Source organism: Tamandua tetradactyla, chromosome 5 (genome assembly GCF_023851605.1).
Source record: "Tamandua tetradactyla isolate mTamTet1 chromosome 5, mTamTet1.pri, whole genome shotgun sequence".
NCBI classification, from domain to species: domain Eukaryota; kingdom Metazoa; phylum Chordata; class Mammalia; order Pilosa; family Myrmecophagidae; genus Tamandua; species Tamandua tetradactyla.
The window spans coordinates 39,932,347-40,066,306 of NC_135331.1; the positions used below are offsets into that span (position 1 = coordinate 39,932,347).

The following is a 133,960-nucleotide window of genomic DNA, read 5'->3' on the forward strand; positions in this document are numbered from 1 at the left end:
GAAAGAGAGCACTAACTGCTGACTAACGCAGGTAGAAGCTAATGATATTCTCCATTCCTGTGCCCAGTATGGTCAGATTCTTCTTGGTTGCCTTTGGGTAGGGAAATGCACAAATGGCTTGGCACTTTCATCACTTATTTTTCTACTGGCTAAGTCATCATAAATTAACGGAAAGTGTGATGGGAAGTGGGTACCAAGAAACAGAAATTGGGGAGAATAGAAGCGGGAAGGAAGGAGAAGAGAAATGTGGAAAGAAAAATGATCATAGTTATTCAGCACAAACAACTACGCATAAAAAGAAACACAGGCTGCAGGGGTGGTTCCGTGGTAGAATGCCCACCTTCCATGCAGGAGACCCGGGGTCGATTCCTAGACCATGCACCCCCCTGTGGAAAAAAAGCAAAAAATACAATATGGTATTAGTCATTAAAATTACAACTGTTTTCAAATCCAGGCTTTTGGCATTCTGTAGGAAAGCGCCTTTGAGATAAATAAAAAGTACTAAAATGCACTTTCTAACTCAATGCTCAGAGGACATGGAAATGGAAATGAAAATGGAAATAAAAATATACAGAAAGATTCTAAAAAAATTTAGAATATGGATTCATAAAAATCCATTATGGACTATTAGACAAAATCAAGGGCTAAACTCTGGGGTGAGAATGGTGGAATGAGGGCAGCTATCTTTCCCATAATGCACCATATCATAGAAAGTAATATTTGAGCTGACAGGAAAGAACCCAGAATGGAAATTTACTTGTTTTTGTGAAAGTGATGAGAATTCTGCAGTTGTGAATACCAATTAATACCACTTCTTTTTTTATTTTATAGCCAACACCCTGTCCTGGGAGTCCTGGCTTGTTTCATCTACAGTTGAAAATGTCTTTCGACTACGGTCTCACATATCTATCAAAGCTCATGGCTTCCTGTTCACTGACAAGCACCCACAATCACACATCCATATATTTATGAGGTCCCAGATATCAGGGACAGACCAGCTCGTGCACTGAAATCATGGCGCCCCAACAAGACGAGCAGACCTTGATAAAGCAAAGTTACAGCAATATCAAGTTGCAACTTTCAGAATCTAGTCTATTCCATCAGTGGAGCACTTTCAACAATGGAATGCAGTCCATCACAATAATATTTCAATAAAATGTCTGCAAAATTAGATGATAACAAGACCATGATATTTTAAATTGAATGAATTTGAAGATAGTTAAGAATTAGACTCCCAGAGGAATTCTTTATGTCACAAGCTATGAACACTACTGTTTAATGTACACTCATGCTCCATCTGCTTCCTTTTCCATTACTCGAATCTCCTAACCAGTTTCTCATGCACACTTTTCAGCTCCATGCTGTGTTTTCTATTTATTGAATACATTTCTCACTTCAACATCTTTCCACCTGAGCTGGCAGTCGTGGCTTTTATGGCGGTACACATGCAGGCCTTGCTAGATTATAAACTTCATATTTTTTCATTTGCCTCATGCTTCAGTTCTCCAGCTTAGTAGGCCCTAAAATGTGCAAATTGAGAGGTGTTTTGAGGCAGCCATTGCTATTCTAGGCCATTGACTTGTCATCAATTAGATTAAAACATTGGCTTACAAATATAATGTTTTCTCTTTACTTCATAAAAAAAAATAAATAAAACACTCGCAAAAGGGAACCCAACTGTGCTAAGAAGCAAATTACTTTATGTGGGTAAGCAAACATCTTCTGGTCAGGCCTGCAATGTATTATTCAGGTCCATTTTACTACATCAGTTTTAAAGTAATGTGCATGTTATGTGTTGTTACTAAGTAAAAACGGGGCAGGAAAAATCCAAAGAGTTGATTTGGTTTTGTTTCTTTTTTATTTTAACATGTAGAGATCCATTGTTTGGTCTTAAGAAGCATGTTAGCTGCAGTTGTATAAACAACAACAACTTAATGAGAACTAAGTCCCCTATTTTCACAGAATCTCAACATTCTGTATAAAATAAAGTTTATAAGTAGGTAAATGCAAACTTAATCCATAAAGTTCAGTTACATACTTTTGCCAAGCAGCCAAATGTGTAAAAGTTGTTCACTTTGATATATGCATTGATTTAAAAAAGAGGGGAAGAGGTGGGGAAAAACAAAATATTTTTCTAACTTATCAGGAAAATCAAATGACATTACATAGCAGATTTGAAAACAACCTACCGTAATAATCGATTACTTAGTAAAGTTTTTCAGTGACAGGAATTTTGTGCCTGATAGCCATAAAAGGCAAAGATCATATTCTACTTTTCTCCTGGACAGGTCATTCTTTTCTTTTTCTCTTTAGCATCATATGAATTTCATTCTTATTGTTGGTTGTCAGCATAGCAAGTAATTAAAAACATGTTCTTTTATCACCATCTTTTTTATGCAAATGTAGAGCATAATAGTATCAAAAAGGGCAGAAATAAGAAAGCTAGCTGCCTTGGTGCAAAAGTAGCATTTCTATTTCCTGCTGGCAGATGCATTTGCCAAGAAATGTCTAATGTAATAAATTTAGACAATTTAACTAGCATGGTGGATTTGTCCATTTTTGCTGTCAAGCATCAAAACTGGCACTTAACCCAAGGAGAAGAGACACATGACTGAACTTACAATGAAAGATCCCCAAATCATTAGTGGTTGTCAAATAAAATGTGCTACTGGATCACAGTATGAATATACAGACATGCATATGTATCACATAACCGATGGAATCAATAGCACCGTATGATATGGTCAATATCATCTTGGTTTCTGAAAGAAGGAAAGGGAACCCTGATATAGTTTGCATTTTGCTGCTGAATAAATCCCAGAAAGTTAAATAATGCACAAAATACACAAGAATCAGCCAAATGCTGTCTCACCCTATCAAATACAGGTCAGTGCCATCATAGCGGCCGCCTGAAATTTCCTTCAGTGGAGCTGGTAAAGGTTCTGATCACACAGAAAGCCATAGCGTTGAGGCAGAATTATCCTGGGCATTGTATAAATAATCTAACTGTGACCTGTAGGGTTAAAACCTATAATTGGAGTGTTACTTCAAAGCAATGACTTATTTTTTCAATGCTATTTTGTGCAGCCAAAGATGACTTGTTGGGGTTTTATTGGCCAGGAACAGTACCGCAAAAGTGATATTTTCAACAGCTGCTGGTGCATTTGTGCTCTGACAAATTAGAGGCTAAATCAAAGCATTAAAGAACATCAAAAGCTTAATTTAATGCAAAAACTAGTACTCCAACTGGATCTATTTTACAATGAATTAATAATGCAGATTTACACTGAATGTAGATGCTTTGTTTTTTGTTGTTGTTTTTTTAAAGACTGTAAGAGGATTTTTCCATACAAAATTTAAGATCTATAGACTGTCATTTTTAACTATGCACAAAAATGGGGGAAAATAATATGCTGGTAAATTCTAGAATTTCACTAAGTAATATACTGAATTGAAATGTGTATTGATCACCAATAGTAAGGATGTATTGCCATGAATGTAGTGACTGAATAGTTACATAATTAAAACACTCGGTTCAGCTAGTATTCAGGACACTTGTTCCACTGTGAACTTGTTAAAGTTGAAATACATCTTGTGAAACATTTAGTAGAAATTGAAAACAGATAGAAATGCAATTTTACAAATGCTCTTCAGTGTTTGAACAAGGAAAGTATTTCTAATATTTGGTGAATATTAATCAGCCAGAAGTTAATCAGCCAGAAGACTCTTAGAAACATTCACAAGTGAAAACTGTCCATTCTAGTTTTACCTAGCTTGGAACTTAAACTAAATTTTTTAATAGATTATCAGAGTATTTGGAAAGTCATCTAAGAAATGTGTTTAGCTAGATTTATTCCCTTTGTTTAGTCACTAAATTTGCACATTTAGCTAGATTTATTCCCTTTGTTTAGTCACTAAATTTGAAATAATATCATAATCCAGGACTGCTCTAAAAACATCCTCAAGCAGTGCCCCCAAATATACAAAAATGTTACAAAATTAAAAGAGGGAGGTTTTCCCAGAAAGCGTCTCTATGTAGTCACAAGACTAGCATAGAATCCTTTGGAGAAATTTAAGGACAAATTTCAGGTTCTATCATAGTTCGATATTTTTGGTCATATATGCAATTAGTATTTAATAAGATAATGTTTCACTTGGACTTTTAAAAATATTTAAGATTATGCTTATTTAAAATTTTACATTTTTCTTTAAAAAAATCATGCTGACACTAAATACATCATTGACATTAATTTCTTACTTGGGCCAGTAGGGGCAAAGAACTGGAAGTTGTTAGTGTCCATTTTGGACTTTCAGGAATAGAACAGTTTCTGCCAACACACTCTGATGAAAAGTACACAAAATATCTGAGCTCTGATGTAAACAGAAAGCCCACGTTGAAAAGAGCGAGTTTGTAACTATTATGTATTACAATAAGCCCCACTTTCTCATTAATTTTACTGAAGCCTCCAGATGGGAAACAAAATATTAATTTTGTTCAGCCTTAGGCACTGTTGACGGTTAAGGTACACACTAAATCACTGATCTCCTTCACATTAATATTATATTTATGCTATAAAAATTTAGGACCCTTGGGTATAGGGTTCAGTTTGTCATAAGTATAATTAATTGTTTTTAAAAATGATTAATTTGGCAAAATGGCAAAAATAAAAATATATTGGGCAGACGAGGCTCCTGAGCAAGCAAGCCTACCTTAAAGTCATGATAATACTCATGAATTTATGCAAATTAATTGACTCTTTCAATGTTGCATAAAATGCTACTTCTAGTAGGGTGCATGGAACATTAGTCTGTTCATCCAGCAAAAAAAAAAAAGGAAAAAGTTGCGTGCAGAGGCTGGAATCTTTGCAAGCGATGGTCTATTATTGAGGATACTTACAACCATGGCCTATTTTTCTACAAAGCAAGAGGCTTTCAACCATTGCACACAGAACGTGCATTGTTTATTACAAATTTTTCCCCAAGCGTCAGGGGAAAAAATCAGCTACGTTTTGTGGATCTTCTCTCTTCCTAATGCAAAGAAAGGGAAGAGATTTCCACTGTTAGTTCACTGTAAGGGAAAATGATGCTTATTCGAAAATTATTTAGCTAAGCAGATTTTTCTGAGAAGGGCTCATTTAAGGATTTCAATATACTATGTTAAGAATCGCAAAGATCAGCTCAATTGTGCCAATTCAATTTACTTACTGAATAGTAAAACTCAAAGACAACAACAAAATTAAAAGCAATGCCTTCCGAATGAGTCTTCTGACCAAAAGTAAACTCAAAGTTCATTTCAAAAGATAGAATCAGAACAGCACATTTAGAGTGTCATATGCTACTGAGTTTTTAAATATCAGGAATTTATTCTTAGTTTAAAGCACCTCTAACCAAATGAGTGGCATAATTCAGAAAGATTCAGAAATTAACCTTTTCACTTGGAAAAACATTTGCCCTATGGCATTATCAGACCTACTGTAAGGAAATTACAGAATCTCCCATGTAAGATTTAGGGCTGCCTTACACGACTCATGTAACGACTCACGCGTTACACGAATTCATGTAATCAATTTGTATGGTCTGAGGCAGCAATTCCAACCTCGAACCAACAGACATACATTAATATCCAGTTCATTATATTACATTAATCTCCATCAATAATATTACATTAGCAATCGTGTCAAAGCACCATTTTTACAATAAAATATCTTTCCCTGAGAATTCTATTGCTTTGTCTTTTCTCATTTTTTGTACCCTCGTTTAAAATTTACCACCTGGTTATAAAATTAGAATAACTGAATTTTACACTATAATCTTTTGACCTTAATGTTTACATCTAATTTAATGAACTCTGGAGTGGCGGTTTCATACTTTGTTATGGTTCTAAAAGTACGTTTCCAAAGACCATCTTGTCTTCTATTTTCAGTGAAAAAAATCAAGATTTAACAAAATGGGTATTTCCCGTAGCAACTTATCTACTTTTTGAAGCCAAAATATAAACCTAATTTAAAGACTTTATGATGGTATAGACAAGTTTTCACAAAATTAAACCACAGATTTTTAGACTAACACAATTCTTAGAAAGCTTGGCATCCCATGATATTGTGGGAATTAGTAATGCTAAAACTCATTTGCTTATTGTTAAATATATATGAATCAGGCCGAGTTTCTGGGCTTACTCTGTTTCTGGTAGGGTTGGGTTTTTTGTTTTTGATTTTTTGTCTAAACAGATCTCACCACTAGGTACCAAATGAAAAAGCCCAAGATTCCCGCTACGGCTTTCTTGCTTATAGAAAGAGAAATCAATATATTGATAGTACTGGACGTGCTATAATTTCACCTTTTACTATATTTGTGACACGAGGCTTTTATTTTTTTATTTTCTCTCAAAAATAGAAAATCAGGGAAATATACATATGCATAGAAGTTCATCTTATTTGATAGTAAATAATCACCCATGACCCAGCACTCTTCTCTGTGAGTACACTGGTTGGCAAACATCCACAGTTAAAGGAAACGCCTTACTTTAACAAATTCTGACCTCTTTCTGTGCTAGCCCATTTCTGTTACCCAGGACTGTTTTAATTCATCCACATTCATAACTCCACACCTGTGTTCCTTCAATACAGATGAACAATTTGCATTCATAAAATTTCAGTTTTGCATTGTAGAGATTCCTAGGTGACTCCATTATTTATATTTTAAGGTTGTCAACCATACTTCCAGATATAGTTGTTGGAACTAATATGAATTGAGTTATCATGTTTTGCTTTAAAACCCAGATACCATGCCTCCATTGTGCCTGAAATGACATCAGCCCCAGCCAGGACCTCCAGTTTATTAGCCCAACCTGAGACAGACCTTGGGCAATAGCAAAGAGCAGCCCCTTTCACCGCCATTTGGGCTCATTCTGTGGATTCCAATTTTAATGACTAGCCTAAAAATGGTCCAAGCTAATATATGCAAAGAGGTGACATGTTTAGCAATGCCCAAGAACTACCCTCATCATCCTTCAGAGAGCATGAATCATCAAAGGTAAAAGATCTTTCTGTTCATTAAGGATCTGAAGGTCAGATTATTTCAAACTCTCATTTAGAGGTCATCTCACACATGTATATAAAGACAGCTAACGGTATGTCCTATGGTTGCCACATAATGTCATGATTTCCTCTCTTATCATTTCTCCCTACAGTTGTCTCTGTACTGTAAATTCTGGTAATAAAACATTAGATAGCCAATGTCTGCATTCTTATAGAACAGACTGTTTAGACGAATGATTAAAATGCGAAGATTTCAAAATGGAAAGATCCATGATGCTTAAGCTTCTAAAACATTTTCACACACGTTCACTCAAACAGAAGCATAGATATCAATAAACAAATCACCGTGACAACCTCTGTTTTGTGCTTCCCATGTGCTAACGCTGTAATCTTCTACGTTTGTCATCGCACTTAAACTTCACAGCCATCCCATGTGGTAGATATTTTTGCGTGCATCTTAAACATGAGGAAACCAAGGCATGGAGAGCTTAAATATCTTGTCCTTGGACTTTGGCCACACAGCATGCAAGTGGCACGACTAGAATTTAACACCCTAGAACCATCTGCCTCCAAAGTTTGTTTTCTTAACAACTAACTAACTACCTCCTCTATCGTGACTAGCAGCTTGTCAGAGTAACACACTAAAACCTTCCAAAAGTCATCTCTGCATGATGATTACCCCTCTGCAGATCAGAACTACATCTCCATCCTGTGGTGTTCTCCTAGCCATTACCTGTAACTTAAAGTTCCTTAAAGGCAGGGACTGTTTTCAGTTTGTTGTTCTGGCACCTAGTGTGGCATCTAGCGTAGAGTAGGACCCCACAAAATATTTGAATGAAAAGAATTTAGAAGGAAAGGCAGAATCAAACACTCATCGTTCTCACTATCAATGTTCATTCTCCACAGCCCAATGATACCCCAGCTCATTTATTTTATGTGAGAACAGTTGGCGTATTTAGCAAACTAATTGTCATCACATTATTATCACTTAGTTTTTATGAATCACCAGAAATGAAAAGTCTTCCTACTTCTTAAGAATCCCAGAGCCTGGGATTATAATAATAGGTTCACCCACACTAAAGCCATTTTTGACAGGCTCGACTTCCATAAAAGTCTTCTAGAAAGGACAGTAAGCATCGGTCAATCTGTGCTTCTGCCTCAGAAGGCCTTGCACTCAAAAGCCCAGGCTTGTTTCAGAAGCAGCAATATGTTATGGATTAGCAACCCACTTATAAGACAAAAGCAGCACATAGTCAGAAACCACATTTGCATTATAGATGGGTAACCTGCCATGGTGTTTTGCTACCCCACTGACGTGTTGCCAGGGAACAAGAGGAAAATAAAATCCAGTGTGTCTCCTCACAGGTGAGGAGCAGAGCTTGGGTAAAGCAAATCTGCTGTTCAATCTGTCACTCAGCTCACTATATAAACACGCACCCGCTCTCCTTTCCAGCCAAGAGGCGGCGACAGGGCCAGGCGCTTTGGCTGAGGGTTCCCAGCATGGAGGGACCCTGAGATTTTACACATGCCGAGCATGATGTTGAGAAAGAACAAAGAAATGGAAGCAGCAATGTGACAAGGAGGCACTGTGATTCTCATCAGAGAAAAGGCATTTCAAGTCTAAAAAAGAATAGCACCCCAAAATAAAGGCATTGTAATTAGTTGTAGCAATTGCCAGCAGCAGGCCTAACGAGAGCAGAGGAGACTGCTTTGAAGAGCCAAAGCAAACTCTTAAAAACTCATTCAAAAAGCATTTACTAAATATGCCATGATCTGGATTTATTTGTTTAAAAAAATCCGTTGTCCTGCCTCTTGATAGCTTGCATTTGCTTTACTTTGATCCTTCCATCAATTCATTCTGCAAGGCAGTTAGCCTAGTCTCTAGCTAGTTAATAAAATAAGTTGTGCCTGAGAGGACAGTCTCCCTGTTTATTCACCTGGTAAGTAGGAGAGTCAAGAAACCCAGAGCTTAAATCCAAATTTATCTGACCCAAGAGTTTCACGTTGTCTGCACACACCCCCATTGCTGCATACTGCACCGGTGCTCGAGGTAACTTCAGCCCTCCCGCGGTAAGTAAAGATGCCGGGACAAGCACGGCTGCAGGAACCATTCTCTCTCTAAGTCATATGTCAGATACACCAGGTAGGCTCATGTCGTGTCTGGCGTTATATATGTACTTTCACTCTCCCCCTCTGGCCACCATCTGCTTCTATAAGGCTGCCCACGCCACCTCCTCTGCACTCCGTGATCCTGGGAGGGTTTCCTAGTGAAGACAAAAACAAAAGGCACTCTGCTGAGAAGTTACAGCAGTCACTCTGCCTGAGCGTGCGGTCACCGACGCCTCACACCATCCACCACATCCCAGAAGCCAGTGAGTCAGAAGCCGGAGGAAGCCTGGATTCCCCGGAGAACCCAAGACCTTCCCCGTTGATCGCTGAACCAGGAAATTTGTCTCTTGCTGCACAGAACAGCAACATGAGCAGCACCCAGGAACTTGCTAGAAGGGCAGAATGTCACCTGTCCAAACTCCTGCTTCAGAATCTCCTTCTTCAAATCCCCAAGGGATTCAAGTTTATATCAAAGTTAGAGAAGCAGCGCTTTCTAACTTGGGGCTGCTAGAAAGAAGGGGGCTTCTGCGGTGCAAAGGGGTTCATGCAGGTTAGAGTTAGCAGACGGGCAAGCTTAGGTAGTTGGTCAATGTTCAAAAAGAGGGGGGGCAAAGAATAACACTTGGCCCCGGCTATTCTACTGAGACCACTGTGATACTGCCCTCTCGTTTTTGAGCCAGGCAAACAAGCCTGCTGGATCTCAGATGTTATCCTATGCAATGGCTGCATTCTCTGTTGGCAGGTTAGAGGATATCTAAACTGTTTGAAGATAGTGACTAGATAATGATTCATCACAGCCCGTATTTGAGGAAGATACCACAGCTACTATAGGTTTAGAATAAAATGGGACTGTGGAAGAACGGTGTACCTCAAAGCCCTAGAGCAACCATACACCGATGGCATTTTGCCAGGCCAACAACCCTTCTGGTACCTACAGATATTACATAATTTAACTTTTATTACAATATGCAAAATATCATTAAAATATTCGGTGGATTTGAATGAAGACTAGCAGAAATAAATTGACTTGATGACTTATCCACTTTCTTAAGGAAACTGAAGCTCACTAGAGCAAAGACCACATTAAAATGGAGTAAAGCCATTTCTGTTGAGATCTGCTAAGACGAATTCCCTGTCCAGGAAATAAGAATCTAGCAAAGTGGGTCTAATGAAAGTTTCCTATATAAAATCTGACTAGGTGTCTCTTTTGGCTTATATGTTTTTTTGCAAGTAGTATATTTTTCAAACATAATTTGTCATATTTTTTCAGAGTTAATTTCCTGGGAAAGAAAGAAACTATATATAGCTATATCTGTAAATTAAAGTTACTGCAAATTATATCCTACACATCTTTTCCTGAATCTGTATACATTTTCTACAGTTAAATTGGGTTTGGTTAGATACAAACATAGCAAGAATGTCTTCTGATGGTAAGCAGCAATGTCTCAACCTACAGTTCATAAACTCTAGCCTGTCAATTTGGATAATACCAAGGACTGAATTATGTTCCCAGAAACATAATAACTATACCTGCAGCAGAAGCCTGATATTGCAGGATTCACCCATAATAAAAAGAGAGATTCTTATGCTTTGTTTGCAGTATTTAATCAGCACTTCTCCCACTACAGACTACACAGAAAGGCAATGTGGTAAAAGAGGGACAAGATTGCTAAGAAGGGCATTTGTTTCAGCACTTGAATTTAGGAAGATTAGAATTTACACAAAGTTCAATTTATTTATGTGATCCTCTGTGGGACTCTGAAAAGCATCAGATCTTTGAAAGAAAAAAAAAAGGAGAATGTCTTTGGCAGGCAACATTAATACCCTGAATATATATGTATAAAAGCATAAAAATAATAGGTGAAATTTTTGAGTCTTAAAAATGCCAAGTATTGTCCTAAGTACTCTGGGAGAATGGGGCATATACATATGTATGTATGTATATATGTGTATATATACATATATATATATTCAATCTTGCAAAAATTCTTTAAGCATTAGTATTATTTCTATCCCTTTGCATATATGAGTGAAGGGAGGCATAGCTGTGCTAAGTGATTGGCTCCAAATCACCAACTAAGAAGTAGTAGAACCAAGATTGGAGTTGGGAAAGTCTGGCTCCAGAGCCTATGCTCTCAACCACTACATTTAAACACCTCTCATATGTGCAAAATACTTAAATGATTATTCCTTTCATCACTAATCTTCAGTTTTCCTAAGTACTTTACTTCTAAGAGTACTAAGTATTATCTTAGTACTAAGGTATGTAGATATAAATGGCTTATTTATACAGGTATGATGGTTTTTCTAAAAGGAATGCATGAAATATATAGCAATGAACTCGTTCTAGAATCTCTGTGTCCACATTCACAGGCATAAGGATACACAAATATGCTTTTAGCACTTCAAAAATATATATGCACATATTTTATGATTAATATCAAAAATTAAGATAAATATGCTAAGGGAATTTTTAAGTTCCATAATGATATTTTCTTCAAGTGAAAATTAAGTACTTGCTGAATTCTCCATTAACCCAGTCCAAATCTATTATATCATTTAATAGACATTAAAATAATCATTTCTATTTCCAGAAAGTTGCCAACAAAAGGGAAGTCAAGAAAATTAATAGCCAAGTTTCATTTCTGCACGCGAAGATAGAAAACAAAGTAACTACAACAGAAAACATAAGCTAGATGGGAAAGTAGTGGGGAAGTGTTGTTGTAATTGCATGTTCAGTCTAAAATTCATCCTTACATATTTGACTGCTCATGATTAGCTCAGGATACTTGACAAAATAAAGGCAAAGATTATTGGTATAGTAAAAAGGAAGAATATTTTGCTACCACACCTGAAAGGATACAGTGACAAGGAAACACACTGCTGGAAAATGATGGGATTTCTGAAGCCATTGCTTCAACTGTCCTTAAAGCCAGGTACGACAACTTGGAACGGTTAGAGTGTTCATTTGTCTCATGAGGTTCAAAGGCAATTGTCAAATAAGTGTTTTAAAATAACAAGAGTTAATTTTTATATAGAAAGAAATCTTAATGTGTATCTAATCCCCTATTTTGGAAATTGTTCAATAAATCTATGTTAACTTTATTTTGTTTTTTCACTTCTTTATTGTATAATATAACATATATACAAAGCAAAGGAATAATAAAGCAATAGTTTTCAGAGCACTCTTCAACAAGGAGTTACAGGATGGATCCCAGAGTTTGTCATGGGCTACCATACCATCCTCTCAGGTGTTTCCTTCTAGCTGCTCCAGAATGTAGGAGGCTAGAAGACAAATATTTTTTTATCAACACAATCAACTTTTTTTTCCTTTTTTTTTGTGAAAAATATAAAGCAATAAATTTCAAAACACATTTTATATTAAGGATCATTAAAGAGGTTTAGTAAGTCACATTGGGTTAGTGTTTCCAAGACTCGTCAAACCCCTAGAATCGTCTCGATTGCTTGTTTAACACGCAGCCTTTAGAGCTCCAGCGCTGACTGAATAAATCCTGGAAGGATCTACCTGTTACGCAGGGCCCACAGGTGATTCTGATGATTGAGGAAGTTTGGGAAGCACTAGTTAAATAATCAATTTCATTAAAGCCTCTTTATATAATCAACACTTACAGCTTTGGATGGTTTCTGGAACTACAGTTGCTCATGCTAAGAAGTGAAGCTGCTGGATATTTTGACTTACAATGTTTTTGTTTTGTTATTGTTTTGCTTTGTTTTGTCTTGTTTCTTTTTTTTACACTAGAATCTTTATTTTCTTTTCCTTTTACTTGATGTCAAATTCAAGGATTTAATTAAATCCTGACTTAGGATGCTTTGATTGAAATAACCAGATCAACTGAATCTCAAGAGTTCTACTATAACACAAATAATAAAAGCTATACGTTTTCTCTGACCTACAAAGAATGCTTGCAAATAGTAACATTTTTTCCACTTTGCTCCTGACCGCACACAACTAAGATTCAAACACAGTAAATAATTGTTACTAAGATTTCAGACTATAAAGGATTTCATAAAAGGAAGGGAGAGAGGGAAAGAGGGAGGGAGGAAAAGACAGTAAAATCAAAAAGCATTAGATTTTCAGCGAGTATTTTCTCCAAATAGCAGCTCAAGAGATTCTATTTTGATCCTTTTTCCCTTTTATCATATGTCTTATTCCTGCCAAATTCTGGCTATTTCACCCATAGGGCTCTGTATATCTTATACTTTCTGTTATAAAGCAAAATCAATTTTTCCATGGGAAAATGTTATTGATATAAGACAAATCCCATAATTTTTTATCTATCCAAAAGTATTACATCCAAAATCTTTCAAACCTATATATACTTCACACATATAAAATGCCAGTAATTTGGAATGCATAGGAAAATATTACAAATGTACTCGATTATAGAATCAATATGATCGTGTGCCATATAAATGTCTATCTACTTCATAAAGAAGTTCGTGGGGAAAAAGATGCTATAAATCAGGCCCTCCTGTGTACATAAACAAAATTATCCATCATCTATTAACATTTTGACTGGTTTAATAACTTCAGAGCAAAGGGTTGAGGGCACTTTTAAGACAGTTCAGTCATTTATTTAACTACATAGGGGAAGCAGAACCTTGGATTTGAGGTGTGACATCCAGATAAGATGTTAGCACCCCACTTAAAAGATAAAGCCTTCCATGTCCCTCTGTTTTATGAAATTTAAATGCAGTGGATTGTAGAACCATATATGTAATGCATCTGCCTTCTGTGAAGCACACCAGGATGTCCATGAAAAAAAAGATATGTCTCAGTAGGGTTTTCCTTGTAAAATATTTAAATGAAAAATTGAGCATTTTAAGGCTTGCACAATCATTCTTTTTCATCATGCAATAAAATATTCATACAATGTAAAAACGCTGCAGTTGTTACAGCATTTTAATTTAAAAAATAAACAATACAATAGTGATTTCCAAGAATGCCCTGCAATACAAGAAAGGCAATACCAAGAGAAGGAAAGGAAATTATATTTTTAATCTCCTAGAATTTAATATTTAACAAAGCAACCCTTCACTTTTATTTCAAACAAAAGCTTTTTTTTTTATTAGAGGAATCAAGACGAATTTAGTACAGCACAGCACAGATTATTTACTTGTTTTATAAGTTCTCAGTCTTGTAAAGTGATATTATCACTTTTATTCCTTCATTGCTTTAGTTCATCACATGACTAAGACTGAAAACCCAGAAAGAGTCCCCACTAACTTCTTAGGAAGTAATTTGGATTACTTACTCTGTTAGGGTGCTGGAACATTTGATTAGAAGGACAGTTGGTAAAGATAGCTCTGTTTACAGCTAAAACAGTTGCACAACAAAAATCTTTTATAAGTTTCTCAAAGGAAGTTTCAGGTATAAATCTATTTCATACACCCTGTTTGGGTACATGACATAGAAAAAGGCAACGGATGGGGCTTATATGTAAAGGGTGTGTGATGAATAAATTAAATTTAAGCATTTATTCAGAGTATATCTAAATATAATGATACATGTTTCAATCTCCATAAGGGAAGGATAAATAACTTGTACACAAACAAATTTGATTACAGAAATTTAAGCCTGTGGGTAATTACATGTATCAGAGAAGATTTGGTTTTCATTTCCTTTCGAAAAAAATTGCAAGCATCACCTCTGTAGTATACATCGAGTAAAGGCTATATGTTGTTTTCGCTGAAATTATCAGTCAGTCCAATCCACCAGCCCTTTCAAGGGCACTAGCATGCTTCGATTTAAATATATACACATGTTTTTGTGGATTGTCATACCGTAGGCATTTGAAGAGAGCTATCAGTCATGTAGATATTTGCAATTTGTTTGGGTAAATAGATTGCTTCCAATATTTTATATGAGTACTATCCCTGATTTTTCAGTGGTAAAGTGCAGACAGACAAGGGGCTACTGAACCACAGGGCATGAGGTTGCCTTTGATTTTACCCAATTTTATGTTAAAATTACATGTTAGAACTCTGCAGGAAGTAAGCCCTCCGGGTGTACGGGGGTTAACCGAGGAGATGGGGTCAGGAGGACTTGAAGCCAGCAGGGGTCACCAGATGTCGGAGAACCCCTGACATCACTTCCCAGTTGGTTCTCTCCTCTCTGGCCCCACCTTGGGCTTGAATCATGGAGCTTTGCAGTGCCTTCCTGACTCTGCCCTCCAGGCTCCTGACCTTAGTTTCCCAGCCAGGCTTCGCTCTGTGGTCCATCTACTTTGACCCGACAATCTGATTCCAATGTCCTGCTCTGTTTTTCATCTTGCTTCCTGTTTTCTCTGTCTAGATTACCCCAAGACTTAATCTATTTCCACAATCAAATTTTTATTCTTGACCACTCCTCCTGTTTGATGCTTTGGCGTTTTTATGACTGAACACTTACTCTAGCCAATTTATCTAGAAAGAATGCCCCTAACCCATCCTTTAGCAAATTCTAGATTCCATTGTTGTAACAAAGCCACGTGTTTTTAACGATATGAAAACCATATGCCTTTATAGTGTATAGACTTAGTCCTCAGCCAGCAAACTGAAACTATCAAGAAGGTTAAGTTTTGAATGGTTTTTTTTTTTCATTTTTTCCATCAGTTAAGCCCAATAAAATTAACTGCGTATCAGCAGAATCTATATAAATAATTTCTTTTTGTTTATCTTATGCTATCAAACTCCAAAGTGTGAATAAAAAGACATGGTAGAAATTTCCTTCCTAATAAAGAAGTAGACATAATAAAACTTCATATCATGTGGCACCCTTTTGGAAATATAATGTGAGATGAAGGTGTCACGCTGTGAAATTTTAATTAAAGTGCAGATAAAATTCCAGTGCTTGGCCAAGAATTATAACTACCCTGAGTTTGCATATCAGTCAAAATTTGTTACCCAGTATAATTGCAAACTAAGAGCCCTTGAATTTTTCTAATACAAGTAGTGAAAAAATGCCCATTATGGCTAAGTAAATAAATTGCCTTACTGTTTACTATCAACACATGAAATTGCAACAGGCAGATACTGAGTAAATCAACTACAATCTGCAAGAAATCAATCAGCAAGCCCTGGATGAATTTTGTAGATTAAACACTCTAAAGAATAAAATTATGTATATTGATAAACCCCATGCAGGCTTATAAAACCAATTAACAAATATTACACATTCCAGCACTTTCTGAGAAGTCTTCTATAAATAAATGCAATTTTTAACAAAAAAAAAAAGCAGCTGACAAAACGAAATGCAGAAACAATCCCATTCTTGTGTTTGTTTTATAATCTATTATACATCTCTTTGACAAATCTTAATTCAAACATTTCAGAAGCCCCAAACTGCGCACTCTGATAGTCATTTCGGTCCATACTGGAGCTGGGAACATGCCTGGAGCCCAATCACAGACACATGAAAAGGTGGAAAAGCAATGAGTGGTTTCAGAATCACTCTGAAGTATATTCTGAATTTTCGTTTAAACTCTAGGTAAAGGAGGAAATTTTAGTTCACAGTCTAAGACCTGGTTCATGTTCTAATAAAATGGTGATATTGTGAAATACCCTCTAAGAAACAATAGTAGGATTTCACTAAACTTCATTCCAGCCCCTAACTTTGGGAAAACCAACTTGCATCTTCACTTCTTTCTATCTATTAAATTTCTTTCTGAAAGCATATGCTCCCACACATCTTGGAAGGGCTATTATTTAAAGTGCCTTCTTTACAGCGTTCTTGATTCAGGATGGATGGAGGTGGCCTAAGGGTACAATGGCTCAGGAAGGGAAGGAGAAACTGTAGTCCATACAATGCACTACTGAGCAGCTAAAAGAAGAAATGAAGTTGTGAGGCAGGCAACAAGGTGCATGAACCTTAAGGACTGTATGTGGAATGAAACATCAAGAACAAAAAAGACAAATATTATCAAGCCTCAATCATATGGATGAACTATAATATAAAAACTCTGTGAACTGAAGTTGGGGACATGGATTATCAGGCTGGGGACTCTTGCAAAGAGTCCTAGATTGTAAGCTCTTACAGCAGTCGCTGTAACTGTTATTTCTAAATTCTGAGTTACGGAGCTGTTTGTATGTAACTGGACGTTCCCAGAAACTTCAGGTATTTATGCGACACCTGAAACTCAGAGTCAGAGCTCTGAAGCTATGAAAGTCAGCAGTGGCCCATACCGGAACTGTTTAAAAAGTTGAAAAATTCATCAGACCTCAAGTAGAAATACGAAAGAAGGTGATCCGGAAAGGACTAAGGTAAATCAAAAAACAGAAGAAAGAATGATATGGCCCATATTATTTGGGGTAGCATATTACCTAATTTAACTTGTATGGTCAGTTTAGTTGAACACCATAAGTACATGGAATCTTTAATAAGGCATGAAATTTTGATGGTTTGTCCAGGTTAGTGTGATGCCCTGATAAATCCCAGAGAGATTTGGGCAGTGAATAAAGAAGTATTTGCAAAGTCCCCTTGGGGGACTGTGGAGAAAGGAGGAAATAGTCAGCTTTCCCATTTGGAGAATTTCTGATATTCTCGCAAGCAGTGGAGACAACCAAATCAATAGGCTGAGTCCTCAAACTTGGGGTTTGCCCCTATGAAACTTATTCCTGCAAAGGATAAGCTAAGCCTCCTTAAAATTCGACACAAGAGTCACCCCCAGACAACCTCTTTTGTGGTTCAGATGTGGCCTCACTCTGAGCCAACTGAGCAGTGAATTCATTGACCATCCCCCTACATGGGACATGACTCCCAGGAGTATAAATTTCCCTGTCAACATGGGACAGCACTCCCGGGATGAGCCAGGACCCAGTATCATGAGATTGAGAAAGCTTTCTTGACCCAAAGGGGGAAGAGAGAAATGAGACAAAATAAAGTTTAAGTGACTGAGAGATTTCAGACCGAGTCAAGAGGTTATACTAAAGCTTATTCTTCTGCATTATGTACATATCCTCTTTTAGTTTATGGTGCATTAGAATGGCTGGAGGGAAGTACCTGAAACTGTTGAGCTGTGTTCCAGTAGCCTTGATTCTTAAAGATGATTGTATAAAGATATAACTTTAACACTGTGACTTTGTGATTGTGAAAACCCTGTGTCTGATGCTCCTTTTATCCAGGGTATGGACAGATGAGTAAAAAATAAGGATAATAAAATAAATAAAAAATAGGAGGGGATAAGGGGGTAAGAAAAAATGGGTAGATGGAAATGCTCGTGGTCAGTGAGAGGAAGGGGTAAAGGATATGCTATGTATGAATGTTTTCTTTTTTCTTTTTCTGGAGTGATGCAAATGTTTTTAAAATGATCAGGGTGATGAATATACAACTGTGTGATGATATCGTGAACCATTGATTGTATGGAGTGTGTGTGGAGATTTGTCAATAAAAATAAATTTTTTTAAAGTGTTTTCTTTAAAAGCAGACAATCACCACACTTCTACCAGCAATTGAATAGAAGCTGTAGTAGAATGCTTCCCACCTAGGGAACTGGATTTCTTTGTCCAGAAGCCTAGTCCATTCTCTCACCTTGGCTCTCATCTCACCTCACTGTGGATGCTTACCAGTGTCTTTTAACCAGAGCAGAGGCTTAGTTTGTTTGGTTTTAATTATCTTCTCCTAATCCCAAAAGGGCATTTTTATGTTGGAGTAAGAAGAGACAAAATGGAAGCAGGGTGACTAAAAATGCACCATCATAAACAAGAAGAGAATTCCCTCAAGAGGGAAATCACTCAGTGTCCTACTCCTCCCTCTGCTGCCTTAGCCTCAGCCCCCCGAACACCGCCAACAGAGCACTCGAGTGTCCCGATCGTGTGTCCCACGTGACCGAGGTCCTACCAGCTTAGCCCCAGGCTGGCGTAAGCTGTGCAGTCTTGAAGGACGGTAAAGATGCAGCTACTCTCTGTACCTGGGCACAGTCTGGGTGACGTGGCTGATAGAGGAGCTGGGGGTCCCCGGCAGAAGCCGCTGCAGCATTTGTAAGAACAATCCAGTTATGAACTCGAGAATGTGCGTGAGTCTCCTTTTGGGAACTTTTCTTCAGTGTCTGGTAGCCCCAAGGACGTGTCATGGGAGTCAGTGGAGAGGGCTTCACCCCAGCCCAGCCCTCCTCAGACACAGCAAGCGCGTACAATCAATCACGTCGCTGTGTTTTCCACGTTAGGGGCACTGGCAACAAATCTATGATGCCCAGGAAAAATCAAGTGGTCCAACCCATTTATTTAGCTTCATGTATCTAAAGAAATCTCTGTCGCTTGTTTGTTTGTTTTCGTTTTCCAGTTACACTTATATATGCAGAAACATTCCTTCATCCCCCATCTGAGTAAAGAAAGAAAGAAAAGACAGGGGCTTGGCACCCTTTGTAAATTAAGCAGGCCTGGAAAGAATGAAGCTATTTTTCTGGGAGCTGTTTTGTTGTTCACCTGCAATGTTGACTTTCAACCATTAAAGCATTGAAACTTAAGACCATTAAGAGAAGTCGAATTTTCGTATTCTGAGCATCTCCAGCTTTTAGAAGTCTCCTGTTTTGATTTCAACAGGAGAAAAATTGCTAAGTGGCTGGTCAAACCAGAGTTATACATCCTCAAAAAACATATCTCTGGGGAAGGAAACTGGAATAGTGAGGCACATTACAGGGCAACTACAGTTAAACATGAATTGGGTAACTTCTCTAGATGTTTCCTTCCTTTCTCTCTCTTTTTTTTTTTTTCACATGGGTAAGCACCAGGAATCGAACCCAGGTCTCCAGCAGGGCAGGCGAGAGCTCTGCCCTCTGAGCCACCGTGGCCTGCCCTCCTTCCTTTCTTTTTGCGAAAAAAAAAAAAGAGCGCAAGAACAAAACATTTGTTTGATACAGTGTTTGAGCAGCACCTTATTTTCGTCATTCTGTAAGGAGAGATTTTGTATAGAAGCAGAAAAATATACTAGACCATCCAAATATGGTCTGTTGCATTTTAGTCACATTATAAAAGAAATTTTCAAAAACTTGCTGCATATTATGATCTGAGTTCTAAATGTTAATGCATACGAATGGATACATAAGCAACTGATCCACACATTTCCCCATTTTTCCACCTATGTTTACATAGATAATATACTGTGTGTTACTTGTATGTACTTCAAGCATTTTTCCCTAATTTGATGACCAGCAAATGCTTTTTAAATTTAAACTCGATCGCTTCTTATACATTGTAAATAAGGTTAGGAAGGCAAAGCATTGCTTCTTTGACTGATACCATTTTAAATGAGCATAGACCAAAACAGGTAAAGAGAATTTGGGGACAGAGGGTGGGCGCAGAGCCAGAAATGACTTGCAATAAAAATAAGACAATTTATAATTCCGATTTCTGTCACAGAGCTTAAAAACTGCAGGCTAAGCAAAACACCATGGGGACTTTATTGTTAATTCTACCCAATACCTCAGTGAATAATCAAGTCTGAACCTTTCGGTGAGAGATGCATTTCTTTCTAAATACCTTCCTACTTAACAGCCTAAAGGGACTTGTCACATCAGTAGCACCTTCTATGCGCTGTCGCGTCCCAGCTTGAACAGACTAAACTCAGGGGCCTTTGAAATCTTTAAAGCCCATCACACATAGGACAGATTCTGTACTGTAGGGCTGGCTAGCTACACTTCGACACAAAACAATATTTCAAGCTTTCTGATAAACATGTGTCACCTCTTTGTGACAAATAGCTGGTATTAATTAGGCACTAGACTTGGTGAGATTGCTGTTATTAACCGAGTGAAGATGAGTTGGATTTAATTGTGTGTGACATCAGAGCCAAGTGAATGATATTTCAAGCACCATTTAAAATGTTTGATATTGAGTCATTGTATTCACATAAAGCCTGTCTAACAATATAAAGGAGACTGATGAGAAAAGACCCGAAATGCATTTGTACATCTATCTTATGAAGTGTATTTGATGTCATTTTACTAATATTTTCTACCCACATATGTAGTACTTATTTGTTTAGCTGCGTAACATTTTCATTTCATAATGGGCTTTAAAGTTTTCCAATTTAACACTAAGCAAAAACTGACCTGTTTAAAGTGGTAACTCCTCTTAAAAAGATGTCATCAACTTGTTTAAAATATCTTTTGATGTAAACAGAAATAATATATAGATATTGAGCAAAATTATTTCAGAATATCACCTTTTCTATAAAGATGAGAGGAAATGACAAAAATTTCAAGAGTTTTACAGAGAAAACAATTTTGCTACATGACAAATAAGCTGAAATACTCTAACTTGAATTATCACCTGATAACCAACATTTCTTATATTTTGTTAATGCATGAAAAATATAGGAGACAACCCTGCAAGTTAAAATCCATCCAATACAACTAATTAGTGGAAGCAAAGTCAGTTTAATATAAGAAGTAAAACAGTAGTTTGTTTAATTACTTTCAAAGAAAAGATAAAGATATTTATTTGACAGTTGACATAAAATACACAAGACAATTATGTGGAAATCTGCTTAATTAAAATGTAGTATGCTGTAACAAAAGATCCTTTGGGTATTGTTTTAAGAACAGATCTATAATCCACGATAGCCATAATTTAATGCATCAAACATATCACAAAATGCTCAAATAAAAAGTCAAGTAAAAATATCCCAGTATCAAAGTGTTGAGAATTGGGTTAACACTTAAATATTGCATTTGAATAATTGTTTCACATTTCTTATTTTTAATAATTTTATAGGTAGTTTCTGAGGAAAATTTAGTCAAAAGGGCATGCTTAGATATTTTAAAAACATTTTCGATTTTGTATTACATGCATAATCCCCCCTTTATTTTCACAACATTTTAATTTACTTATGTAAATAATCATAATTAATCAGACCTTTATGATAAATTTGACTAACCATCAAAAAAATATAGACATGTTAAGGTGTGTGTATCTGCCTGTGTCGACATGCAGCAAATTCCAGGAAGACAGAAGGAAAACTTCTCAACCTTTGCTTTCCCCTAGACCTGATTAAATAACTGTAATCAAGATGCCAGTATCACTTATCCCATAAACCTAACATGTTTTTTAATAATTTCAACCTTATGCCTTCTGAAATTAATGGAGATTTTGATTAAAAAAACAAGCTATATATATTTAAAATGATTCATTGACTATTCTATGACGTCGATTTTCTAAATTTGTTTCAAAATTTAACTCTGTGAAATATTTTCACATTGTCACATTTGTTCTTCAAAAGAACTGGTTTCACAATTATATCCCAACTGTCTATTGTAGCCACTCCAAGTGGTAGTTGTAAACTATAAAATATATTCAACTATAAGGCGTTATCAATATGAAAATTATAGGAATAATATCTTCTTCATAATATTAAGGTGCCTGGCTTCTAACTCAACTTTTAACAAGGATACTTTTGTGAAAGGAATAAATCCCATTGATTTGATAATTATGCTCAGGATCCACCCCAGGCAACACTGGCAGGTAGGTGATAATCATGCTAACTGTCATGCATATCATGTTATTGCTTAAAACATATTTTCTCAGTTCTTTATCTAATGTTCACAACAACTTTGTAGGAGGTAGAACATTTATTTTTTCCTAGAACTATGTCTGAGTGTTTGCCTGTTCCTTCGTGCCCTAATCCTCTCCCCACCCCATCCCCTTTACTGTCAGATGTTTGCTTAGCTAAATAGCGCAAACCTGTTAAAGAACAATGGTGATTTAATGTAAACCTGTCCCAGGTAAACACATTTCGAACAGAGTCCTCAGAACTTCACCTGGAGAGAGCCTTACTGTCAAGGCCACCTGACGCCATGACATGTCAGTGTGGCAGATGCATTGTGGCTGCAGGACTTTCCTGCACCCTCAGCTCTTACGGTAGATGGCCGCCTGCTCCCCTGTGTGCAGAGCAGGTCCACGTTAAGGTGACTGGGAGTTTTGTTTTCCCTTCTGTCTTTCACAATATATGTCTCTCATTGTCATTTGTCAACAAAGAGTTCGAGAATGTAGCTAAGAAGCCTGTGTTCTTAAGTTAGATCCGTCCCTGAACATAATTGTACTCCCAGGTTTGCCAGACGTTTTGTGCTTGTGGTCATGAAGTGAGACAGGTGGGTGGATTTGCCAACTCTACTCTCTCAATTGGAGTAGGGAGATGATAACGATAGATAAATAGAGGGATGATGGGATAATGGATGGATAGATAGATAGATGGTAAATAATTTTTAAAACAAGATATACACCTGCCTGGGGAACTAGAAACTGACCATGGAGAAGTGTCAGCCCCGGCCGTTCTGGGAGGCAAAGTGAGCCCAGAAGACCTACTTTCAATCTTCCTTTAAACTAATATCCCCACCTGTCGCCTTCCTCTCCTCCCCCGGTCTGCAGAGGACTTATAAACTCTATAGCAGTAAAGCCTTTGTCCTTTTCGCCATTGTATCCTCCATGCCTAGGACAGTATCTGTTACCTAATATATTCTCAATAAATATTTGCTTATTAAAAAGCCCTAGAGATGGAAGAGCGGTTGAGACATGTAGTTTGAAAGGACAGCACACCATTTTTAACAAGGATTGATTAAAAAAATCTAACCCAAGTTTTGGGGGGAGAGTTAGTGTGGAAAGTAGCCCTCAGGCTTGATTTTTTAACGTAGCTGCTATGTAGGATGGCTCTACTCATCAATATATTGAAATGCTTCCTTGCTAGTTGGAAATTAGCTGCTCCCTGAGCCAGTGCATTTGCAGCTGCCCTGGGAACCACATACATGCATTTATAGGACATTGCTCTGCTCTCTCCCTGCCTGCCAGCCGACCCATCTTGGCTCCTGAATGCCACTCCCCACGCCTATACTTTTCTCTGGTCAGAGAGGCTCACAGCAGAACAGACAGTGTCGTGGCAGGCACACACTGTCAACCGGTTTGCCTCATAGCACCAATCAGGGCTCTCCCAAAGTTGTACCCACATGGCTGCTTGTGGTATCTGAGCCTCCACAGCTCTAAAATTTTAGCTAGTACTTTCATGTCACTTTACCGAGGTAAAGACATTCATCTGTCAAAGACAAACCCTAAGGGTAAATCCTAGGGAATTAGAACTGGCAGGAACCCAAATAATCATTTTATCTCGGTTATTAATGTTACAGAATAGGAAACTCAAATTTAGAAAAAGTTCAATAATCTGCCCAAGTTCGCATATAAACTGGCAAAGAAAGATGATGCAGAAGAATACTTTTAAGAGTTTTCGAAATTAACTTATTTATTTGCAACTACAACTAGAAAAAGAAAGTAAATTTACTGGACAGAGCCTGCTAATAAACAAGCAATAGAAACAGAAATTTCAGCAAGCAACCACACCACCATCTCCCTCCAAAATTCCCATTACAGATTTTAGAGGTGTAAAATTCAATTTACAACATGAATATTATATAACGTCTGCCTCAAGTTTATTATAATACATCATACATATATATTGAAAAGGAATTTGAAATGGTGAAGCAGGTAAAAGTGTCTAAAAAATTTCTGATAAATGGTGTTAAAATGCTAAATAAATCATAGAATGATTAATTAGTATGTGGATTAGTATAATTTCTTCTGATCATTTATAAAACAATTTTACTTATAACATCCTCCTGACCAAAGTCTTGTCCTTTCTGTATATTCATCCTTGGTCCCAGAGGAGGGCTTTTTCAACATTCAGAAATCCCCACTCTTAGAATGAATGAAGCAGAGGCTGAACTCAATGTTATTGAATGCTACTGGTCCCTGAGGGTCATGAGTTGGTTCCATTGGATCCCTGTTAAGGGTCCAGTCCAGAAAAAATCATGACACACACAGGATTTCAGGTTCCATCCAAAGAGGAAGGAGATGCTTCCACCTAAATTCTACTAAAAGTGACAGCTCTAACTGCCACTCACTTAACAAACTGCAATATTAGGAATTAAAGGATTTTCTGTGAAACTCAGTATGTGGTGGTTTGAATCTGTGTGTACCCCAGAAAATCGTGCTCTTCAACCTAATCCGTTCCTGCGGGCGGGAGCCCATCGCAAGTAGGACATTTGAAGGAGGCTGCCTCAGTTCCGGTGTGGCCCGCCTCGGTTACGGCGTGGCCCGCCTCGGTTACGGCGTGGCCCGCCTCGGTTACGGCGTGGCCCGCCTCGGTTACGGCGTGGCCCGCCTCGGTTACGGCGTGGCCCGCCTCGGTTACGGCGTGGCCCGCCTCGGTTACGGCGTGGCCCGCCTCGGTTACGGTGTGGCCCACCTCATTCAGGACGGGTCTCTCAATCACATCACTGAAGCCTTTTAGAAACAGGATGAATACAAAGAAGAAGAAGAAGAAAGTCAAAGGAAGCGCATAGCTGAAACAGAACCCAGAAGAGAAGGAAGAGACTAGGAGACTGGTCTTTGGGAAGAAAGCATTGCTTTGACAATGCCCTGATTAGGACATTTTCTTGGCTTCGAGCCATGAAAGCTAATGCAGTCCCGTTTTTTAAGCCAACCTATTTCATGATATCTGCTCTGAGCAACCTAGAAACTAAAACAGTACAAAACTTCTTAATTTACATTTTGAAACAGTGTACTCTGAGCTAAAACACACAAAATATATGAATCTAAACATATTAAATATGACTCTCATTTCACAGCAAGCCAATTACAATAATATTCTGTAAAAATGTACCTTTTATCAATGCCTTGAAAAGTCTCTCCTTTATATTTCTCCCCAAAATAAAATGATGGAAATGGTCATTACAGAAAAAAGTATTGACTTAATATTCACAGTTCCGAGGAACAAACCAGTCAAAGACCGATTATTTACTGCCTTGGATGCTGACACAGCTTTAATATGGGATGCCCATAATTTAAAAACTCATGTGTGCCTTATGGTCACTTTCTAACATACATCAAATTAACTTAAACTTTTTGGATATTGATGGACTTCTTTTATCAAGTTCATTGTTACAATGAACTTTTAATATTACTTTTGTTATTTAAATCTACTAATTCCACAGAATTTTATCAGGCAGCATTACTGCTATTGCAATGAATTAGACAGACAAGCCTTCTGTATTTATGGAGTTTAATTATAGTGGGGGGCATAGAAATGTAAAAGTAAGCACTTAAGTATACAAGTATAGAGAATGATAAGAGCCATAAAAAATAAAATAAAAGAGCAATGTGGTAGAAGTCCAGGGTAGCATAACAGCATTAAATGAGGCGCTGGGGGAAACCCATCTCTGAGAAGGTGCTATTTAAGCTGAGCGTCATATGACAATAGAAGCCCACAACAGGAAAATCTTAGAGAAGTGGATCATAAATAGAGGAAATAGCAAATGCAAAGTCTTCAAGAAGAAACAATATTGAGGAAACAAAGAAGTTGAGGATGGCTGGAGAATCGTGGCTGGAAGCAAAGGAACGAATGGAATGGTGCAGAAATCAGCAGATGTCGGACCCAGCAGGTCATGGATGCCGTGGAAAGGAGCTTGAATTTTATGCCCAGCGCATAAAGTTCAGACCCGAAGGAGGGGTTTCCTTCTTTAGCGAGCCTCTTTGGCCATTCTAACACTAACCAAGATTAAATTCTCAGCAGCAAAAAGGTTTTCCAGACACATCTTGCTGTCCCGACCTCATGATCATGTGGTAATTAATTACCTAAGTGCTCCAGGTGCACTGCAGGCAGGACAGAGGGACGTCCACAGTCGAGGTGCAGGAAATATGTTTCAGGCAACATGACCAAGGCACGGATTCAGTAGCCAAGCAGAAGTTTCCCTTATAGTTTCAGTTTAATCCTCGCTTCTCTCACTGTCCCCTTTTCTTTTTCAATCTAATCTGAGCTTCTCAATTAGCTTTAATTTACTTCCTTACTTCCATTATAATCTTCTCAATTTTATGGCAACTTTCTGTATTCTGGATATCATGTCACAGCCTGTCAAATCTTGCAAAATACTAGTAGAGAGGTTAAATGCATGTGACTTCTCCTCCACTTCAGAAAACTGAGGAATTATTCCTAAAGTGCAAGCACAGACATTTATCTTTTAAAAATATTTTCGTCTTTTGTGTTCTCTTCCGTCAAGAACTTACATTCCCATGGGTGCTCCTTTTATCCAGGCTATGGACAGATGAGTAAAAAAAATAAGGATAAATAAATATATAAAAGGGGGGGCAAGAGGTAAAAAAAAAAATTTGGATAGATTGAAGTACTAGTGGTCAATGAGAGGGAGGAGTAAGGGGTATGAGATGTGTGTGTTTTTTCTTTTCTCTTTTTATTTCTTTTTCTAGAGTGATGCAAATGTTCTAAAACTGATCATAGCGATGAATACGCAACTATGTGATGATATTGTGAGTCATTGAGTGTACACCATGTATGGACTGTATGTGTATGAAGATTTGTCAATAAAAATATTTTTTAAAAAAAGAACTCACATCACATGGGAAGTTCTGCAGTAGGAAATAGCTTAAGGTTCTAATTGCTGAGGTGGAAAGTCACAGGTGGAGCTGGTTATAGAATATGCTCTCAAGTATATTAATGTGCTTTTATCTCTGAAGGAACCCTACCCTAGAAGACTTTCTAAGCATTTTTACATCATTAGCAACACAAAGGATCTATTCTTTGAGACCCTAATACCAGGAAGAGTTTTTATAGTAACAGCATTCAAAGCATTTGCAGAGAGAGAAGAGAGTCAAGCATTAGCAGTATGACCAGGATCCTGAGATATTACTACTATTTTAGGGACCCCAAGTGGAAACTGTAATTTGAATGTCATATAGAAATCAGTGCATTTATTTAAAGATCAGTTTCTCAGACAAAAAGTGCCTTCATTTCCTCAATGAGTAAAGAAGACATGGCCTCCTCACCAGGTGACCCCATGAGCTGGTGCAACAACTGGCTATACTACCTTACAATAGAAATTCTCTCCTCTTCACCCTTAATCATTTTCTATGACTTTGGGTTGCCTGGAGAAGATCAAAACCCAACATCTGACTTATTTTGTTCTCTATATAAAAAGGGAGGAAGGGAAGGAAGGAATCCAAGTAGAATTCATATATGAATAAAAGCAATCATTTCTTACACAAAAACAATCCAATATCTAGACTCTGAGATATGAGCGAACCTATTAGAACCTAACTCCTGTGATTCTTATTCCTTATTTGTCTGTAAAGTTAATTATGTGACCTTTGAGCATAAATGTTTTAACTACTCCACAGAGACAAAGATTATTTTTATTTTCATACAGTTAGAAGTTCTAATTCTGGACTTCCAGAGTGCTCTTGGCATGTGGGAAACCAAATAATGGACATTCATTAGCTTTCATAGATTATTTATGTCAACCAAGCATCTGATTATAAAATTGAGATGGCCTGCTTTTGAGAGCCTAAAGTCAGAAGGCATCATAGGCAGCGTGAAATAAAAAATCCGTGGTCAGAGAGAGATTTAAAAGCCATTACAAAAGGGTTTGTGCTGTTTTCACTATCCTGAGATATAAAGAATATTTTCCTTCTGCTTCAGAAAGATGCAAAATAAAGCCATGTAGCTAAGGAACGCAGGGTGTAGACCTTATTAGTTTATAGCACAGGAGGGATTCCTGAGGTTCGGTGTGGGTTTTTTGAGAAGCATCTGCCTTGAAATTTTTATCACATAATTATGTAAAACAAACTATTATGCTTTGTAATATTTGCACTAGTGATCGTAACATCTTGCAGTTCTCCCCAGCGTAAGAACATCCAGGCAGCAAATTCAGATTGAAATCTAAGGCACGGAAAGCAAGAAAGAAAATCTAGTAACACAGACTAAATTTTTACATACGAATAGACTAAGGTTTTTGAAATGTCCTTAGATTCAGTCTTATTTTCCGATTAACAAATTCAGCACACATACATACACATACACGCATTCACATATATGCACATATATACACCAGCAATTTATGCAAACTGACTTACTGAAGATTCTCTATAGAAAACCCCTAAGTCATGTATTTCAGTAGGTTTATGTATATACACATATATGCACAACACGCATAAATTCTAACACACACTCACACATTCAAATTATCTTTGTTCTATTTGGTTTTGAGGGGGGAGTGAAGAATAAAAGTTTTCCAAAAGCACAGGGAGTATACAATTTACTGACTTCATTCAGTCAACTGTACAGATGGTCACAGACTCAGTAGACTGAACAGTATTTCTTTCAATGTTATTGAATTGTGTTGCTTTCTTTTTTTATTGTCTTTTTCATGCAAAATGAAAAGCAGTGTTCTCTAAACATAAAGTTAATACTACCTAAATGCAGAAAAATTCAGAATATACCAAGATGCACCAAAAAATTGTAAACCCTGCAATACAAATTAGTGTGATAGCTTTTTTCTGTGTCGTCATTTGGTCTCTAATTCCATTAACCAGAGGACACCACTATCGAAATTTTGACGTATGTCTTTCCACTCTATTTTTTTTATATCAGTTGGTCTGTAGACAAGTTACACAATAAACTGGGTCCTTCGGGAACCAAGGCCATCAAACCCCGGCCCACACTCAGCAGGCTGTGTGAAGACCCGGTATTACTGGTGGTGCCTGGAAGTGAAATCCAGAGTCTCTGCAGCGTCTGCATCCACGTGCCTGACTCGTACTCCTCAATTAATGCTGCATCGAAAAGGATAAAACCAAGGTCTTCTACCAAGCTCTTCTGGGACCACTCATCACTTCAGGTCTCTAAGCCTCAGCTTTCCGGTCTGAAAAGTGGGTCTTTATAAAAATAAATGAAATAATGCCCATGATAACATGCTTTGCTATCTGAGGGAGACAAAACTAAAAAGCTGCTCCAAGGTGCTCTATTTCCTAAGACAAAACATGCCAGTGGCAGAAAAGTAAACTCAATTTCCTTAGTCATATTATTTTATTTAATAAAATGATTCTAAATTGAAAAATAATCTTTTCACCTTGAACAATATAGGTAGTTCTATTGAATTGATTAATGTGCTACTTAAAACATTTTTAAATTTTCTAAATTTGTCATCATGCAGAAAAACTATATGCCACAATTTTAGAGCATCAAACTACCCAATTTTAGCTACTTTTCACTATTTTGTGACTAAAATAGACACAAGTGAGTCCCGAGTGCAGATGCATTTAATATGAGAAAGTAGCCAAGGGATATTTCTTGGCTCAAATCCTTGTTCCATTCGACCCACATTTTTAAGCTGAAATCTATTCCAGGATAAAAGAAAAGGATGGTCAATAGAAAGCACAAGACAAGAGGATAGAAATAAACCCAATATGTCAATACATTAATTCATCATCTATTAAAGAATTTACCAAAATGGACCTTGTTAATCTAGGTATATTCTGTTTAAAAGAAACACACTCAAAAATAATACACAGAAAATTTGAGAATAAAGACATATTAAAAGGTATGTCAGGAAAATTCTGAACAGAATTCTAGAAAAAACATATTTTTATCAGAAAAAAATATATAACAAAGCAAAAATCATTAGTGAGGATAAAGATGGATATTGTAAGTCAAATTATATAGTGTGCTGCTGAATAATTAGATTTCAAACAAAGTAAGTATCTCTTCCTCACACAGAAGTTGAAGTTTTGAAATACAGACAATATCATGCTTTACCCTGTAACCTTGTCTACCTTAGTCCTAACCAGATCAATTTCAGTCATATCGCTAACTGAAGTCTGATCTCTTTTTCAGCTTCTTTAACAGTTGCTATATGGAGTAATGTTAACTTTCAGAGCTGCAAAACTCTAACTTTGATCCTCAGGTATCACACAGGTACCCAAAGTTTCAGGAAATTACCAGGTTATGCACAAAGAGCACAGTATCTCAGATTTTCGAAATAACAGTTAAAACTCAGGAAGAGATGTGACTGCTATAAAATCTTACAATCTAGGAACCTTTACAATGAGCCTTACTGGCCATACTCCTTAATCTTCAATTGCCCAATCTCTACCCACTTTCTATCCCCTGATAAGCTGTGCTCTCAAATTCAATTCTCAGAGTTTTCTCTCTACAGTTAGTTAATATCGGTTAGGCTGTACCATATCTGTCCTTTTGTTTCTGGCTTGTTTCACTCAACATAATGTCCTCAAGAATCATTCACCTACGTGCATGCCACACAACTTCATTCCTTCCTGCAGCCACTCAGTGTTCCGTTGCATGTATACACCACAGTTAGTCCTTCTGGTCATCAGCTGATGTACCCTTAGGCCTCCTCCGTCCATTGCAGTTCATGAATAATGCTGCCATACACACCAGTGTGCAAATGTCGGTGTCCTTGTTTTCAGTTCTTCCAGATATATGCCTAATTATAGGGTTGCAGAATCATATGGCAACCCTTTACTTAGCCTTCTGTGAGACCACAGCACTACCCTCCAAAGTAGCTGCACCATTCTACTTCCCTACCAACAGTTAATAGGTATATCTCTCTCTCTCCACATCTTCTCCACCACTTGTACCTTTCTGTTTAGTTTTTAAACAGTTTTATTCATACATGATACAATCCATCATTCTAAGTGTACAATCAATGGTATAATTATATAGTTATGCATTCACCATCACAAGCCATATGAGAACATTTCCATTCCTCTGCAAAGGAAGAAAAGGAAAAGAAAATACAACAACAAGAATCCCATATCACCCCCTTATATTCCCCTCTTATTGACATTTAGCATTGTATATTGCCTTTGTTACAATTAATGAAAGATCTCTTCAATGTCACTATTAACCATAGACTCTAGCTTGCAGTAACTGTATTTTTCCATATACCATCCCATATTTAGCACCTGTAATTTAGTTTGTCATGTCAGTTTATCTAAGCAACCTGATTACACAGAACCTAGAATGGGGAATGAGATCTTGTTATTTTGTAAGGTTAAGGTAAAATTCTGATACATTCCAGAATATCTGGGGCAGAAATTTTAAAACTATTTGCAAAGTCCCCTTGAGGGACTGAGGGAAAATGTGGAACTATTCACCTTCCCCACCTGAGGAATTCCTGCTATTCTCTCTAAGCACTAAGGTCAATTTAATAATCCAAGCCCTTGATCTTGAATCTGCCCTTATGAAACTTATCTCTGCAACAACAAAACTAACCCTACTTCTAACCATGCCTAAGCATCACTCCCAGAGAACCTCTTTTGATGCTCATGTGTAGCCCTTCTCTCTAAGTGAACGCTGCAAATAAAATCACTGCTCTCCTCCCTACATGGGACAGGACTACCAGGGGTGTGAATTTCCCTGGCAATATGGGGCATAAGTCCCATGAACAAGCCTGGCCCTGGCTTCATGGGATTGATACTTCGTTCTTGACCAAAAGGATGAAAAAAAATGGAACAAAAGAACGTTTCAGTGGCTAAGGGATTTCATTTAGAGTTGAGAGGTCATTCTGGAGGCTACTCTAATGCACGCTTCAGCCAGATATTGCAAATTTCCACAGTATGCCAAGCCCCAACCAACAATATTCCTGAAAAATCCTAAAGAATACCCTGAGCTTTATCTAAGTTTCTATAAATGTTTTACCTAAAAAAATTCATTTTTTCAGACACTTAAGGCCTCTAGATTGTTCCTTTGCCAGGTAAGCCCCGAAGCCCAGGTTACCAGTCTCTCCAAGAACATCAACCAGTTCCATACCTCTACCCCATAAGTTCAATACCCTTTTCCAACATGAAGAAGTTAAAATAGCCATTGCCCAGATATCCCTGAAGATTGAGAGAATATTAAATGAGAAGGAGATGGAGTGATGGAGAAATTCGGATTTAACAAATGATTAGAGTACTGACTCATTATGTAGAGATTTCTTTTTTATTTCCAATGTATTAGCATAGCTAGAAGGAAATGCCAGAAATTGTTGGGCTGTGACCCAGTACCCCTGATCTTTAATAATGATGGGATAGCTCATTATTATCTTTAATAATGATGGGATAGCTATAAAATAACAAAAAAACACATTGGGTGACTGTGTTTATATGGATCTACTTCTGGATGTTTTATTCTATTCCATTAATCTATATCTCTGTCACTGACAATACTACCCTGTCTTAGTTAACTTACCTTTACTGTAAGTCTTTAAATTGGGTAAGATGCAATACTTGGGGTTAATAAGTGGAGATAAGAGTTATAAGATATTTGGTATTTTTTTAAATTTCTGGAGTAAGTGTTTTAAGATTGACCAGAGTGAATGCACAACCATGTGATGACACTGTGAAACACTGTATAATTTGGATGGGTTGTTTGGAATATGAATATACCCCAATAAAATTATATTTGAAAAAAAAGATTTTGCATAATAGCAAAAAAATCCAGTAAAAAATACAAAACAACTATTATTTACTAATTTTGTTAAATTTGCAACTACATGTTAAAACATCTGAAGGAGAAATCGGCATAATTTCAAAGTAAACTTTAAGAATCTGTAATCATAGTAAGAAATTTTAAGAAAACGCTCTATGAAGCTCATAGATTGAACCAACAGAACATTGGAATGGTTATAGAGGATTTAGCAAAAAAAAAATAACAAAAACAATCAATATTATAAATGAAACCCTTCACTAAAAAAATTCAGACTACACCTTTAAAATACAAATTGGCTTTATTAGATACCAATAAATTCTCAAAAAAAAGTGTAATTTTAATTTTAAAGCATCACATCCTCTGATCACAATTCAATTAAAATTAGAATTATCGATTAAAAGTAAAAAAATTGATTATGCTAGGGATTACAATTAAAACTATAAATATTAAGTAAAAGTAGAAGTAATGAAACAATATATATAGGAATAGGAATTAATTTTACAGTAATCCAAGAAATAGCAGAGAAAGAATATATAGTCTTGTGAGATAACTGATATAATAAATAATTCTCTCAATAATAATGATAAATATAAAAGGGAAGGTACAAATTGAAATGATATCAAAAAATGGAATAGAAATATAAAATAAAGGTAGTGAAAATTGGGAGAATATTGTAAAAAATCTGCAAATACAAGCCTATCTGTTTCAATATGGGTAATTTTCTAGAAGAAAAATAAAGATTACTAAACTTGTTTAATAAACTCTATTAAATATTTATTCCATTGCTTTTTAACCTCTCTCAATTCAAAAAACATCACAGTCTTATTTTCCAAGCTATTTTTAAAAAACTGTATTAATTTCGTGAGTCACACATAAGCTTGTTATAACAGTGATAGAACAGCATGTAAATATTATTGAAAGTAGCACTTAAGAATATAAATATAAGTTTTCTAAATTAAGTTATTGGCATACAAAATTATGATGACAAGTAGAATTTATTCCAGGAATACAAGGATAATTCTAGAACATAAAAGCTATTAACATAATATAACACTTTGACAAATGAAAGGAGAAAAACTATATAATCACTTCAACAGAAATCATTAAAAATCATTTGACAAGATGTAACATTATATTACTTAACCTAATAAAGCATCATGAAAAGAAACCTCACAATGTATATTATAATGAGAAATATTTAGAAGGATGATCATTAAACTAACGCAAGGATGCTGTCTATGGCAACTTTTCTTTTATGCTACTCTGTAGGCCTTAGCCAAAACAATAAGACAAGAAAAAGAAATAAGATATAAAAAAAATGGGGGTATCAAAACTCGTCTACATAGGAAATCCAAGAATATATGGAGAGCAGCTATGAAAATAAGGGAATCAATAAGATTATTGAATAAAATATCAACCCACATGACCAATAGTTCCTATATACTAATTATAACATATAGCAGAAAAACAAAAAAATGCCGTTCATAGCAGCAAAAATTTTTAAGTTTCCAAAAAGTGAATCTTACAAATACATTCTTTAAAAACTTTCATGGAAATTATAATAATACAAATGAAATTTCAAGAGAATTTCAATTAAAATCATGAGGAATTTAATGAACCTATCTCAAGTTCATGTGATAATATCAAAATGCTAAGAATATCAAAATAACAATGAAACAGAACAAGGTTAGAGGAATTGCTGAAACATACATCAGGATTTTCACCAGGCTTTAATAATAAAACAGACCAGTATCGTTATAGGCATAGAAAATAGGCCAATGGAAAAAGAGAAAAAACCCAAAGGAAGTTCATTCATAAGTTCAATATCTATTCAATGTATAACAGGGGTATAACTTGTTATTGTATAAATTTGGCAATATCTAGAAAATTTTAGTATGTATAAATTTATGAATCAGGAATTCTACTTCTAAGTGCACATCCTAGGATGCCATAGGTACACAGGACACATATTTTTAGAATGGTAATACACTGGAATCAATGAAAGTGTCCCTTGAAGTAAGAATGGATCAATAAATGTGGTTTATTCATACAAAGAAATAATATTCAGCACTGTAATTATGGTTATATCTCAGAAACATAATCTTGAGTCAAGATATTGCTCATTGAAATGAAATACCTTTTGTGAAAAATAGTTTGGCAACATATAACAAGACTCTTAAAGAAGACTCTATGTCTTTGGCTCAGTAATTCTGCTTGGATTCTATCATAATGGCATATGAGAAATATGGAAAACCCCATATACATGAATATATTTATCATTTGTGTTATATATAACTTCAAAAATATAGTAGAAGGAACACAAATAAAACAAGGGAAACTCATGAGTTAAATTTTGCATATCCATATGTAAGAATATTTTGCATCCCTTCCTAACAATAATATGAAAAAAGCTTATGATATAATAGCATGAAAAAACATAATGCAAAGTTATATATACAGAGCAATTGCACTTTATGTTAGGGATGATTTCCTGAGCACCACCGTAATTCGAGACAACTGTTCGCATGGGAATAAACACAATGGAGTGATAAATTTACAGAAGATGGACATTCACAGTCATAATAGCATATTTTTACCATATGCTTCTTTTCTGTTTTCAGCCTTGTTGCTCATATTTCTGTGTTTTCTCCAAAATAATAGCATTGGATAAAATCATAGCTTTTTGGCCTCCTTTACAGTGTTTTAAACAAAACAAATTCCGTCCCAGTATTATTGATTTTCAGAACCACTTTTCAGCACCAGAACAGCCTGACATTTCACGGGCACTTGAAAGATTTGAAAATACTTAACCTTAAATCATTCTTTTCTGTTTACTTTCCTACGGCTACAATGAAAGAAGTTCATAGAGGGGGGAATGGAATGAATGTGTGTAAGAGCAATAGGACATGAATGCAAAAATTTCAGGCAAGAAATTTTAATAGCTGAGACCACATTGCGGGGAGGGATGGTGGAGAGCTTGTGTCTAAGAAAAAAATGTAAATAGAATACAATTATTTCCAGCAAAATCAAACAAAATAATAAAAGAAAGAAATAAAAGAGAGAAGAAAGAACAGGAAGGAAAAGGCCTTTCTGGAAAATGTATCCACATGCAATTCTTTCCCATCATAAATAAATTTCTAAAAATTTATTGCACACTCAGAGTTAACACTTTTTCAGTTGTTTTTATTCCTGCTCAGTCCACTGAAATATGGCTTCTACTAAATTATTCTACTAAAATAATTCACACCAGGTCACCAATAATCTCCCAAGTGCTAAATCCAATGGGTGTTTTGGAATGCTCCCTTCTTTGACCCCACTCCAGCATTTGACTAATTTATCTTGAAACTTGCATCCTTTCATCTCCTTATTTTTTGTTGATTTGTTAAAACAAATAAAGGCCATTTTTAAATGCCCATGAAGGACAATTAGAATGCATATACAGCAGAGATATGCCTATTTACACAATAACATCCTGTGTTTTCTCTTTGCTTCACATGTATCCACACAAACTTGCACAAAAATATCATATGCCAAAATTATAGCAGCCTTTCCAAATATATTGGGCAATAACACTCTGAGGCATTTATCCAAGAGAAATACATAGGCATATCCAACTGTTCATATTATATGCTAATCGTAGTGTTATATGTAATTTCCTCAAAGTGTAATTACCCCCCAAAATGTCCATCATCAGCAAAATGGATAAATTGAGAACTAGTCACACAATGGAATACTGTACAGCCATGGACATAAAATAACTACAACTATATAAAACAAATGGCTAAATCTCGCAAACATAACATGGAGTGACTAAAGCCGTACACATACATATGGTATGATTCCATTTATATGAATTTCAAAAGCAGGCAAAACTACCCTATGGTATCACGACAATGATTATCCTTTGCTTCTAGGTGATAATTGCGATAACATTCTCGGTCTGGGTACTGCTTTCATGGTTGTGTTCAGTTTGTAAAATGTCAAGTTGCATACTTGTGATTTGCGTATTTTTTTCTGTATATATGTTCTTTGTCAATAAAGTCCCATAAAACCAAGGTGAAACCTGTACCTCTGAATGAAGGAGTGCCGCCACTACATATGTCTCTTCAGAACTGTCTGGATCATGTTAAATAGTGTTGCACCTTCTCCAGAAAATAGCGAGAAGAGAAAAATTGATTCAAAAGCGAAGTTTTGCAGGTAGGCTTCTGATTTTTTTTTTTTCAAGACCTGTCTCCTTTCAATTTCTTTTCCTCGGAGAAGCTTTCCGTGCTTAAGTGTACATGTGTGCTCATTAAGAATAGAATTCCACTCTGAAATTTTACTTCGTTTTATTGTCTAACTTAACACTGGTACTCAGAAAATACAAAACACTTTGAAATCCAAATTGAGTTGGGACAACTAGGGAAACCAGGAGTCAGAAGAGACTTAATGGGTAAAGGAAACACATGGGGACTTTACTCAGAAAAGCACACATTTAAATCCTGATTCATCCTTTATTAGCTGTGTGACTTTAGAATCACTTCACCTTTCTCAGCCTCAACACTCAGACTTGCAACAGACGACTTCTTGAAACTCCTCATGAAACAAAAGGAGAAAACATCTTTACACGTAGGAAATGTTCCTCAAAATAAAAATAGATATTACAAATGTGCTTCAAGGATCACTTAATTTGATAATGCTACAATATAATCAAATTTCTAAATTTTCTAGAAAGCAACTCTCAGATAATATCTGCATAACTTGCTTTTCTATAATGCTGATCATATTTATGTGCATAGCTGCCTGTAGGTCAACACCCATTTCCATATTAAACGGGGAATCTTTAAGGATGCTGTTCATTCATTCTTGACATTTATGTGAAATCGGAGGGTGTTGCAAAATAAGCAGTTTTAGCTCATTTTGATATAAATGATACCTCAACGAATCTAGGCATCTTAGAAGGAGTTCCAAATGCTCAATGCAGTGCTCAAGAATGGAATTCTCATTAACCTTGAACATCCTCCAGATGCCCCTTTGATAATATTAACTACCTCAGACACCGTGTGGCTTCAGTCCACTGACCCTTACAACATGTGCTATGACCGCACATGTGAAAGCTGAAATCAAAGTTTTAGAAAGGTGGGCTGTCGATTTCAGATGAACCTCTACAGACTCAATATTTTTGTTAGCCCTTGTTGACTAAAGTTCACGTTGTGGATTTTTTTTTCCCCTCTCAGTTACTTATCCAGATGATGGAATCATATGTTCTGTGATGCCTGTAAGTTTAAAGGCAGCTGCAGTGCCTGCAGAACAGGAATCTAAAGCCCCACATAATAAGTATCTGCAGCATTTTTATATAGCCAATGGTGGTCACAATTAAAATATTACCAAGGATTTTAGCTCTAAGGTTACAATTAAATTTGGCAATTTGCTTTGAACATTTAAATTTCAAGAAGCAGAAAAATAACATGAGCTCCATGAAGACAGGAGTTTTTGTATGTCTTGTTCACTTCTCTATCTCTGGCACCCATACTTGAAGCATAGTGGCTCTCAATAATTACTCATTGAACAAATGAACGTATGAACGAGTGAGCATAGGTACATCGCTAGAAGTCAGCAAAATCCATTTATGTTGCTGAAACTTGATTTGCCCATCCAATAACTATGGAAATGTTTGGATAGTATGCCATTTTGTTCTTAATATTTTTCTTTCCTGGCTTCCCTCCAGTTTTTCCAATATTTACCACTAGAAATAATTTGAGACATTTGCCATTCTGATCACCTTCTTATAAAAGGTGTTGCTCGGAGCTACATTTATTGCCACAGCTGTGGTATAATCACAATGGGAGTTGTAATTCAATTTTTTTTCCTTTCAATTTTAACTAAAAAATACCTTCGTATTATGCCAGAGTGTATTGTTTTGTTATTATTGAAGGCATTATAGTGTTACTGTTAAAATGGAAGTCAACTAAATTCCTTTAACTGGATCTCACCAATATAAACATACAATGATGATTTTATTAGGACCCAAACTATAGGTTTCTTATTTATATGATTTTGAAAATTCAAGCTTACCATTCCAGCTGGTAAGGTATTTCAAAAAATATCCGTGATTAAAAAATATCAACTGTAGATCAGTCCATATACATCTGAATCTAGTGTTCTTTATAGCTAAATTATCCTTGTTCAAAGCAATGTGTCCTCTCTCAATCAATGGAATGTCTGGCAGTCTCTAAATCAGCAAGGATTCTACGACTACTCCATAAATTGTTTTAACTGAATCTTCATGTTTATGTAGGATGCTTGTAAAGTGGTTGTCAACTTTGGGAGGTACAAGATCACACAGACAAGCAAAACAGAACAAGTTGGAAAAAAGAAAAGGGTGGCATTCAAAAGATGCTTCTTGTTGACATGAGAGTTGGAAAGAGAAATGTGTTCATAAGCGTTCAATATTCCTCTAGTGATTCCTTCCCTCTATGGGTCTTCTCTCGTCATTCTTGCCTCCCCAGAACCTCAGAAATAATAGAACACAGAGCACCATTGATAAGTTGACAGTTCTACCTGTGGAGAGCCACCAAGTCTTTACCTGTCCTTATTTAAAGAACCACTGAAATCCCATGAAGCATTTTCAAACTAACCAAAAGACTGTTCCCAGCTTAAACTTTTTAATTTTTTTTAATTGTATAATATGACATATATACAAAGCAAGGAAAGGAAAAAGCAGTTGTTTTCAAACCACTCTTCAACAAGCAGTTATAGGACAGATCCCAGAGTTTGTCTTGGGCTACCATTCCATCATCTCATATTTTTACTTCTTGCTGCGCCAGAACATAGGAGGCTAGAAGGAGTACATATCTTTTTATCATCACAATTGACTTTTTTTCTTTTTTGTGAAAAATAACATATATACAAAAAAGCAATAAATTTCAAAGTGCAGCACCACAATTAGTTGTAGGATAGATTTCAGAGTTTGTTATGTGATGCAATTCCACAATTTTAGATTTTTACTTCTAGCTGCTCTAAGATACTGGAAACTAAAAGAAATAATTGATTTAATGATTCAGCAGTCATATTCATTTGTTAAACCCTGCCTTCTCTGTATAACTCCACAACCACCCTTGATCTTTCTGTCCCTTTCTTTAGGGATGTTGGGGCTATGGCCATTCTAACTTATTCCTGTTGAAAGGGTCTGTCACTAATATGGGGTAAGGAGATGGAACTAGCCGATTCCCTGGAGTGTTCCCAAATTAATTCTTAAACAACAACAAAAAAACTCATGACACAGTCATTGCCGTTTTACATTTCACCCTTGCTTTGTATCCTCTGTGTTATAGGTTGACATGTACATTTGGGGGGACCCTCAGTATCTTTATATTTTTCTGGACAGTAGCTTTCTTTCAAACTGTGAGCATCTTGGGCATAAGAACAGCATCTTAATGACACTAGAAGGAAGCAACTTAATGCATCATGATAGTGGTGGCAGTGGCAATCGTGAAGCACACTTTGACCGGCAATGTGTTGTCAAAAGTTTTAATAGAATAATATGTTTAAGAAAAAAAATGAGAAGTTATTCTAAAGAGGAAAAATATCATGCAAACATTGTTTGAGGTGATCATTTTAGTTGCCAAACATGGGAAATAGTTGAAAGCATTTTTAATCAGTAAACAAATATTTATTGACCACCATCTACATAGAACCACTAGAGATATAATAGTGAACACAACTGATGAGTTGTTAGCTTCACAGAGCTTCCATTTCTCTCTTTCTCTCCTTCTTTCTTCCAACTCTCTCTCCTTTTCTTTTTCTCTTTTCTTCCCCTTCATTATAATTTTCCACTGACGATAGGACAAGTATTCTTACTAATCATCATCTAAAAATACATCTAAATGTAAATATAATCATAAGCAGATACTGGTTTCTTTCTCAACTAAAAAACCTTGGACAAGTTTTTTTAAATCCATTCAGCAAGTTTTATCACCTCATATTATAAGGATAATGATATCCACCTTAAAAGCTCTATATTAAGGTATAGAAATAATGTACGTAAAGCTCCTACTACATTGATTGTATACAGTAAGAAATAAATGGTAATTCTAACAATCAACTTATGACAGATAACACTTTCTAAAGATGGCCACTGCACTATACCCCATCCTACATACACTTCTGCAATGAGATCTTGTGACTTTTCCGTGAAGAAAAGGATATGCTTTCACCCCCTTGAATCTTGACAGGCTCAGCGACAGCAAAAGTAGCACCGTGCCATGTCCAGATGTAGTGCTTAACTGGCCTGGCAGTTTCTGCTTCCTCCCTCTTACAGCTCGACCTGCCATATAGGAATGCTGGAAAGAGGCTTCATGGAGGAGTGCTCCATGAAGAGAAGAAGCTGTCTCTGACGTCCTTCCTGATGGAGACTTCCGATGTTTCCAGCTTCAACAGCTACCTGAAAGCCACTTGAGCACAGGGCACCCCAACCCTATGGAAATTCATAATAAATCATTGCTTTAAGCCACTAAGTTTTAGGGTAGTTGTTTACAATGGACAACTGAAATAGTACTGTATTAATATGTAATACAGAATATCTTCAATCCTCATTTGACCTTTCTGATTATTTATTATAGCTGAGCATTCTTTTCTTTTCCAAAAATTATTTTCCCTCTCTTTCCTTCTGTCCTTCTCTTGCTGCCTCTCCCTTCTCCTTCAATTTTGTAGTTCCTTGGGGCTCCATACTCTTTTCTTTCCATCTCTATCCTCATTCCCTCTCTGTCTCCTCTCTCTCTCTCTCTCTCTCTCTCAGCCTTCCAAAGTTTTCGGTAACCATTAACATAGGTATCTTTGACTGGTCGCCCTGAAAATTCTTCAAAGTATCTAGCTGGGGGCCGTATCAGTTTCATTTAAGAATATAAGACCTTTTGGTATTTGAGCCGCTGTTCTTTTTTTTACCAAATTTATTGCGCAGTTTGAGTTAAACTCATCTGCTTCTCCTAGATCTCCCAAAAGACAGAAACAGAGAAGGTCTTCTTGGGACTTCAGTACTACCAAATGGCCCAACAGTCCCCAGAGTTTTCAGAACTACTCCAGGTTGCAGCGTCTACCCACCTTCACAGCAAATGCCACTCAGCCTAATTAAAGCTAATTTTCAATTAAAGCCTAATCTAAAAGCATCCGAATGTTTTCAGCCCTGCTATTCTCTTTCCTTACTTGATAAAACCTAGATTAATATATTTCCACATTCATGGAATCCAGGAATACTATCTTATTCCCTAAATTGTAACCCCTCATTTAATATGCTAGACTTCCAAGCAAACCTCCATGAACCGGTTTCTCCTAGATACTGCTTAGGGAGCCAGTCCTACTGTGAAGTGACCAGACTGTGTCTTGTGTGCTCTGAGACAGGTCTCAGAAGCTTCTTTCTCATGGTTCCTCCCTTCTGGTCACGCCTAGGACTGGGTGTGGCCTTCCCATCCCTTCACCTTCATGTTACTCTAGGCCACTAAAATTCGAAGTTTATTTTTTATTCCCAATGAGATGCATCTGCCCCTTAATTTGCTTTAGCAGCTTCTGTGTTGTCAAATGACTGGTCTAAAAAAACTGAAGCTTCAACGCATTCCTTTGGCTTTCATATGAGAGAAAAGTGAGATTTTGGTAAACAAAGTTCAGTATGAAGTCTTCGTATCAAACATTAGTCATGTATAATACAGATTCTTCTGTTCAATAAATATCTTATGAAAGCGTAAACTGTGGGTAAGATGCTTTTCTGATAGTTCACCCATTTCTAGGTCTTCTGGGAAGAAGGAACATGCCACTGTACAACATGCCATTAAAAATTCCCTGGAGATGTAGCCTCTCTCTCTAAACCAACTCGGCAGGTGAACTCACTGCCCTCCCCAACGTGGGACATGACTCCCAGGAGTGTAAATCTCCCTGTCAACGTGAGGCAGAAATGCCGGGATGAGCCGGGACACAGTGTCAAGAGATTGAGAAAATCTTCTTGACCAGGAAGGGAAGAGAGAAATGAGGCAAAATAAAGTTTCAGTGTCTGAGAGATTTCAAACGGAGTCAGAATGTTATCCTGGAGGTTATTCTTACGCATCCTGCAGTATATAGATGTCCCTTTTTAGTTTATGATGTATTGGAGTGGCTGGAGGGAAGTGCCTGAGACTGGTGAGCTGTGCTCCAGTAGCCTTGATTCTTGAAGAAGACTGTGTAACTATATAGCTTTTACAATGTGACTGTGTGATTGTAAAAATCTTGTGGCTAACGCTCTTTTTATCCAGGGAATAAACACATGATACAGGATAAAAAAACACATAAATAACAGGGAAGGATAAAGGGTTAAAAAAAATCGGTAGATTGAAATACCAGTGGTCAATGAGAGAGCGGGGTAAGGGGTATGGGACGTATGAGTTTTTTCCTTTGAATTTCTTTTTCTGGAGTGATGCAAATGTTCGAAAAATGATCATGGTGATGAATCTACAACTATGTGATGATATTGTGAGCCACTGATTGTATACTATGGATGAAATGTATGCGTGTGAAGAGTTCTCAATAAAAATATTTTTTTAAATTCCGTGGAGGAGTGATGCCTTAATAAATCCCAATGTGATTTGAGCAGTGAATAATAAAGTATTTGCAAAGTCCCCTTGGGGAAATGGCGAGAAAGGGGGAAATTCAACTTCCCCAAGTTGAATTCTTGATATTCTCACAAGCAGTGCGGACAACCAAAGCAATAGGCTGAGCCTCCAATCTTGGGATTTGTTCATATGAAACTTAACTCCACAAAGGATAGGTCAAGCCTACTTAAAATTAGGCCTAAGAGTCACCCCCAAGAGAACCTCTTTTGTTGCTCAGATATAGACTCTCTCTCCAGCCAACACAACAAGCAAACTCACTGCCCTTCCCCTGTCTACATGGGACATGACTCCCAGGGGTGTGGACCTTCCTGGCAACATGGGACAGAAACCCTGGAATGAGCTGAGACTCAGCACCAAGGGAATGAGAAAACCTTCTCAACCAAAAGGGGGAAGAGCAAAACTGAAAATGTAGAGCTGTTCCAGTAGCCATGTTTCTTGAAGATGATTGTATAATGATATAGCTTTCATAATGTGAATGTGTGATTGTGAAAACCTTGTGTCTGGTGCTCCTTTTATCTAACTTATCAATAGACGAGTAAAACATTTGGAATAAAAATAAATAATAGGGGGAATAAATGTTAAAATAAATTTAGTAGATTGAAATGCTAGTGATCAATGAAAGGGAGGGGTAAGGGGTATGGTATGTATGAATTTTTTCCTGTTGTCTTTCTATTTATTTTTCTGAATTGATGCAAATGTTCTAAGAAATGATCATGATGATGAATATGCAACTATGTGATGATATTGTGAATTACTGATTATATATGTAGAATGGAATGATCATAAGTTAAGAATGTTTGCATTTGGTTGTTGTTATACATTTTTTTTTAATTTAAAAATTAATTTAAAAAAATTCCCTGGAGAGGGGACAAAAAACTGGAGGAGGACAGTCTTGTTGCACTTTTTAATGCTTCCTGCCATTCCATCTAGATTGATAACTTTCTCTCTCCCGAATCCAGACTACCGGCAAGGACACTATTGCACCAGCTCCTGCATAAACATAATATTAAAAATTATTTCCCATTACATTTAAAAGACTTTTCATTTGTTAGGGCCAACAAATGCAATGCATATTTTGGTTCAAGAAAACGATGGGGGTTTTTCTTGCTACTATTTTTAAAACAATTTGCATGTGTAGGCATGGACCCATGTGATCATAAGCCTCTTTTTACCATTTCCATGCTCACAAAATTAATGTCTGCACATAACTATATAGTAAATTTAAAATAAAACATCCCAGATCCACAAGAAATATTTTAACACTGGGAATTTTAATTGTTCAGTATGTGAATGCGTTTAAGAGTCAAACACTGAAAGCAACTTAAAAACACATTCCAGCCCCTTAAAAACCCGGAAACAAATTGATTAAGAGAGGATTGAAAGCAGTGTGTGCAGCCACAAGTGTTCTTAGTGAAGTAGATTGTTTGGGGGAGAGAGTTGCCTTGTGTGGACACTCCTGAGTGGCTCTTTTATTGAACTACATCTGGTGTTCGTTGCTTTTTTTTTTTTTTTACTCCTGCATGGCGCCTATCTCATTTCCTGTGTTTCTCCATTTCCTGATTCCAGCATCTATTCTTCTGGCATTAACATTACTGTGTTAGGAAAAGAATAAAATTTCTTTGTTTATAAAATGCAAAGATCCCTGTTAGCCCTCCATAAGTCTATGGACATTAATTGTATATTGAGATGATTATAATGAGAGACAGAAAGAGAAGTTTCTGAAATGGAGCCTTTAAAATCCAAGAATAATCGAACCTGAAGCTAAGTGTAGCAAGAGAAAGTTAATACATGTTTTATACTTAAGACCTATCTCACTTCAAATTATAGTGTCCGTGAGTATAAAAAAACAAGTAGATTTACTGCATTTTTATCAGATAAGCTAGGTTTATATTTATCCATTACTATTTTAAGAGAACAAAGTTTTGATGTAAATATATTTGGTGGAACCTGATTTTGATTATATTAATTTTGAGGAATAAATACCAATATTTTCTGATATTTTTTGTATAACCCAAATCATAATTTCAGTTGATGCTTGTTTTGTTTTGAAACAAGAAACAGGAGATTTATTCAAGTTTCTTGAACTCACTTTGAAGAGATTCTGTCTAATTAACTTCCACCTCCATGTATGAAGGAAATTCCCTTCATTGACATACGTGCCACATTTTTATTCAGATTGTAAGTTTAACAATTAGACTAGAGTGGATTAAGTAAACATGTCCACAAAAATAAACCCTCACTTTTCACTTTTATGATCCAACAATATCATATATCATTAAAAAGTGGAATGAACACTGGAAAAGGAAACAGGGAGTGTGGGATTTCGTTCTGATTCTAATTTCTGTGACTTAAATAATCTATGACCATGGCTTTATTACCAAAAATGTATCCATTTAAATTGAGGTTGTAAGATGTGAATAAATGAAACCTCTACCCAACACCGTGAAGCAGCATGCAAACATGTCACATGTCTGTGTATTTCAAAGAAAAAGTTAGTGGTTAGTGAAGATTAGCTTGAGTTGGGGCATTGAGGGAAGAAAACAAAAGAAGTTCTCAAGCAGACCTCACCTAGTGAAAAGAAGCGGGAATGAGCATGGCATCAGGAGTAGGTGAGACAAAGACCAAAGTTTCACAGTTTTATCAAATTTAAAGAAACTTGGTATATGCGCAGTTTTAGGTTTTCTTAGGAGCTTAGGCTAAATTGCTAACAGTCATGTTTGAATGCAGCAAGTACCCAATTAAAATGTGAGTTTTATAATTTTAATGAAACAAAATGTTTAAATTAAAATGGTATTTATTTGCCAAGTTCATCTTTTTATGTATCAAAAATACACACATCACTTACTAGTAAAAACCAAGGGATCACATCACATAGTTCCAGTGGTTTTCCCGTGTTAGACTCAGTGCTCTAAATCGCAATTCATTTTGAATTGGGAAATTATTTACTGCTTCAAAGCCTAACTAAAGTATCATCTTTTCTGGTACAATACTTCACCACAGCTTATTCTCTACCCTATTTCTCCATTTCTGGTGTTTTGGGCCGCCAAGAAGCTAGAGATACCCGTACAATCTTCTTAAGACTATTCTAGATAAGTTGGCCCCGCTTTCAGACTTCTGTACTTTCATCAGCTACATCAAGGCTAAGATACTTTTCCTGGATAATGCTTTCTTCAATAGTTATATAAACAAAGCAATAAAATTAGAGAGCATAGAAGAAGTTATTATTAAACTGCTATTATAATTGCAATATCCATGAGCTTTGTAATGGAAAACAAAACATACTTTTGATAGCAAGAAGATCAAAACTTATTAAAAATTCAAACAGAAAAATGTGACAATTTTCACTCCTAAAATGTTTGCCTTAAAACTAAACCCTAAAAACAATTAAAATAAGAATTTCTTTTAAATACCCTGCAGTATACTTTTATGTTTTAATCTATAGATATATATTCTGCGATTCTTCTTCTTTCTATAGCTAAAAACATGCATATTTGCAGATAGTTAGGTTATCCTGGTTCCCATAAAAATATTTTGTTAAATTTCTGAGATGCTATTTTGTAGATAGTAAAATCCATTTTAATGCTTATTTCAATGTACTATATTTAAATACACACGCAAAATGTAGTAGTAACACAATTTTAGATCCAGATGAAGAGGTTGTTTTCATCAGCCATTTCTAGTTTTCTCTTGCCTTTGAACTATTTAAAGTATATACAGAGTGTCAACCTTTGAGACGTTCCAAAGTTTGAACAGAATTATATTTAAAATAAATCAGCAAGTTTTAAACGGTCAATATTAACTATATTGTATCCTCATGTAGCTATAAGTTCATAATGTCAAAAATATACAAAAATCTAGCAAATTGCTCGGTAAACCTTTTCTTCATTAGTGCAAACCATCACAGATTTGATTTAAAGAACATAACATTTGCACGAGAATTACATTTTTTTACTTAGGTAACAATATTTTTATTGATTCCTTCCAATGAAGGCAAAAAGACTACGGAAACTGAAATTGTCCTGAAATTTCACAAAATTCTCAGTGCAAACCGCTAAACCTCTTTTTGACGGCACACAGTGTTCATCTTCTTTGTAGATGCAGTTTCAGTTCTGGGACTAAAAATGCAGTGCTAAGATTCACAAGGGAAAGCTTTCTGAACTTCATTCTACATCCTCTATTCTTACTCTAACTTCCAACAGAGATACAATGGCAAATTGAATCACTATTTCACTCTCTTATAGTTGACCTTTACTGTCTTATTTCATCTCTTAAGTTGGTTTCAATACTTCTAAGTTTAATTTAAAATCTTCAGTATGTTAACATTCAAATAGGATCAACCTAAACAATGTAAGCTAATTTGAGATCCTGATGAAATGTCATCAAAAAAAGAAATGAAAGTTGTATAATGATAGAGCTTTTGCAAGTGACTCTGTGATTGTGAAAACCTTGTTCTAATGCTCCTTTTATCTGCGGTATGGACAGATGAGTAAAAAATAAGCATTAAAAATAAATAAATAACAGGGGAACAAATGTTAAAATAAATTGTGCAAGAGGGAAATACTAGTGGTCAATGAGAGGGAAGGATAAGGGGTTTGGTATGTATGAGTTTTTTCTTTTTTTCTTTTTATTTCTTTTTCTGGAGTGAGGTAAATGTTCTGAGAAATGATCACAGTGATGAATATACAGTTATGTGATGATATTGTGAGCCATTGACTGCACATCAAGTACGGAATGTTCATATAAGGACGTTCGTTTTGTGTGTTGATTGATTTTATTAATAAAGATTTAAAGAATAAGAAAATCAAAGGAGTATTTACAGAATTTAAAAAAAACAATAAACATATATCCTCCTTTCAGGGTTTCCTCCACACACTTGCATCATTAGCAATGGGTGACTTTCATTTAAAATAAGTTATGTATGTATCCTTATGCCTCCATTACACTTGAACGATGTACTTTTCAAAACTTGTTTGAACTTGCACTTATTTATAGTAAAAAGTAATTCTTATGATTTCAGACTTTTATTCACCTTTACATCTATCTCACGGTGCCACATTAACTAGTTTGGTCAACTCCGCCACACTTGCACTTCCTCAACATTTATATATATTCCCAAGAATTTGCATGACAAGAATATAACTAATATTGACTATTAAGGTGCTTAAAAAGCTTAATTAAATAAATCTCTATTTGTAAAATAGGGGAAAATATGCGTGACTAGTCCTGCAAATTTCAGTTTTAAGAGAAAATGGATTCATCTTCTCCTAGCTCAAAGATACAAGGGAAAAAATTTATCTTGTGTATTATCTAATAGGCCCTTCCAGAACTAAAGACCGCAGGAGGTAAGGCTAACAAAATTAATATGCAAAGAAGCTCAACACTAGGGACCTATAATTTTCTTGCAAATGGTTTCGCTTTAAGGATGAAACAACACAAGACAATACCAATTTCTTTCTTTTTTTTGCAAATAGATGAAGCTTTAAAAAAAATTAACACATGACAGCAGGTGGGATGTATCTAGACAAGTTGATATTCAAAGTACGGGGAATCCAAATTTGATTTACCTAATATTTTACAAACTAATTTGAATTCATTGGTATGTTTTTAAAAAACCAACTTGGGTAGATACGTTTAATTAATGAGGGACTGGCTATCTGTCAGACTTGAAGTAAACATTTAGTAGACTTGGGGAGTCATTATATATTCATGAATACGAAAGGGTCTACAAAATAAAGTTGGTGGAATTTAACAAACTAAAAATGCTTATAAGCAGTTTATCTTTCATTTCTTTACTCGTGATCCTTTTTAAAAATATAGTATTAGCATGCCATTGATTACAAATGGTTTTGTAAGTCAGTAAATAAGCAATTTTCAAATCCGTGTTAACGTTGCACTCTACCCAGATTTCCAATTGGTCACACAGAGAATATCTTAACGTTTTAAACAAACGATGCAGTTTTATTCAATTTTCAAAAGCAGTAAATCAAAATTAAATATTTTGCTTCCAGTTATGGAATTAGTTCATCTTTAAATTATATTTGCATATTTCTTCTTAATCGGTTAACAATATATAGGTGTCATCTGTCTTGAAGTAAATAGCTCACTCTTATTAAAATTTTTAACTGTATTTCTGCACCCCAGAAATGGTTTGGTGCTACACTATTCCTATCAACTTAAAATTTTAGTGTCAGACGATCTATGAAACTAACAATCAGTTCATTATAATCTGAAAATTTTAAACCTAAGCTTTCAGGTAAAAAGAACAGTATGTCAGACTGAATATCACATTTCAACTTTCTCTCATAATCATAATTTGATTTTCTGATCTGTTGTAACAATAAAATATAAACTAGTTTATATCTTGACAATACTAAGGGTAGGGAAAAATTGTATGCATTGTGATTGAGAATTCTTGTCTGAATAAAGGATTAAATTTAACTGGCTAGTGATCTATATATTAAAGTAAATTTTCAGTTTCATTGTTTTAATAACTGACTTTAAAATAATTGATACAGATGATGTTGAAACATAATGACATTTTTCTGGCTGTAACAGGAAAAACACAATGTTACCACTTCGCATATTCGTTTTTAATTTCTTAAACACTTCAGTCATACTTTTACCTCTCAATGGTAAATTTACAGTCAAAGATATTAATGAACTAGATTAATGTGGTGTAATGTCATGCTTTACAACAGTATACTAGAAAAGTCTAAATGATTCATACCCCAGGGAAGAGTTGATGCTATCAATTTAAAGTGTTTAATATACATTTATTTAAATGTGAAGTTGCACTTTGCCTGAGGAATGAGTATTTAAATTGACAGCCTAATAAAATTCCTAAATAATGTCGTCTTTTCCTCCCATTTACTTATTAGTCATATTTTAAAATCATTCAGTTAGAGACGCCGGAAAAGAGTGTGAACTAATTGTTTAGGGATACAATAATTGTTTAGGGAATTAGATGTTAATCCTATGGCTATTTTCCTTTTTGTCATAAATGCAGAGCTTTGATCTTCATGTTCTTGAGAACAGATTCCCAGATTAATGACTCCAAATAAATGGTTACATGAGTAGGAAGCTCCAGATTACTTTAGATACATAATACATATTTTAACATTGTACGAATCCGTCCCAAGATTGTACCCAAATTTCATTTCTTAAACCAAAAACCAAGATAAAGTTTTACTATAAAATAATGTTTCAAGGATACAAGTATTAATATACAAGGACTAATTCTTCTTTTATAGTTACATTTTAGATAGTTAACATTTCACACATTATTATGCTTTATTCTGTCTCATAATTTATGGGCCTTGATAAAGTTAATTGTTGTAGATTCATAAAATTAAATTACTTTTCATGCAATCAAATTAGTTACATTAATTATTTTCTGGAGTTATAAATATGGAAATCTAGTAAAGAAAAATGTTTCCACTTGCTTTTCCAAGTCAACATCTACAACCCCATTTTCTGTGCCTTTTATAAAATAGAAATGGCAATAATAAGTAGGCAGAAATTTTGAACAATTCATTAATTTACTACGTAACATTCATATACTTTCTCTTGCCCTCACCAGAGCTACTAAAGTAGTCATAAGCTGTATGTGGTAGATGTCTAAACTATCTGCAATATATCAGCTCCCCTGATACCTAGTGGAATTACCAGCATGGGGCTTTAACCATTTGGGGGTCCCTTCCCCCTCTCTATCTATGAATGGGCTTCGTTGCCAGAAATTTAGACAGAAGAGAGAAAGAATGAGAATAATCCTAAACTGTAGGCCAGGGATTGCTAACTGGTAACCCCACCATGGCTTCAGCCTTCGGAAGTGTTCGCTTTGTCCTCATAGGGCTTTTTAATTTTTCCATTTGCTTTCTCCTAGGCAGGCAAGCCCTCTCCAGGTGGTTCATCACAGGAGCCACCATTTCTTGTTGTCTTGTACTTGGCCCAATTCACACAGTGCCAGGTGCACATATGTAGATATTTGGATTTGTTACACCCACTTTGGCCTGACAAGTGTCATATTCTCCCTCCCCAAAAGATTGGATTCTTATAGCTTAGTAAAAGACGCCTTGTTTTCCCTCCACTCTTTCTAGAAATTTCTTACAGATCCTAAATAATTCCCTGGTTCCTCCTTAACCCTGACAGTTGACACAATAAGAAGATAACTTGACTTTTATTAGTCTACAATATAATTACCACACCAGTTCAAAAGAATGGAACCATAATGAGTAAGAAAAATAAAAGAAGACACTTAGAAGTGGAAATAACACTTGTTACTGCATAAGACCACAAAAAAATTAAACATTAAGAGAGGTTTACCAAGGACAACATCAAATTGTCTTTCAACAGAAAACATTAACAGTCATTTTATTTTGTGTGTTGGAAGGAGTCAAATGCTGTTCTCTTATTAAAGTCTTTTTGTCATTATACAAATGCCATAACACTGTATACTCCCCAAAGTTTCATGATGCATTTAATAAGGTAAGTTCAGGAATATCTCAAAGGCATCTTCTGTTTCTTCATATTTTTCCCTAAAGGATTATAGAGTCATAAGGAATAACTACCAACCACTTCAAAGAACACAAAAAACTAAAGATGATAAAACCAAACCATTTTATATACAAACTTGCAGTAATTTAGATGTCACTAATCTTTCCAATTCCCTGACAGGAATCATTTGTACCTGTCTATTAGCTAGCTCAAACTTAATGATCTATTTAATAATCCTCTCTAGATTATGAAAAATATTTCTTATTTATCAGGGGTCTGACTTCTGTACCACATAAATGTGTATATGTATAACTAAATTCCGTAGAGCATTTGCATGAAAGTATAAGAAAGTCAGGAGCATATTTTAATAAAAGTGTGCACTGATAAATGTCACCATTTTTCCGATTTTCAAAGACAGGAAATTGCCAGGTTGAAACATATTTCATTCACAGCTGAAGAACACAGTTATCTAAGTGTGTTCCTGGAATCACTTGGTATAAATGTAATATAAACTTGTTAATTCATAACAATATTGGATTAAATAAATGTTGCTGTTAGTGCAGTGTAATTCTCTTTCGTGATAAATGCCACTGACTTGCTGTTTACTTTTAATTGATTTTATTTGCCAAATTATATACCAAACAGTCCCATGGGCTTGCTGAATATATGAGGGCTAACAATGAAAAATGTGCATAGTTTTAGCACCAACTTTGTAAATTGCCTTAATAATGGCTGGTATAATGTAATAGTATTTTCAACCAGTACTTTTAATTTCTAGCTCATAAAGCCTTTTCATTGAACCCCAAGGGTGTAGCTATAAAAGTAAGATTTAATTTTGTATATAATGTGGACTAAATTAGCTTTAAAGCAATAGCAGAAACTGCAGTTGCAAAAGATAGGCTAAAATTATTATAAGTTGATATGAATTTCAGTAATGAAATTAATTATTGTTTCTACTGTAACATCATTTGAAGCGCAAATTTAAGACTACTCAGAATATACCATTTAATTCTTGTTATTATTTTTAAAACTGTGACAAATGTGTGGAAAACCTTTGTGGATATATCAGAAGAAACCACTGGCTGAACATTTGTCCCATACCTGCAAGCCAATGATATTGACAGTCATTTGCATGTTATTAACCTTCTTAGTCAAAATATCTCTCTTCTACACTAATTTCCTACCAATTATTTACCCTTCGAAACAAAAGAGTGAAAGTTCACATTGCGTTTTGGTTCCTTATATTTGTATGCAAGAATATACTATGTCCTTTTATTTGCAGGCTCCTTTACTGTTTACAATTAGTTCCTATTTGTGATTTTGCTTTGCTCCAGTATAAATGTTTATGACAAGTAATACTATCTCATTTGCATTGGTGAATAAGTTTATTACCTTGTCCAATATTATTGAAAGGATGGGAGTGAAAAGGTAATGCCATTTCACATAAGGATATTGTATTCATGTCATAATTTTTTCCTCATTCGTTTTTGAGATAAAAGTGTATTTAGGAGGTCGGTGCACTGACTAACTCATATCCTAGGTACACAGTATACTTTTTGAGGTAGTAATCAAGTGCCAATTTTTTGTTCTAGAGAATGCATGCATGTGCTGTAGAATTGGACAATCAATTTTAATTACTACATTTCTCAGGAATCATTAACACATTCCCAACCATAACAGTGTTTCACGCCCTTTTTAAATGACCTATACCTTGCTGTTTTTTAAAGATTTTTACATTTCTAGCATTAAAAAAAGAGAAAAAAATTACTCAATAAAGCATGGTCATTCATATTAGAGTGAATGACAGCTACACAAACACATACACAATATAGGTGCTAACATTGTTACCCCATATTTTTATATTCAAAACACACATTTAGATATAGCCCAGTCCTAAATACACATTTTTTGTTGTTTTGTTTTGTTTTGCTTTGCTTTGCAAGGGCAGGCACTGGGAATCGAACCTGGCTCTCCTGCATGGCAGGCGAGAACTCTGCCACAAGGCTCCCTTCGCACCCACCTCCTAAACACACTTTTATCTCAAAAACAAATGAGGAAAAAAGTATGACATGAATACGATATCCTTATGTGAAATGGCATTACCTTTTCACTCGCATCCTTTCTAAATGTTGTAGATAATGCTCGATGTGTTTGCAAATCTTACCAAATTTCCAAACAAATTGGCAGAAATAATATATTAAAAATCATTGCTAATCTAAGAGTTAGAATTCTGAGTTTCAGAATCAGCTAATATGCCAATTTAATAAACTAAGGCAAGTCATTTCACATTTCACGTCCGCGATGTCTGCGACGATAACGTGTTAGTATTGGATTTTATAAACTCTAAGCGACTTACCCAGCTCCAAAATTTGTACGAATGTATAAAATGGGCTTGAATTTTTTCTCCCAAGGATTGCTGCTTCTACATTTCCGTGAGCTTAATTATTTCTTCTCCAGATAGGAAATTGTCAAGTTATCACGTCAAATTTCGAAAATTAGAACGCACACACACAAAGGATAATAGGAGGGGGCGGGCCGCGGTGGCTCAGCGGGCAAAGTGCTTGCCTGCTATGCCGGAGGACCTCGGTTCGATTCCCGGCCCCAGCCCATGTAACGAAAACGGAGAAACAAAATACAATAAAACAAGAAAATGTTTCCCTTTCTTCCTCTCTTCCTTCCTTCTATCCTTCCTTCCTTCTCTCTGTCTTTTTAAAAAAAAAAAAAAAAAAAAAAGGATAATAGGAGGATAGTAAAGTGTTGGGAAGTATGTTTTAAAATTAACTATTTAGCAGGGGGTGTCGGGTGGGGATAGAGAGAGTGGAACGTCCACAGTAAAAAAATATGTATATATTTAATTGCATTCAATAAATGTGGCAAATAAAACATATTCAAATCTCACTTACTTTAAAGTAACCAAAAATGTTGTCATGCTGCATGTTACGTTTCCATATTGCCATTGAAATACGGGCTACAATTAAAACAGGATGTGAGCATAACCTAAAGTTTTTTGTTTGTTTGTTTGTTTAGCATCGCCATTGTCACTGTCTACGCTGGAACAACACAGGACGCCAGCACTGAAGTGTGCGGTTCCCTCCCCTTCCTGCAGGAGACAGGACTCTCTGGGCACCCATCACACCGCACCAAAGCAGCGCTTTCGAGTCCTGGCTGGGAGCTCGCTGACTAAAAAGCCTGACATGGCGTTAATTTATTATCAATCTGGGGGCTTTTCTTTCCCTTACTCATGTTTTTCGGCTTGTCTTTAAGCGAACATTTAATTTGTTTAGTCGCTGAGATTATGCTTTGGCCACATTTGGCAATGGGAACAACCTGGAAAGCTTGGAGGGAATACATGATGGTGCCATAAATTTGGGATGGAAGTATGTTTTTGTATTTCTGCCAGGAATATCAGACAGCAAGTTACTGTTCACAAATCTGCTTTTGCAGTCTGCTGCGCTCACCCAGGGCTGGGTGGTCCTGAGGTCATTCCATTCCACCCTGGAAAAGACAATCACTATTCCTGATGTGTCCCGGTCCTGCCTTCCCTGATGACTGAGACAGAGAGAGATGAGATTTGAGTTCATGTGTTGGGGATTTTCTTTCTATCAATGAATAGATTTTAAGAATAAATGATGCTTTGTGCTTTAGAGCTCTCTTGCACCGATATGGTTTTCTAACAGCCTCAGCTTGTCATATTTGTAAACTCACTGCGGAAGTCCCCATTCCGCGCCTGAGGTGGGATACCCGCATTCCCCCAGCCCTAGACCGTGAAGAATGCGTTCCTGATCTCCATCTGCATCCTGGCTTGCAGCAAGATAAAGAGGGATTCAGATGCAAAGACTGGGAATTCCCGTGAAGATACGAAAACAAATGAGATGGTTCAAAGGAGAAGTTGTTACAAGAAGAGATGCATTCCTGATGTTGTGAAAAGGACTGTGAGCATTCTCTACCCTGCAGAAGTTTCCCGAGAACAGTTACGTTTGCCAATTCAGTGTCTCTATGAGTTATCTGACTCACAAGTGTTTATTGTGAAAAGATATGTTGCCTGGCAACAGCTTTTACGTGGTGCGACCGACTTTCCTGCACTCCTAAAAAGATGTTTTATTCATTAGTTGACTTCCTTTGCTTATTTGTGTCGATACATTCTCCCTTTCTGTATCAAATTTCACTTTCTGGTGGTGAACATCTCACTTTGCTTTTAGGCAATGTGTGCCATTGTTCGCAATTTATACATATTTACATTTTCACAATAAATTTGAAATAGAAATGGCTGAGAGGATCATTTCCGCGTTATATGAAAGCAAGCGGCCATTAGGTTATATCAGAGATGCCTTAACCATTTAAAAGTGTTTTCTAAAATTCAGACATATGTATAAGTCAAAAGGGAGAGAGAAAGAGATACAACCATACGAAGGCAGGTGGTGTAAATGGCTCACTAGACGATTGCATTCCAAATTTCTATCCATAACAAAGAGCTTTGGGGACATAGAGAAAATAGCAAATGACATCGAATGAGATGCTTTAGACATCAGGTTGCTACAGCTTTATTTAACCCACATTTCACAGAGTAAAATATTGAAAGCACTTTAACCAACCCCTTGTATCTCCTTTCTGCCCACAACTGACAAAAGCAAGCCTGTTAGTATACCCCCAAGTCTCAAAAGTCTGAGTGACTGACTTTCCTAGGGAAGTACTTACACATTTGAGTTCCAATTATAAAATGACAATCCTGAGGTTACTTTTTTCAGACATTTATTTTTAAAGCAGGCTACAGAACTAGAAAGGTTATATTATTCAGCTAAATTATTATTAATCAGAGCTGATTAGTAACTGAGGTCACAAAATCACAGTTCCATGCTGCACTTTCAACATCATGAGGTTTTCTTGTAGTTTACAGTGAAATAGGAAAATATTCTTCAAGACCTAACACTGCAGAAGAAGCAAATCTGGTCACAGTGACTACCTGATATTGCAGCTTCTCTGATAGGTCCCCTTGCACAATAACAAAAAAGACTCACAGGTATTTAATACCTATTATACGCCAGCATTACCTTCTACACATCTCATCATCTAGCCCTCGCAACACTCTGTCCATTTCACAGAGGAAAAAATGTTTGAGTAACTTGCTCAAATTTTTGCAGCTAAAAAGTGGCACAGCTAGGTTTTGTACCTGAGCATTTATCTGTACCCTCTAAGAGTTCAGAGTGAGTACATAAATGTAAATTTAAAATATATATAATTAAATTTGTACATGAGCATACATTACATAAAATGGCTTGAATTTTAGAGAAGGAAAAAATTCTAAAACAACACATTCCATTAATACCAACTAACTTGAACATATGACTTTTCAAGCATTAATTCTGTTAACACCAGGGCTTGCATGCATTCATGCCTTCAACAAGTCTTTTCTGTGTTCCTGCTTCAGAGAGGTACTAAGCTCTGCTAGATGATGAGATGTGTAGAAGGTAATGCTGGCATATAACATGTATTAAATACATGTGAATTAAATACAATGAATACTACCAGGGTAATATCTCTAGTTTGTTTGTTATAGATAGTCTAGTTTGTTATAGAAAATCCCCAGCACACGAACTCCAATCCTGAGCCAGGGAAAGTTCATAGCATCCCAAGGCAGGATAAAACCCGAAACCAAATTCTTCAAGAGCATTTGAAGAATGCTCAGGTCGGGGGACACAGCTATAAAAAAGGCAAATTTCCATCCTGTCTTCATTATGAGAAGCACATTCTTTTTTAAAACTTTTTTTTTATTGTATAATATAACATACATACAAAGCAAGCAAGAAAAAAAGCAATAATTTCCATAGCACTCTTCAACAAGTAGTTACAGGACAGATCCCAGAGTTTGTCATGGGCTACCACACCATTCTGGAGAAGCATTCTTAGAAGGGAAATAGAAAATTCTGATAAGAGTTGCATGTGAGAGGAAAGGAATCTTATGCTGAGATCTGATATGGATGAGCAGGAATTACTTAAGGCTCCTGGTAACTTTCGAAACTGAGGAAGGTCACAGTGGCTTCTATTTCCTAGGGAAGGGTAGGGTAAGACATGTAGCCTCATGAGGGAAGGAAGAGCCCTTTCACCCAGGGCTGGGTAGGCCAACATAGGCAAAGATGCTGCCTAATTTCCTAAAGATCACAGTCCAGAAAAAGAAGGGAATGACTGACAACTACAATATTGCATAGGAAATATTAGGCAAATTAATTTACAGCAGAGACTGGTTTCTTAAAAATATTCCATTGGAAATATAGTCCAATGTCCTTTCTGGCATAAACCAGCATTTATTGCATTGGCAAACAACTCCAAAGGACTAAATTTCCAAGCCAATCTTGTTTGTCCCCATCTAAGTTCATTCCTCTACGTAAAATAAATGTGGCCCTATTTACAGTGCTTAAAGTCCTTTCTATTCTGATTTTACTGTTTTCCTAACCTATACATCATTTTAGTAGAGACACGTAATTGATGGGAAAATTACAAAATGTAAAATAATTAAATTATGTTCAACGAATCATTGCTTTATACTTAGCACTGCTTCAGAAGCAGATTTCGTAATATTCACCCAGTAAAATAGCAGAGTGAAATGAGTCCACACCAAATTTACAGAGAGATGGCCATGAACAGGAGCCATCAGTCATGGAGACCCCTTCCAGTGTTAAACCAAAATAAGAAGAAAGAGTAAAAGCCACGTGTATGTGCTGCATTATATCTGGTTCCCAGGGTAGTCATGTTCTTTATTTAGCTTAAGAATTACTTATTTGAAAACAAAATAAATAAATCCTTTCAGAGAAAAAAAATAAGGGTTATTGTTTTGTTTTTGTGCAGTACAAAAGATAATGATGGAATTTTTATAACTGAAAAGTTGACTACAAAATGGCCTGTACTCTAAATCTTAGTAAAACAATTCAAAAGTAATTGAATCCACATTTGCCCAGACCACGAAACGTTGTTCATAAAGTACTCTATATTTGCATTCATAGTGGGACATTCAGATTATTCAGAACTCAAAATGTGGCATCAATAGTGATTACAGCATCTAACTTTAATGTACCATGTTAAATAATGTGATTACTATATTTCAAAATCTTAAAAATTAACAATGCTAGCACATCTTCTATGACACGAATGTTCTCCATTTGCTCTTCTAAAACAAATGACATCATACATATGTTTCAACATACTTTTATGTTTTAGTAATTCAAATGCTTCAGATGCCAAACAAGTAAAATATTCTTCATTGGTTTATTTTTCCATTTTTTGCAAGTTGCGATGAAGAGTAAATGAAAGAAAATCAATTAGATTGTCTTCTCTGTGTGTGTGTGTGCGTGTGTGCGTGTGTGTGTGTTACAACATACATGTCCCAGCAAAAGTCAATGAAGCAGCTAATGGCCCTAAATTAGGAGATTGTTCCTCTGCTGACATTTAAGTTTTGAACCTAATGGTTTCACTATTTAGCTGACCTTTGCTTTACTAATTATGGACATCTGTTACATATTTTTAAAAGTCAGTATGTTGTCTATTTATAGAAATATTAATGCAGTATAATCAGCAGTATTTTGATATGTAAACATTCAATAATACTGACAAAAAATCCTCAGTTTAAATCCACAAAACACTAGGTAAGAAATGACAATGTTAACTCAAGCTCAACTTATTAACTGATTAATCATTTATAGATATCATAATCATATATAAGATCATAGCTCAAGATGACCAGAAGTCTATGTTTTTGCTGTCACCATATATTTTCTAAGAAGCTACACAAAGCAAAATCTCCCTTGGTATTAAACCTCAGGCTGGGCAATTAGAGCTAAAGTGAGACTATACAGTAAGCAGGTAAAATAATAGTTGACACTTGTTTAGTGCTCAGTAGGTGGCAAGAACTTTTTTAAGCACTTTTCATTCACTATCTAATGTATCAGGTTAACCCTAATAAAGTACGTAATTGAATTTTTTATTATTGTGTCCATTTTATAAATGAGGGAACGAGCCAGGGAAAGTTCATAATATCCCAAGGCAGGATAAAACCCAAAACCAAATTCTTCAAGAGGCTGCTGTATTGTCTATTGGCATGTAAGACAGCGATTTCGGCCGTCCATCCTTTGTTTTCTAAAGTCCTGACTTTAAAAATCCTTAGGTTGATTTATTATTTTTGCCAGCGACCTTACCAAGCTTTCATTCTCCAGGTGCCTGCAACCAAGACAGTCTTCCTTTCAACGTAGCCGTGATGCGGTGGTGTAAAATTTGAACACCAGTCATTTGACTTGGGGCCTTTGTTGTTGGTTCATTTGTTCAATATGTTCCTAAGCCAAGAGGAGTTGCAGAGTATTTCAGTAGGGGAAAAAAAAAAAAAGGTGCCATGGAAATTTTTCTTTGCTGGCACAATCAGGCAAGATCGAAAGGAATGGTGACTCCAACATTGAAAGCTTCTACAAATTGGATGAAGAAAAGCAAAGAATGTCTGCAGCCCTTCCCATAGGCTCAAAGTGGTCTATACCTAGCCGAAGACATTATGGGAACTCCTGGCTCCTCTACCAGAAGTCGCTACCATTCACTTGCACACGAATTCCCCCAGGACAGGTGTGTGTTGCTTGTTTCAAATGGTACAGAACATTCACAAAGGAGGGCATTCCACAGCAAATCTGAACTTACAGTCTTCCCTTGAAAAAGAAGATCGATCAAATCCGGGCAAACACTCATTTATGTCACCTATGACTCCTCTGTCCTAGTTTGCTAGCTGCCAGAATGCAATAAATCAGAAACAGAATGGCTTTTAAAAAGGGGAATTTAATAAGTTGCTAGTTTACAGTTCAAAGGCTGAGAAAATGTCCCAATTAAAACAAGTCTATAGAAATGTCCAATCACAGGCATCCAGGAAAAGATCCCTTGGTTCAGGAAGGCCGATGAAGTTCAGGGTTTCTCTCTCAAGTGAGAAGGCACATGGCGAACACAGCCAGGGTTCCTCTCTCATCTGGAAGGGCACACGGCAAACATGGCATCATCTGCTAGCTTCTTCTCCTGGCTTCCTGTATCATGAAGCTCCCTGGGAGGCATTTTCCTTCTTCATCTCCACAGGTCACTGGCTCATAGACTCTGCTTCTTGTGGCTATGTCATTCTACTCTGCTCTCTCTGAATCTCCTTCATTCTCAAGAATGTTTCCTCATTTATAGGACTCCAGAAACTTATCAAGACCCACCCAAATGGGCAGAGGCATGTCATCACCTGATCCAGCTTAACAACCACTCTTGATTAGGTTACATCTCCAGGGAGATGATCTAATTACAGATCCAAACACACAGTATTGAATAGGGATTATTCTGCCTTTATGAAATGGGATTTTGATTAAAACCTGGCTTTTCTAGGGGACATACATTCTTTCAAACCAACATATCCTCAGTCTGTATCAGAGTTTGCAACCCCTGTCCTGATCCAGTTTCTTCCAGCTCTTAATTCTATTTCTTTTAACAAAGAGAAAACTGTGTTTCTCACGGAACTGAGTTCAGTGACTTGCTCAAGGTCACCAGGCTAAGGCCAGTTAACAGCAGAGCCAAAACTAGAACCCAGACTCGCTGAAGTCCAGGTTATTGATTTGTCTGACACACCTGCTCTGGGGCCTCAGATTTGCACATGAAGTGGTGTGATTCATCTACGATAAACTTGGGAATGTTTCCATTAAGACAAAACTTTCTTAAAGCTCATAGCTTTAGGGTAGGAATACCTGGGGGTTGGATTTAGAATTTGGGCGGTGCTTAAGTGTTCCTGTGCATTCTATTTACAGAAAAGATTTCAAGAGCTGAGTATGCCATGAACAGACATGAACAGTGAAGAGAAGGCACCAAGACAGTGTGGGCTGCTCTGAGACGCCGTTGGCTCCTTGGGACTTTCTTGTGTGGACTGGAGCACTCTGCTTTCAGATGCGGCTTCACTCTTCTTTCCAGCCCAGGGTGGGGATCGTGGCTTCTTAGTGTCTTACTGTCTTCCTTTGTAGCTCTTAGCACTAAAATCCGCAGTGCCATGAGGGACCAGTTAGCTGCCTAGAAGCTCACATGTACACATCCTAACTTAAAGCTAATGCCACAGTAAGCCTGGAGGTTATTTCAAAGGCTAGGGATAAAAACTCATCCAAAGCTTTATGATAAATTGCTGAGCAAAAGGATCCAGAACTGAAGGGCTTTTTTTTTTTCCAAGTTCCTCTGGGAGAATTGTACACAATTGACCAATTACTAGGATATGTAAAATAATCTGAAATTCTTTTCTCAGAAATCCTATCATTCTAAAAGGATTTCACACTAATTAGTCATTATTTATTCAGAAGCACTAGTCAGGCTAGAAAGCACTGAGGAGGAAAAACCGAATTTAAACCATTCCTGAAACAAAATTCTTTTTGTCTAAAAAACTAACAGATTTATTACAGTAATAAAAATTCCTACACTTAAATGTATGCACACATCATTGAACACATACTAATTCACATTAAGCAGAATATTTACATGTGTTTCTAAAGCTTAATAGAACACAAAATTTTAATTTTTATAGAGGACGGATAAATGAACATTCAAACACTTATTAGTTTTTATTTAATGAGTGTTCTTCTAAATGCAGAACAAAAACGTGGATCTTTATTCCCTGAATGGTTTATTATTAAATCAAGGTTGGCATTTGCAATGCAAAACTCTCACATATTCCAGGTCTCTGCAGAGCGAATGATTTCAGCAAGCCACAGACTGTTCCTTAGTCTGTTTGATGTAGTTAAGTTGGGAGTGCAGAGCTGTTTACCTTCACATTTTGTAAATTAACTGGGTCTCCTCCGAGGAAAGACACTTGGTTATGCCAATTATTACCATTATGTTGTGACCTAAATTTTCCGAAAACTTGTTGCTTTCTTCATCATAAATCCCTTATTAGAAAACATGCTCTGTCTTTAAACCCTTTAAAGTGTTCTCAAGTAGAACAAAGTGAGAAAGTACTTTTTTTCTCCCAAATGATATCTCCCTAAAGAAAAATGTGAACTGGGAAATGAGTCTTCCAGTCGACAACTGGTAGTGAATCTCAAACATCTGTTTCTCATAAGCTGAAGCTCCATATTTCATGTATCCTGATGCCATTAAGTTATTAGGTAGGGAAAAATGTGGGCTTGTTTAATAAAACAAAACTGAGGCAATAAAGCCTAGAGATTAAGGTTATCAGCTTTGGGGTTAGACATGGGTTAAAATCTGAGTGCCCCTCTTTGCACCACCAAGTTTGCAATTTTTAAAACCTCAGATTTCTCTTCTTTAGAAAGAAGGAACTATCTACCACATGGAGTAGTTATGAGCTAATGATATATGCTAATGAGTTAATGGCACAACATGCTTACATGCTGCCCCACACAGAAAGTCTCATTCAATATGGGTTTTATTACTGTTTCCAGGCGATAATCATATGATGCAAAAAGTACTGGCCAGGCTGTTACTAACCAGTGTCTCACCCAGAACAGTTCTGAAAAGGAGTAAACACAAGTGGATCTAGCAGTGGCCACACTCTCGCTTGGTATAGTACATAATACCTACCCCACAATTTACTTACTAATAAAACAGATGACAATGACTGGAAGTAAGCATGCCGAATTGTACACTCCCTCATCATAAAAAGAAGGTGAGCAGGAAACAGTTGAGTAATGGAAAGAAAGAGAGAGAGAGAGAAAATAAAGCACAAAGGGGAAGAAGCACAAAGCATCCTTTAAGTTCATTCTGTCCGGCCACTCTCTCGTGTGGACGGAAGGCACAGCTCACGGAAGTCATGTGCTTATTACTGGGCAGAAGTGTTCTGTCAAGGACATGATGGCAGAGGTGGGAGGGAGAGAGGATGAACTAAAATTGTATGCATGTACCATCTCATTAAGTCACAAATTATGCACATATATCTGAATGGATTTCAGAGGATACATCTATATGGATCTTTAATCCCGATGGTTAAATAATGATAACAGGTAGGTAAGTAAGTAGGCACTAGATAGATGATACATATAGCTATAGATATGGCTAGAAATTGACACCCTTTAAAAATGGCACGGGCCTGCTTCTTTTATTTTGGTAGTCACAGTAGCCAGTGCTATTACAGCCACAGCTAAAGACTGAAATGCTTCCTCGAAGGTAATACAGAGCCCAGCATGCTGACCTGAGACCTTATCAATCGTACTTGAGACATTGTCAATAATCACATGTCAATTTCAAAAGAGCCCTCCTGCAAGAAGCAAAGAATTCTTACTGGTAAGGCAATCTTACTCGAGGTATAAAAACAAACGTTAATGAAATTTTAGTTTTTGTTACTCTTTAAGGTTTACTTCTTTTCAAATTGCTGGCCATTTTTACCTAAGGATGAAATGCTTCCTCATTACTAAATATAGATCTAACTATACAACTGAAAACATAACATATGCAGTATTAGTGTCAAACGCTCTCTAAAAGACTTTTGATTTCAGAGTCTGGTTAAGGGGTTCTTTTTTTCAGGTTGAATATGTTTATACTACATTCTGATAAATAACATTTAAATTATAAATGCTTATTAAATAATGCATGTTTTCTGGGATTATTAAATCTGCAACATTAATGCCACCCAGTCTATTTAACATGACCTTTATACTACTTTGAAATTGGCTTTACTTTTTCCTATTACTTTATCAGTGGCTTTTTATCATTAATATTAATAATAACTTTTATGAATGTTTAACAAACACCAGACACTGTGCTAAGTTCCTTACATATGTTCTTTTAATTCATAAACAAACCTTCAGAGGTGAAATATATTCCTATACCCATTTTACAATACAGAAACTGAGACTTAAGAGTAAGCGGCTTTCCCGTCATCACACAGCTGGTAAAACCAGAGCCTGGACACCAGTCTGCTCAACTTCAGAGCCCACAAGCATCGGCTGCCTGAGAACAAGCAGTTCATACAGTGTTTCACATGAACAAATCCCCTGTATTTATCTTTACTTAATGCATTTTCTCTTTAAAAACTGGCAAAAAAAATTTATTAGGATTCTCTGTGTCATGTATTTGTATAGAAAGCACTTTTTAATCCCCTCCTACCATCTTGTTTCAGCTTCCCCAGTGGAAAGTAACAAAATGGCTGCTAGATTCACAGACAGTCCTTTCACCAATCACGGCTCCCAGAGCCCCTGAATCAATGCCAGTTCTGCTCCTCACCTATCTAAATGTCAAATTAAATGGAGGAATAACTGCTCATATATGTGACCAGCACATACTTCCTGAATATCTATTTTAAAACACCTTACAGAAATAAGGCAAAAAGGAAGTGTCTACATTTTAGTCAACACCTTAATGAAAAGAAGTTGTTCAATTGAAGCGAATAGCAAATGATACATTAAGCCATTAATTATTTGTCAATTCTAAAAGTTTTCTCTAGAGACATATATTCTATGAATGCTAATATATGTAATGAATCGTCTTTACAAATTTTCATATTTGAAAGAAACATTTTTCCTGAAACAGTTTTCCTGGAGTGTTAAAAATATTGATCATCTAAATGTTGGGTTAATTTCTTTTTTTCGGTTAATTAATAAAAATATATATATATATTGATCATTTTCAGGGTACTATATCTACTATTCTTCAGTGCTATGTTACATCTACAATATTTATCAAGTGTGTAAAATATACACTAAAGGTGACAATATGCTAAATTTCATATACTAAGTAATTTTAATTCAAAAGTTTACTTATTCCTTAGAGATATTTAAATATCATACAAACTTGAAATTTATCTATATTAAGAGAAGCAATTGTAAAAGTCCAAATTTATAATGAACTATTAGGATATCATTGAGTGCATGTATTTTTAAAAGATTAATATAAACTTAGCATTTCGCTACTAAGAAATAGTAGGAAATATAATAAAGTGGTTTTGCTATGAATGAGAAAAGAATTGCCCTCTCTGAATAAAGATAGATGATGTAAATATAGACTTTATATAGCCGGTTAAAGGTATAGATAAATAGATGGATGTGTGAATATAGGAAGAAGATAAGTAACTACAACTGGTGGTTTTTATTGTGACCAATATCTTATTTTCCTGTAAAATCTCTCTGTATAAAACTAAATAGGAGACGAGGAAAGTTATGAAGAGTAAGGAACACTACCTGATTATAATTTTACCACACAGAAATTTTTAATATATGATCTTTTGCATACTTGTGAAAAATAAAATGAGCATGTGCATTTTAGTGTTGTTATCATACCTCAAAATATACGTATTTAATCATGAATTTATAATAATGAATTTCAAACTTCATTGTTTGTAATCCTGTAAAACTCATCATGTGCTTTTATGCCTCTTAATTTCAGGTCCTGCTACCTTGAAATTCTCCCTGTTGAAATTCTATGCTTCCATGGAAGTCCAGCTTATTTGCCAGCACTTTTTGTCATCACTCAGTCCTCCCTGTCTCTCCCACAGTGCTTTGTTGCACTGTTTTGTGGTATCTCCGTTATCTTCCCTGTCCTCTACGTGTATACATGTCACTTCACATATCTCCATGTCAGTCTACCCTGACTGTAAGAAAGGGATCCTTGTTAATTTTGAGATGCTGCCATCTTTAGCACTGTGCCTGACACAAAAATATATTTAACTAGCATGAAATAGAAATTATTTTCTAAAAGATGGTCCTGATTTAAATGAAGAAATTAGTCCCTCAAACTAATGTGAGAGGTGCTTTGAGGAATATTATTAAAAGCCAACATTTCTAATTTGCAAAATTTAGTTTGATACATAGTTCTGTCATTACATTTTTAAGAACTCTGACCAAAATTAAACAGCAAGGGAAGTACTGAAGTCATTCCAAATATCAATTTTACAAACAAGCTTTTATGAAGTTCTCTGAGCTCTAGAATCTTGGTACAGTGTTGAAGTTTTACCCATTATCTGGGCTGCATAATCACATAGGAAACAATTTTTAAAAAAAAAAGATATATCTACTCCTTGTAATGCACATTATGAAAACTTTCTGAAAGCATATCAACCAGACCTTTTCAAAAATTACCACTATCATGTTTTAAACCAAAGAGGAAACTTTAACTTTTTTTTATATATGTTCTTCTAAATTCTTTACTCTCATTTTATAATCATGATCTGGAAAGCCTAATTGTCTTTTCTTTTCTCTACCTAAGGACAAATGCCAAAAAGATTTTTTTTAACTGGCGTTTATTGGATGGTCCCATATACCCGGCACGGTTCTGACTTTACCTTCCCAATAACCCTACAAAGTAGATATTATTTCCCTCATTTTACAAATAGAAGACTAAGGCAGTAAGAGGTTAAGTCATTCCCCAAAATTACTTGGTTAGTTCTGGGGCAGAAAAAAGATTCACACCCAAGTCTCTCTGACTCCAAGTTTAAATCTTTAACCCCTGCTCTATGGCACCTCCCACTGAGATGCCCCATATGCATAGATTATGAAAAATAACCAGTTGTCTAAACAAACATAGTATTCCTTCTCATTTCGTCAGTTAACATGTGCATGTCCATTCCTTCCACAATAATTTTCAAAGGTGTGATTTTTTTTTAATTTTGGCCAAATTTTACAAGAGAAATGTACAAGTTCCCTTTGTTATTTAGTGCATTCTCTGAAAGTTAAATATCCAAGAATAGAATGCAGAACAGAAGAAGCCACAAAAAAGGATGGAGATAGAATGGCAGTGGATTTACCTGAATGTTTGGAAGGAAGTTGGTTAAAGGTCAATTCTTAGGGTAGGAGGGAATTAGGTGGGGATTGCCATGTTGGCAGCGTGACTGCTGAAGTATTGAGCAAGCTGCTGAAATGAGGAAAATCTGTAAAATTTGCACACTACAGAAGTTGCGAAGATTAACAATTGTCCAGGCTATTAATCAACTTCAGGGTTGTTAGTTAACTCAAGGATGAGTTCGAATTGCTTCATCTTAAATACAGAGTCACCAGAATCTGTTATGTGAAATGGAACTCAGCCTGAACAACCAGATAAAAAAAGCTTTTTTCTCCACTTATGAATGAAAGAACATAGGAGAGAATCAGTTTAATAATATTATGGCTATAACATTTAATGTTGTCCAATAAAAATAGAAATCTTTTTTTCAGTTGCTTTTCTCATTAAGTGGAACATATTTAAGAGGCAAATTTTTTCATGAATTATTATTTTATCTTATGTAATTATTCTCAAATTATTTATAAAACTACTAATATCTGAAATCTTAATTCTGTTGCGCTCATGCTATATAATTATGATGATGCATTTGATGTGCAAATATCAAAGTGTACATGCCTACTGTGTCAGATTTGTTAATATTTCTATTGGTTAGAGGTCATTACGAGAGAGGGAATATCTCCACAGGCTAGTTGCCTTCAGCAAAGTGGAGTACCTTATCTAAGTGAAAAAAATTTTTTTATCTTCTTATTATTACAAAAAGGAATCATCTACCATGGATCTGAAGATGATTTAAACCATTTAAGGAACATGTTCTCATGGAAATATTAAAGTAAAATTCATGGATATTTTTTACTAGGATGTAGGGCTGCCAATCAAATCCATAGGCCATCTGTGTTCATTTCTCACATTTATTGTCTAAGAGCTAATAAAGTAAAAAGTAATGCCTTCACTATATCAAGGTGGATATGAATAATATCTAGAGACCTTACCCACTGTACATATTATAGGATCCGCACCAAACCTAAGTGGATATCGTCATACTTGAATAGACCAGAGAATACTCACTTTTTCCCAAATGTATTTTTTGTATTAGAGATAATGATACTATGCAAATTAGCAAGGCTTAATGTTCCTACCAATATTTGATGGTTTGAAATCAGCCCCTGGTTAACAGATGGTCCCATCATTCTGAAAACATAATTGATACCCTCTGAAAATCTCAACAGAAAGGCCAATGGACATATATTCCACCTGATCCCTTGAGGAACTGTCATGTTCAATAAGAAACTTTTCCAAACAGCAGAGCTTATTATCAAAACCCTAAACTTCATTCTCATAAAAGCAAAAATATCTTCCCCAAATTTTCCCAGGGTTCCCATTTTTCATAGTCTTCTATTATGTTTCCAAACTGTGTATTTGTGTTGTTTGTTGAAAATTTTTTCAAGATTTCTAAAAGGCACATTTATCATAAAATCTCATGCAATGGTGACTTTCCTGTAAGTTCCCATGAACTTATGGAGATTCAAGGGGAGTGAGGGGCGGGGGGGGGGATCTAATCAAACCTGTGTGCACTCCAGACCAAGTTCAGACCAAGCAAATGGAGCCTGGTATGCATGAAACAATTCAAACCACAAGAATTCATGTGGCCATAACAGTATTTGTGGGGTGACCGCATAATATGCACACCTGTTCACGAGGAACACAATTTCACAGACATCCAATGACTGAGTCCTAAACAGAAACAGCTTTCGCTTGCCATTGACGTGAACTATCAAGACCAAACTTGCACAGGCACAGGTCTCATTCCAGAAGTCCACTATAACCTCCAAACATCACCCAGGTTTCCTGAAATAAAAAAAGGCAGACCATCTTTAGGATCTTGGGGAAGCACCGGTCTCACAGAGAAAGACGAGGTGTGATTGATGAGCCCTCTCATTTATACAATGAGGCTCAAATCCAGGCTGGAGCAACTAATGTAATGAGAGGGAAAAGACTAGAAAAGATAAATGAGTTCTTCAGAACTGTACCTTCTATTCTGAAACAAATGTTGTAGCAAAATAGTTACTGCTTCAAAGGGAAAGCCTTTTTGGTCGGTTTCAGCTCAGAAATGTTTAACCCATTTTTAGTTTCAACTATGATGCTTTAAATTGAGATTTTGTTACAGAGGAATAGACATATACAAAAGAAATGCAATAAAAACAGAAAAAAATACATTACTCTTCTACCAGGAGAAAGTCACATCTAAATATCTCAGACTACAAATGTCACTAAGCAGGTAAGCTTTAGCTAAAATCAATTGAGGTACAGATAATAAATTCTCAAACATTTGGCAGTTTATCAAAGAGAAATACTCACAACATGAACTACATAAACTCATTCTCTAAATGAGAATATTTTAAAAGATATTGACTACAGATGTTTCAAAGTCGAATTTAAGGTCTCACTGGGCTTCCCCAACTGGTGATTACTCTATTGTAAGCTTAACTCTTTAGTGAAGTTGTTCAAATTCCTGTTTTCCCTTCTCAACTTTTCACCCAGCAAGCAGTCATTGTTACATTTCAACATTTCTTTACATCGAGCACCTAATATAAAATGGGAACAGCTGCAATTTCACTGCCCAGCCCTTTTTTCCACCCTTACAACATTTGTTCTGTTAATGTAGGTTAATTCTGCAAATAACACTTCTGTAAATTGTTCTTGCAAACTGCTACATCATTTATGTAAGGACTTCTGTGAACTTTGAAAAATTAATGCCTTTAATTTTGGTTGATGGCAACATCAGCAGAGCTCTGTAAATTGCACTTTAATGAGATTTTGCTACAGGGGATAATCTGCTACTGACAGAGGAACATCTTGAAAACATCTGTAGACCTATAATTTCTCTATGACGATTAGATCCCGCCACAAGACTCCAAATACAAACCCAAAATAAAGGGGGAAAATGTAAAGTTCTAAATGAGAATACAACCTGTTCTCTAAAACCAAAAAGCCCACTATGAAAAGTTCCATGCGCTGAAGATAAATCAATTTTGGACTAATTAACATTTAGCTTTATTTAATTAAGAAAGACTATCACTGTCTTCACTGCTGTGCAGCTGTATATAATGAAGCAAACAGCAGTAGGTATAAGATACCACTGAGGGATATGCCCAAGTAACCCAGCACTATAGGTGCAAAGGAATGCCTATTATTGTTAAGTAACTGACATCAGAGTTTTACTTTAATGTTGTCATAAATAAAAGGAAGATTTCCACAGATGCCTTCACATATGGTTTCTTATTTGTCTCTGATGGACAAATAAGACTGGGAGTTGGATAAGAAGCCGAAATTAAATGATTTAAATAGACAGCTGCATAATGGAAATTACTAAATAACACCTTTTAAACAGTTCCTATTTATAGCAGGTCTAACTCAAGAAGGATGACAAGTTTTATTTTGGCAAAGCTGACACTGCTGGCTGCACTAATGGCATCACTTTTAAAGCCCCATAGTTATGTTACCTTAGCGTTCACTCGAGCTTATGTTTGTGAACAAACCATCTTTAAAGTGGAAACTTCAAATCTCACAGCTCATGTTCACAGTCAAACAATCCTTATAGTTTAAAAGCAATCAGTTTTTAAAGTATACCATAAAGTGGGGGACTGCGTTTATCCTCTCTCCTGATTAAAAAATAATAACAATAAATTTAAAAATTAAAAAAATAAAGCATACCATATAGATTTACCTATTTTAGGTTTATATAAGCAGAGCGTAACCTCAGATATTACACTACGTTGTTTATCTTTTATGCCAAGAAACAAACTGCTACTTATTAGAATGCTCACTTCCAGAACATAATTTCCTATGTCTGTAGTGCTTTTGTATTGGTCATAATTCATATGAAAAAATGAAGCAAAACTGCAGCGTTAAATGAATGCATGATGAAATACAAAGGAACTGTTACTTCAAGAAAACAAATGCATCAACAGGTTTATTTGTTGTTTTAACTGATCCTTTGGAGAGCTATACTGCGCATGTATTCTAAAATAGAAGTGAGGAATAAGAGATTTAATGGATACTCAGAATTGAATCTTAGCCTCACTGTGTAATAAATGTGGAAACCTTATTATTGCTTCATTAGTAGAGCTTTTTAAAAGATATTAGAGCCTAATACTATCAAGCACCCCACAGGACTTTACGACTTCCCCATTCTTAGCAATGATCAGAGTCAAGATAAATCCGTTTCTGTTCTTACACAATATAGAAAAGTGGAGCTGGGAGAAAGTGGGGATGAGATGCAGTGAGGTGGAGGTCTCAAAAGGGGAAAGGCAAGCATGAAAGGATGACCATCCGGGATTTCTACCATAAAACCTGAACAATCCAAAGGAGTGATGCTATATGCACTGGGAAGTAAGTGTGGACACCCATTTCCTGCTTCTGCCCCCACCATCACTGAGATTTGTGGATGTGGTTATGGGTTCTTCCTCTATACACATGAATTGGTCTCTGGGTTCAGTTTGAGCTTGAACTTGGCACCATCTACAATTTGTTTAGTCGTCCTTGCGACTGCAACAAAGGGTCATCTCTAACTCTACTGGTAAATATGCCTAAAGAGTCCCTTGTGCACACCTAAAGAGCTCACTTCTTTCAGACTTCAAGTATAAATAAATATTTGGTATCATGAGTTACAAGTTATACCACCAAATCCAGAATGAAGACGTTTGGGAGAACAATCCAGATAATTTATGTCATAGTGCTTTTCAGCCCCCCCCCAAAAAAAAAGCCTAAAATCATGAAATTTAGTACTATCTTTTCTTCTCAGGATTGACATTTGTCAAAGTGGGACTTCTAAAGATAAGGAGTAATGTCCTTTGCATTCAGTACCTAATTTTATTGCAATATATTAATCATTTACTACAACAAAGTAGTTATCTTTAAAAATTCATTCTGGAAAAGCAAGTGTTATCAACTGTTTGGTATATACAATGCAATCCTGGCTAATTCATATATTTTACTGTCTTTTTCTCCCTACAGCTGAAATGAGCTCCCTTGCCACACTTCTTCAGTTTCCAAAACTAACCCTGACTTTCAGCAAGAAGCAGTTAGAAAATTCTAAGCAACTCTCAGGATGCAACATCTTTTATTTTAATGAAGTCACTTTGGAGTCCAGTGGACTGTTATTTGGATGTCATCTCATCCACTTAAGAAGGATATTAAGTAGGAAGTTCCTACTTCCTACTTAATATCCTTGCACTTCAGTTTCCTAATCCACAGGGTGAGAATAGTATCTGTGTCACTGGGTTGTTGTAGAGATTCAATAAGTTTATAAATGCAAAGCAGAGAATCACACATGTCAAAGGGCCTGAATAAATATCAGTTATTTTTGTTAGTTCCCTTTTCTTCTTGTATCTTTCCCCACTCCTTGGCCCTTGTTCTTACATGCTGCTAGTGTCATACATCCCCCTACCCAAAATAGTCGGCCATGTCTTTTCACAGAATTTTCAGGACCATGGAGAGAGCTCACACACCTTCCCCTACAAAGTGGATTAATAATGCTGTGCCAGAGGTTGGTTTACTTTAAATACGTTCTAAGGGCCTTTATAAGTATTATGTTAAGTTCATGAGAAAGAGCATAGAACAAAACAAGTCTCAGACCATGTGACGTTTATGATCTGATGGAGAAAAACAAGTAACTGGACTACTTACCACAACAATCACCCCCCCCAAAAAAAACCCATAAATACCAATTGGATAGGTATTATTAAGAAAAATCTCAAAGTTCCATAAAAGGAATCTTTACCTAATCTGGATGCGGGAGAACCCTATCAGAAACAATTTTCCTGACAGGGGATACTTTTGCTGAAATCTCAGGAATGAGTAAAACATACCAAGCAGAGAGAATGACTGAAGAGCATTCTGGAGCAGAGTGTTTTGAAGAACTGGAGAAAGTTAGCATGATGAGTATGTGATGATAAGATTGTAGCACAATGGCAGATGAGGAGGGGCCAGCAGGGCTTTGCAGTACATGCAAAGAATATAGCATAAAAATGGAAGACTAGCAGACCTGGCACATCAATGTTTTTGTTTGACTGGTTCTGTTTTTAATGTACATTAATTGCAACATTTAAAATTCAGGGGATCTCAATATTTTGGATCTCCTCAAACATTGTAAGGTCTGGCCAAACTGGGCCTGAATTTCTGCCTGAAGACAGTAGGTAACTTCTACACCAGGTAGACAAAGCATGAGCCCTCTAGTTTTCCACAGTCTCTATCAGGTCAGGTTCCTTCATATTTGTTTTCTTCTCATCCCCTATTGTCATAATTTGCATTCATTGACTTTTGTTTGTGTCCCATCCTCAGATACGGCCCTTATTTTACATTTTATATCTTTTATATTACATATCTTAGTATGGAAATTCAATCATTGTCTTGCTTCTTATTGTTACAGCTTGATAGCCATCCTCTCAGGAGTATTATCATCCCACACTTTTAGCGTAAGGAAGTCTGAGCAGGAACCGCTGCCCATGTGGCTTTGCTCCACCCACTTATTAGAAGAGCCTTGCTAGGTGTATTTGTTCCACCAGATGTTTCTACTCCAGATACTCTGTTCTGTCCCACTGTGGTCATGTTATTCAATAGTAGTTCAACACTTAACCAATCCCAGTCAAAAGTTACCATCTCAAGTCTCAGTCCCTTCCCGTCTTTTTTCATTTTATTCATTACATGTGGAACATTCATTTCTTAAATTTTTCTTAAAATTTTCAGACAGATTAGTTTTGAGAAACATTCTTTTAAAAGTAATAAGATGTAGAGAGAGGCTATGTTGCTGATAAGCCCTCAATTAATCAGAATTTAACTATACAGAGTCCTCAATTAAAATTTTTCAGCACTTTACTTCTAAGAGAAAGGGGCAAATACAAGGCGGTAAAATTTCAAATACAAACAGATCATTTCCAGAGGCGATCATAGAGGTCAGTGCTCTCTCCTCACCTTTTTTACATCCACTTCTAAGCCAATTTCCAATGGGAATTGATATTCAGAATGGACACTACAGGAGGCACTACAAAACCCTGGTCACAAAAGAAATGCACAGTCATATGCAATGCATTTCTCACAACTAAGAAAGGAAAGCTCCTGGCCTATTGCCTCGCGCATGGTAACAGCCTAATTTTTGAAGAACAGAATCAAATGCAGACTAGTATACTTTACAGGGTTGTAGGGTAAAAGTTAAACATAGAATTCCCTTACCTAGGATGTCCATATCATTCCCAAGGAATTAGAGAATTTGTTGGGCATTGAATGGTTTCTGTTGAAGATGGTGATAAGCAAGTGGATGTCATGTAAAGGGCATTATTTGTGGACATTTATTTTTTTTAGAAGGGACTTCCCTACAGAAATCGGTTGAAATTACTTCCTGTCCTGGCAGCTTGTGCACCGTCTCCTTTGTTGTACATCTTGTTAGCATCCTACACATTGCTTTTTTCCTGTTTACTAGTGTTAATGGTCCTTTTCCTAATAGTACCCTAAAAGATGACCAAACCCGATCCACCATCTGTGCCCTGGTCATTGGTGTTCCAACTTGAACCACTGTGGTCTTAATCAATTTGCCCAGTAATCCTGAGGTAACTGTGCATTTTGGATCTGCTAAATTTGTCTCTTACTACACAGAGCTTAAGGGAAAAAATTATTCCAAATAGCATGACGGATGTTTTAATCACTAAATTTATTGGGAGTTTAAATTAAAATAAAAATGATATGTTTTGAACATGTATTTTTTGTGCTTAAGTCTTTAATGCCAGCTAAATAACAAAGGGAGCTGTTAATGTAAAATTCAGCCTAAAGTCAATTGTATTACAAGCACTCTTAATGCTTGTACATTCTTAATGTAACGAGAAGTATGAAAGGCATTTAACTTCATACAGCTGTATGCAAATTTGCTTTAAACTGCTGAAGGTTAGAAACAGACATTATTTTAATCTTGAAAAATAAACCAGTGAGTATCTAGCATTTAGGTCTGTTAAACTCATCTACTAATGATTCCCCCATTAAATCATAATAAAGTGTTTGAAAGTTGATCCAGCCCTTTGCACATGGTAAACAAAAAGACTAGAACTATAGCAGGCTGCCATATGCATATATTCAAGTGGATTCTTGAATACATTCACTCTCACGCAGTTGTCATTCACCCCTACCATATTATATATTTTGAGATTATTAAACGAACATGTGACATCTATCCAAAACTTACAAATTTGCCTTCTGGGAATATGGCACCATCCGTAGTCTGACTCAAGAAGCTATTATTCAGCTGAAGGTGAATAAGGTTTTTTCAGGTGGAAGAATGCAATATTCACAAATAAAAATGTGAGTCAAGGTTTGTAAAATTTGTCTCTTCAATTACAAGTGTGGTGCTATAAGGAAGCATACAAAATAATTCTAACATTATTATTTCCAGGCATACTAAGTTGTACTATCGGTAGTTCTCAAGGAGATAACTAAAGGACAGGTATAGATATCTATGAACAAAATGTTTATTAAATCATGAATTGCAGAGGTGGTTTTCTGAAATAAATTATCAAAATCTCAAAACGAAATAGAAAGTTAGAAATGGTTGCATGGAATTAATGGGTCATTCCTTGCTGTATGTGTTTATTATCCTTAAGCAAAACAACTGGAGAAGTCTGAAGATTTATTAAATCCTGCCATCTTAAAGCTTTATTACATGTTTAGTTTCTTTTTTTGTAAACATATATTTTGAATTTTAAACTCCAAATAATATGCATCAAAATTAAGCATGCTCCTACAATGTCCCTAGTACTATAATCATTTCATTAACTGAAAATCCAGAGATTTAAAAATTTTAAATAAAATAAATAAATTTTAATTAATTTATTAATCCTGTCAATTTTGTTTTCTTACTTAATCATAAAAAAGCAAGCTACTTGTCTTTCACGGCAACCTTTTCCAAAAAGAACAAGAAGGAAAGTCAAAAATGAAAGAGAAAGAAGAGAAAACATTCATTTATTCAACAAATATTTAATGACAGTCTATTACATGTCAGACACTATGTGAGATGCAAGGGATACAATGATGGCAAAAATAGACAAGAGTAATGTCTTCTGAGTTACAATGCAACTGAGGAGTCAGATATTAATTAGATAATGATACAGCAGGATGCAAAAATTACAATTATGATGAATGCTAAAAAGAGTTTTCTGTAGGAGGTTAGGTAAAGTATCCTGAAAGAGTGAAAGTAGAATTGAGATTTAAAGGTTAGCAGGAGGGTAAAAGAATAAGAAGTATTCCCAGCAAAAGTGCATGTGCAAAGGCCCTGTGGCTGGTTTGAAGATAAAGTAAACAAGATATAGAAACAAATTGCTAAATGAGACTGGAGACAGGCCTTATTTAAGGTCTTTTCCTTTACCTTAAGGGTAATGCAAATCCATTGAAGACTAATTCTAAACAGAGATTTGACATCAGCCAATATATATTTCAAAAGGTAAGGAAAGCTTACCAAGATTAGGATTCTTCTTTCACTATCTTATTCAACATCCTACTAGAAGTTCTAACCAGAGCAATTAGGCAAAAAAAGAAGTAAAAAGGAATCAAATTAGAAAGGAAGAAAAAAATTCTCTCTTTTCATATATGATATGATCCTTTATATAAAAGATCCTAAGGAAGCCACAAAAAAACTAGAGCCAATAAATGAACCCAGCAGAATTACAGGGTACAAGATCAACATGCAAAACTCAATTGCTTACCGTACACCAATAATGAACAATCCAAAAAGGAAATCAAGAAAACAACTCCATTTATAATAGTATCTAAAAGCATAAAATACCGAGAAATAAATTTAACCAAGAATGTAAAAGTCTTGCACATTGAAAACTAAATAACATCGCTAAAAGAAATTTTAAAAGACAAATTAAATAAATGGAAAGATATCCCATTTTTGTAGGTTGGATGGCTATATTTTACGATGTTGCTACTACCAAAAAAAATTACAGATTCAATTAAATCTCGATAAAATTTCCAGCAGCCTTCTTGCAGAAATGAAAAAAACCAATCAAGTTCATATGGAATAGCAAGGAGGGCTGAACCATGTTGAAAAAGAAAAGCAAAATCTGGGGACTCACACTTCCAATCTCAAAAGTTACTACAAAGCTTCAGTAATCAAAATAGTATGGTAATAGCATAAAACAGACAAATTGATCAATAGGACAGATTTGAGAGTTCAAAAATAAACCTTCACATCAAGAGCCAACAGATTTTTGACAAGATGTCAAGTCCAGTCAATGGGAAAATAGTCTCTTCAACAGATGTATCTGGGGAAACTGGATAATCCGTATGCAAAAGAATGGCATCCCACCCCTACTTCACAGTCTATAAAAAATTAAGCCAAATTGGATCAATGACCTATATTTGAGCTAAAACCATAAAAACCTCAGAATAAAACTTGGAGGGAAATCTTCAGGAATTTGTGCTAGGAAATGGATTCCTAAGTATAACAACAAATGCATGAGCAACGAAAGAAAAAAAAAAAAAAGAACAGATAAGTCGAAATCCATCAAAATCAAAAACATTTGAGCATCAAAGGATATTATCAAGAAAGTGAAAATATTACCTAGAGAATGGGAGAAAATCATATGTCAGAGAAGGGTTTAATATCCAAAGTGTATTGTTTTAAAAAGTCATGCAACTTAGCAACAAGAGGGAAAAAAACTCTCTTTTAAAAAGGCAAAGATATTTGCACACCAATGTTCATAGCAGCACTATTCTCAATTGCCCAAAAGATGGAAACAATCCAAGTGCCAATCAATGGATGAGTGGATAAACAAAATGTGATATATACATATGATGGAATATTATGCAGCAGTAAGACAAAGTGAGGTCCCGAAGCATATGACAAGGTGGATGAACCTTGAGGACATAATACTGAGTGAAATAAGTCAGTCACAAAAGGACAGATACTATATGGTTTCACTATTACGACTCTGGTAGAGGTAATCTCAGAGGTTGCACTATGGAATATAGCAGACCTAGAGGTACTACAAAGCTAGAGACAGGGGAAAGGCTATCCAAAGAGGTTGAACCTAAATGTAAGGGAATGCATAGAAGTGATGGTAATTAATTAGCAGGTTTATAAGTAACATTGCCATATTGAAAGTGAATATGATTGAAAGGGGCTGTATGGTGCCATGTATCCCACTGATTAAATTTATAATTATAAATAAGTTCTCACATAAACTATTGCAGAGGTTCGATGGTAGACAAAGGGTCAATAGGGGTATAGGAGGAAAACTAAAAATTCTATGGCCAATAGTTAATAATAAGACATCAACAGTACCACAGCACTACCAGGGGCAACTAATTGAGGTGGGGTGGGCAGAGAAGACAAGTGATTAAGGGGTAGGTTTGATTAGGTCATTGATGCCATTGTGTTTGTCGATTCTTTGCCAGTGTGGACCAAAGAAAACTGCCTGAAATTGAGAGTGCTGCTGATTGTACAATCAAGTGAAGGTTCTGTAGGACATGGTTTGTTTATTTTGGACATTATCCATGACGCCCAATAGAATGAGGGAGCCGAACGATACAATGACTGAGAAGCAGAACAGCGAGCTCTGAGACACTCATCGGACGGAATTTTGTGCAGCTACAGAAAGGAGGGATTTTGAGGGACACACAAGGAACTGAATAAACCTTGAGGACAATGTGTTGTGCAAAATAAGCCAGAAATGAAAGAACAAATACACTAAGGTCTCTCTCAGAAAATACTTATAAGAAAATGGGAGCCTAGATTGTAAGTCCTTATAGCAGCCACACTTAGTCTAAAGCTGTAAATGTATTTCTAGATTCTGCGACACTGAGCTATGTGAGTATAAGCTGGTATTTTCCTGGAACTTTGAGTAACTCTGTGCCACCTAAGACCCAGAAGTGGAGTGCTGCAGCCCTGAAAGTTAGCATAGCTATATATTATAACAGTTAAAATAACAGAAAAAGAGATCAGACCTCAATTAGAGTTTGAAACGAAGCCAGTTTGGCAGGGTCTGAGGTAAATTGGATACAGTATAAAAGATGATATGTATGTACTCTAGACCTTCACCTACTGTATGAGACCAAAGGCAGAGAGGTTTATTACCTCTAGAACCTGAATTTTCTGTATACATAATCTAAATCAACCTTTCTGGGTAGCTCATTTAAACAACCCAAACTCCTGGAATCCAGAACAAGAGCGAGAACTTGTGTTTCTATATAGCTTAATATAATACCAGGATACATCTCAGGCTGTGTTGGGCTGATGATTACAAAATATGGGTAGAGAAATCTGTTCTATGAGCAATTGTTGTGATGTGCTTTAAAATTTATTTCTTTTTAAATATATATTATTTTTCATAAAAAAAGAAAAACATATACTTCTTCTAGCCTCCAGTGTTTTGGAGTAGCTAGAAGAAAAAATCTGAAATAGTGAAACAGTAACCCATAACAAACTCTAGAATCTATTTTGTAACTATTGAGGTGTACTTTGAAAATCACTGCTTTTTCTGTCTTTTCTTTGTATATATGCTATATTTAACAATAAAAAAAATGTTTTTTAAAGAAAGGTATTGGTAGAGCTCCTTGAGGGTCTGAATATATAAGCAACTATTAAATTTACCCAATCTGGGAAACTCCAGGTTCCTCTCAACCACAGGGGACTCCCAAGAAAATAGGCCAGGTCCTTGATTTTGAGGCTTGCGCATAGAAGATTTATTTCTGTTAGGAAGAAGCTAAGACTACCCATAACGAATCCTAAGAGTTGCTTCCCAGAAAGCTCTTTGTTGCTCAGGTGCGGCTTTTCTTTTTCTAAGCCCAGCTCTGCAAAGAGAATCACTACCCTCCTCGATCCATGGAACATGACATTTGGAGGTGAAAATCTTCCTGAGAACGTGGGGTGTGGCTCCCGGGGAGGAGACTGGCCCAGGATCCATGGAATCGATAACAGCTTCAGGACCAAAGGTGAAAAAGAAGTGTAATAAAGTAAAGCATCAGTGGCCAAGAGAGATCAGATGGAGTCAAGAGGCTATTCCGGAGGCTACTCTTCTGCAAGCTTCAGTCAGATAGTGCTAACCCCAGCCAACTTCACTCCCACTGACTCGTAAGAACACCTAGGGCTCGAACTGAGACTCTATAAAGGTTTCACACAGTAGATTTGCCTTCCTGGAACCTATAATTTCCAGAGGGTTCCTAGGTCAGATAAATCCTGAAATTCGGAAGGACCAAGATTATCAATTAATTATATCCCCCTATCCTTTAGTGTGGACACCCCTTCTCAACATGAAAAAGTCAGGAGGGACATTCCCCAAAGATCCCTATAGATTGTGAGAAGGATCAAAGGAGAAGGAGGTGGTATTTCAGAAAAAAATAGGCTTTAACAAATGAGTATGACTCGTTTGAGTATGGCTGCTGAACCACTATATTAATACTCCTTCTAGCTCCCAATGTTTTGGAGCAGCTAAAAGGAAAAATCTGTATAGTGGAATGGTAGCTCATGACAAGCACTGGAATCTGTTAGGACTACTTGTTGAAGTGTGCTTTGAAAATTATTGCTTTGTTCTTTCTTTGCTTTGTGTATATGTTACATTTTACAATCAAAAAGTTTTTAAAAAGGACAAAGACTTGAGTAGACATTTCTACAAAGAAGATATACAAATGGCCAATGAACACATGAAAAGGTGCTTAATGTCATTACTGATTAGAGAAATGCAAGTCAAAACCACAATGAGATACTTCAAACCCACCAGAATGACTATTATTTTAAAAACAGAAGAGTAAATAACAAATGTTGGTTAGGATGCAGAGAAATAGTAACCCTTGTACATTGTTGATGGAATGTAAATGGTGAAGCCACTGTGGAAAATAAATCAACAATTCCTCAGAATATCAAACATAAAAATACCATATAGCGGCAACTCCATTTCCAAGGATATACCCAAAGAATTGAAACAGGGACTCAATCAGATACTAATACACCAATATTCATAGCATCCTTATTCATAATAGCCAAAAGGTGGAAGCAACTCAAGTTTCAAAAATAGATGAGTGGATAAACAAAATGTAGTCTGTACATACAATGGAATGCTATTCTCCCATAAAAAGTTCTGATACACGGTACTACGTGGATGAAACTTTAAGACATCATGCTGAGTGAAATAAACTGGAAAAAAAAGAATGAATGCTGTGTTATCCCATATATATAGGAAATACCCAGAATATGTAAATTCATAAAGACAGAAAGTATATTCCAGGTTACCAGAATGCAAGAAGGGAAATGGAGAGTTAGCACTTAATGGATACAGAAATTCCTCTTGGGTGATGAAAAAGATTTGGTAATGGATGACGGTGTTGGTAGCACTATATTGCGGGCGCAATTAGTATCACTGAATTGTCCAATCGAAAACGACCAAAATGTTCAATTTTGTGTGGTATATATGTCACCACAATAATTTTTTAAGTGTATGTCTGCTTTAATGAGGGGAACAGATTGAAAGAGGACAAGAGTAAGTATAAAATTACCAGTCAGGACTTTTTTCCAGAGGAGAGAGAATGTTAACTTGAACTAGGAAGCTAGAGGTAAGAAGAAGAGAAGTGGCTATAAGGGAGAAATATACGAGAAATAATGCTGACACTTAATGACAGATTGCCTTATGGGGGCCAGGATCTTAACAGATAATTAGATAGATGGTGTTACCATCCACTGAGAATGAGAAAACTGAAAGAGGACTAGATATGAGTAGGGCAAGGGAGAAAATAATGAGTCCTGTTTTGGACAGGTTGAGCTTGGAGTGCCTTTGAAACATAACGGATAGAAATGTCAGCTCATGAGTGATCAGTTAAAGGTATTTATTCCATCTACCTCTTGAAAATATGAATTCTCTGAGGGCCACGCAAATTAACTTTTCTATTCTATTAATGTCAGGCATATTTAGAGATATTATATGATAAATATATATTCACTGGTTCCTTACAGAATCCTCAGAGTTCATTTATCATGGAATCCAGCTTTTAACTTTTATTTGAAGCATCTCCATTTCCTACATCAGAATTTTAGAAAAGATAATATAAGAAATAAAAGATACTGGCAGTCGATGGGGGGGGGTATGATACCTATGATTTTTTTCCTTTTTTCTTTTTATTTATTTTTCTGAATTGATGCAAATGTTCTGAGAAGTGATCGTGGTGATGAATATACAACTGTGTGATGATATTGTGAGTTATTGACTATATACCAAGAATGGAATGATCATATGGTAAGAATGTTCGTTTTTGTATGTTGCTATGTTTAAAAAATTTTTTTTAATTTAAAAAAAGAAATAAAATAGTTCAACCTAAAAGAAAAAAAAAATCCTGAGGCCTGGAAGAGAGTAGTTAACCAGAAAGCTTAGCAGAGATATCTGCGAGCCGGTTACTTGAATTTATCTCAAGCTCAGAGGAGGGGGTAAGTAGTAGTGAAAAGGATACTCTCTTTCATATCCGTAGACTTAACTATTAGTGCCAAGCAACAGATTTCAAGCACATTTGCTGACTTGTTAACCAAAAAATTTAAATATACAGTGTGCTGCATGTCAAAAAGATGTAACAAACACAGGAGTTCAATGAGATCAAAGTTTATTTCTCTCTCATGCAGCTCATCTGCATTCAGAGGCGTTCTATATGTTAGCAGATGCTTTCTTTAAGAAGACTCCTAAACACATTTCTATTGTTGAAGGAGGAAAACAACCTGTGTTCATAATTCTGCACTGGGTATTATACAAATTAAATATATTCTGTGAACTAAAACTAAAGTTTTCTTCAAAAAATACTTATTTTCTGAATATTCATTTAACATGATCATTGTATTCAAAACCTGTGTAGGAAATGAGAAGCCATTTCAAAATTATTCATGATATCTAGATGTCAATTATAATTTTTCTTTCTACTAGGGAACAAATACTATCGAAAATTGTCTTCAACCATAAGGTGAAGACTTGGCTTATGCTCTGAAGTGTTCCCTATTCAAATAGCACACTAAATTGCACCACTAAAATTTATAAATTATATCCCTGCAATTATCCCTTTAATATTTTGTCAACATTTCCATGACATAGTAGACAGGTATTTTGAAACTTTTCTCTCCTGGTGTCATGATATGTTCTTCCTTTATTGAGTCACCATCTAAATTATTTAATCAATAGACATGGGTTTTGAAAGCATAGTTTAAAGTCAAAACAACTTGTTTTTTCTAATGGGACTGCATTAAATATCCAGTTACTGATTCTATTCCATTCTGTTAATCATTTTTAATGTGTTTACATACAATCCATCATTTGTTTTATTATTCAACAATCCTTACACATAAACTTCAGGAGAAGAAGATCAGGCGAAACATCAAAATAGAGCAAGTAAGGTATTCATACACTTTTCAGAATTGTTAGTGCAAAGAGATGTTTAGTAACCCATTATTTGAGCAAATTCAAATCCCCCTCAAATATAAACACACACTACACTTCCATAACCAATTGTGTGCATTGTGCATTAATTCTTCTGTGCACTGCATATTGAGACATATTCAACTTACTTCAAAGGCTATAACATAGTGGCTTTGATTTGATCAGCTGTAGTTACCTTAAAAAGGCTACCTTCCAGTGGCAGCATTCTCACCTGCCATGCCGGAGGGGGTTCGATTCCCGGTGCCTGTCCATGTTGAACAAACAAACAAATGAAAAAAGGCTATGTTCTTGTATTTTCCAATATACTTGAAAGTGAGAAGAAATTTTTGGTATCAGTTGAGAAAGAGAAATAACAGCTTCAGAAAACATTAAGCGGATGCTACTTTCTAGACATTCCCATTTCTGGGAGCTTCTGGAAATAAAAATATGATAAATCTTCACGCCATGGAAGCCAAACAGGCTCACTACTTTATCTGCCTTAATATCTAATTCAAAAGTAACCAAGCTCGATTCACAGCAGGGCTTAGCAGATAAATTAATTTGAAGCCCTTTGAAACCTTACAATAACCAGAATTAAACTTTCCTTGTCAGAGACTTAGCTATGGTAAAAACTTACATTAAAAATGTCCTTTTGAAAATTTTAAAATTAATAAATCCAATTCATTTTTGGCACAAGAGACTATTTAAGTTTTTCTAATTGAATAAGCAAAGTTAAAACCCCTTGAACTATTTTTTCTGAATGTCTTAAACATGAAAGAATCATGCTTAAAATTAAAAGTCCTGTGTGTCCCACTTTTGATAAATTGCTACTATCTTTATCCTGATAATATATTTCCCATCATAAAATTTCTAATGTAATTTTTAAAATATCCCCTATATTTATTTTGTTACAAATTCTTTAATACACAATTAGTCACACATAATAAGAAGTATGACTTAACATTTGTAAGTAGGATAATTATCTGGAGCCTTACAATATTTATGTCTAGAAACCAGAAGTTTTTTTCTCACTCCTAGAAATTGGTGGGTCATTTCCTCAATGTTAATTGCTTACAGCATAAGTACAAAGAAAAACCATCAAAATAATTTGCTAATATTAATGTCTTCTCAGTTTTATTCTCCCATTTGCTAGGAAAAAGACTTTTGGAGATTCATGCATGCAGAAATTTCATCGCATATTATAACTAATAAAAAAATATTTTTATTGCACACTATCCAATGTTATATTTTTCACATATGTGAGTTTTTCCAACTTATTGTTTAATATTTAGAATGTATTTTTAGAAATATATTTTAAATTATTTTGGATCAAATGAAGGTGTCTCCTTTTCTTACTATTGCCAAGCCCGTGATTTACACACAGTTTAATTATTCAGATGTTTATTATGTTCTACATAATGAAATTTGGACCCTCATATTTTCTTTCTACATGCTCAATGCAGGCTGCAATTATAGCCACAGATATCTGTTTATTTGATGAATTTTGCTTCTTCTGCATAGTTTGATAAATATGGAAATAAGTCAAAACCTACTTTATATACAGTAATTAAAGTGAAAAATCTAGTCATGATGCAAATCCTTAATTGGACTCCAGGAGAGATATGCAGAATTTCTCTTTAATAATATGGGATGACTGGGGACAGAAAAACAAAGCACACTAAAATATGGTTTAGAAGCACAATTAATCACAAAACAGAAAACAACCAATTTAGCATAGCTCATTCAGTGACTCTCATGGCTCAGGTAATGTTCTTTTAATCATCTGGCTCTAATATTAAGGTTGTGTCATGTACATCTGAAATAAAATACAATATATATGGGGATCTTCTGTGTGAAATATGTTTTTTGGTCTAATTTGTAATCAAAGCCTTTTCACAATAAAATGCTTAGACCACTTAATGACATGTAAGTGAATGATCAAAGCAATACAAAATTATTTTAACTGTATTCTTTAAATATATTAATTCATTAGCAAAGAAAAACCTTCAGAGCTCATGATCATTTGTTAGTTCCTGTGAAAATTTTGTTTGGCCTTAATAAAGTAGAATAAACAACCGAGATATGTTTTAGGCTTATGACAATTTAAAGGATACACTTGTTAAGCAAAATTAAATTAACGGACCCTGGGCTGGTGCAGATTAGGGATGGAAAATAAATTGTAAAAAAAAAAAATCTAAGTAATCTAAGACCGTAAGTATTTGTTTTCATGTGCAATTCATGGATTCCTTTAATCAGCTAAAAATTAGCCATCGTTGTCTCCTAAATTGATTGTAAAGATATTACTCTCCATATAGGCTTTTGTAATATCTCATTAAGAAAATAATTATATAAGCTGACTTTATCCAGAAGAAGGGGGATTTATTGTGCTACATTGCTTAAATAGAAATTTCATTATTCTGTTCTGTAGAAAATTCTTTAACCCCATGCTAAGAAGATTAGAGTCCTGCTTTAAAATTTGGAAATGGTCCTTCTCCAAAGTTAACCTGAATTCCCCAAGTATACTAAAAATGGCCATGTGTTACGCCCCAAGACTAGCAAAAAAAAAAGCTTATAGCTACATGCTTCATATATACTCAATGACATTATCACAGGGATCATTTTTCTCTTCCCCAGATGTGTCCACCGGGAGAGACCACGACGGCAGCCTCCATGCTGAGAGCAGCTGAAATCAGAGAGGCTTGATGTCCAGTATTCAAATCACTGCAAAAACTTTTTCTAACACAAGATGCCCATGTTCCCAAATAGATGAAAGGAACCAAAGACAACTGAGTTTCGATGGTGTCTTCTCCTGGCTTCCCACCATGACCTGACATCTCTATGAGGCACCTGCCGTGAAACTTAAAGGCTTCAGGGATCCTGCCCTTTGATGTCTTTTAATGACAGACAGACAGCCTTTGATGCGGTCCTTTGACACACATTTTAGTTTGCACACTGAAGCATTGTTTAATAGCAATCAATTTCTACACCCAATCTAAGCAATATTGGTGTTGCTCACCTCTACAACCCACGTTTACAACCAAGGAGTGGAAAATGTACTTTGCTTTGCTATGTAAACAAAACATATGTAACTGCATTTGTGACTGCCCTGATACTTTAAATTTCCACATTTATACTGGAAATGGATATATTGTATAAATTTTAGATCGTCCAGTCTACTTTTCTAACATAATAATAAAAATAAATAATAATATGATCCTAGTCCTTTCAGATAATGACAGATTTAGACGTAAATGTCCTATTTTCACCTACTAGTTATTACTCAATGCACTTTCAGAAATATTTAAAAGATTGAACATATGCCTTGTTATCTACTGCAATGTTTAGTTCTCTACTTCGCATTAGCAATAGAGCTTTATTTTTGACTAAAAGATTATTTAAATTGTTTTCTCTCAATTTCCCATCTTCCAATATCAAATGGTCATAATATCAAATTGAACAAAAGTAATCAATCCTTATGTGGATCTTTAAACTAATTAATGATTTACTCTTTTCTGTAGTTCAAATTAAACATGATCACACACTTGGACTTTTCCTCGTGTGGTCACAAGGAAAAAAAAAAACAAAGGTATGACGTATCTCAGCAACCCTGGCAGGCGAATTTCTAGCTGCATTAGATAGCTGTTTTCTGGTGACCACCATTCATTTTCATTTTATCAGGTAAAATTAAAATTACAATCTATTGGAAAAGTGTATCTACATTATTTAGGCAATAATCAAAAAATACTATTACTGAAATAGTAATCAAATAATATGAATACTTAGTAATAAGTTCTTAAGTCCATTTGCTGTTTCAATCGAAAATTACTTCAGTTGTCTTTTCATAATAAATAAATTGCTTTATTACTAAGAAAGTGTGGTATGGGCTTAATTTTAAGCTGCGTCACGTAAAATTGTCTTTAAATTTCAAAATATTTGCAATATGATAGAGTTATGAATTGCTATGCCTCCTTATTGCCAAAGTGAAATCATGTCCCCTAAAACTGAAAAATTGTTTCTCTGAAAATATTAGCCTAAAATGGTGTATTCTTTCAGAGAGACATTTATTTGGGAAACTATTACAAACATGTTCACAAATCTGAGTTTTACTAATGGCTCTTTATTTTCATAACAAAAAATATTAAAGTTTTTACTCTGTCTACCTGAGGGATTGTATTATTAGTTACGTAAAAAAAATCTTTCTTCAGTGTCTATATGGAGGACAGACTTATGCTACTTGAATTATTTAACATTTTTAAAGATTATGCTACCCTTTTAAAAGTCAAATAGATTATTGCCATTGTGCAAAAAAGAAAGAAGAAGGGAGAGAAGAGGAGAAGGGAGGGAAGGAGAGGGGAAGGATGGAGGGGAAAGAGAGGAAGAGACGGAGGAAAAGAGAGAGAGGGAATCACCAGAAAAATGTTCTCGGGTGTTTGAGAATAATATTGACACTCCAATATAGAAACAACTTCTACCTTCTCATTGGAAATACATAGACTTCATTGGATGTTATAAAGCCATTTTTGATCCTGTGAAGACGTAAAAAATGTCTACAATTTATTATTGCTCTTCAAAAATAAAAATAGAAAGATGAACAAAGAATTTTAAATTACAAATCTGTTGTTTTTAAGAAAAAATATGGATCATTTATTTAATATTCCTTTATCATTTAAAGCATCTTGCTTTCAAATATCTCAGAGAGAATATAGAAAACCATATGATATATAATTAACATATAAAACTACAACTATCATTGATAGTTCAACATGGTATATGTCAACTAACCATAATTAACAAAATAGCTTATACTCTTCTAACATAAAGTAAGAAACCTAGAAACTTTCATAATTTGAAAATTAAAAACCATTGTTGTTCTCTGAAGTTAAATGTTCACTAAAGGCAGAACAAATATGATTTTTACCTTCTCCTCTACCACCCACAAAAAGGTTATTTAGGAACAAATCTGTTCATTGTTCCATAATTTTCAAAAGTGACGCTTTGAAAAAAAAAACTCAGGATGGCTTTGGCACTTCTCTCCAAAATATTTAAAAACTTGAAAGGGAAAGTCAAATTCATACAATAAATGACACTTTGATTAACAGCTTTCAACATTCCTATTCTCTTTCTTATGTTATCATATGAGCACACAAATTTAAAAAGAAAAACGATTCACTGGCTCATCATACGATTCCAGTTCTATTGTACGCAGTAGTTCCCTTTTGAAGAGAGACACCATTAAAACTGAACTCTCCGCTAAGAATCCTAGATCTTGAGTAAGCCATTTTGTGAAATGTTCAACACCCAAGCATAATAATCAAGGTGGTACACCTTTCTTCATAAAAGGTTATATTCTATAGTTTTGGGGTGAAGTGTAAGTCATTTCTAGTCACATAATTTCATTGTTTCAAAAGCACACATTTCACAACCTAATGATGCCACTGCAAAGTAATTTTTCTGCACAGCTAAATTGTTTATTCCTTCAAGATGGAATATGTATTACGAGCACAAAGCGATTAAAATTTCCTCCTCCAGTCCGGCAACCCAACAATCAGGCACTCCCCTTATACAAACACATCTGCTATTGAGAGAATAGTAAGACCAGCAAAGCTTCCATGGCACTTGCAATATGTCAAAAACTGTCCTCGAGACATAAGGCACCAACTCATTTCATCCTCACACCAGTCATTGCAACTTTGTGCCGTAGGTGAGATTATTAGGCATACATTGCAGAGGAGGAAACTGAGGTCCACACGAGTTAAGTACCTTGGATCACATAGGCAATAAACGAAGTGTCATTGAGACAGTACTCATCTGGCTTCCTGGGTCAGAGAAACAACATAGCTGTCCCTGTGGTCCTTCAAGCAACCAGACTTTCGTGGCTAAACCTCCCACGGAAAGCAGAGAGACCTTGACACCACAGAAGAAAGGAAGGAGAACTAAGAAGAAGCGGCCAATAATATCAGTGAAGGGTACTTAGCTCCCAAGTCAATCTGATAGCTTGAGGACCATCCATTTTAAACAGAAACAATCAAACAGCTTGAATCCCCATGATGTAAGTGCTCCCCACCCCAAACCACAAGGAAATATTGTGCGTGAAGAGAGGGCACATGCAGTGGGTCACTCAACAGAGGTAAGCCCTAAACTGTTGGCCCAACTCAATGTAAAACCCCAAGATGAGGGCGGGCAAGAAAAGCTGGAGTGCAGGAGGCTTGAAACAGCAGAGTAATAAATGCCCAGAGTGGACAGTGGCATGACAGAGACATTCTGTAAGGAGGGGAAAAAAAAATTCTACCAAGGGAAGAGAAGGAAACAAACTCGTAAAGATTCACACTGAAGGCAACCACACTTCAGTCATTGAACTTTAATCTAAAGGACTGGGGAGCTGTGAAACCCAAACTAAAAACCCAGAGGAGGGCAAACGAGGACCAAAGGAAGTGAGGGAGTATGAAAACAGCTGATGGAGACAGCAGAATACGACAATAATTTAGCCATTCCAAGAAAACAATTACCAGTTCCCAGAGCAAGGAGTGATAATGTGGTCAGAGAACAGGCCACCTTGGCACAGTCTATAATTAATCGCAGTATTTGATTTCATATTTAGTAAATGGAGTTAAGAGATTTTCCACGGAACCGTTTGAGTGTTCTCTAGACAATCCCTTTTTAATTACAAGTTTAAGAACCTTCCTGAGGAGTTTGTCATGTTCAAACAGCTAACTAATACCACTGAATCCTAATAAAACACCAGTCCCTGGCTAAATGAGATAACCTCACCTAGCACATCTCTTCCTCCCGGACTGATGGGGAATGGTGAAACAGGCTAAGCAGTGCAAAGACTCTTGGTGTCCTATGGCCGTGTAGGGTAAGTTACCAAGAAGTTTTCCGTTCAGTTCATTTACCATAGTGTATTCGATTACCTGATATGAGCATAATAGAATCACTACGCTGATTCCAATTAAGTAAACCATTTGTTCAATATTGAGGTGAGGTTACTGCTTGGGCTTGCATTCCTTTGACCATTTCCCTTTCCCCATATTTACCCTGTCTTTTTTATATCCCATTTTGGTTTTCTCTTCCTCAAGCCCTTTATGTTTTTCTTCCCCTAAGGACCTCTTTTTTATGTGCTTCACATCAGACTGAAAATACCCCTCCACCCTGCTCACCTGGGACAGCCAAAATCTAATCTTCCACCTTAAATTCTAAAATTGAGTGGTGGTTGGTTGTGTACAGTAACTGACAGTAAAATATCCAGGTGTTTCTCATTCCTTTTATGAAACTCTTTTTGCCGACTTATCGTTTTATAATTATTATTTTAAAACCTCCAAAAAATAGAAAAAAGAGTTTCAGCTCTTCTACCTAGGTCAAAAGTACACAGAAAGGTATTTAGGATATCCCCTGAATAGAAATTAGTTCATTCGAAAATCTATTCGCATCCTATCCAATTACAGCATAAGATATTACGATATGAAGTATCTCTCATGTTATACAAATCCTTCTATTTTAGAAAAAGCAAACTGATAGAAATTAACACAAATAAAAACCACCATCTCTTCAAATTCATTATATTTGCATTCCACCCCCATGTAGCCCTCATTATCTCTCTCTTTTTTTTTTTAAGTTGATGCCTGTAGCCCTGTATTCATTTTTCCAATTTTCATGAAGGAGTTTTTATATCTTGCAATTATGTATGTTGCCAGTATTTTAGTTGCCCCTAACTTTTTCCAATAAAGGGCAAAATGTCACGGTCGTTATGTCGTTTTGTTTCAGTAGGCAATAGAGCTAATGTCCTTTGTTTAAACTGTTCTTCATTATCTCCTAAGTCTTTTTTTTTTTGCATTATTGTTTTCCAACACTGCATCTCCTTCTCTTGAATATCAAATACGTTAATATTATTTTCTGAGACTCTCATTATTTCTAGCACTCTACCCAGAGTAAACAACATATATTCCATTATTTTCTAAATTGCTTTTAAACTATTTTTAGGAAACTTAGAATAATAAGATGACTGTAATGGATGGCTATGAATTTCCTTTTTAAATGGCCAGGGCAAATCATTGTAAATATAGAAATTATACATACACCAGTGGAAATTAATTTATTGCAAGGATTATAGGTTTTTACATTCTAAGAAAAATGTATACATATACATATATATGTATATATTTAAATGCAAAACCAAAAGGTCATGATTTGTTCTGCTTAGAAGAATAGTTTGGAAACACGAAACTTTGAGAATTTAGAATTTTTAAATAAGTAAATCTGAAATTCATAATCTCTTCCTTTTTCTGTTTTGTCCTGCTGCTTTGGCAGTAAAAATAACCAACAATCAGGAATGAATTTTTGTAAAGTTATTCTCTATGATTACTTAATGAGGTTCTTACCTAGATCAGAAAAAAAGAAAACTATTTTAAGAATTAAATCCTCAGTCTATATTTACCATTTGAATAACAAAATTATCGCTATAGATACATATATAGGATAGATATGATGTTCTTTTTGTGTATCTATTAATTACAAAAAATAGCTGAAGTGTCTACTATTTTTATATGCCCTCCAAGTTCAAACTATAAAACTATAGGCTGAGTTTTGTCACTTTTTAAAAGGAAACAATGGGACAGGGGAGAAATGATCATCATAAATAAAGAGATAAATTTTGCACAGGGTGATTAGTAATTATCTAACCTGGAACTGGAAGAAATCCAAAAGCTTAACATCCTATTCTTGTTGAAAAGTTCATGGGCACTTATATCATGAATGAAAAACTATAATTCATATCTAACATTAACATCATAGCAAAAAACTAACTGCGGATTGAGATTGCATCCAACAGAAAAATCTATGCAAAGAAATGTTTTCAGTTGCAGTCAGAGGATTACAATGGAAGGCTGTGCTTAATCTGATTATACTAAACACGGGGGTTTTCCTGTGCCCACTCACAAATGATGACAGCCAGGAACCCACAGCATCCTCAGGTGTGCTTCAGAAGCAAGGTAACACTTCCAGCACGCCCAGACTTCCAAAACTAAAACCTGTGGGTAATTCTGTCGACTGGAGTAAATTCAAAGGGGAAGAGGGGAGAGGGCAAGAAACCCATTTTACAAATAAAAGCAACTTCTCTCAAACAGAGCTAACATCTCTGCAATAGCAATCCCTTTGGCTTTGATCTCAGAGCTGCAGGTATTATTAAGGTGAAGATATTGATTCCCAGAGGAAGCATGTGTACCACTAGGAGAGTAATATTTCACAGAGGAACAATAGTTGGCTATTAAAGCTGGTTTTCTGACAAATGCTATGATGTAATGGATTGTCTTAGCATAGAGATGCTTATTTAATTTGAATGGAGGAGGTTCCGAAACACAACTAGTTAGATATTTTATTACATGATGTTTTAAATACTCAGCTATTGTTAGAAGTGATTAAGATAGTTCCATTTCTCTAGAGGAGGGTACAGAGAAACAGTCTTTCTAGGCAAGCTTAAAGAGGCAGGAATCTGTTTGGAAACGGGATTGTTTGGTGTTCTGAATACAGAGAGGTCACTCTCCTACTGTTTGAAACTGCATCCACTGGAAAACCTGGGAAAGAGGTTGCCAATCGCTGCCCAAAGCAGACAGCCTACTGGTGACAGGCTGGCCCCACGCCAAAAACTTTTAAAGTCACATACACTCAATTCCCAATGAAATTGTTTTTGTTTCTTTGCCAGTCTAAATTATTATGGCAAATCTAACATAGAAACAATTACGAGAACGATTTCTATGAACTCCACACACGGCATTCTCATCCCTGGCATTGGAAATAGCTCGGACTACAACCTCTTCCCTCTATCTTTAAAATGCAGATGCTTTGAGTGATTGCCAAAGCCCATGGTTAGGTTTATAGAGTGAGAAATAAAATATGCAAACCATAAGCAATTCAGTGAGAGGAAGGCATACTTCCCAACTTTGTTTTAACATGTCTATTGATGAATGCTTGTATTTCATATTATTTTAAATGAAGACCTCACAAGAACACTTTCTCATACTATGTCTTTCTACTTCGTGGGAAATGAGAGTAAAACAAAATACATAAAATGACATCTCCATGATGTTGTTTAAAATATTAATGAGGTATTTGACAGATTAAAGCTGAAACTAAGAATTTTTGAGATCATTAAATACCAGACTACATGTTTGTCGTGAGACATTAAGTTGATGAAGATACAGAGTCATGCCTTATTTTTCTACCTCAGGGATACTTGAAAAGAGGAATGGACTTGAAGAGGTTGAAATGGATGGGAGTGGGAAAGAGTTAAAATTCATGATGGCATGGAAAAAAAAGATCAATTAATAGTTCACCCCTACTATGTGAAGATGAAATAGATGAGGAGAATTCTTTACACATGCAAGAAGAAAAAACTCAGAGGGTGGTAAAGGCTTTATTTACTCTAATACTACCACCCGTAAGTATTATCTATTGCCCCTGACACCAGCACTAAAATACAATTGGTAAAAATCCACAGAACATTTCATTATTTATAGGTGTTATTCTGACGTACACATCCCAATACATTCTCTCAAACGTATTATTTTTTTAAAGAGAGGGCAGGGTTCTACTCTAGGTCATTAGCCTTTGCATATTTTACCATAATTCACCTTCTTTCCCCAAATTTTACATTTTTTGCCAGACAAATCTCATTCCCATACTCATTAAATCTCTTTCATTGCTAATGTTCTAATTTCCTACAATTTGCACTGCATTACTCCAAATTTGTCCTCACTCTGCACAAGTGCTGCGTGAAGACTCTCATTATCTGCCAAGAAATGAACTTTCAAGAACAGGCAGAGGTTCCTATACATGCGCTCATGAGTGCTTGGCTCCCACGCAGCAATCTCGCCACTGCAGCTCCCACACAACAGTGTTAATAAGTATTTAACACCTTTAGGGAAGCCTCCTGGGCTCGGGAACAAAGCACCCAAAGGATTCCAATCCTCAGTCTAAAACTCTGGCATGTTTTGGAATCACCCAGCGCACATCCTAAAACGCCGATTCCGAGACCCCACTATCAAAGATTGTAACATTGCAGAGCTAGGGTGAGGCAGGGAATCCGAGTTTTCATGAGCCCCATTCCCATCACCACCGCAACCAATGATTCTAGTGCAGAGAGCTTACAAATAAAGTTTACCCAAGACAGTCTCGGTTCTGAGAGGAGCCCTACTTGAGACTGCCTCTAAGGACAGAAATGATCCTTATGATCTCCAAATCACTTTAGACCCTGTCCCAACAGTGCCCACTTTCTTGGCAAGTAGTTTTGAATGCCTACCATCTGCCAGAGCTTGAACTTGGCCCTAGAATACAGTAACAAACAAGACACGTAGTTTATTTTCTGGCAGAGCTGGGAAGCAGATAAACATGGAAACAATACAGGCACAAAAGTGCTGAAAAGAAATGAAACAGGAATTGAGATAGAGAACATCCGTGGGTGTGGAGTAAAATAGAGGGGTTTTTCAGGGAAAGCCTGGCTGAAGAGGTGGGCACAAAGGGCAATGAACTTCAAGCATGAGAATTCAATGCAGTGAGAAACAGAATGAAAAAAAAAAAAAACAGTATGGCTGAGGGGATAGAAGGGGTCAAAATAATAAGAATAATAATACCATAGTGACCCAGACACAGTTGCATACCATTTTTATATACTAACTCACTTAATTCTTCTAACAATGCTATGACGTGGTGAGTTTGTGAGTTTGTAAATAGAAACCAAGAGACCTAGAGACTTGAAGAAACTTGCCGATTTCAAACCCAGACAATCCACGTCCAAAGTTTGTGGACTCCATAGGTCATCTACACTAAAAGGCTCTGTCAAATGGGGTAGAATGATCTTCTGTAGGAGACCTTTTGAGTCAATGTCTTTCTTGGAAGTGGTTGTAGAAGCGTCTCAGCCAGTTACGAAAAGACTTGTTCACGGGATACAGACTGTACAACGGGACTGGATATAAAAACTCAGAAATGGACAGCACAATACTACCCAATTGTAATGCAATTATGTTAAAACACTGAATGAAGCTGCATAGGGTTTTTTTTTTCTTTCTATTAATGTTTTAATTCTTATTCTGTTGTCTTTTTATTTCTTTTTCTAAATCGATGCAAATGTACTAAGAAATGATGAATATGCAACTATGTGATGTTATTAAGAATTACTGATTGTACATGTAGAATGGAATGATTTCTAATTGTTTTGTTAATTCTTTTTTAATTAATAAAAAAAAAGAGAATTGAAAAAAAAAAAAAAAAAAAAAGACTCGTTCACTAGCCAACATGAAGAATATCAAAAGCCTCGTGTGCACAGCCTCGTGAGTGGGATTAACAGCCCTGGAACATATATCCGAATGTGGCTGAAAGGGAAAATACTAGGTTGCATATATGGTAGCAGAATAATTGCTTTAATCCATGGAACTACACGGTGAACCCTAAGTTAACCTGCAGACTGTAGTTAATAGCATAATTTAAAAAGTGTGCTTTCATCAGTTGTAATGAATGTTCCACACCAATGCAAGGCGTAAATAATAGGGTGGTATATGGGAATCCTGTATTTTATGCATGATTGTTCTGTAAGCTCACAAGTTCTCCAATAAGTGTTTTTTTTTTTTTTTGAAGTTTCATGGTGGTTTACGGCAGAACAACTTCACTCAACTACAAGAAAAGTATAGTTGAAGTCAAAAGAAGAGATTCTTAGGAAGAGGTCAGGGAAGGTCTCAGACACAAGCTTCCATGCGGTTCAGGTCCATGCAGAATCAGAAACCATCATCCTCCCGATACATCCAAGTATATGATCAATCAAGGAAACTCCGAGTCTGTGCTTTTTAGACAATGTGCCACACTGCCTGTCTCGATGATGATGATGATGATGATACCAATTATAAGAATAATGATAATAATGGCTAATTTTCAATGTGTGCTTACCATTAGACTTTTTTTAAGTATATTTCAGGTATGAGTTTGTCTCATCCTCATAAAGATCTTCTGAGACTGGCACTATTATTTTCCCCATTTTGCTTATGAGAAAAACTGAGACACAAAGAGGGTTGCACATGGTCACACAGTCAGCAAGTGTTGCAGCAGGAACAGAGCACGGAGAGCCTTGCAAACTGAAAAGTCATATGGATTTAGATAACTTCCACCTCTTTCTATGTATATCTTTCCTCTCAAAATCAAAGGTCCAAATGATTTTCCAGCTATTTTCCTGCCTTTAACACATTTTGAAATAGAAGATCAGTATTTCCTTTGGAGTCATCTGCAAACCGCTCAAGATTCTTTTTTGCAGCATGTAAACGCTTTGTTCCCAAACTATCATACCTTATGGGCTTCCCGGACAACCTGTATTTCTACACAATGCCAACCAACCATTTGCTTTTCCTTTCATTTGCTACTTTGCGCGGTTTGTGTTTCTTCCTTTTCGTTTATGAAGACCAGATCGTTTTGAGCCCATGGTTTAAACACTTGATAAAAACTTACCCTAGACAAAAGGTACAGGAGACCTTGTTCTCAGGTCTCCAAGTACACACTGTGGAGGGACAATAGCTGTGTATCTCTAGTACAAGGCATGATGTGAGAAGTGCCCCTGAACGGGCACATCCTTCATCAGACCACAAACTTCATCCTCATTCCCACAACATCATCACAAAGCACAGGGTTCCCTCCACACAGGAACCACCTTAGGCTTCTCTTTTGTTCTTGCTTTTCCCCTTTAAATATGTTAATAAATTAGATCTAAAATGATGGGGCTGGGAAAGTTGCTCTACTGAGCCCTCCAGGAAGAAATCTATGAACGGCTGCAAAGCAAAATAGAGTTAGTCAGTATGGGCTAATTCCAGAATTTTTGCAGACCTGATGATTTTTTTTCCTAAAGCTATTTGCCTAAAAAATATATAACCCATTATCTATTTAGCTTTCTCATTATTTCACAAATAATGATAAATCTCAAGCACAGAGAGGTTAGGTGACTTACTCAAAAGCATAAAAATCAAATAGTAACACTAGAAATAATTTTTTAACTGGAATAAATGAGCAGGGCAGCATTTCCATAAGAAGAAGAGGTGACAATTGAATCACACACATCTATGAGAAGTGGATAAAATACACCCAAAGAACTATTCCCCGAAACAAAGCAGAAGACAGACCATGCTTGATCTAATCAAAATCCAGTAAATGCGCTGGGGAAATGATCCAGCTTTAATTTTTCAAAAACCATTAGTTGTCAAATTAGATGGAGAATGAAAGAAAAAATTGCCTTTAGCTGAAACCTACTGCTAAATTTGGTCAATTTTGTTGTTTATCAGTGCATAAAGTCTTTGCACTTACCATTTGACAAATCTGGAGGGGGAAAAAAAACACTTACTGCAATCAGGTGAAGTAGGTTATTAATGGTTCTGAAAAGATGCACAGGATTGCCTCATCCTGTGGCAATTAAGCTTGGGAAGAAAGTGTGTTTAAAATCTCCAGGAACTGACTATCATGGAACAGGTGGTCTTCCTACAATTGGCATTGTTTGTGTAATTCTGAATTGCTCGGGACATTTCTTCTTTATTAATAAATCACTCATGAATTCAGAGGCCTTCTGTCTTTTTTTCCATTCCAGCTCAACAAGAAATCTCTCAAAGAAAGCCAAAGATTTTACAAAGGAAAGACAGAAGAAACAAATAATGTGTACTATAACCCTTCACACAGCAAGCTTAGAAGAAAATTGAGGCAAACTAATGAAAGCAAAAAATTAGGTCAGGCATAAGCAAAATGTTCGGTGATTTTTCCAAGTTGCATCTTCAAGCTTGCATCACTTTGACCCAGGCAACTCAGTCTAATCTTTGCCTGACAAGACCGCAAAAGTGGGGCTCGCGTCGCGCGCCGCAGGGCGTGGGTGTGCCCGGGGTGGGAGGAGCTGGGGGTTGCTGTTTTCCCACGGATCTTCCTCGAGCCCCACGCAGGGTCCGGAGCCCAGCTGCAGGTCAGGGGGCCTCCGCTGGGGGCCCTGGCCAAGCTGGTTGGCGAGAAGGAGCCGGAACTGTGGGAGACAGCGAGCTTGCTACCCCACGAAACCATGGCTTAAGGACACTTGCAGATGATGAAGTAACTTTGTGTCAAACAGGACCAGCTCAGTTGACGCATCATATTATCTTACTTTTGGTTCCCTCAGAAGAAACAGATGAAAGTGAGTTTGATCCCGGAGGTGGCCTTAGACGTGCCTCTGCCAGTGCTGCAGGTTCAGAGGCCTAGAATAAGCAGATGGAATTTGAAGGAGGTGTGCACCGAGTACAAAAAGTGGCAGACACGAAGAAGCAAACCTACATCCGTACTAGCGTCATGACTGTAGCAATACTACCTCAACGGGCTGAAATTAATCTGGTGATTAATCCTAAAGATTTGAGAATCAAACCAAGCCAGCCGGTGTAGCTGGCGGGCAACACGGAAGTACCAGATAGAGCGCAGCCGCGATCGTTCATCCGCCAAAAGGAAGAAGAAAAAAAAAAGATGAGAAAGAAAAGGAGTGTTCCTTAATAATAGACACAGAAGAGTTTTCTATTAAAACTCTTTAATTAGCGTAGCACAATTCATGTGTTGTCTCTGAATGCCAACAAAAGAGATCTCAACTGAAAAACAGGGAGATGGCTATTAAAAAGTTGCATGCAAAACTTTACAGCATGTGCCTAGAAGATGAAACGAGTAAAACATACAATGCAAGAGAGATTCAGGTTGGAACTAAAGGGGGATCAGAGAAAAGGAGGACATATAATTTTTCACAGACCCAGGTCACAGATCACAAAATAAACAAGTCCCTGCATGATCTTGAAACTTTTATGCGAGGCAAGTACTAGATGGTCTTATACACTCATTGAAGGACTATGCTGATTATGAATGTGTAGTAGAAATTATTTATAAAAAAAATTAAAGCCTTTTCTAGCTTATGAAAAGGGAGCAAGTCACATTGTTTTGTGTAAATACTCACAAATATTCTCTTGAAAAACTTGGACTAACAGTTGAAAATAACATGCAGAGTCTAAAGAAATAATTTCTGCAAAATTCTCAATGTATTAGTAAAAAACAAACAAGATTTTTAAAAAATCACAATAAATTACTGAGGCCAAAATTCCTGGGAGGGGAAAATCATTAGTTTCCCAAACACACAGATGGAGGTACCCGAAGTTCAATTCAGTCTTTCAAGTTTCTATTTAAATGTTATTTCCTCCAGGAATCTTTCAGCGGCCATCACCATGCACGCACATGCACACACACATACACACACACATATACACACTCATACAAGATTAGATCACATGGATCTAAGTGATCTCTCAAAGTACCCTGGCACTCCTTTATCCTAATAGACAGCACACACTATTGCCATCGCTTATGTAATTCACTGTCTTGTCTCAAGCCATAGGTAATGGAAGACAATAAACATATGGATATTAACACACTTAACACAGAGATGGGAGATAGGGCACATCAACATGGTCACATAAGGACAAGCTGCTTTCTCTCCTGCCTATCAGGTCAGCTACTCCCCTCATGATCCCAGAATGGCTGCATCATCTCTACAAAAAGATCTAGAATGGAGACCTGACTCAGTCAGTTACTTACTGGATGGTGTGACCTTGTGCCTAGTTTATCTGGGACAGTACCCTTTTAAACCTGTTACCCTGGCACAATTATTTCTCATGCCCCACCACCACCACCATTCATGCTGAAAAGTGTCCCAACTGAAGTGAGAAATTATATGGCCCCCCTACTGGATGTGCTGGGACAAGTTTGTTCAATCACATTAGAATTATTTAGGTGAAAAGAAATAAAAGGGTAAAAGGAGGTAAGAAGCGGGGGGCGAGCTAGAACTGCAGAAGTTGAAGACAAATGGGATATGGTGCTGAAGAGGAAGTCTGAAAAGAGAACCCCTTTATTTTGAGCCTAAGGGACTGAAGAGTGTTGATCCTATTAAACACAACGAAACAGACTTGAGTAGGGATGGAAACGGGATAGAAGAAACCCTCGGTTTCATTTTGGAACTGTTCCGTTTGTCAAGTCTTGTATTAAGAAATAGGCATCTCGATATTGTGAATTACTGATTATATATGTAGAACAGAATAATCAGAATAGGAATGTTTGCGTTTGTTAGGTGTTTTTTGGTATTTAAAAAACTAAAATTAAAAAAGAAAGAAATATGCATCTCTCTTCTGTGTGAGACCGAAGGAAGAGATGTTTATTTGGTGCAAAATTTTTATTTTCAGTAGCACACTATCTTATTTAATATATATGGTTAGCTTATTCGAATACCATAACTACATGGAAACTTGAATAAGGAATGAGATCTTAGTTTCTGCAGGTTGGTGTGATGCCCCGATACATGCCAGAGTAATCAGGTCAGAAAATTAAAAAGTAATTGCAAAGTCCCCTTGAGGGACTGGGGAAAAGGGTGAAAATATAAACTACCTCAGCTGGGGTAGACCTGATATTCTTGCAATCATTGGGAACTGCCAATTGATGGGCCAAGCCCTTGATCTTTGAGCTTGCCCTTATGAAACTCATTCCTACAAAAGAGAAGCTAAGCCTACTTACAACTGTGCCCGAGTCACCCCCAGAGAACCTCTTTTCTTGCCCAGATGTGGTCTTTCTCTCCAAGACAACTCCACAGGTCAACACACCACCCTTCCCCCTATGTAGGACATGACTTCCACGGGTATAAATCTTCCTGGCAACAAGGGACACGACTCTGGGGATGAGCTTAGCCCTGGTATTGTGAGAAGTGGATTCTGTGATGTTTTCAATAAATCAAAACATTTCTGGAATATTCCTTGAGGAGTATCCTGATGCTTCATTTCCACATTAAAATCAAGTTGATCTTTCTGTTGCATGGAAAATTCTAAAATGGTGCCACTACTGTTGTGCAGTAACTTGTGGTATCGATATTTTCTATGGGTTTTATGGGTCCAATTTAAGCCTATATTGCTTATCAAAAGGGAAAGAAAATCCCAATGAAAGTGTGCCAGCAGTAACTGGGATATCTTTTCCCAGTCACAAAAACCTACCTTGGAAAAGACATTTCAACAGCATCTAGGTTGCGACACCATCATAACAGCAATTTAAAAGATCATTGCAATGTGATAGAATCATGCCCAAAAAGGTATAAATTGACTCAGACACAACCAAGCATGATTAGTGAAATCTTCACTCCCCTAATGATCATGTAAGTCCCAAACACAGTTGGTAATGTAAGAATGCATCCGAGGGGGTGCAAGGGTGGAGAATTCTTGCCTGCCATGTGGGAGACTCAGGTTCGATTCCTGTTCCATGCACTTCCCAAAAAACAAACAAACAAAAACAAAAATTCAACAAATGGTGGTGCCATAATGGATAATCAGATGGAAAAACCATGAAATGTGGCCCCGCAATACAGCATGCAAAAACAACAACAACGCATTCAAGGCTGGATATTAAGAAACCCAGGACAACAGGCAGAGAAGCAATACGGCAATTCTCTTTCCAATTTTCCAGCCCCCAGAAAGTGGTACTATATTCAGGATATATGATACAAATTTTTCCAAATGCCTGCCTGGGAATTAAGAGCAAACAGCATTTTCCAAACTATATATTCCCCATACAGTTTGTTGGTTCATGAAAGCACCAGACTTCCCAGATAGCAAAATTATCTGCAGTTACTTATTTTAGTTAAGAAAGCATTTCCCCAGAGCTGTTGCAATTCTTATAACGTATAAAGTCTTTTGGGTAACTATGATGTTAATCAAATATTGTTTTCTCCCATAACTTCCCTAGGGGTATGACCTAATTTCTTGGTGTTTTTACTTTTCAGTATAAAAAGTAGAAGTAGGACTGACATGTTACTTTTAAATTTCACCACCTTTTATTATAAAATGAGTTAAAATAAAATGCAAGGCAATCAACCTTGTTCTTCTAGGTCACCCAGGGGCATTTTGCTCTCTAATTCATATGCAGAGAAATAAAATGATGTTGAACTTTACATTGTAATGCATCTATTACTAAGCACATAGTATTTGGATTGTTTATTCCATGAAATTTTCTGCTTTCAGAATTTTACCTAACAGTGCATATACTGTCCCTGTATAAGCCTTACCCAAATTCACTTTCTGATGCAACTCTTGGCTCTTGCAGCTTCTATAAACTCCTTTCACGTATGTGACTATGTCACATCACTTATTTCAGCCTAAGATCCTCAACTCTCAATGGGCCAATGACTGAGGGTCTCCTTTCTTTTCAAATAAGATTCCACAAATAGTGGACTTCTGATACCATACCTACTGCACTCACATTCCAAAATTTCCAGAATAGGATAGATTTCTGATGTGACTGATTTTATCTTGGTTTCCTAAAGGGATGCAGTCCACACTTGGTGCTTCAACTTCATTGTTTCCATTGATAGCTTTGGGTTCTGAGCTGTGCAAAGGTGCGATAAAGTTGTACACCTTACTTTTCAAAGAGCTTACACTCAACTTAATGTACATATCCCCACAAATACGAGCTGCATCAATCCCAGAAGGCCAAGACCTCGTCCTAAACTAGCTATGTTGATAGTGTTATTTCATTTCCATGAGCCTCAGTTTCCTCATCTGTAAAACGAAGTCTCTTATGTAAGTGATCTTTTAGATTTCCACAAAAGAAAAGTCACTTTCATACCAAATTCTATTCCAAAGGTTGTCTGAATGATGAGAAATCCTCTAAACTCTCGTAACTTTGTTTTAGCAAACTGATGCTTACATTTCCCCAATGATATCCCTAAATGTAGATGGGTCCCTTCAAACAGCCTAGTAACTATTTCGGACAATGTTAATTTATAAAAGTAATTATTTCAGACAATTTTAGTTTTTTAAAAGTTCTCTGAATGATTATTTCAACTATTTTATTAATAAAGTGTCTAAGCTTCTCATTGTGGTTCTCTCTGAAGGTGTGAAAGCATTGTTTTGATTTGGTGTGGACATGCAAATATGAAAAGAACTAGCCAGAATAGAGAATACTTCCATGTAAGAAGTAATTATTTTCTTAAACTCTCCACATTTTAGAAAATTGGGAGGATGCTCCTTTTTTACACCTAAAAGGGCACGAGTGCTCTTTCAAAGACTATATACAGAAGGAGTTTAGCCCATCGGGTTGGACATGAGTGAAAAAGGGGAAACTCTCCACTAAAACATCAGTGGGCAGTTATTAAAAGGCTCTCTGTCCTTGAGAAATGGTTGGGCTGGTCATGCCTAGCTTTGGCAGCAGACCGTTTCAATGCAGTGTGGTACAGCAAGTTCTGGGATGTCAGTGCCATTTCCAAAATATAATGTATCTGGTGTGAGCTAAACATCACTGCAGCCAACATGAATAAACTGCTTTTTGTAGTTCTTATTTTTATTTCATAGTGGTGTACCAAAAACCATGTAGTATGAAAGATCTATTGGATCAATTTAAGTGGGAAAATGGTTAAGATGCTACTATAAAGAAGGAGGTAATTCTGAACAAGTATAGTCCACATTTACAAAAGCATACACATATAAAACCTATTCCCAGACACCTGCAATGTAATATTGTGTTTTAAAATAAATACTAACATATCAAACATGCTCCAGCAGATATCTAAAATCAAGCTCTCTTCCAGAAGCGTATTTAATAAGATACTGGAATATATAAAAATTGAAATATAAAATTATCATTAGAGAGAGTAGCATATTACATAACTTTTATTCCCTAGCAAATAGTTAACTTTATCATTTGTTACTTTGGCTAAATAACAAATTTTTAAAGAGGACAACTCATTACAGCTAATTTTTCTCTTTACAAAAAAACAACCTATAAAAACTTTACCAAAAAAGGCTTTCAGTTCTTCAAAAATTTTTCAATGTGCATGTGTATACACATATATGTTTATATATACATATATGTATGTAAAGCTAATATTGGAAAAAATATTTTAACTATTTGAGTAATTATCCTAACTTAATTCACATTTATACTTCATGATGTAAGATGATAATACAAACTTTTTATTCCTCTACCTTAGGTAATTAAGGTCACATATTCATATTTCCAAAATAAGGTTTGTTGATACTGAAAATGACAAATATTACAGAGATATGTTTTCTTTTGGAAAGAAATTACAATTAACTCTCCAACCTCACCCCTAGCCGTACCAGAACACTAGATCTAGCCTAAGGCTTCCGCTCAGTCCACCAGTAAACCTAAACAAGTGTGCCCATATTTTTACAATCTGATCAACCACCAAAGCCCCCATATGTTTAGCAAACTGTATTTTCCCAATTGTCCTTACTTTTACACTTTGAGAGCTTTATGAGCGAGGACGGCTGAGCCAAAATAAAAGGTATACTAATAAAATGCTATTTAAGCCATTGCAAGTAAAATGTTTTTAATGACAGGAAAAAACAGTTCTTATTATTTTTTAAGTTGTTAAGCTGTCACCTGTATTATTAATACAAAAAAATTGATTATTAACACAAAAAAATGGTTCTGCTCACTTGCTTGGCTATATAATTACATAATATAGGAAAAATAGCCCAAGTGTCTCACCAAAACCATGGAATTTTAGAGGCTACAAATGCTGTGTTCTGAAATTCACAGACAACATTGAGGATAAAAATAATTTTAATCAAGGCTGATGCTATAAGCATATTTAGAAATAACTAAAAATTAGCCTTATTATAAAGGAGAGTTGTGGGATGAGCAAGTCATGTATTTAACTGATGGCAGGAGAAAAAAAGTATTTCAAAACTGAATAATTTCATGAATTATGTTATTCATTCTTCTTTGAGATGAATATATCTTAATTTTTCAGTGATGTTCAAGAAGCGGGGTATAAAACCTTCAGCATTTATATGGGTTGTCAGATTTCTCATAAATATTCAGAGGAGTTTGAGGTAGGCAGGAAAATGCACACAGAGAAGTTTGGGGGAGAACTATCGGCAATAAATGGCAAACATATTACTTCAAATATTCAAAACAGATAAATAGCTCCTGACAGATCTCATAGAAACCTATGTGCTTAATAGATACGAAACTAGAACTCTTTTCTCCATTTTAATTCTTACTGTCAAGAAAGCACATATTAAAGGGCCTTGTAACTTACAGACTTTACAGGTTCTAGGCACCTGCCAGGGGTTACCAAGGATGCGTATGACTTCAGCCAGATGGAATTTTATAAATCAGCTCTTTTTAAAGTCACTTACTCAGCTGGCATCCCAAACAGTCATCACCTTCTCTAATTTTCTTGATCTACTTTGACTCTGTTCTCCTCCTCCTAGCCCCACCTGCCAACACCTTCTTTTCATGTTTGTATTTATGGCATATCTTTTAAGGCATATTATTTTTTTTGTCTATATGTCTGTGTGTATGCCGAGGTTTATCTGTGTGCATGCAGATAGAAAAACTATCACTGGAAAAGCTAACTGTGGGATTCATAGCACAGTACTCACAGCATCTTGACTATTTTCAGGGAAACAGTTGCTTGCTGATAAATAACTTTCCCAAAGAAAGAACATGATTCAGGAACTTGCTTCTCAGAAACTCACTTCTGAAGCATTTTAGCTGCACCAACTTCACCCCATTTCCATCTCTGCTTACAAAGCGATAGTTAGTTGCCTTGGACTCCGTGAATAAATAAATATACATAAGCCCTCTGGGGAAATGTTTGTGTACACCTTTAGCTAATGTCCTGTGGAGTTTTTAAAGCTGTAGGGGATCAACTAATTGAATGGCAAAGCATCAATATTTTTTAAAGAAATTATTTCTAACAATCTACAAGGACTCGGTTTTTCTGTTCTAATGCTAAATTCTTCAGCCCTCAAACTTGGGTAAATTTCAAAGCCCGTATGCTTTTTTCCAAATTCACCTTAGAAGGCATAAAGGGCTGGTCTGTTGTGAATTTTTCTAAGGTAAGAAAATATTTACGGAGAGACTTAATAAGCCAATACGTATGTTATTCAGGCATTTTATTACAGATTGCCATATGAACTCGTGAGATTTGGAGGTAATTACAGATGTTTTGTGTGGGTTTTTGTTTTTTTAATTTGAGTATATCATAGGAGTATAAGTCCTGATTGTGAAAATACAGTTCCGTTCCTCGCCAAGTTAAAGGAATGGGAAATAAATTTTAACTTGTTTGGTTTTAAATGAGAAGAGATTCGAGTAGAAATCATAAATAATTTCATCTGCCTATCAGTCGAGTGGTACTCAACAAACTCGTAGGAGAGGGCACTCTTGGGTTAAAATCCCAAATTTCGTGCCTCTCGGCTTGGAAATTACACCTGAGATTAATTTAATTGCAGTCTCATTTGAAGAATTAGGAGTTACGGGGATCTTAACATTTTTCCTCATTTATTCCCATCTTTGAGAACCTGTTTGATCGTGCTGGCTTTCCGTGTCACAACTTAAATACACAAACGGCACTCGTTTTCCAAAACTTTCCTTTTCCTCATGCTTCCCCCGACAGTCCCCGGGAGCTTTCCCACGTAACGTCCTGGACATCTCAAGTTTTGCCTGGAGCGCAACAGCCTTCAAGGAATCATAACAAAACCCGGCAAAGAAACTCTGCCTCAACTCCAGGAAGAGAATAAACCTGCATGTCCCTCTTTACCTTCTCTAACCCATTTTTCTAAAAACTTGACATCCGCCAGGTGGAAAAATAGGTTAATTAGGCAGGAGTCTCTGGCTCGGCCCCCAGCTGCGGTTTTCAGGTGGCTCCGAGCCCCGCAGCCTTGCGAGCCTGGCGCGATCAAAGCGGGAAGGAGGCCGCGCGGCGCAGTCCGGATGCTCACAATGGCGCAATTATTTGTCTAAAGTTCCAAACCGCCGCGAAGCTCCTTGCATAATGCCAGCGTAATTAGGCCGACGGTGTTCGCTTTAAAGGCGTGACTTTCAGAGGGGAGGGAGATGTTTATTTACTTTGGGGCTTCGCTTCGAGAGCAGCGCCCGGATGAGCTGAAAAATCATTGCAGGCAGATTTGCACCATCTGCGCAGAGAGTTCACAAAGTTTGCTCTCTTGCCAGTGAAGCTTTATCAACTTTCCCCTCCCCTGGCCTCCTCTTCCTCTGCAGCCTCAGGTCACAGACTCGCATTCAGGGACTGTTGGCTGGAAAAAAAATTCACCTAGGACTGTACTCATGTGTTGAATAGTCTAAATGCTTTTTTAATGGGGGGGGCGGGGGAGACTGGGTGTAGTGTGCTTTATTGATGGTGCACTGACAAGGCAGGGCTCTCTGAGCCCCTGCTCTCCAGGGCGCCTGGAATGGGAGCTGCGGAGGATGGGCGACTCTCAGTGCTGGGAAATCGAGTGGGGGCGAGGACTCCCCAGCAGCTGTCTCTCTCTTCCTCGCACTGCTGTTGCTGGGGCCGGTGGTCCAGGGGGTCCTAGCTGAATATTATTTCTCACATTTAATTACCATATTTTCTGGTGTCCGGGGCTAGGTCTGAGCCACGCCTTCTGTCCGCCCGGGGTCCCAGAGTCTCGGCCAGCTGGGGTTTCACCCTCGAAAGTCGAAATGTCGCCACGCAGGGGGTCCGGCACCGAAACAAATTCACAACCGAAGAAACCAGCTTTGAAGCAAAGGGGCACGCTTGGCTGGGTTAAGAGAAAATGGGGGGTGGTTGTTTGTTTACCATTCGTATGACTTTCTCATTTGCATGAAGGTAGATGCAGGAACAATAGTCAAGAGAAGAGGTTAGAAATGGCACCATAAAGAAAAAGGTGCTTGTTTCTATCTTGGCTAACTAGAATTGGCCCCTTGTTAGAGTTGGAGAGCAAAGTTTCCACTCTGCATTGTCAAAAATGTTCTGTAAACACTCTTAATAAAGTAGCATAAATATCTCCATCCTAGTATTTAGCCAGTATGTCACCTAATATATAATAAATATACTTCTCTCAAGATAAGTCCCTGAATGCAATTTTGTCATTCTTGATATAAACTCTTAATATACAGTATAATTCCCAAATGGCAATACACATCTAATATATTTATTTCTACATATTCTCACACACACACATGCATATTCTTATATTATATCAAATTTATACCACTTACTTCAGACATATATACTTTGTATATAATTTTATGTACTCATATATGTAAAAATATGTCACATATAAAAAATATTATACATGTCAATGTATATCAAATAATGTGATATGTATATCAAATACCATGATATGTATTTATAAATATGAAGTGATTATATATATGTATATGCATTTATATGGTGATTTTTATATATATATAAGGTGACATTAAATCTATGGATAAATGTTAAGTGAAGCATATTAGATATTAATATTGGTTTTCTAACCACATTTCAGGCATTTTCACCTGTTATTGAAATTTGTGGCCTCACTGAGTAGGAACCCAGGGTACAGAATCATTTCTTTCCTTCTTTGCCAGGAGCTTGGGCACTACCTACCACTTTCATGGCTGTGGAAAGGTCTTACTCAAATAGTGAGCCTGCAAGCCCTGAGCCAACAGATGGAATTCCTATTTCAGGAGAGGCGGGCAACAGCACAAGCCCCCGGAAAACTCCCCAGAAGTTCCTTTTGAAGTTTTCCAGGGAAGGCTGCATCCGAGCTCCAATCTGGACCGTGGCCTCTCGCCACCGAGGGCGGCTGGCCTGGTGGGATGCGGCTGTTAGGGCTTTCAATGCTTGGTGGCAACCTCCACACTTGTCTGTCTCTGCACTCCCTCCCACCCCCACCCCCACCCCCACCCCCCCAACCGCCCTGCCGATGCCTTTGGCCCTTTGGAAACATCACTCCTGGCCTCTGCAAGAGATTCTGGGGGAAGTGCAAAGGTAGAATTAATATTATTCAACTTCTATTTTCAGTGTTTTTAAATCAACAGCTATTCTGTGCCAAGAAGAGTTAGGTTTGGGCAAACATGCCCACACCCAAGACTTTTGACCTCTACTAGATGCTTAGAGAACAGAAAACTAGTTAATTTTGAGCCATTATTCAGGAAAGAAGTTGGGTGGAAGGGAAACCCCTGCTGCCCTAGGAAAATCCTAGGGTATATGTGCCCTAACCCACACGCAAATCAGTTTCCTGGGACGGGATGGGGGGAGTGCTTTTCCTTAAGGAGAATCGGGACGTGTCCTCACCCACCTGCCTGGGCGCTGGGCAGTTAATAGGGTGCCAGTTTCTGTGCTATGTAGAGAACATATCCTAATGTTTCCTGGAAGTTGGGGGAAAGAATTTGATGAATGTGTCTAATTGGTTTAACCAGCCATCTATTCACAAGAAGAAAAGCTCCATCATTAGACTTAATTAAGTTTTCTTTAAGTCGCTGTCTTTAATGATCATAAAAAGCACAAAGTCCAAAACCAGCATCTGCGTCATTTTAATTACCTTGTTAATTGTTGCGAAAGTGGCAAAGTTATCCAATAAGTTCCCACATCTCTTCCAGCATAGGGGAGTGCGGGAGCAAGGCAGGCCCGGGTCCAACCCACAAAGGAGCTGGGCAGCTTTTGGAAAGTTGAAGCTGAGCCGCCTGGCACAGCTTCCAATCTCTCCTGACAGGGTCCCTCCCTTCTAATGCCATCCCACCCCACCCCACCCCCACTCCACCCCCACCCCACATAGAGCAAATGTAAATTTGGAAGACCGCCTGAAGAACGATTTGCCATCGGATTTGTCCTCGGCAAAGGTCTCAGCAAACTTAAAAGTGGGAAGAAAAAAACGCAATGAAACTTGTGAAATAAGATGTTCTGGAAAGATGACTACTGAAAAGCTTCTATGCTCCTAACTATATCAGAACCCACCCTGTGCAAGGCTCATAGATCACCTTATAATCTGCAGGAAAAAAAAAATTGTTTGCCACATTCCCTCCCCAGCTGGTCAGAGCCAAAGGCTCCGGTGTTAATTCATTGTACTCCTTTAATACCTACAGCTTTCCTTGTGAGGACAGACTTCCTCATCGAAATTGGTTTGTTCCCACTGGCAAATTACACACACACACATACATGCATTCCAAGTCTTTGTCTGAATGCTTAAAATTCATCTGTTCTTCACATTAAATAAACTGTCACAATTAAGCTTCATGGACTGGGACCTCAAGGTTGTCACCTGACCTGTACTTCTGTAATTTAATAGTTTATGCTACTCAGAACTTCAAGTGTCACTTCACTCATGGCTATTCCTCCATTATTGAAAAAAAAAGAGGGGGGTGAAGAATAACCCAACTTCTTAAACATTACTGGAGAGGCGATAGGAGCTTAAGTCCTTGAAATCCTCTGGTTGGGGTCAAAGGGTCTTGGTAGAACCCTGAGTTTTGTTTTGTTTTGTTTTTCAACAGCAACACCCTGATAGTGTTTTAAATTTTTGTATGATTTTACCTTTCTAAACCTAGGCATTAACTAACCAAAGTCACCTAAGCCAGAAGAATGGTCTGATTCTCCAATGTCTGGTAGAGTTGTCCATCCAAAAGGAATCTAAATTTTTTTCCATCTTCTTTTAAAGGAAAGAAAGGGATAATGAGGATATCAGCCACAATCTCCAAAAGAAAAGTAGCCAACAAATTATTTTCGAGAGAAAGGAGGCAAGTGGCTGATTATTTGGCAGGTGCCATTAGCAATACTTCTTAACGTGGACAGGACTCTGCTTTGAAGCTGCTGAGGCTTGCTCTGGAGGGGTCACGGTGACTCTGCTGTCTTTAGGCTCCATTAAGGAGTAAGTGGTGGGCCCCCAGGCAGCTGGACCAAACCTCAGCCTTGACCTTCCATGCCATGATCGGGAGAAGGAATGTGTCCTGCCAACCCTTCAGATTTGGGAGCCACAGACTATGAACGGTGTGCTTGAGGTGAGCGCAGCTCTGGAGGCTGTAACAGCATTATCCGGAAATCCGCTCCTCCATCCCCGACACTCCCTTACCTGACAGCTGCTCTGAAAATTCCTGCTCAGCCCACCTACCTGCTGTGGCCGGCACTCAGGCCTCCGGAGCCAAAAGGCTTGCCGCCCCAGCCATCCCTGGCTCTACCCTACAGCACCGTACACGTTGTCTGAGTGGTGCAAAAAGCTGCCTAAAGAGGGAGGCCTAGCCTTCCCTGCTTTCCCTCCCCTGAATTTCCTGTATGTCACCCATCCTCGCGGTGTGACCCTTGGAAGGTTTCTGGGAAACGAGGTGTTGGAATTTCCAGTTTTTTCCTTAGGAGAAATGTGAAGCCATCCAGGAGATTAAACCCCTGGGGCATTTCTGCGGCACCCCCTGAGTGAGCCATCAAGACCCACACCACCCCCCACTCCAAAGGGCACTATCCTAGCCCCTTCCCCGATCATCTGCCATGGGACACACTCACCAAGTTCCCCAAGACAGCCAACTCAGGACCAAAAAAATCCCTGTTTAACAACATCATTCTTGCTTTCAGTTTTATGTCGATTTCCAAACGTCCAACTCTTTGTCCCATGATGCTCTCTTCCCATCCCATCTCCTGCTGTTGGGGGGAGGGGGTCGCTTTTCCTTCCCCTCCTCCCACCTTAGCCCAAGTTCTGAACTTTTTTTTTTTTTTTTTTTTTTTTACAGCTGTGCTTTGTTAGTGCAGGAGAAAAAAATGTCAGGAGGGGTCCTGCTGCTGAAGAGAAGACAGAAAGGGAAAGCCTGGCGGCTGCGGGGCAATCATGCATGCAACCCGCCCTGGACTGTTTTTTGTGCACAGAGTTGGCGCCGGGGCAGCGCCGGAGTCCCCAGCGCTGACCCGACAAGGGTCGGCCGGCCAGCTGCGGTCGCTACAAAGGAGCCCCTGGACGGCCGCGCTGTTTACTTAGTGTCGGCCGGAACCAGATGCGGCTCGCGGCCGGTGCAGAAGCTGATCCCACCCTGGGAACCGGCTTTCTCCCCTCGGTCGGCCGCGCCGGCCAGCGCGTGTTTGCAAACAACTTAATTGACTTCTCAAATATTCACCTGCTGGCGTTGACTTTGGGGAAACCGAGGGGGACATGCACAGGGCTAAGGGCCCGCGGCCTCGGGGTGACTGGCTCCCGACAGACAGGCCTGGGTGTCCTGGCTGATTATCTTCGCTTCTTTCCGGAGGAAATAGTCTCCAGCTTTTGAAAATTTATTGTTTTAATTTCCCACCCACAAGGTCCGGAAGAGGCCAGACAGGAGACCCCACAAGCGGCCATGTGGATGGAAGCAACCCTTTGCAGAGACTGCACACACGAACACACACACGAACACACGCACACGGGTTGTAGGCCAAGCGGTAGACTTCCTTTTACGCACATGGCTACATTCATGTAGCAGCCGCTAGTCTATCACTTTCTACACTTTTACTTATACTACTGGGAATTCTGAGCCCTGGTTTTTCAACTTGCCTCTAGATTTAAAATGAAAAAGGAGGGGAAAAAGAGACAGAGAGGAAGGAAGCAAGGAAGGAAGGAAGGGAGGGAGGGAGGGAGGGAGGGAGGGAGGAAGGAAGGAAGGAAGGAAGGAAGGAAGGAAGGAAGGAAGGAAGGAAGGAAGGAAGGAAGGAAGGAAGGAAGGAAGGAAGGAAGGAAGGAAGGAAGGAAGGGAAAGAAAGAAAAAGAAAATGCTAGGTCATCACGTCACCAGTCCGAGGCAGGTAAATCTTCTGAATATTTAAAATAAAGTCTTGCCTTCAAAGTGAAACATAGCAAGGCTCTGTGTCTAGAAAGCGTTTCAACTATTCTTAGTCACTTAGAAGTTGTGCAAATGGAAGTGCTGTCAGACAAGAAGAAACCTCTGGCTTTCTCTCCCAGGAGGTTCTCCTTCTTTGGGGACCTCTCTCAGAGGGATCATCAGGAGACTTCATCTGCAAAGACAGCTGTGGCTACCCCAAAGGCCCCATACCAACGTACCCTAAACCCCAGCCTAGTTCATACTTGGGCCTAAAGATCCTCATCTCTTCCCCCACTCCAGAACTGCCACACTAAGCTTCTGATAATGTCCCAAGCTTATTTCCGTGAGACGAGGAGCTATCCTGACACAACCTCCCTTCTCCTGAATTCAGTTATCGTAAGTGCCCCTGCAGGCATGAAGATGAAGGCAGGTTTTTCCCTGAGGTCCTTTTATGAGAAGAGCCAGGCTGACCCCCCACGGAGACCCACGGAGAGGATGCCCGGAAAACCAGCCATGGCAGGGGAGCCGGTCCTAGTGCCCCGCTCCTCCCCCCCTTTTGTCCCCCTCCACGACATTGTTCATGATGAGGGAATGACGGTCTAGTTCAGATATGAGGAGGCCAGTGCCTCCTGTGAAATGAAAACAGAGGACTGAATAAAGAAGAAAAAAGTACTTTGTAGTCACATCTTCCATCTTTAATTCAGAGACGCATCTATACTCCAGGCAGTGCTGCCTTTGATCTCTTTGATTTTTTTTTTTTAACACCAGATCTGTTATGGACTAAAATTCCTAGGTTTTCCATAGAAACATCTCCATTCCTTCGGGATATTGATGTTTTCTTCTTCCTGGGGGTTATGATATGGTAAATCAGATTCAGAAAAGAAGGGACAATGCCAGCATTCATAGGCCTGGGGTGCTGGGATGAGATTTCTCTAGGGCTCCCCCTCCCTCTCTCTCTCTCTCGCTCTCTCTCTCTCTCTCTCTCTCTCTCTCTCTCTCTCTCTCTCTCTCTCTCTCTCTCTCTCTCTCGTCCTTCTTCCCTCCCTCCCACCCTCTTTCTCTTCCCCTTTCTCCTAGTGTGCGCTCCCGAGTCTCTCCCCCTTTCGCTGCCCCATTTCCCCCGCTGCTCCCGGGACCTGAAATAGGGTTGGGATTCTGGTCTCTCCAAGCCTTTCAAGCGCCTTCAACTTCGGCGGCGGCGGCAGGTTGCGTTGCCATGGAGACCGTACTGTGTGGCGGCGACTCGGGCGCCCCAAACAATGCCGCGCCAGGCGCAGGGTTCCAGCCCTTTCCGCGCACATCTTCCTTGCACCCCAGCTAGTGGCCTCCGATGGACGCCGCGTCCTGACACCACAGCAATCCCGCCCTTCACGCGCTCTCTTCTTCCCCTTCCCTGCTTTTCCTTCCTCCCTCCACGCCTTTGATCTATTAAAAATCAAAATAACAAAATCAGAGAGGAAAGTTGGGTTTGGTTGTGGCGGCCACTGAATCAAATGGGGCTCTTCAAACAGAGTGTGGTGGAACCGGGTCTGGCAGTGCTGACCCGGGACTGGTTGTAGCTTCGGGTCAAACTGGACAGCTCTATAGAAGGGGGCGCGAATTATAAGCAAGTCCGCCAAGGGGCGGTGAATCGCTCTGACCCCGACAGGCTGTCGCAGGAACCAGTTGCGCCATGGGTGAGGCCACTGAATGAGGAGAAACAAGGACCCGGAGCTAGAATATCTGCTCAATCTTCGATTGTCTTCCAAAGCCTGTGCATTGCAGTGCACGCCGTCCAGAGCTGGACAAGCCTCGGATTCCTCCGCAGTAGCTGACACACAGCAGGGGATCAATAAATAATCCCTGTTATCCTTGCTGCTGTTGCGCTGAAAAAAACACTCCGCTAGGGGACAGGAGAGGGGATTTACCCAACCAGGAGGGAGGAGTTAGACATTACAAATCAAGAAACAACCAACAACCACACTTTGCATAATGGCTGATTAGATGGTTGAGGGAAATGCCAGAGTACACAGCACTAAAATCTAAGGGTGATTTTTTTCCCCCAAAATGACAGCAACATTTATATTATCATTATGGTTAGATGTCATTTGTCACAAATTTCCAGTGTGGCCATCTCTGAGCCAGAGCATATCTGGGCCATTTTCCCATAACCAAGACTATTGTAGGTCCCTCGATCTTGAGCTATGCAGAGAATCTCTTCACATAGCATACTCAAAACTAATTTTTTAAATACAGTAGCATGGGCGGGCCGCGGTGGCTCAGCGGGCAAGAGTGCTTGCCTGCCATGCCGGAGGACCCCGGTTCGATTCCCGGCCCCAGTCCATGTAAAAAACAAACAAACAAACAAAATATAATAAAACAAGAAAATGTTTAAAGATGTTTCCCTTTCTTCCTCCCATCCTTCCTTCCTTCTCTGTCTTTCCTTCCCTTCCTCCCTCTCTCTTTAAAAAAAAAAAAAACAATAAATACAGTAGCAATTCTCTTTGATGAGGTTATTCCAATATGTAGACGGCAACTTTATAAGATTGATGTTTCCCATTGAGTCTTTTATTTCAGCAATAAAACACGAATTTGATTTACATTCACCTCCATTTCAAATTAATGAGAAAAGTGGAATTTGCAGACTTCCAAAATTTACTCAATTTGTATCAGCATTAAATATATGATTCTGTTTGCAACGTCTGAATTTTCAGATAAAAACAACTTTGGGCAATCGCTTCTATTTGAAAGAAGATAATAAGGTACAGAGATTGGACAATGGGAGAAAGGAAAGCAAGACGAACTTGAAAACCTTTAAAATAAGTAATTGGATTGTTTCACTTATATAAAATCTACCCTAAAATCTCTCAAAAAATGGTGTACTGATGATTCCCTGCATTGTTTTCTCAATGTCTTTAACGTTTATAGAATAGAAGACAGCTGATGAAATGTGCTTGCAAATGGGCATTTGACGAGATGAAATTTGAATATTTCTCTTCAAAACAGGAAAAAGGGTATTGTTTAACAGAACATTTCAGTCACTTGTAATAATAGGATTGTAAGAGAAAGATGTCACTACAATTGAGTTTTTCCCAAAGAGTATTGTTTACTGCATGTTTGTTTTCATATGAGAAAGAAGAGGTAAAAAAGAATTTGGGGTGTGGAACTGATGCTAGGGATTTGTGGACATGTAGAGGCCAAGACTTCAGAACTGTAATCCCCAGATCCCAATCACCAAAGGCAGACAAGAAATTTCTGCTTTGGTCACTAAGCCAGGAGAAAATAGGATTGCAAACTGTTGGCAAAACCAGCTGGGAGACAAATGTGTGGATTCTTTTGGCCCATGTGACCAGGATTTGTGATTTGTATTTTACATTGTCAACTAAACTCAAATACAAAGCAAAGGAATATTTGTGTAGCAGAATGAGCACTTCAGGTATGTGCTTCCCTACTGGTTAAGCATAGCACTCACAAATACAGACATACACTCACAATAAAGTTAAATTTGAGGAACTTAAATTTTTACTTCTTTATGCTTTTTTTCTTTTTACATATATCTTTGGAGTTCCTATTTGGAAACCAACTATAGACAATCAGAAGGACCGAACGTGAACGAGCCTGAAGTTTGTTGACCACCTTCTGGTTTTTAGAGACAGCTAAAGGGAAGCGTCTCTGAAGCCTCTACATGGATGGTTTGAATGGAAGCAGGAAGCGATCATGGAACCACCAGCCAGGCTAGAAAAGCTGACCCTGGAAGTCTGAGTCTTCTTGTCCATTCAGAGTGAAACCTAAATACCACAGTAGACAACTAACCTTCTAGCACATCACACACACACACACACACCAAGCTTCACAAATGATAAACTGTACCAGAGTGACCATCACTTTTAGTTTTCCAGGACCCAATCCTCCCCAATTTTAAGCATCATCAGCCACAATAAAAATGACCAGCAAGGTTAATGATGTCCTAGGCCTGACCTCCTTGGAAATCTTAGAAATGATTTGGTCATTTTACATCTGAGAAACTAAACTCACATCATTCTGAAACAACAATTCCAATCTTCTCCTTGTTTGGAAAAAAGTTTAGTATACTTTCCCGTAGCCACATCACTCTGCTCCTCAACTTCTGTGCTCAGTGGACCTCCCTGTGCCTTTCAGCTATTAAGACAGAATCCCTTCAGACAGATGGAGCATTATTTAACTGCCTCAAAATGTTGTCTTAGGGCAGCCGCCTCAGCATCACCTGATCATTTGTTGGAAATAAAAAGTTTCAGGTTCCACTCCAAGTCTCCGATCAGAATCTCTGGGAGTCCTGTCCAGCAATCTCTGCTTCTTTTAACAGGCTTTCTGGGCAATTCTGAAACCTGCTCTATTTGTAGAAATGCCGGTTGAAAGCCTGCCACCTTGCTGATGGGAATGTTAGACTTATGAGGCTGAGTCCCTGGAATATGGAGAAGTGGAAGATAAGATAAGAGGAAACTCCCTTAAGCTGAGGGCTCAATACACAGAAGCCAGATCAGCGTCTCTGGCTCCTCATGTCTCCCAGCCCCTCCCAGCGTTCTGGAGAACAACTCTTCAAGTTCTGAGCCCCAGGTTGATTTGACTACGGGCCCTCATGGCTAAAAAAAAATAAAGCATGTAGGGGGTAGAGGTAACCATTTGCTCTCCTCCAAAGAGAAATCCAGAATGCAGAATGGGGGAAGGAGACATGCTGACCCTCAAGTATGGAAAGAAATTGTAGAGGTGGGAGGGGTCGGCGAAGATGCCAGCTAGAGTCTCCAAAACAGAAGAAGACAGGGGAACTCAAATACCACCCAGCATAAAGCAAGTGAAGGGGGACACACACAAAATGCATGTGTGAGAATGGAAGGCTGCAGGTGGGGTGAGTGTGAGTGGTGTGGAGGTGGGAAATATGGAGATTGTAAGGAGCATGAAGGCTGTGTGGGGGTGCGATGGGGGATGGGAGAGGGGTGGAGATGGGAGGAGGTTGGAAGGTGTGATGAGGGCAAGGGGAGTGGTGGCCGAGGCTATCTGAGGGGATGCTAGGGTCTAGGGCAGTGAAGGATGAGGAGTAGGTGGGGTGAAGAGGGTAAAGGCGTTAAGGGAGGGATTGTGAAGGAACGGGAGGGGTGAGGGTTAATGAAAGGCTGAAGGGATGTGATGGGGCAAGGGGCTCTAAGAAGGGATGGGAAAAGGCAGGTAGGGAAGCTGCAGCAGGAGAGGGCGCCCCCAGTGCAGCCGGCTCTGGGATCCGTGCAGAAAAGAAAATAGGGGTCCGAAAGCTGCGTGAAGCATCAGAGTCCAGTACCTGGAAGACATTTCTCCCAGCCCTGGCTCCCCAGCCAGCTTACTTTCAGATCCATCAGGGAATGAGCCCCGCCCCTCGCGGTACCTGCCCCACGCTCGCGCTCCCTGTGGGCATGGCCTCTACAAGACTGATTAGCACAGACGCTCTGCTCTGTGCTGTTGGAAAATTAAGAGGCTCCTGAAATGCCAGGTGAGAACCTCAGAGATGTGGGACCTTGCCGTGTGCCCCTGCTCCTCTCCTCTAATGCCTTCGCGGCTCACCACCCATTTCCTTAACTCAGTGCGCGACTTCTACACAAAAGGAGATTAAGATGGGTACCCAGACGCCTCGAAGGCCGGGATTTTCCATCATGACTGTGCGAACAAATTCTATGTGCCAAGATCGTAAATCTCACTGGCCGGAGGTTAGCGGGACCCTCCCAAATGCCCTCTGGAACCCAAGTACTGGAGAGTAGTGTCCAGAGCCCGCATTCCGTTTGCCAGGAGCAAATAATTAGGGCCTGATGGTGGACGCAGTGGGCTTTGGAAATTGGAGCGCAATTTATCCGGGCAGAGATTCTGAATTAAAACGAAGATGAGAAGGATTCTCTCTCTTTTCTCCTCTCCTCTCTCTCTCTCTGTCTCTGTCTCTCTCTCTCTCCCCACCAAGAAAGTCTACACTTGCCACCCACCAGCGAAGGATTGGTCTCTGGTCCTGGACTCAGTGGCCTGGCTCTTGGCATGCACAAGCATAGCACCTGGAAGTGGTATATCTGAGGGATCCCAACTTAAGTTCAGTAACTGAGTGTTAAATTCACATACCTCCAAACCATTTCTAAGTTTTCAGGTGCAGAGCAGAGTGGAATTTAATAGCAAACAATTGTTGAAGTTTATTAGAACAATGAAAGTTGCATCTACAAAAATTAGGGAAAATAATTAACTTTGAATCGATAGAATGGGAGAAGGGTCTTGGATTCTCTCCATCGCTGAGGTCCTGAAACCTAACTTTACTTCTTCACTTTAATCTTACTTCGTAGTGAAATATAAAACTTCACAGGTGTTGTATAATCATCAGTTAAGAAAAATATTAATATAGGGGTTAATATATACTACAGAGTCATCTAAAAGATACTGCCACTTCAGCATCAGCTAAATGCAATCATATTGTCTTTGATGAACATTAATGTTATATGAAAATGAAGTTTAGCAGAGATTTCCCAAATATTCAACATGGAGACTAAATAAGCTATCTTCATTTTTCTAATATAGTTATAACCTTTTTTTCCACTTATATTTTTTGCACCAAGGAAAGTAACGTTACTATAAATTCTCAATTATTTTTGAACAGTTTTTTCCAGAAATGTTAGGAAAAATTTTTCCTCATTTCTTCTCCATTAGAGTTTTGTTATTTCTTGAATAAGAGTAGTTTTGTCAATATGCTATGTCTTCATTCATGCAATAAATTATTATACGCCCTCTTTAACACATCTATGTAAAACCAAGTACAGATTTCACAGTGTAAATATATAATGATATTTCAGCTGTGTTTGAGAAATATGCACAAATTCTAGATGTTTCTCAGGAAAATACCAAATTGATCATTTCTTATCTTCAATTTGATCGACTAAATTGAATAATAAAATGAATAAGTGAACTAAATACTTGAATCGTTCATGCCTAAGATATATATGAAATATATTTGTATAATATGTATATATTTTCTCACTTGATATGTATTCCATTTGAAATATATGCACTTCTGAGTGAGCAAATTTGGAAATTTCTTGAATTCCAAAACTGGTCTTTATAACAACTGCACTTAATTCAACCTCTCTTAAGCTGCATCATGGCTTGTGGATTCTAGGTCTCCATTCACTTATAAGGCTTAGCAAACTTCATCCACCCTAAGCACAACCAAAGAAAATCAAAAGCTAGAAAGTTACTGCTGCCTTGCATTCTCCATGTCTCAGGAGAATACCTCAGATAATCAAGCCCTAAACATATATTTCCTGTCTTAAATTCCTAAATTATCCGGGATGGTGGCAGAGAGTAGAGAGAGAGGGAAAAGAATACCTATGGTAATTTTTGTAAATGAAAACATTTTTTTAAACAATAGTTCAGATGAATATGAGCCTAATAAAGTTGGCCAATACACCAGGGAATGCTAATATTATTTCTGTACATATCTAGTTGCCTGCATTTTAAAATTGAAAGCCAAAATACACAGGCTATAATTCATCTTGTTTTCTGTCAGCCTTAAAGAATTGTTTCGAAATGGTTCATACCTGAAGAGTGTTAATTAAATAAAAAAGGACAAACTAAAGATCTGATTTACTAGCTAAGAATTCTTAAGAGAGATTATTGAAAAATTATGGTCTTCTTAATTTTCCTTTATATTACTTCTGTTTAATCTTCTTGCAATTCTCCACAAGATGCTTGCTCTTGAATTTACCTTTTTCGTTTGCACTCTAGGGTTATTGGTTTTGTTTTTTTTTAACCTTTCTACTACTTTTGTGCTGCACCCAAATTTGGTGTGGAATATGGTGTTTGTTAAACAGACTTCCTCTTTCTCTGAACTGTATAGCCCACCAGAGAGAAGTTAAATTTTACCCAGAGATCAAGAGGAAGGGCTTTCACTGGGGAACTGCTGGTTCCCCTCCCCATAACCTGAACAGGGTTAGAGGAAGACTGAAAGAGATCTTGCCAACATTTGGTGAAACCACGGTGATCACAGACATTCAGGTCTGTATCCCTAGGCTATGACTTGCTTTGGTACTTCCCTGGCCAACTGCATCCCTTTGGAATGAAGAAACTAAACACTCCTCTTCCCCAAAGCAATGACATCACCAGAAAGAATACTGCAAAAGTGTCTGATTTTTCTTTCTTAATTTGCCCTCCCGGTCTCTGCCGTCATTTCTGCCCCAGAACTTTAGTCCCAGGGATTGGTGAGGTTTTGCCATCTTGCTGGTAATGAAAAGTGTATGGAAAATTCAGAACCCAACTAAGAACAATAGCCCAGGCGGGGATGGGGGGAGTTCTTTCTTTCTTTTTTTCTTTTCTTTTTTTTTTTCCTACGTCAAAGTTCAGAAAAAAAAGTAACCCAGTCCTTAAGTCATTTCAGATCTGCAGTGGGAGGTTTTAAAAGGAGGCTTAAACCAGTTTTTGGGTTTTTGGTAAGATGTTTTGCTCCTCCTGTAAAGTATTTGGTTTTATCGAGGGAAGTGTTCAGGAATTGAGAAAACGTCCGAAGTCCTAAAGGGTCTCCAGAGTCCCTGAGAGACTCTTGACGAGCGGTCATGGATCTTCCAGGAACAATAAATCCTCCAGGATCTTTGGGCTCTTTCCCGATACCCCCCCCCCCATACCAATTGTTCTGCACATTAGTCTCTTGCCATTTCCCCCACTATACCTCTCTCTTCTTTCTTCACCCACTGTCCATCTTTGTGGAGAAGCCATTTGTAAGAGAACAGCATTCATCTGTCCATTTGATCAAACAAGACTGTTGATTCCTCTAAAACAAAATCTTTCCTCGACCACCAGTTTTGTTTCCTGGTCATCCTATTAGTTTTTCTGAAAGAAATGTTTTTTTTAAAAGAAAAGGCCAGATACAGATGCATAAACCACATCTAAATGGTCTCCTATTTAACCAACAACTAGCAATCATCCGACATTAATTTATACGGTTTGTACAAATACCTAAGCTATTTAAAAGGCTGCTCTGGGTTGTGTGTGGCAGGGAACATCTATCTGGTGAATAGGCAGTGTCACACGGTAGCATGCTCTCTTGTCAAGGCCGATTGTGTTTTAGGCAAACATTTGCGCAAACATAAAGGCAAAGGTCAAGGACTGTTCAGTCCCAGTGTGTGCTAATTCACCTAGCGAACCAATGGGGCAAAAGTTGCATTTTTATATGCTTGCCCCGCCAGACCCAGGCGCAGGAATCGCGCCTGCTAATGAACAAAAATCACCTCCGATCAGCGCCCTTGTCAATTTCTCTCGACCTCCTCAGAAACACAACTGGCAAAGTCGATTCTGGCAACATCTGGATCCTCTCTGCCCAATCCCTAGCACAGCACGTGTTTATTCCACGTGCACGGTAGGGACGAGCTAATAGGAGATAAAACCTGTTTTGCAGCAGACACTTGCAGGTCGTGGTTTAGTGCGTAAATGAACCACCCCTCGGCACCGCCGCCCGAATAGCTCTGCCGAGAAATACACAGCAGACCGACATGATTCAAACCGCAGAACCAAATCCTAGAGACGCGGGTTAGTGGCCAGAAAGTTCATTTAACTAGGCGTTTGCAATGCGTGTCTGCGGAAATGTGGGCGCGTGCTCTGGGAACCGCGTTTCGAGTGTCTTTGGGACCACTTGCCTTGCAACTCCGCGTACACAAGGCATCGCTTTGCTGTGAAATATTTCCCACACTATCGTGTCTACACCATCTCCCGCAGGTCACTCCTAGTTATTTCCCAGCCCCTGAAAAAAGAACACAAATGATTTCGAGTAGATGTCAACTTGAGCAACTCTGAAGGGGAATATTTTTAGGGTTAAACAAACGCACGCGCGCTCCAACCCGGAGGGTTTACTTTGCATCAATAATCATCTGGCAAGAACCAATGGCTGAGTTTTTCCAAAGCGTCCATTTAAGGGAAGAGTTTTTTCCCCCCCGATAAACCCTAGGGTCGCAGCTGCACGAGCCCACAAGTGCAATATTTTCCACAAGTGCAAAACTCATTCCTGCGAGCCAGGCGAACCGCAGGCTCAGCTGAGGGACGGCGCGGCGCTCGCCTGCGGGGAGGGACCCCAAGGCTTGTTGCCTCCACGGCCCCAGCGCAGCTCCCCAAACCCGGGCCACTCGGGGCTCGCGGGCCTCTGGGACTGGGTTGGCAGGACCTGGGAATAAAGTGCCTCCCCATAAAACACACGCAAAACCAGAGCAGGGTCTCAGAAGGCAGCCATCCAAGGAGGGAGCCTGGAGATGCTTTCTCGTCCCTAAAACCAACAGGAAAACTCTTCTCAAAGTGCATTTTCACTGAGTTCCCAAACCAAAGAGAAAACAAGAAAATGTAACTTACCCCGACCTGCCACAATACTACATTATGAGCGTCCTTTTAACACTTTGAATCTTCCTTTAGTGCTGCAGCCTTTTTTTTCCTCTTGCCAGAGATCAACTTTCAAACTAGCTATGATTTCAAAAAATAAAAAATAAAAATAATTTTTAACCCTTCTTATATCTTGGCCAACTACAATCTGCCTCAAATACTTCTTCGTTCTTTCTTTCTTTACCATAATTCTCTAAACACCACCTGGGCAGCTTCACAAGGCTTAAAGTTTGTGTGGTTTGTGTGAGCGAGTGTGTGTGTGAGTGTGTGTGTGTGCGGGTGTGGAGAGTTAGTTGCTTTTAAAAAGACATCGTTCTCATTCAGAGTAATAAAAGTGTGGCCCCCATCTTTGGGAGTGGGGTTTTTACATGCACCTCTCATTTCAGTTAACTTTTTTCGAGCTGAGAAAAGCTGCTAGCTTACTTTCGGAAGACTTTGCTCGTTATTCATCTGTTTAGTCGCCTCAGAGGCACAAAAGCGGATCCGCGGCGTTATGAAAAATGGCCTGGGAGCGGAGAATGTCACAGTGGTCGGCGTATTATTTTAGCCTTCTTAAAAAAAAAAAAAAAAACTCAGGGAAAGTTTGCTTTTGATGAATTCAATAAAAGCGAAGCTGCAACGGAAGAGATTTTCTGCTAAAATCATACAGCATGGGGCAGAGCTTAAAACAGCCAGATGGCCAAAGGTAGAGGGAATGTCTCATTTCAAAACCCAGATCTAGAATTCCCTCGACTGAGCCTCTTAGCTTATTTAATCCCGCATGTATCTTTATTTTTTGTTCCAATTGATTTCCACCCACTCGGCTCTTTTTACCCCTTCCTTTTGCACTGCCGCTACACCCGCATCCCAGAAGTTGCTGGCCAGCCAGTCTTGGGATTTGCAGAAGTCACTTTTCAAGTTTCCCTTTTACAGCAGAGTTAAACTTTTGGGCACGCGAGGCCCTAAGCGAAGTTGACTCATGAGATGGCAAGAGTGTTTGTTGTGGGATTCCATTAGGTTCTAGGTTCAATTCTTGCCGCCATCACAGGCCAGGGTTTCTGAATATAAGGAAAAATAAATTCACACACACCCCTTCTCCCCTAACCACGGAAAATCAGAAGAGCAATTCTCACTACTCAGCCTTGTAACCTCCAGGATCCCTCTTGTGTCCCCAGCAAGCAGAGAATTGTGTTCTTGGTAAATTTATATGGACCTCCCATAGCATTATTAGGGGTCAGAGAAGCACAGATGGGGGTGGCCACAGTGTCTCAGCCTAGACTTTGGAATTGGAGAGGTGGGGTGAGTACGAAATTAATATGCATCTGATTTGAGTTAAGTTCTTGGGGTCAGATGCTGGTCAAATAAGAAGTGCGGGGGCGGGGGTGTGGAGGGACAGAAATAAAAAGAGATGACTGGACTTAGAGTTTGGGGCCCTTCTTCTAGAGGTGGAGAGGGGAGCCCGAAGCTTCCCAGGATCCCGCTCCTCAGTGTGAGCCCTGACGGGATTTCGTCGGACCTGAGTGTTTAGTCGCCACCTCCGGGAAGTCCTCCGGATTTACCCCAGCTTACCCACAGTTCTCGAAGCTGAGGAACTGGGTGGGGTGAGCAGCAGGTTTCTGAAGGATTTGGCAATTGGGGACAGGCGGGTCCAGACCCGAGCCCGGAAGACGCGCGCCCCCTCCCCCACCAGAAAAGCAGAGGGTTTGGGGAATGGAGTGGGAATTGGGGCCCGCTGCAGAGAAATCCGGGGAGCGAAAGTTAGCCCTAGAGAAGCTCCGGCTACTGGAGCCTGTGGATGAGAAAGAGAAAGCAGTCGCTGAAATGGATTTCCTGTGCCCCAGAGCCCCAGCCATCCCACGAGGGAGAATCAGTCCAAAGAGGTAGAGGAGTAGACCCGTTGGCCGCGCTTTGCTCCAAAAATCCCGCCTTGCCACGTTCTGAATGGGCGACCCCAGCAAAGTCCTTGAACTACCTCAGCTCTCAGTTTTCTCATCTGTAAAATGGGCATAAAAAAAGAAACTGGAAAAAAAAAGGAATCTGTTTCATAGGGTTATTTTTTGTTTTAAATTAGATTGTGAGTGCAAGACGCTATAGTAAACGCACAATTAATATTCGCTGTTATTGCGTTTTGGACATGGCTGTCGGTGGTGTCTTATATTACAAATTCTGATATATGCTTTGCAGCAACCGTACCTCCAAACACCGGCTCCCAATGAGCCTTGTCCTATTTTCATGCCCTCACTCTCGGCTCCGGAGATCCAACAGAGACCTCGGGAACCTGGCAGAGACCTCAATGGCTTGCAAATCGGGCCCGGCAGGTTGAATGGCTGCGCCGAGTGGGTGCCTGCGCACCCCCTTCTGTCCCTGCCCCTCGCTGCGGAGCCTCAGGTACCTGTGGGAAGGCCTGGGGTCCTCCCAATCCCGATCCCTCATAGCTGCCCGGGCCCTGGAAGAAGTCCCCAAAGTTGATTGGAAGAAGATCTTTTGTAGAAGATGCTCGCTTTTCCACCTTTTGGAAGCGAAGGAAAAGCAACCCGGGCTGGGAACCGGAGGAAGATGCGGGGAGCACGAAGGTCCCTCCACACACCCCTACGCCCCTAGGGCTCGAGATTCACACCTCGCGCCTTGCCGCGATCCTGTTTGTTCGCAGAGGATGCCGGAAAGGGTCCTCTTCGAGTTCTCGGGCTGACTTGCTCTAGAGGTTTGACTCTAAATAGCAGTCACGGCCCCCAGAGGTTCAAGGCCCTAGGAGAAATAAGCGTCTGAGACACGCCGCCAAAACAATGTCCCACCTAGTAAGACAAAACGGGCTGAAACTCCACAAGACATGGAGCCGCTCCTGGGCAACCAGCGTTTAGTGGGACATATATGAGAAGTCCATTGACCGCCTCTTGCAATCGATGAAGTTTGGAGAGCCGGAAGGTTGATTCCTGGTTTCTACCAGGTCTGAGAAGTCAATAAGGGCTACACATTATGCCCGTGTTTTGCCCCACAAGGATTCCTAGGGCACTCGCTTCCTCGGGCTCAAAATAGGACATTGCCTGACACCTAAGCTAGAGGCGGAGCATGTCGCCGCGTCCTCAAGGGAAGGAGTTAGGAAAAGTCTCATCTTTTCCCTGGTCCTCGGATTCTCTCCGAGTTCAAGGGCTGCCTCAGGGGTGCAGCGACCCCTGTACCCCATGGCTGCCAAGGACCCTGCCCATGTGGGTGAGGTCATTTCCAGCTGTGTCAACCGAAATATTAACACTCTATCCAATGAGGGGAGGAAGAGGAATTCCCAGACAGAAGTTTGCGTCTTTGCAGTCTATAAATGGAAAAAAAAAAATCGATTGAGTTTAATCCGAAGGTTTCTGTGGTTTAAGCCCCCTAATTTAAGCTCGGGGGTGGGGGGAATCCCATACCATAGGAAAGAAGGGGGACAACAGATTTAAACAACCCAACAAACCCCGAACTTGTGGGCTGAAGTTTCCTTATGATTAATGGACTTTGCTTTGCGCTTTACAATTGTAATTAAACTATCAGGGACTTCGCTCCTTCAAAATCATGGCCAACACGGCGTGATGAATTGTGGTCTGTCTAAAGCACTCCTCTTGCTTCAGCTTTTGTGGCACTCTATTCCAACAACTCTGTGGGGCCCCAAAAGTTTGCTCACAATCAATACCATCTTCCTCACTACCCAGCCCGCCATTGTCACACTTGTTTGTGGCTTTATGACTTAGGTAAGCACCAACCGAAAGGAATTTAGGCACTGGTAGGTGATGTTTCCGCCTGAGGTGGGGCGCGCACATTAATTGTCCCAATAAATTGAGCTATAGTGTGCATAATTCAATGGAGCAATATGGCTATAGTCCACGTGTATGACTTAATTAAGCTATTTGCAGCCTGATGCTGCAAGTCAACGGGTGTGCAAGTGGATTAACAATCGCCAGTTCCCTTATCCTCAGGATGGCGCATAATTACTTTACTAGCGGTACATATCAATTTTTGATGATTGCGGAAACCATGCTCGCTTCACCAAGAAGCCGCTTAATAACTCTCTATTGTGTATTAAAAAAGTGGTGTTTGGAAATATTTTGAAGTCTCTCCCAACATTTTTATAGATTCAGAGTGTGGCCTTTAATGGGCTGCCGTTTTATTCCTGATGTATATTTTATAAAAGGACAGAGGCTAAACTATACATCCGTGCTCTGAAAGGGAATCGGAGTGCCTCCACCTATCTTCTTTAAAATCGCCTTCCTGGCCCCACTCCTCTCTCTCATTCTCTTTTTCTCACCCCCACCTCCACACATATGAATACCTCTTTCCACTTAATAATGTTCAAGGGATTCTGTGAATCACTGCTCTTTCCGGTACCACTTCCCCCTTTCTCACCAATGCCACGATGCACCCATGCATACCGCTCCTGAGCGAGGTTAAGGAAAGGAAGGTGTCTGGTGGCCCGGCGGGGTAGTGTGTACTAACATGGGCTGATGAAATTTGCAAGCGAGCTAATAAAATTACCCAACCTGATGACAGTGACATTGACACTCCAACTTCCTTGGCTCCTTGGTTTTTGTTCCGAGTAAGATGGCACTGAAGCCCCAGTTCACTTCCACCCGTTAGTGGGGATGGGTGGCAATGGCGTGCATTTGTTCCATGTGATTTACTATTTGAATCTTAAGTCAAGGCTGATGGTTTGACCTCTCTGGGTTGAACTAAATTCATCACCTATAATTTTATTAAAAAGCCTGGTGGTCATCAATCATAGTGAGTACATGGGGAGCTAACATTTTACAGGGAAACATGTCACCCTCACAGACACATGGCACTTTCACCAGCTCTTCTCTATCCTGAACAGAGCAGAAACATATCCGGGGTTCCCTCTGAGGAATCAGGGAAAATTGAGTACCTCGGATATGGGATGGGGTGGGGTGGGGTGGGGGTTGGCATTTAGGAAGAGGTGTTCTTTGATAGCCCACAAGCAGAGCTAGGTAAGACACTCTTAATCCCTAATTTAGGCCAAGTTCTAAGTGAGGCCCTGACTTTAGATGCCAGGGATGGTTTGGCAAACTACATTCCCAGACTTAAGCTGAAATAAATTTCATAAAATCCCAGAAAGGGAACTCATGTTCAGGACTGTTTTTACACATTCCTGGTATTGTTGATCTCAATCATTTTGCAATTACACTTTATCTTGGCCCTCATGTCTCTCATCTCCACAGTATTGACTTCCAGGGATAGAAAGGTAACTGCGGTGTCATTAAAAATTTTTTAAAGGGGAAAAATGTCCAATGTTTTTTTAAAAAGTCAACTCGACATTAATTCATGAAAACTGAGGATGCAGAGTCCCTGTTCTGAAGGGTTCCTGGCCGAAGTCGATCTGTTTTCGTACCTGAAGCAGGTGATGTTTCTGCAGAGACATCTGAATGACAGCGGGAGTGAAGGACAAATCTAATAAAGCCTAATAAAGCGTGAGCGTCAAAATGTCATTAAACTTACAAAGATGAGACTCAAAATCACCAAAAAGGTAAATGTCTTCATTAGTCTGATCTCTGAAGACTGTCGAACATTTCATTAATTTATAATTTATGATTGTTTGACAAATATTGAAAAGGATGTAAATATGAGTGGGATAATGTCTTTTCTGCGGGAGATGAGGAAATGACCCAAACTGTACGTGCCTGCAAGATTACACACAGGACCCAGCTCTCTGTTATCAAACTGTGCCGCCCCTTTAGCCAACATATTGTGCAAGTGACAAGTGAAATAGTGCAGATAAACCAATGGTTTAAAACGTAATAAAGACAACAGCCATTTGCATTTTTTACATTTTATTACAAAGGTAATTTACTATGACACATTTCTGAATGTAATTTATGAAAACATGTTAAAGCAATTACATCGTTTATACAGCCCTCAGAGCTACGAAATTCAGATAAATAATAATATTATAGATCTTTAGAGACTTTCACTATTGAAAACATGTCATAAAGGGAATCCTTATTTCAAAAAATGGATTGAACAGGAGAAAATAATGGCATTAAAATTTAAAGTTAGGAGTAAAATGTTGAAGGGCAAAAGAAAATAAATTCATAATACTCCTTTCTGGAGTTGCTAAATTAAATCTTCATGATGACAATTTGCTTATTCCATGGGGTTCGTTATCAACATTTGTTTTTCCTCCCTGACATCACTATTAGATACAGAAATATTAAAAGCTCCTTGGGGGGGGGATAACAAAAGGAATATAATTCTCTTTTTTCAAACTTCTAGACTCACAGGATCCTGACAGATTCTAAAAGTAACAGAGAAATCCATTCTCTGATGGCCATTACTGTCTGAACCAATCCTTCAAGCAGATTTCCTACACCAGCCTGCCATGAGTTATAAAATGGGAGAAAATTCCATGGGGGAGAGAAAAGTTTACATAATAGAGCATAAAATTAAAATGAGACCTGTTTCATTCCTCTTCCCGCTCCCCAGATATTAATTTTTTCTAATGATCCATTGATCTGTTTTAAAACTGGGGTGCATGATTAGATTCTTTAAAGTCAACCTCCAACTATTCCCACCAAGTTTCTTTTGAAAGGGAGAATCTTCCTTCTCATAGTGCTTTACAAATGCTTTTGTTTTAAAAGTCGAACAGGAAGTAGATCTGATCCCTCACCCTTTTCATGTGTTCGGGGGGATGGGAAGGGGGAAGTCCTGGTTTTATTCCACAGCCTTGAGACCATCTACAGGGCCTGCTTTACATTTACCTAGAATATCCCTCAGGGAGGGTTACCTGTTATGACAGAATCCCGGCCACAATCCAACCATCCGCCTTTTTAAATCTCTGCAAAGTTAGAAAAGAGGCCCTTGACACAATTCCCACCCGAGTTATGGGGCAAGGAGGGTGTGTGTTAGTTGAAGCCCACATCTTCTCTTTCAGTCGGGGGTTCTAGCAGCCCACAATAACTGGTGCCCCAAAGCTTTCCCCACGTCCCCAGTCTTATCACCCAACATGAATGCAGAGGCGCCAGGGCCCTTGGAACAGCCCGCAGATCCCCGTCTGATTGCCAAAGGTGTGCCATTGCAGTGTCCAGCTATACACCTCTTTCTCGAGAGCAAGAGACAGGTGAGTTCACGGTCTAAGGAAACCCCCATTCTCAAAGGCCCGGCCAACAGACTTCTGCTTTACCCCGCCTCCTGCTCGACTTTTGGCGTCCGAACTTTGCCACGCGGCTGACACTCCTACCACCTTCAGGCAAATCTACACCCCTCCCAGCCAAGGATTCCGGAGGCCGACTTTGCCTCCCAGCGGCTTCATGGGGCTTCAACTCCGGGACCTGACCAGTGACCCCTTCCTCTCCTTTCAGCGGCGTAGGCGCCCTTCCACCCGGCTGGAGAGTCGATTCTCGCTTTACCGCCAAGAATCCACTTCCCTCCGCTGCCTCTTTCCCCCACCCCCCACACAGGCCCCGGGCTAAGCCACTTTCCGGGCCTAGGTCTGAGTACCCCTGGCCTTGGAGGGTCCCCGCGCCTCCCCTTTGCCTCCAGAGTAGGAGCGGGGGAGGGGAAGGCTGTGGGTGCGTCTTAACCAGGGTTAAGTCAGTCCTCCGATTCAGCCTTTGTCTCTTTTGCAATGATTAGGGGCTGCATATGCTTTTGTGTTGCAAACAGCAAGCGGGGTCCCCAGGAGTCCCTGACCCCATGCCTCGGCTAGAGAGCCGTTTCCCCGGACGACTGCGGCTGGGCAGGCCCCCGGCTGCCGTCTTGCGCAAAGACGCTGCCACGCAAACCCGCGCGAGGGCACACTCGCAGCTCCCCACACACTTACAAAGAAATTCCCTTCTTTCGTTAAGAAAAAAAAAGAAAAGATAAGTATATTTAAGAATGAATATCACTGATAGTGACCTACCTGGGTTGGGGATTAGAAAAAAGAAAGAAAGGTAAAGGGGGAGTAAAGAGAGGAGAGGACAGAAGGAGAAATAGATACCTGCTGATGTGTCAACCCCAATGGGCAAACAATCGCCTAATAACAAATGAAACAATGAAAAGGCCGCATTGTTTCCTAGTAAGCTCTAAATGCATGATCCCGTTTGCATCTGCATGGCCATATTTGATGACTTTTAGTATATGCAAAAACAAACTTTCCCGCGGTGTTTTTTATTCCTTCTCTGCTTGTCAAGCTTTTCTTTCAAAACAGTAGATGATTTTTAAAAGAAGGCAAAGGAGAGGAAGGGGGAGTGGAAAGGAACCTCCACAATCATCACCACCCAAGAAATGATAAATAGCTTAGCATAGCTAATCGCTGGAGGGCGCGTTTACCAATTCATAATCATTTATTCTTGGTGATGTATGGCTCTTACTCTTAAATCTGAAAAGCTTCTATTTGAAGGTGTAAATAGCTTTTTTTTTCTTTCCTGCAGTAAACCTTCCTGCATTAGCAGTGATTGATCTCATGTACAATTCGTCCCAGAGTGCTATTTTACAGGGGGAACACTAGCTTTTGGAGATTAACTGGGGAGTCTGTTACATATTAATGAAGCCGGGAGATATACTAACGTTTTGGTAATTTAGTTATTTGTGTCTATAGCTATCGTCGTTATTTTCTTTTAGACCCCTGCGGTTGGTATCCATCGAATTAAAAAGTGGCCCTTGGAATTATTTTTTCCCCACTGGCAACTAAGCGCCATTTAATGTGAAAAACAAATGTTGACTTCTCTCTTGAAGGAAGTATGTTTCTTGGCAAGACATCAAAGTGTTTTAAACTGTATTAGTGGATTATGTTAGTTTTCCTTCGCGGAGCTTGCGCTAAAGTAATAACTAACAGGAGCAAAAAGTAAAAAACAAGTCCTGACCCTCCTACACCCTAGAAAAATTATTTGCTCTTCTAGGAGACGAGAGGAAATTTAAAACTCTTAGAAAACAGTGTTCTTGACAAGAGGTGGCCAAAAAATTCGGGAAACCTAACTGAGTCAATGCTGGTAGTCGGGATGGGGCAGGAGGAGGGGGAAAGGTCGCTCATTGATTTGCAACCTGATAATTAATATCCCACCAAATGAGACATCAACGTCATTAATGACCGTGTGTTCCCGGAGAGAGACTGAGTGAATTTCAATCCCGGATGAAAGCCACACGCGGCAAAGAGGAGCTTCGGAGTCCCGGATAAAATGGCACTAATCCTCTGTTTTCCTGCAGGATTTTTATCGGGAGGAGGTTTGCCTAAAATGCTTTCTGGCTTCTCACAAGCGCCTCGGCGCAGAAGACTGGGGTGCGGGGAGGGGGGCAGTTGTCTGCGGGCAGGAGGCCCCTCGGGTAACCCTTCAGCTCCCACGGTTCTGTGCAGAACTCAAAGCCACCGCCGATTGTGGGCGTGGGGTGAGGAGGGGAGAAAAGTGGTGGCGAAACGCTGTGGTCAGAGCAAAGTGAGCC

The 133,960-nt window shown here is 37.9% G+C and overlaps 1 long non-coding RNA gene and 1 pseudogene across 3 annotated transcripts; one reads left to right on the forward strand and one right to left on the reverse strand.

The window, feature by feature from the left end:
- Positions 1-26,490: 26,490 nt before the first annotated feature.
- LOC143683063 (peptide chain release factor 1-like, mitochondrial) lies at positions 26,491-100,532 on the forward strand (annotated as a pseudogene).
- A 14,358-nt stretch (positions 100,533-114,890) lies between these two features.
- LOC143682369 (uncharacterized) lies at positions 114,891-115,989 on the reverse strand. Of its 3 annotated transcripts, none has more exons than XR_013175099.1 (3): positions 115,761-115,988; positions 115,354-115,642; positions 114,891-115,062 (listed from the first exon to the last, which is right to left on the reverse strand). It is a non-coding gene; the product is annotated as an uncharacterized LOC143682369 (long non-coding RNA). The 3 variants fall into 3 exon arrangements; XR_013175100.1 differs by having other exon boundaries at positions 115,858-115,987; XR_013175098.1 differs by having other exon boundaries at positions 115,354-115,989.
- Positions 115,990-133,960: the final 17,971 nt, after the last annotated feature.